The sequence below is a fragment of the Wolffia australiana genome, chromosome 8 (genome assembly GCF_029677425.1).
Source record: "Wolffia australiana isolate 7733 chromosome 8, ASM2967742v1".
NCBI lineage: Eukaryota > Viridiplantae > Streptophyta > Magnoliopsida > Alismatales > Araceae > Wolffia > Wolffia australiana.
This window is the reverse complement of record NC_135842.1, coordinates 10,555,411-10,698,780: the sequence shown is the minus strand read 5'-3', so window position 1 is coordinate 10,698,780 and position 143,370 is coordinate 10,555,411. Positions and strand designations below refer to the sequence as shown.

At 42.3% G+C, this 143,370-nt stretch overlaps 8 protein-coding genes across 14 annotated transcripts in view; 4 read left to right on the top strand and 4 right to left on the bottom strand.

Annotated features, from left to right (window-relative positions):
* PDE320 (pigment defective 320) overlaps positions 1–13,337 on the top strand; it is an 18,142-nt gene extending 4,805 nt beyond the window's left edge. Inside the window, exons 2-5 of the mRNA XM_078579609.1 lie at positions 9,863–10,124; positions 11,215–11,569; positions 12,631–12,968; positions 13,056–13,337. Of these exons, the coding sequence (XP_078435735.1) occupies positions 9,863–10,124; positions 11,215–11,569; positions 12,631–12,968; positions 13,056–13,256 (1,156 nt within the window). The 3' untranslated portion in view covers positions 13,257–13,337. The remainder of the gene's footprint in view (positions 1–9,862; positions 10,125–11,214; positions 11,570–12,630; positions 12,969–13,055) is intronic.
* An 887-nt stretch (positions 13,338–14,224) lies between these two features.
* On the bottom strand, positions 14,225–17,905 carry LOC144706617 (Pseudouridine synthase family protein). 2 transcript variants are annotated; one of them, XM_078579610.1, is made up of 6 exons: positions 17,706–17,905; positions 17,504–17,615; positions 16,317–16,456; positions 15,596–15,958; positions 15,419–15,481; positions 14,225–14,708 (listed from the first exon to the last, which is right to left on the bottom strand). In XM_078579610.1, the coding sequence occupies exons 1-6, from the start codon at positions 17,790–17,792 to the stop codon at positions 14,478–14,480; spliced, it is 996 nt and encodes a 331-aa protein (XP_078435736.1). In that variant the 5' UTR covers positions 17,793–17,905; the 3' UTR covers positions 14,225–14,477. The 2 variants fall into 2 exon arrangements, with proteins under 2 accessions (XP_078435736.1, XP_078435737.1); XM_078579611.1 differs by having other exon boundaries at positions 16,317–16,448; positions 17,706–17,856.
* Positions 17,906–26,868: 8,963 nt separating this feature from the next.
* On the top strand, positions 26,869–33,361 carry LOC144706692 (CBL-interacting serine/threonine-protein kinase 1-like). 2 transcript variants are annotated; one of them, XM_078579690.1, is made up of 13 exons: positions 26,869–27,143; positions 27,681–27,743; positions 28,507–28,578; positions 28,661–28,768; positions 29,237–29,317; positions 29,667–29,720; positions 30,164–30,289; positions 30,381–30,593; positions 30,673–30,786; positions 31,408–31,524; positions 31,607–31,669; positions 31,743–31,817; positions 32,975–33,361. In XM_078579690.1, exons 1-13 carry the CDS (start codon positions 26,913–26,915, stop codon positions 33,110–33,112), a joined length of 1,455 nt encoding a protein of 484 aa, XP_078435816.1. In that variant the 5' UTR covers positions 26,869–26,912; the 3' UTR covers positions 33,113–33,361. The 2 variants fall into 2 exon arrangements, with proteins under 2 accessions (XP_078435816.1, XP_078435817.1); XM_078579691.1 differs by lacking the exon at positions 30,673–30,786.
* A 3,149-nt stretch (positions 33,362–36,510) lies between these two features.
* LOC144707058 (Pectin lyase-like superfamily protein) lies at positions 36,511–41,150 on the bottom strand. The gene is made up of 5 exons (XM_078580181.1): positions 40,710–41,150; positions 39,294–39,456; positions 38,723–38,929; positions 37,386–37,633; positions 36,511–36,866 (listed from the first exon to the last, which is right to left on the bottom strand). Exons 1-5 carry the CDS (start codon positions 40,997–40,999, stop codon positions 36,701–36,703), a joined length of 1,074 nt encoding a protein of 357 aa, XP_078436307.1. The 5' UTR covers positions 41,000–41,150; the 3' UTR covers positions 36,511–36,700.
* Positions 41,151–48,086: 6,936 nt separating this feature from the next.
* On the top strand, positions 48,087–50,401 carry LOC144707064 (pentatricopeptide repeat-containing protein At4g18840-like). The gene is made up of 2 exons (XM_078580185.1): positions 48,087–50,151; positions 50,212–50,401. Exon 1 carries the CDS (start codon positions 48,116–48,118, stop codon positions 49,805–49,807), a length of 1,692 nt encoding a protein of 563 aa, XP_078436311.1. The 5' UTR covers positions 48,087–48,115; the 3' UTR covers positions 49,808–50,151; positions 50,212–50,401.
* A 1,235-nt stretch (positions 50,402–51,636) lies between these two features.
* On the bottom strand, positions 51,637–53,941 carry LOC144707083 (tRNA-splicing endonuclease subunit Sen2-1-like). Of its 3 annotated transcripts, none has more exons than XM_078580208.1 (4): positions 53,847–53,941; positions 53,389–53,480; positions 52,630–52,933; positions 51,637–52,489 (listed from the first exon to the last, which is right to left on the bottom strand). In XM_078580208.1, the coding sequence occupies exons 2-4, from the start codon at positions 53,412–53,414 to the stop codon at positions 51,737–51,739; spliced, it is 1,083 nt and encodes a 360-aa protein (XP_078436334.1). In that variant the 5' UTR covers positions 53,415–53,480; positions 53,847–53,941; the 3' UTR covers positions 51,637–51,736. The 3 variants fall into 3 exon arrangements, with proteins under 3 accessions (XP_078436334.1, XP_078436331.1, XP_078436332.1); XM_078580205.1 differs by lacking the exon at positions 53,847–53,941 and adding an exon at positions 53,561–53,780; XM_078580206.1 differs by lacking the exon at positions 53,847–53,941 and having other exon boundaries at positions 53,389–53,550.
* Positions 53,942–55,345: 1,404 nt separating this feature from the next.
* Positions 55,346–61,265, bottom strand: SLD5 (DNA replication protein-like protein). 3 transcript variants are annotated; one of them, XR_013582353.1, is made up of 7 exons: positions 60,930–61,265; positions 60,457–60,579; positions 60,283–60,362; positions 60,097–60,206; positions 57,359–57,434; positions 57,073–57,265; positions 55,346–56,998 (listed from the first exon to the last, which is right to left on the bottom strand). XR_013582353.1 is itself a non-coding variant. In XM_078580048.1 (6 exons), the coding sequence occupies exons 1-6, from the start codon at positions 61,134–61,136 to the stop codon at positions 57,166–57,168; spliced, it is 696 nt and encodes a 231-aa protein (XP_078436174.1). In that variant the 5' UTR covers positions 61,137–61,263; the 3' UTR covers positions 55,346–57,165. The 3 variants fall into 3 exon arrangements, 1 of the variants encoding a protein (XP_078436174.1); XR_013582354.1 differs by having other exon boundaries at positions 55,346–55,499; XM_078580048.1 differs by having other exon boundaries at positions 55,346–57,265; positions 60,930–61,263.
* A 10,884-nt stretch (positions 61,266–72,149) lies between these two features.
* Positions 72,150–142,409, top strand: LOC144706758 (haloacid dehalogenase-like hydrolase family protein). Its single transcript, XM_078579777.1, has 28 exons — positions 72,150–72,589; positions 72,673–72,773; positions 72,863–72,919; positions 73,017–73,111; positions 74,523–74,622; positions 77,835–77,893; positions 81,839–81,966; positions 82,214–82,334; positions 83,078–83,165; positions 83,452–83,530; positions 83,781–83,841; positions 83,938–84,010; positions 95,829–95,939; positions 104,730–104,825; positions 105,157–105,279; positions 105,375–105,572; positions 105,672–105,776; positions 114,784–114,848; positions 117,356–117,449; positions 118,306–118,463; positions 119,504–119,553; positions 119,639–119,760; positions 119,833–119,940; positions 121,123–121,215; positions 122,124–122,160; positions 122,785–123,029; positions 130,064–130,213; positions 142,030–142,409. The coding sequence occupies exons 1-28, from the start codon at positions 72,220–72,222 to the stop codon at positions 142,192–142,194; spliced, it is 3,252 nt and encodes a 1,083-aa protein (XP_078435903.1). The 5' UTR covers positions 72,150–72,219; the 3' UTR covers positions 142,195–142,409.
* Positions 142,410–143,370: the final 961 nt, after the last annotated feature.

Here is a 143,370-nt window from a genome sequence, read left to right as displayed (position 1 = left end):
CCTACGGGGTCGTCGGAGCACTCCTCCACTTCCCCCTTACCCCTCCCGGCATCCTTGCCACCCTCGCCTACCCCGTTAGCGGTTCCGCCACTACCGCCGACACCTCCCTCCCCCGCGGCTCCCCTCTCCCCCGGTGTGTCGTCATCCACACCTCTTGGGGAGTCGCCCTCTCTCCCTCCTGCGGATTCTTCTCCATTCCCCGAGGAGTCTCCGTCTCCACTCGCTTCCGCTCTACCATCGGACGATCCTTCCCTGTCTCCTCCCGATGATGACGATCAGTTGGGATGGCCTATCGCCCTTCGGAAGGGGGTACGCGAGTGCACCCGCACTCCGCGCTATCCCCTGTCCCACTATATCTCCTTCGACCGGCTGAGTACTTCCTACCGGCTGTTTCTCACTCGCATCGAGTCGGACCCCATTCCACGCCGCCTAGCCGATGCTATCGCTTCTCCTCATTGGAAAGCGGCGATGGACGAGGAGATGCAGTCCCTGCTCAAGAACCACACTTGGGATGTTGTCCCACTCCCTCCTGGCAAGCGGGCGGTGGGTTGCAAGTGGATTCACACCAAGAAACATCATGCTGATGGCACCCTCGAGCGCTACAAGTCGCGTCTCGTGGCCCGAGGGTTCACTCAGTCCTACGGCGTGGACTACTTCGAGACATTCTCACCCGTGGCGAAGATGGACACCGTCCGTCTTATCTTGGCAGTGGCTGCTCACTTCCACTGGGGTATCCGACAGTTCGACGTGAAGAACGCTTTTCTCCATGGCGACTTGACGGAAGAAGTTTACATGCAGCCACCTCCGGGGTATGCCCTCGGCCCTCCTGGCACCGTCTGCCGACTGCGGAAGTCTCTTTATGGACTCAAGCAGTCTCCGCGGATGTGGTTCGGACGGTTCTCTTCCGTGATGAAGACCGAGGGCTACACCCAGAGCAACGGCGATGCGTCGCTGTTCTTCCGCCATTCTCCCGCCGGCGTCTCCATCCTGGCTGTATATGTTGACGATATTCTTATCACCGGCTCCGATTCTGCAGAGGCGACTCGCCTTGGTATTGCTCTGGCCAAGGAGTTCGAGGTTAAGGCCCTTGGGCCTCTCCGCTACTTCCTCGGCCTTGAGGTGGCATACGCCCCCCGGGGCATCTTTGTGTCTCAGCAGAAGTACGCCGTTGACTTGCTGGCCCTTGCGGGCATGACGGAGTGTGCGCCAGTGAGTACTCCCATTGACCCAAACGTGAAGTTGGGTGCAGGGGACGACTCGCCTGTGGTGAATTCCTTCCAGTATCAGCAGCTGGTGGGGAAACTCCTCTATTTGACGCACACCAGACCGGATATCAGCTTCGCCGTCAATCTTCTCAGCCAGTTTATGCACTCACCGCGGGAGATCCATCGCCAGGCAGCATATCGGGTACTTGCGTACCTTAAAGGTTGCCCCGGGAAGGGATTGCTCTTCCCACGGAGTACGGATCGGACAGTGAAGGTGTACACCGACGCTGATTTCGCCGGTTCGATTGTGGATTATCGCTCCACGACTGGGTACTGCATTTTTCTGTTTGGCAGTCTTGTCACGTGGAAGAGCAGCAAGCAGGACAAGGTGTCCCGCTCCAGTGCTGAAGCCGAGTACCGGGCACTCGCCGATGGGGCCTCTGAGGGCCAATGGATCTACGGCATTCTCCATGACCTTCGGGTGGAGTACTCCGGCCCGATCCATTTCTACTGCGACAACAAGTCGGCGATTGCGTTGGCCCAGAACCCTGGCCAGCAGGGAAAGATCAAGCACATGGAGCGCAACCGCTACTTCTTCAAGGAGCGGATGGACGAAGGCATCTTCGACCTTGACTTTGTTGCCTCCGCGGATCAAGCCGCGGATGTCCTCACCAAAGGACTGTCCCGGCCCCTGCTTCAACGTGCGGTGTCCAAGCTCGGCATGGACGACATCCATACTTCGCTTGCGGGGGGGTGTTAGTGTGGACTTCTTCCCTATTATGTACTCTCTCTCCTACTTACTCTCCTAGGGTATAAATACCCTCTATGTACCCCTTTGGGTCCTCATGTCATTATCTTCTTCCTCCTTCAATCTAGGATCTTCTCCTCTCCCTCAACCCTTCTAGGGTTTCACACCCTCCTCTGGCCCCGCGACGGCAGTTTTGGCTTTTTGCGGCACCATGCTGACACCTTCCATCTGAGGGATTACTGGCGACCCCCTGCATTTTCATAAATTGAAATGTAGATAGATTTTTTTTGAAAGAAAGATAGGAAAGATCACACATAATCGGTGATCCTCCCAAAAAATGTAGATAGATAGATGGATGGATTCATAAATGGGTCGGTGGATAGATTGATAGATCGATAAATAGTATGGCAGATTCATAGAAATATTGACAAATAGGTTGGCTGATAGAAAGAAAGATTTTTTTTTTTTTTTGAAGAGAAAAGGGTGTCAACTGTAAATCGGTGCCCCCGTTGCCATTGCGATGTAAATCATTATAGTGTACGGAAAAAACAAGAAATCAAAACACGTGTTGAATCGAGTCTCTCTCTGGGCCACGTTCTCTCTCCCTCTCTCTCTCTCTCTCCCTCACTCTCTCTCTCTCTCTCTCTCTTTCTCTCACTCTCTCTCTCTCTCTCTTTCTCTTTCTCTCTTTTCACTTTATTTCTTTCTCCATTGTGAGTGGGCCACGTTCTATAAGTGGCCCATGTGGGAGTCCTTTTTTCTTTTTTATTTCGACTTTCACTTAAGGAAAATCCCACGTGTGAGCCTTTAAGTGACTCACACGTGGGACCTTGTAATGGGGCCTCTTAAAAGGCCCCAAGCCCTAGCCGTCAAACTAAGCTTCTGAGTTTTTGTTCTTTTTAGTCTACAGGACTGTGTCTCAGGCGCCGCCCTTGGCTGGAGCTTCTCCTCTCCTCAACATCTCTCTATTTCTCCTAAACTAACAACACGGCTACATGCCGCGATGCCACACCGAAGCAATAGCCCTGGCGTCTTGTAAGACCGCCAGAGCTGCCGATGGGCGACTCCGAAAGATGACCTCATTTCGGTGAAGCCACAAAGCCCATAGGGTGGCAAAAAGTTTTTGCCATTCAGCTTCACTCCGGTATGGTCCTCCCCGGAGCGATGTCCAGAAGGACTCAACTGTTCGGGTGACCACACCAGGGACGTCTTCCGTAGTCCACACCTCCCGTGCCAGGGGGCAACGGAAAAAGAGATGGTCACGGTCCTCAATTTCACCCATGCACAGGCCACACTCAGCTGATTCCCCCGGGAGCCAGCGCTGCCGTACAGAGCGCGTAGTGAGGCGACATCTCTGCAGCAGCCAGCCAAATATCTTCACTGTCAGGGGGATCTTCCGCTTCCAGACTAGACGGCACCCTCCTGGTAGATCTGGGGCAGCCGGGGACTGGGATTGACATAGTCGTGTGTATGCCGCTTTTGCGGAAAAAGCGGCTCCCTGCCATACGACTCGGTCGGCCTCGTCCTCATTGGGCGTAAGCTGCCCCAATGTAAGCCGCAGCTCTAGGAGGTCCCGCTGCCGTTGATCTGACAGCAGCCCTCAAAAGGTTGGCGACCATCCCCCGCGCCAGCACTCCCGGACCGTAGCACCCGGATCCTGCGCTAGTGCGAACAGACGGGGGTATGCCTCTTTTACCCTCCCTTGCCCCGACCAATCATCGAGCCAAAATCGAAATGTCCTCCCATCGCCAATCTGGGGGGCGTAGTACTGCTGAGTCAGTTGGGCGACCTGTGCAACACCTCGCCAGAACGCAGACGGCCTGCGTTGTCAGCCACCCAGGTTGTGCCAATCCAGGCTGGTGCCGTAGGCATCTCGAAGGATCTGAGGCGCTAGACTTTCCGATGGCTGGAGCAACCGGCATACCCATTTAGATAGGAGTGCCTGATTGGAGAGCTGCAGGTCTCGAATGCCGAGGCCTCCGGCTCTGGTAGGTCGGCATACGTCCTTCCAAGCCACCCGCGCCGCTCCCCGGCAATCCCCTGGTTGGCTGCCTTTCCAGAAGAATCGCCGCATAAGGGACTCCATGCGGGTCTGAACAGTCCCCGGGACTCGGAATACTGACAAATAGAAGGTTGGGATGGCCGAGAGCACCGCCTTGATGAGAACCAGCCGCCCCCCCTTGGACAACAGCCTTGACTTCCATCCTTCCAGGCGCCTCTCCATGTTATCAATAACTGGTTGCCAGTCTCGGGCTCGGATCTGCCCCCCAGAGAGCGGGAGCCCCAGGTAGCGGATGGCGGCACACCTTTGCTCCATCTCCGATGTCATGCCAAATCCCACAACCGACGATTTATGCCGATTGAGACGAAGACCTGCAAAATCAGCAAACAAGTCAAGTAAAGTGGAGACGGTCTCCGCCGCCTCAGCCGATCCCTCGATGAAGAATATCGTGTCGTCGGCGTACTGCAATAGCGGGATTCCCTGGGCCTGGCTAGGAGATTGGAATCCCTGGAGCAGTCCCCTCCCACAGAGCTGCTGAGTGCATATGGCTAAGGCGTCCACAGCGAGGACGAATAGCAGTGGCGCCAACGGGCATCCCTGTCGAACCCCACGTTGTGGCTGGATCCATCCCCCTTCGGGTCGCCCATCAAGCAGAATGGAGAAGGAGTGGGTTGTCACACATAGTTTCACCCACCGGATCCACATCTCGGGAAAGTTTCGCCGACGCAGCACCGCCCACAAAAAACCCCAGTCCAAGGAATCATACGCCTTAGCGAAATCCACCTTCCATAGGAATGCAGTGGTTCCTCGGCGCTTCCATGCCGACACCATTTCCCCCGCCAGGACGGTGCTGTCCGTCATCATCCTGCCCGGAATGAAGGCGGACTGACAGGGGCTGATGAGTCCATCAATCACTTCCCGCAAGCGATTAGCCAGCACTTTGGCCACGATGAGATAGATGGAGTTAGAGAGGGAGATGGGCCGAAAATCACCAATATCTTCCGCTCCTTGCTTTTTAGGCAATAACACGACGTGGGATCGGTTAAGCCGAGCCATGTTGGACTCCCCCCTCCAGAATTGTGCCATGGTTTGCATCAGATCCGGGCCGACAGATGGCCAAAACTCTTTGTAGAAGAATACCGGAATGCCGTCGGGTCCGGGGGCCCCCTCGGTATTGAGGCCCCGTATAGCCGCCACAACTTCATCCTCGGTGAATGGAGTAATCAGCCCTTGTATTTGGGGCTCCGTCAGCGTGGCTGCGCCGCGGCCCGACCATTGCCATACATGCTTAGGTCCCTTCCGAGATACGGCGAAGAAATGCCGTGCAAGAGCCTGGCCTATCTCTGTCACCTCCGTGTGTATCGTGCCCCCCACACGGACTCTCGCAATCCGGTTCCTCCTTCGCCGCCCGCTGGCGCACATGTGGAAGAATCTGGTGTTAGCGTCCCCCTCTTTGAGCCAAAGTTGCCTCGAACGTTGCTGCCAATCCATTTCCCGCTTGTAGTCCTCTTCCGTCACCACGGATTTGTGTCGGCGCCGTTCCTGCATCTCCGCCCCCGTGAGGGGCCTGCTATCTTCGATGTCATCCCACTGCTTTACCTGTATCAAGGATGCATCTCTACGGCGGCTCCATTCCACTCTCCTCTGCTTTTGGGTCGCCTTTAGAGACGAGCGGAGGTCGGGCAGCTTGGCAGAGAGATCCCAAGCTACGACTGAGGGGTGCTGCCATGCCTCCCACCAATCCCTTCGGTCCGGAACCCGTTTTCTCGTAGCATTGATCTATCGAGCTTGAAATAAGTGGATTGCCGGCCATCCGTCCGTGGCCGCCACACAATAGGCGAGTGGTCGGACAGCGGTCGTGGCAACGCCACAACCTCGGCCGACGGGTAGGCCTCCATGAGTTCTGTCGAGCAGAGGAATCTGTCCAGCCTCGATAGGGAGTGTGGATGGGCCGAGCTGCGCCACGTATATGTGCAATCTGACAGGCCCATTTCCTGGAGCCCTTCGGTGGAGATGAAGTCCCAAAGCTGTTGTGACCCATAGTCGCGCCCCCCCGCGCCATTCGGCCGATCTCCAGCTTCTAGGGTGACATTGAAGTCCCCCCCCGAAGTGAAGGGGGAGCCCCCGGAATCGCCCCGCCACCGACTCCAGGTCCTCCCATAGCTCTACTCGGTTGGGTGGAGACGCCGGACCGTACACCGATATGATCACCCATTGCCATCCGTCCGTGCGGCATGTCAATTTTACAGCCACCAGATGACGCCCGCTCCATCGATCAGCTTCTTCGTAAAGGTCCTCTGACCATGCCACCATCACACCTCCGGCTCGGCCCGTGGCCGGAAGTGCCACGAAGCCCTGTAGATGCCCCTGCCCCACGGCATTCCAAGTGTGCGCATCACACGTTTCCAGCATTGTTTCCTGGAGGCAGACCACTGTAGTTCCCCATTCTCGGAGATACTGGCCGATGATCCTTCGCCTTCAGGCATCCCGGAGCCCCTGAACATTCCACGAGGCGCACTTCATGGAGAAACCGGTCGGACCTCGTCAAGCTGAGGCACTAGGTGTACCCCTGCCGCCTCTGCGATCTTGACCGCGCCTGGAGTTATTGCAGCTGGGACCGTGGTCCCGTTGATCTCTTCCAGGTAAGTGGTGACCTCCTGTCGTGACATGATCGTGCACGGTTTCCGGTTGCTGCCCTTCCGTTTGTAGTATCGATGCTGCGCCTCTAGCATGCGCTTTGCACTCCCCATGTTTACCGCCCGGATGACCCTGTTGCTGTGGTCCCAGTCCTCTCCGTGGAGGCATTCACCTGCATCGCCCAAGCCTGCTGGCTGGGTCAACGCGGGTCTCAGATAGCTGTCCGTCACCGGAGGCTGAGCGTGGTCCGGGTCCCCGGTAGCAAGGTCTGAGCTTGGCCCCGGCGAAGATGTCGGAGGCAGCACTAGCGGGGGAGCTGCCGCCGTGCCCCCCTCCGACATTACTGTCCCCCTGGCAGCGATGGGGATCTCAATCTCCGAGGTGGGAGAGGTCGACAGACTCGTGACGGCTGATGGAGCGGGAGTCACCCTCCCCGCGTCCGTGCTATACTGCTGCACCACTTGGACGGGCGGCGACTGGTCCATCGCTAGTGGCGACGGTTCCGGCCAAGGTGTAGGGACTGCAGCCGCTGGAAATGAGGTCGCTGTTGTCGGGGATTTATGGGGCGACGCCGTCTTGCTTCGATGAGTTGCCGCAGGGGTAGGATTGGTCCCTTCCCCATTGGAATGGGAACTGTCTGCCTTCAGCGACGGATCCTCGGGGCCGCAGTCTTGGGCTGCTTGAGTTAGATGAGACTGGCGACCGGGGCTTGACCGTGGCGGCGGAGGGGGAGGGGGTACAACAACCTGGGCCATGAAGACGGTCTCATCCCCTTCGAAGACGACTGCCGGCGGGATGATCGCCCCCGCGGGGACTGCAATCTCTACTGCAACGCTGTTCGGGTCGCCTGACTTGAGGCCGGTAGAGATGATCCGTCGTAGGGAACCAATAGGCCGTGTAATCTTGTCTAGGTGCACCCATGCCCGGCGTCCGAACGGGATCCCCCGAAGTTCAAGAAACACAGTATGTTGGCTGGATTCGTTCGTCCCATCAGCAGGAGTCGGCTTGCGCCATAGGATTCGGCCGCCTCCGTTGACTTCCTCTTCCCGTCCCCATAATGCCTGGAAGGTGGCCCTCGTCAGATTGCGCAGGAAGAAATCCCCCGAGGATAGTTGATGAAAATCAGCGCTCTCCATGTCTGGCCACTGGGACTGGAGGTGTTGCAGCACTTGTTCCTCCTTTGGCCGGCCACTAAGCGCCACCCCAACCAAGCAGAATATAGGCAGGTCTGGTGGGGGCCAAATCGAGACAGGCGCTCGGTGGCGTATCCGTGCGTTCGGGCAGGCGGCCTGGCGGTGCCCCGAACGGAGGCATAGGCAGCAGACAACCGGTTCCCGGCACTCCCGAATCATATGACCTCGTGAGAGGCACCGAAAACACCGCTGCTCGCCCATTCTGGTGACGGCCCGGAGATCAACCGGCGGGTGGCGACGTCGGCGGCATTGTACTGTAGTCCATCCCGCTTTCTCGTCCTCATCGCCCAAGATGGCCAGCGTTGCTCTAGTTGCTTCTGCATAGGATTGACGCCGCTGTGACGAGACCGCCTGTGCCGGTATGGCGGTTGAACCCGAATCTACTTCGGTGCGCTCGGCTGGGGGGGGGGGGGGCAGTGTAGGACGGCGCTGCAGACGTGTACGAGAACGGCTGGGTGCAGGTGCCCGAGGACTGTATCGCCTTGGCCGGGTCGGATGGGGTCTCCTTGGTGGCTGTTGGGCTTGTCGCCGCCCTGGCCTCCCCCGATCAGCTGTCAAAACTGTCGGAGGGGATGGCCGTTGTCGCGCCAGGTGTCGCCGTGGCGAAGCTGAGCATTGTGTCTGTCTACGCGTCGGGCTATTCCGGCCACGACACGGGCAGGGGCTGTGCCTTCGATGTCGCGGTCCCCGGGCGCGAGGGCCATACTCGGTCGGCTCCTGTCTCGCCCTGGCCCGCGACACGTGGTCCGTCGTGGACACCGTGGCCCGCGCTGGGTGGCGTGGGTGTTCGAGGACCGCCCCACGACCGCGTCTCATGCGGGCGACATCACGCGATCGGAAGGGCGCAGATCCCCGCGCGCGGAGTCGCCGTTCCGTGCTACCTCCAGGGGGGGCTGGAGGTAGCCGTCCGACTGTCGGGGCTGTTTGGGGGCGCCGGTGACTTCGCCTTCGGCCAGAGAATGAGGGGTGGGGCTCGGCGGTGAATTCCGCTGTCGCCGTAGTGGGTACTGGGAGGTTGGGGGTCCGCCCGAGTAAGCCGTCCTGTGTGGCGGCGGGCATCCTCCCCCGGGGAGCGGGTGCTGGACCTCCGGCGGGGGAACCGTCGGCGGGGGGGCCGCGTGCGCTGGACCCCCGACGGGGGAATCGTCGACGGGGGGGGCCGCGGGCGATGGATCCCCGACGGGGGAACCGTTGGGGGCTGGACCACGGGGAACCGTCGGGGAGGGCCGTCGGCGACCGTCGGTTGACCTCCGACCTCAACCTCCGACCGACGGCGACCATCCAATGTTGGTCATCCAGGCGTCTGCTAATATAAAAGCCATGGAATGAATTCTTCAGCTCATTTTTCACCTGATAGAAAGAAAGATAGATAGGGAAAAGATGGTAGATGGATTGACAGATTTATATTTATATATAAATAGATTATGTTGATGGAGTAAAACATGTTTTGATAAATAAATAGGTAGGTAGATAGCGATGAAGATGATAGATACATAGGAGGATGCATGTCTTGATACTATCCTGATTGAAAAATAGTTAGATATATCAGTAAAATAGATAGATGAAGAGATAGATATAAAAAATTGGTAGATAGACAAAAATATGCATAGAAATGAAGAAAGAAAAATAGATAGATTGATAGAAAGATAGATGTATAGAAGAATGATGTAAAAGTATGTAGATGGATAGAAAAAGAGAGAAAAAGGAATAGAAAATTGCAGAAATTTAGAGATGGACTGATAGAAAAGATACAGAAAGATGTAAAATAGGTAGATGGATAGAAAAATAGATAGAGAGAAAGGAAAAGAAACAGTAAGGAGTAGAAATAGATAAATGGATAGAAAAAGAGATAGACTGATAGAAAAGAGATAGAAAGATGTAAAAATGGATAGATGGATAGACTGACGGAAAAATTATAAAGACTGATCAACAGAGAAAAAAATGATCGATAGATAAATAGAAATCACATACTCTTTGGATTTCACCCAATCTAAAAATCACATACTGCTGATGAAAATATCAGGATTCTGTTTCGCTCCAGTTAGCTTTAATTGAGTTAAATTCAAAATCTGAGCAGGTCGGTGACAATTATGGAGCAATTTCATCTTCAGAAGTTTGTCTCTCTTTTGAAGAAGCTGGAGTCAAAAGAAGTCGGATCCAGCGGCAGCAATGGAGCCGTCTCTTGGATCAGAAATGTGGGAGCATTGGCCATGGATGCTTACCGTCGAGGTTTTGGGACTGAATTCGTGGCTTCACGGTCTTCATCTCTGTTATTTGAGGCCTACGGAGATGATGAGGATGGAAAAGGCTACAGGAACAAAGCCGTCTTCACACACAAGGCAATATCTTAAATTTTTCATCGAATTTGTCGACAATCAGTCTCTTGCATATTATTACTTGTTTCAAGAAAAAGAATATCCTGAGATGAGTAATGGCCAGTCTAGTCTTTGCCTGGAATTCCCAAAAATTGTGATATTTCAGTAACTTTTTTCTATTTGAAAAAACCATCCTTAATGTTTTCATAGAATTATATGCAGGGTTGAATATATTTACTATCAATCATCTCTGGCCTGGCCTGGCATTGACTGGATTGGTCATTCCTCATCTTAGGATCTTCTTGTTCTTAAATCAAGTAAGCATCTGCGGTAGATGAAGCAGACCTTTTCCTTCCTGTGTTTCATTCCTGAATCTCATAAGTAATCTTTTGTTACTTCTCAAAAACTTATGATGATGATGATGGCGACAACAATGAGTATGATGCCTAATCGATGTCCATCAGACGACAGTGTTTCATCATCATCAGGGTTGCAGCACTCATCAGCATCAGCATTAGCATCCTCATTATCCAAGCAGCAGTGACAAGTTGGTCATTATCATCATCATTCGTCCAATTCACCCATATATGATGACGACGATGGCAAAAATTTAGAGATGAAGCGAAAGGTGGTGAAGTAGTCATCGTCCGCCAATGCTGGTTTCAAGAGCACAAATTCTAAGATGACCCATATGTTCAAGGCGCCATTAGTGTTGGATACTTGTCAATATTAACATCAACGTTAGCGACCCTCATTGAATTTGACGATTTTGTCGACTAATTTTAGGGTGGTTGATGACGTTGATGGGATTTTGCAGATTTTAGTCATCATCTGGCCATCAAGGTCATACCCAACTATTTAACATTCTAGTTAAAAAATGTCAACCACTTCGACGTCAATCTCATCATCTACATCGACTGGCCTTGTTGATAATGACATAGGCGTTGATGATTTTGACGTCTGTCGATGATGCTGATGTCATCTGTAATTTGTCAACCATCTCAACTAAAATGGATGCCATGTTGATGTAGTTAAATCTTCTCCTCCAGCTCAACTAAAATGAACATAGAACTTCCTTAAAATTGAAATAATCTTCATTTTTGTGCGGTTGCAGTTTCCTGGACATGATCTGGTGATGGAAGCTGCATCCCCTCGTCTTTACTCTTCAGGGGATGGGACTTATTGGGATGTGCCCTTGTCGATGGCCATTGACTTAGCTTCAACCCCTTCAACTTCAGGAGCAGGTTACCATTTCTGTTTGCAACAAAACAAAGGGCAGCCCAGAAGCTTCTGCCATGCCAAATCTAGTGAAGCACCCCCATCTCTTCTGCCGGGATTTTGTGCCAAAGCTGTGGTCTCCATTAAGAAAAGTGTTGATATTTGGAGAAAGAGAGATGGAATGAAGAAGATGAAGCAACCATTTGACGTGTTTCAATGTGATCCTCATATTTCTGTATCTGGGACCCTCGGTAAGCCTTTTTGTTAGTCTTGCGGCAAATTTTAAACTAAGCTGTTTGCCCTTTTTTGGATCTGAAAATTGATTAATGATATTGTTGCCGCAATTTTAGATTTTTGTGATCCAGAAATTGATTTATGATTTTGTTGTAGTTTCTTTGCGGCCATAAAAACTATTCATCATTTATTTATCTTGTACCTCGGACTCAATTTATTCCCACTGTGTGCATAATTATATTTTGAGACGCCGTCTCTTTTTTTTGTTTTTTCTTCACAAGGAATTTTCATTTCCGTTTACAGATGAATGATAATGGTCTCCAGGTTAGGACACTATGTTGGGAAATTTATTTGTGATGTGTGATTGCTTTACCTCAAATGAATGTTGTGGCAGCCCACAGTACCCTCATGACTATATTTCCTTCACGGATGAAAATTAGTCCTTCCTGTAGGGTACAATATTTTCCACCGTACTCTTGCTGCGATCATCGTTAATCAGTTTTGTCTTTTTGTGGTCTGAATTGAGTTTTTTTGCTTCGCCACTGTTGAATGTTATTGTATCTTTGTGGTTGAAAATAGATTATTGATATTGCTTCGCTGTTATATTTAAGTGTAGTGGTTCCTTTTCGTGGCTTTTGCGATTCATGATGTTGCAGTGATTTCTTTATGGCCTGAAAAAATATTTTTAAATTATGTTGGTACATCTACCTTAATTTATTTCCTCTCTGTGCATAATCATATTGTGGATATCCACTCCCTTCTCTGTTCTATTTACAAGGATTAATTTTTCCTACTCCAGGTAAATAATAATGGTATCTAGATGAGGAAGAAATTATGAATATTGTGAGGAATCATTTGGAAAAATGCGACTACTTTATCTCAATTAGATCCTCTTGCCTTCCAAAGTACCCTTCATTTCTGACAATTAGTTTTTACTTGTGGAATAATATTTTATGCGGTATTTTAATGTAGAAATGGTGTAGATGGATGAGCAAGCAATTTTTTTTCTCTTGCCAACGGATATTTACATTTACTGTTTTAGATTCAATTTCTAATTCTGCGAATTCGATTGTTTTAGGCGCTGCCCTTTGTGCGTTCATGGGAGAGAATTCCGTCGGCCTTTGCAAGGAAGAGCAATCTCATGATTTCAAACCTCTAAGTTTATCTTTCTCAGAAAAAAGATCGTCCATATTTGCAGATTCCTACGCTGCAGTGTCCTGCACAGGCCAAATCGGGCATTTTCAGAAACTTATTCTCGATCTAACAAGATTTCAGGCACGCCTGGACTGCCCTTCAGTAACCAATCTCCTCCACGGCTCCTTCCATCTCATCAGAGACAATATCAAAGGTCGTGATTTCAACCCAAATGCAGTCTACTCAATCTGCCCAGATTTGACCCTCTCCTTTCAGCAGCAGGTAGAATCTACCCATTATCTAAAAATCATCTTTTTTCTAATTTTTAGCAATGGGGTATGATATATTCTTATTTGTGAGGCATTGTAGCTTGTTGGGCCAGTCAGCTTCCGAGCTGAATCCAGATTTGGGGTTGATCTGATGAAGAGTCAGGGGAGGTTGACGCACAGCCAAGAACACTTTTTTGCCCTTGAATACGCCATGCACGTCCTCGGCTCGGCTAGGGCAACAGCTTGGTACTCCCCAAAGCGTCAGGAGGCCATGGTGGAGCTGCGATTTTTTGAAACATAAGGTTTTATCCTTGTAACCCACAAAAATTTTGAGCTTTTTCCTCACTTCCTGATCTGAAATGGGTTTAGATTCTTCTCTCCAGAGCACTATCTTGTTGGAAATCTTACCTCCCTTGAGTCTTATTCAGTACTCTATCCGTAAACCCCTCAAGCGTTGTAAATTTAACGCTGAACTAGAGTTTAGTTTCTTTCAGTTGTCTGTAACAGCTTCCTCCCAATTTTTCTAAAGAAATAGAAATATGGTTGAAGCTCTGAGAAGAGGATTCATTTGCTGGTCTGTAACAGTCCTCGTTGGGTTTGACTGCCATTCTGTTTAGTGCTCTTGGAAAGGGGGGATTTTTTTAACTATCTGTAGCCCTTTTCGAAAGAGAACATTAAAGAAGTTGAAACACAAACGACCAACTTGGCAATGAGGAAGGAATCAAGGAAGGGCTGATTAGGCAAGGCGATTACATGGACAAGGATGAGGACGAGGACGAGAGGACATTGAATATGATGACAAGGATGACGATGATGGGTGCCGAAAGAGAGATAGATGGATGGATAGATAGAGAGAGATGAGAGAGGATAAGGATGAGAGGATACTGAATATCATGACAAGGATGTTAATGATGGGTGCGGAAAGAGAGATCGATGGATGGATAGATAGATGGAGAGATATGCAAGATGATGAGGACTAGAGGATATTGAATATCATGACAATGATGATAATGATGGGTGCCAAAAGAGAGATAGACGGATGGATAGATAGAGAAAGATGAGGGAGAAATAGAGAGTAGAGAAAGAGAGTAAAGAGAGAACTCGAGAGTAGAAAGATAGATGGATAGATAGAGCGAGAGATGAGAGAAATAGAGAGTAGAGAAAGTGAGCGAAGAAAGAGAACTAGAGAGCAGAAAGAATGATGAATAGATAGAGAGAGAGAGAGATGAGAGAGAACTAGAGAGTAGAGAGAGAGTGTGTGTGGAGATGTCATTTAACATATTCGGAAGAAAAATACAATATTTAAAGATTTTCATAACTTTTCATTCCATTGTCAACTACTGATATCATGGTCATCAAGTTTTTACATCTTCTTTAACATCACTAGCAATGATATGTCCAATATCTATACCCGTTCAAGACATGCCTCTCCAATGTAAATCCAGTGACCCGAATGGTGGGTCTCAATTAAATACTCTATTCGCTAAGAGTTAAACCCTTATGAGATCAATCAAACGCAAAATTAATAGAATGGAAGCTTGCATTTTCTCATAGTGCGGATCCTGCCAAAACTGGATGTGACAGGCTGCTCCTTAAGGGCATCTTCTCTGTATTTGACAGAAATGAGGCACAGTCCATGGGGTGGGGCAAGAAGTGCGTACTTGGCTAGCACTCTACGATCCCTTGCAGCCAAAATCGTGGGAACCACGTCAGGAGGAAGGGCTTCTTTTCCCACCTGAAGTAACAAAGCCACCTGCCAAAAAAAAAGGAGAATGAATCTTATGCAGCAAGATGATACCAAGAAAATGAAAATGTCGCAACATACAAATAAATATCACATTAGGATGCCAAGCCCTAATTAGGGGTATTTCAGTCATTTTGGTTTTCAGGCAGACAAGAAGTTTTTGATGCTGTGATAAGTACTTTTCAAGAAAATACCAAAAGAGAGCTGGTCAACGACCCATTGACTGCACGACCTGACCAAGGACCAAGCCCCTATCAATAAGGAGGGAGTTACGAGGAGGGGAGACATCGATTCATTTTTCTTGAACACAGGCGGTGATGATTGTGCCAAAATAAGGCCAGAGACGCGTATCAAAGCCGTTGATCTGGAGAGGAGTGATGACGAGTAGTAAGGAGCTCCACCTACAAGGAGGAAGGAGCCGCCCCGATCATCTGACTCCCTTATTGTTCGTCTATCCATTTTCCCACACTGAGTTCAAACTCACATTTGAGGATATTCGTGAATTCTTGGATTTTATTGAAAATAGTTCATTAATACTACATTGGTGTATCATACTGCAGTTAAAACTCAGACCCAAGCCTGTAACCATTATTCTCTCTCTGTAACTTTGAGTAATCATCCCTCATGGAGACCTACCCAAAGTCTCTATGAATAACAATTTGCATTTTATCACGTTAAACAACGAATGAAACACTTAATGATAAATAATTAGCGTTTACCATGTTTCTCACTTGCCGGAAAAGAAAACCAGAGCCTTCAACCTCAAGTTGTAGAATAGGGCCCTGTAACAATTTGGAATTAGTAAAAGCAACATTCAGAAGTGGGGTCATCATTTCAATGTTTGCCGTTTTCAGATTTGATTATAAAAACGCCAAGAAATCTCAAGATCCACTTACCACTTCAACAACATCAAACCGGAAAATCTCTTTCTCCGGGTTTATAACTCTGTCGTTTCGTGATGTATTTGCGAAGGAAGTGAAGTCATGCTTTCCCACATAATATTGCGCAGCCTCCCTCATTAAAGAGGGATCGAGCTTGTAGGCACAATGGTAGGCATATCGGGTCTGAAACGGATCCATTACGGGTCCATTGTATATCTTGTAGTGGTAAATCTTGCTCTCCGTTGAGAAACGGGCATGGAACTGGGGTCCTGCCGGGCAGAACTCCCTCACTCTTATATCAGGAGGAAGAAGGCCATTAATAGCAGTATGAAAGTCCTCCAAGTCTTCATAATTAGAAGTTGTTTCAAAATGAGCCACCTGAAAACAACCAAGTATAGGGTCACATTAGGTGGGCTAACTCACCTATTTAATTTTACATTAAAGGTTATTATGTATTTGATACTGCAATCAAATGATTCTTTAAGGCTTGGAATTGAGTCACTAGTCATACGGTTATGCATAAGTGTAGAAACCAGTTCTAATACAAATTCTGTGATGGGTGGATTTATAAACCTGACAGATCCCTCGGCGCCTGCTTTAAGATTTCTATCTACAACTCATAGAACAAAAACAAAATATACTAAACATTGCGAAAGTAATGATAAAAGAAACTGGCGGATAAATTCTCCTGTTGCTAAATATTTTTCTGGAAAATCTATGACACAAATAACCAAACCTGGCCCCAAGCATGCACGCCGGCATCTGTCCTGCTTGCGCCGACAAGACATAGAACCTTTCTATCAAGCTTTGTAATGCGTATTAAGGCCTTTTCTATGATGCATTGTACCGTTGGGATTGACTCTTGATACTGCCAACCTAAAACGGATGTCAGGTCGAGGTAGAATGCCATAATACCGAGGAACAAGAATTAGAAAATCCAAATAAACTATAAGTGGAAAATTCTGCTAAACATGTTAAAAAATGCATGTATCTGAATACATTTCCGTTTTAATTTTGTCCCTAATACTGACGTAGTTTTTTATTTGCTTCGTTTATGTTTAAGTTAAGACTTAATTTATAATTTTTTATGAAGTTTCTACAAAAAAAAAATTTCTAAGTGTTCAATAAGAATTGTCTAGCTTCCGGAGGTATTGAGAGATAACAGGATACAAGAAATTAAATTATGATTTGGAGGCAAATGTTTCTTCTATCTGACTACCAGAAACTAGACACTCTATTTTCTTAAGATACCCATATTTCTAAATAAATAACAACTGCTAAGTTATTTTTAAAATTTTAAAATTCACTAGACCCAAAACAAAAATTTTCCAAGCACAAAAAACACATAAATTCTTTATTTTTTCCTATTTTTTGCTGGTCCAGTTTCCCATCCTAAAAATCTTGACAATGAAGCAGATACGAATTTAGAAGTTCGCCTCGGTGTTTGAAACAAAAACATTCCGCCTTTCAATCTAAATAAATACTACGAAGCTTATAAATATTCTAAGCAATAGAGCAATCATATATCCTCCGAACTGTGGTTTATACATCAATGATACAGATATAAAACAAGATAGTCTAAAAGAACATTGCTCTGTGACTTCCGTGCAGTAGAAAGGGCACAAACTTCCGACGGAGAGATTCCATCAAATATTTGATTAATCCCGGATAAAAAATTTTACAACCCATGACACCAGCTCGGTGATAATCTTTATAATTATGCTAGGTGATCCAAAATCTGGCACAATTTCATTTCCTCAAGGTTCCATTGATCCACCATTCCGTCCTAGAAACATCAAAATCTGAATTAGCCGGCGATTTCTCATTCAAAATATTTAAAACCTTTTAATTTCCATTTCAAATCCTCAATATCCACAATGAAGAAACGGTTAGCTGATGATGCGGAGGAGGAGAAACACTGACCTGCGAATGCGGTTCCATCGTAAGCAATGATCATCTTCCACTTATGAAGCTGCTTCGACGAATCGAGAATACCCATCGAGAAATTCTCATCCGCCCAGCTCAATGCTTCGCACTAACAATCCGAGGTTCATTCAAACATCAGCCCAACGCAAAAAATACGATCTGGGTTGAAAGATCGATGCTTGGGGAGGTGGGTACTCACCGAGAGGAAACTTCTGCATGTGTAAGATTTGCGGGATTGTCGCCAGGCGAGAAGATGTCGAGAGCTGGCGATGGCAGCTCCGGCCATCTCCTTCGGGCAGAGAGTGTGGAACTGAACGAAAGATTTAGTAAGTCTAACAGATAAAATACAAGTTCGGGTCACTTTTCAGTAATCAATCCCTGTCCCTCTCTCTCTTCCTTTCTCTCTCTATCTCCGTCTCTCTCTCTCTGTATCTATCTCCCTATACCTCTCTCTCTCTCTCTCCTTTTCTCTCTATACCTCTCTCTGTCTCCCTCTCCCTTTCCCACTCTATCTTTCTCTATCTATCTATCTCCCACTATTTCTCTCTCTCTCACCCTTTCCCTCTCTATCTCTCTCTCTCTATCTATCTATCTCCCACTATTTTTCTCTCTCACTCTCCCTTTCCCTCTCTATCTCTACCTATCTATCTCTCACTACTTCTCTCTCTCCCTCTCCCTTTTCCTCTCTTTCTCTCTCTCTCTATCTGTCTATATATCTATCTATCTATCTCCCACTACTTCTCTCTCTCCCTCTCTATCTCTCTCTCTCTATCTGTCTGTCTATCTATCTATCTATCTATCCATTAATATGTCTATCTATCTATCTATCTATCTTCCACTACTTCTTTCTCTCCCTCTCCCTTTCCCTCTCTATCGCTATCTATCTATCTATCTCCCACCACTTCTCTCTCTCCCTCTCCCTTTCCCTCTCTATCGCTCTCTATCTATCTATCTATCTATCTCCCACTACGTCTTTCTCTCCCTCTCTATCTCTCTCTCTCTATATCTATCTATCTATCTCCCACTATGTCTTTGTCTCCCTCTCTATCTCTCTCTCTATCTATCTATCTATGTATCTCCCACTACTTCTCTCTCTCCCTCTCCCTTTCCCTCTCTATCTCTCTCTCTATCTATCTATCTCCCACTACTCTCTCTCCCTCTCCCTTTCCCTCTCTATCTCTCTCTGTCTATCTATCTCCCACTAATTCTCTCTCTCCCTCTCCCTTTCCCTCTCTATCAATCTATATATCTATCTATCTTCCACTACTTATCTGTCTCCCTCTCCCTTTCCCTCTTTATCTCTCTCTATCCATCTCCCTCTCTTTTTCTCTCTCTATCTATCTTCCTCTCCCTTTCTCTCTTTATCTCTCTATCTATCTCCCTCATTTTCTCTCTATCTATCTATCTATCTCTACCTCTCTCTCCCTCTCCCTTTCCCTCTCTATAAATCTCTCTATCTCTATCTATGTATCTCTCTCTATCTATCTGTATATCTCTCCCTCTCTTTCTCCCTCTCCTTATCCCTCTCCCTCTATCCATCTATCTATCTATATACCCTCTCCCTCTCCCTCTATACATCTATCTATCTATATACCCTCTCCCTCTCCCTCTATACATCTATCTCTATTTATCTATCTATGTCTCCGTCTCCATCTCTCTCTATCTATATCTCTATCTTTCTATATATCTCTCTCCATCTCCCTCTTCCTCTCTCTCTGTATATATATCTCTCTATGCCTCCCCCTCTCTCTATCTCTGTCTATCTATTTCTCTCTCTCTCTATCTATCTATCTATCTATCTCTCTTTATTGCTTTTTCTCTGTATCTTTCTATCTCTCTCTATATTTTTAAATATATTTATCTGAGCTAGCTATTTATGTGTCTGCTTGTTTATTTATTTATCTCTCTATCTATCTATAAATCTTTCCAATCTATCTTTCAATGTATTTGATCTATCTAGCTGGTGTATCTATTAATCTGTCTATTCGTCTATATAGCTATCTCTATATCTTTAAGGATTTCGCCTGTCCCATTTTATTTCGGGTTGTTTTGGTGTTGATTTATTGCCATTGACCACATTTTAACTGTTTTTTTCATCCTAACTTGTTGGCATTGCATTGTGTGTTCCACTTAGTTTTCTCTTTGATACAGTCAAAACCATCCAGGATTAGGTTCCCATACATAGGTCCAGATACACATTTTTTTGATCGAGCGTAGTTGTAATATGGTGCTACTGCTACAACTAGCACCTATGCCTTGGTAAAAAAGTTCCATAATTTGTGTCTGGCCTAGTTATAATATGGTGCCTATTTTTAGATCTTTATTAATTAAGGATGTGAATATAGAAGCAAAGGGATGCATCCTGATCTTTATAAAAGTATAAATCAGGAGAAATATTTAGCATTGAAAACCTCTTTTTAATACCCTCTGATTTATATAATTCACCTTTGAATGTTTCCCTAGAAGTTGCTAGCTTTGTGAGACATGTGTTCCTTAGGTTAATTCATGTTCAAGAGTATTTTCTGATAAGGAGTTTCAAGAGGCTTCTCAAGGATTCTTATATAGTTACCTATCTGCCTACGACTGGCATCAAAAACAAGGTTTGTGTCATCTTCCTCATTAGACTTCTTGAGATTTTATTCAAAGTTGTGGAAAATGTACCATTGTATACCCAAGATCCATAGAAACTAAAATTCTGGCTCAAAAACTGATGAGTGAGATAGATTCCATAAGGCCGGTGCTTAGAGATAAATCTAATTTGGATATAGAATAGAAGAAGAAGATATTAAGATAATACTAGGAACGATAATAATTATATTTTTATAATAATATAGATCAAATGAGTAATATAGTACTAATAAGGATATAAGGATACAGGAAGGTTTAGACTAACAATAAATAGATTATATATTTTATGAGATGGGAGAGGATGACATAATAGTGTAAAATAGTAGTCAGATAAAAGAGAGGGATGAGAATAATAGGTATAATTTTTTTAAGAGGGGGAATTGCTTTTATATTATGTATATAAGTATGCATAAAATTAAATTGTTTACAGTATTCTAAGAAAGATAAATATCTTTCTTAGATATATAGCATTTGGAATATATTTAATTTGTAATAAGATATAAGATTATATAAATAGAGATAAAACCAAACTGTTAGAGAGGAACAATAGGATATGAAAAGATAATTAAGTTAATTATAAGAAGAAAATGATGATATTATTTTAGGAGAATTAGAAAAGGTTTAGATGTATAAATACATATCTTTAAGTAATTATTTGAGATGTTATTAAGGGAAACGTTACAGAGAAAATAAAGAATACAAATCTAAAACAGAGATTCACCTAATATTATATGAAATTCACCAACAACCTCCATTAGAAAATTATATTTGATAAAAAAATTCAAGTGATATCAATCCAATTAAAAATAAGAATAATTATTTTATCCATAATATGTTTGTAAATACTCGATTGTTCTGATTTCAGAGTGCGAGGGAAAGGGTTGCCAATTGCTGTCCCTACTTTGATGTGCTTCCACAGCCTGCATCCTCCATGTAACCTCTCCAGAACCGCCCTTAGCTTACCAAGCCATCATTTCATAAAAAACTCTCCTAATCAGGGGACAGGTCTCTTGACAATTTCAAAGTTCCAAAACAAATGATGTAGGTAAAATTGATAAAATCCAGTTTTATGGCTCGAGAATGGCGTATGTGAGTGTATCATCGATCCCATGGGTTGCTTGTGGATTATCTCTTGGGCACCATATGATTGGTTTTTAGTGCCCCCATTTCCATAATCCATCATCTGATTAAAGAATATGACAGCGAAGGGTGGATTAGTATGATCTTTGAAGAAAGAATTTCAAACGGCTGGGATTAAATTGCAGTTGTGGACCCTTGCTTTATCATTGACCCTTGGAGCATCTCCCACCACTCTTCTCTCTTAGATCCATTGTCAGCTGCCTCTAAAGACTAATCAGAAGCCTATGAAAAGAGATAAGAAGAAACAAAATGAATTAGATTTAGGCCTTTATTCTTTTCTTTTGATCTTCTTTGAGAATATCGTATGGTCTGGAGGTAGATGAAGAGTTTTCTTTAGAGGCAAGCTCCAATGTTGTGTTGCTTTCCTTTTTGTTTCACCCAGAAACAATAAATTCATTAGAAATTCTATCCTCCACCTCTTTGCTACTTCCTTCCCTGCTTATTATGCAAATCCGTAAACCTCACCATTAACACATGAAACTCATATGATCTAAATGAAACATCAAATTCAAATTGGTTTACCTTATTAGGTCAAATAATTGTAATAAATAAGAAACTTAATCATAGGAATATGATAATTTCAAGTCATGCATAAAATAAACATTAAAATATAACCAGAAATATCGGGCAATATGTTAAATCTGTGATGAATCTACACATGTGATTCATCTTAAACATGATGTCCATAGTGTACATCAAGGTATAAAAAGGCTATAGAAATATCTATAAATTCAGGCATGAAATTTGATATGACATGAGGTCTGCACAAGATTTCACGAATCTTGTAATATATATTTCTTGGAGCAGTGTTGGTGGAAAAGAGCGATGTGTCCATAGTGATTATCATATATCTCAAAGATTTTTTAGCAACATTTCAGTTAAAAGATAAATATCAGGATTGACTTGGTTGAGTTTGCAGAATTATTGGATGTCGATAAAGAAAATGATCGGTTGCTCCAGGCAGAAGAGTGCAAAGAGAGAGGGGGGAGAGAGACATATGGAGAGATAAAGTTAGATAGATAAAGAGGAAGAGAGAGACATCCTGAGAAATTTATTTTGTTCCCAAAAAAAATCATATTCTAAATTTATTTAAATCACCTTTTTCCAAACAAAGTGTAATTGATTTATGATTGTCAAATAACTAGACTGTGAGAACACTGTCTCACAATAGCATGATATGCATGTCATTAGTGAGATATATTTTTGCATACTCACAAGAAAATATTCATTTCATTTTTTTAGTCACATGGGGAAAATTTTCGATATGTGAACTCATGATCATAGAGTAAGAGTGGTTTTGAACTGATGGGAAATGTAAATTAAGAGTATTAGGTGAATTCAGTCTCATTCATCGTTTAATAATAATATTCAGAATAGGAACTCAATTTGTTTATTCAAATCCCTCTCACTGTTTTAATTGTTTTCTTTTGGCTCTATATATTTGGGCACCTGAATCTTTCAAATATACTTCCATAACTTTTTGGAGTCCTACATGATATTTAATTATCAGTTAAATTTAGTGTCATGAGTTCTAGAGGAATTTAGATCAATTTTATTGAATAAGTTATCATTCAGATCCGTTTTTTTTAAGTTATCCTTATCCACTTGACAATACCATATCATGATCCCCTTCTAGGAATTTTGGTATCCAATATTTTAATCAGATTTCCATCACCATGATTATAGCCTGTATCAATATGGGTTTTGATAGCCTGTAATACATTTTTTCAAAGGATAACAGATATCATGATATCCAATAACGGATATTGGATACAGATACTGTTAGTAGCACAATAGATGCCCCCCAACTCTCTTTCCTTCTTTCCTCTCCATATTGTAAATCTCTTCATCCTAGGAGAGAGAAAAGAGAGGGGGGATTAATTTACTATTCAATTTTAGTACAGATCTAGTCCAATCAGGTTGGATAAATGGCTGTGACAAAACAGGGATAAAATTCAGAGATTCGACCCCAGCCTCATTGCCCACAGTTTCTTTGAAAAAAGGTAAAGTATTTTGGATTCTGATAATGATGTTTCAAAATATTTTTTACTGGTGATTAATTTACTAAATTTTAGCATAAATCTAGTCCAATTGGGTTGCATAAATGGCTATGACAAAACAGGGCTAAAATTCAGGTCTGCCCAAAAAGATTACCAAAATTCCTTCAAACTTTCTTCCCTATCTCTTCTCTCTCTTTCTATATCTAGAATATATGACATCTTTCTAAGAAGCCTTTCCAATCAATAATAAAACGCTTGTGATGTGTCTGGGACAATAAAGTTAGATTAATATTCGTGACTTTGTCTTTTGCCTTTATTCTTTCTGGCATCATAAAGTTCATGAGCTTACATGAACACGTTATCAAGTGAGACCGTTATTTAAAGTTCATACCCATGCAAAAGTATAATATTCATGTGTTTATCCTCTGTCTTTTCATCAGAAATTAACACACTAAAGTAATGAGCTATCTTGCATAAGACAATTCAACAACTAGATTAATAAAATTGTGTTTTTTGAAGATAATGTTATTATTCTGGGAATCCTTGTCTCGACCTTTGACTATATCGTTATTTAATAGTCAGTTTGTTTGTATTTGAAACACAAAACAACTTGTACTGTTAAAAAGCGGGAATACTATCTGCATAATCAGTAGTATTTTTTTGGAAATGTCAACCTCTTCTCACAGCTTTATCCAAATCTATTTTATATCACCAGCAAAAAATATTTTGAAACATCATTATCAAAATCCAAAGTACTTTACCTTTTTTTTAAAGAAACTGTGGGCATTGAAGCTGAGGTCGAATCTCTTTTAAGATAGAGCCAAAACTCTGTTTATCTGATGGCCAGAAGCTTTGGATATAGGTATTTTTCTTCCTCAAAGCTGATATATAAAACTTGTACTATGTATCATCTCAAAGACTTTATTGGATATGAGTTTCATATTTGGTTAACTTTTCTATTGTAGTTCCCTTTACATGTCACACTTTAATAATGAAATTATGTTATTTCTTCTCTCATGTGACCCAGAAATAACCCATTATTGATTAAAAAACACTTTTTTTCAACTGTGCCACAAGTGAAAAATAGCCATGTAATGGAAATAAAAATGAGGAAATGTGTTATTGGGTCTTTCGCTGGGTTCAGACTTATTGGTGAAACTGTTCTCTAGAAACATAGGAGAGAAAGATGTCCCTTCATTAATCTTTCATATTCTCAGATGATGGCAGTGGAAGAGAGAGTGAGAGAGAAAGTAAGAGAGAGAGAGAGAGGCAGGGAGAGAAAGAGAGAAAGGCAGGGATAGAAAGAGAGAAAGAGAGAGAATGGTAGGGAGAGAAAGAAAGAAAGGCAGGGATAGAAAGAGAGAAAGATAGAGAGAGAGAGAGAGGTAGGGAAAGAAAGAGAGAAAGGCAGGGAGAGAAAGAGAGAGAATCGGGGAGAGAAAGAGAGAGGCCGGACCATAAAAAGAAAGAGGCAGGGAGAGAAAGAGAGAAAGAGAGAGAGGCAAGAGTGAAACAGAGAGAGAAAGACAGGGAGAGAGAGAGAAGCAGGGAGAGGAAGAGAGAAAGAAAGAGAGAGGCAGGAGATAAAGAGAGAGAAGCAGGGAGAAGAAGAGAGAAAGAAAGAGAGAGTCAGGAGATAAAGAGAGAGAAGCAGGGAGAAGAAGAAAGAAAGAGAGAGAGAGAGAGAGAGAGAGAGAGAGAGTCAGGGCCATATAGAGAGAAGCAAGGAGAGAAAGAGACCGAGAGAGAGGGAGAGAGGCAGGGAGAGAGAAAGAGAGAAAGAGAGAGAGAGAGAGAGAGAGAGAGAGAGAGAGAACGAGAGAGAGAGAGAGAGGCAGGGACATAAAGAGAGAGAGAGAGAGAGAGGCAGGGGCATAAAGAGAGAGAAGCAGGGAGAGAGAGAGAAAAAGAGAGCGAGAGAAATAAAGAGAGAGGCAGGGAGACAGAGAGAGAGGTTCTTTGGCCTCGCAATGAAGAGTAAGGAGAAAGAGAGAGAGAGAGAGAGAGAGAGAGAGAGAGAGTCAAAATTAGTATGAAAATATGTATTATACTTCTTGTCACATTAGGTCAGACAAAAGGCTATGAAAAAGCGGACCGAAATTTCTGTCTTTCCAAAAATGCCTATCTAAATTCAGCCAGACTGTTTTCCCTTACGTCTCTCTCTTTCTCTCTCTTTCCCTCTCTTTCTCTCTCTTTCTCTCTCTCTTTCTCTCTTTATCTCTCCCTCTCTCTCCCTCTCTCCCTCCCTCTCTTTATCTCTCTCTCTCTCTCTCTCTCTCTCTCTCTCTCTCTCTCTCTCTCTCTCTCTCTCTCTCTCTCTCTCTCTCTCTCTCTCTCTCTCTCTCTCTCTCTCTCTCTCCCTCTCTTTATCTCTTTCTCTCCCTCTTTTTTTCTCTCTCTCTCCCTCTCTCCGTCTCTCTCTTTCTCTCCCTCTTTTTTTGTTCTCTCTCTCTATATTTTATCGCGTCTTGCTGAGTTTCTGAAAGCCGTGTCTGCGCTCCTTCTATGAAAGCTCATGAATTTTCACTGGCCGACGCCGTGTGAGACCGCATGAAAAATTATAATAATAAAATACTCCATGTATAAATAATGGTTTAATATTAGCCTACCTATCGTAAGACGTTTCATTAATTACCCAAAAAGAATCCACCATGCAGAAAACAATTAAGATTAAAAAGATTCCAGTTTTTGAAGATATGTCGTGATTTTGGGAATCCTTGTTTGTATATTTCTGGAAATGTTAACATCCAACCCCTACTTTATTGAAACATATTTATTGCGACTTAATAAAAGATATTTTAGAATTGGATCATCAATGCTTTAAAAGACTCCATTTAGATGAGAGAGAAACACATCATTAATTCCTTGGGCAATATTAGGAAAATTAGTGTTGTTTATTCAAAAACTTCTAAACATCCCCCTCAGTTTCAATTAGAATAATAGGTTGATAAAAGACAAAGAAGGATACTTCTGAGAAATCAGAAAGCGACTGGTCCAATAGCAAAGTCTGGTCTTACCGACGAACAGCGCTGGGCACGATGACGATGACGATGACAATGATGATGACGAGTTAAAAGACCACCCGTGGTGGGACAGTCACGTAGTGAAATGACAAAATTAACCTTAATAAGGGACGGATGACGGAACGGACAGAGGACGGTTGTAAATCTAAAGTTAATCACAGGTGCCCGACGAAGGGACGTGATGGGACAAGTAGGCTTTCGTTCCGTCATCCATTCCAAGGTCACATCAGACGACGGTAAGGGATGGAATGGGAGGAATGACGGGGATGGCCGAATGGGACGGGACAGAACAGCCTTCGGCATTCATGTCATCTTGGACGGATGACTGATGACTAATGACGGAAACGACTTCGTCAAGTAATAACACCCCATCAGTTTCAAGGACGACGGAGGTAGACCAGACGGATGACGACCCGTCATCCGTCATCCAAACTTAGGGAAGTGTCAAAATTAATCTTGGAAACATAGGAGAATCCGGTCAAAGATGCGAAGGGCACCGGCGTAATTACGCAAAATTAGTTGACCGGTTGGGCGATGGCGCAAGTATAAATAGCGAAGGAAGCAGAGGAGGAAGAAGAAGAAGAGGAAGAGGAAGAGGAAGGGGGAGGTCTGGTGATGGTGTCGAGCGCGTGGTGGAAGGGAGAGAGGGGAATGCAAGAGGCGACGGCGAGCTTGGAGGAAGCGCGAGCTCGTCGAGGAGGAAGGTGGAAGTACGAGCTCGGGAGGACGCTCGGAGAAGGCAATTTCGGCAAGGTGAAGTTCGCGCGGCACGTGGACTCTGGCCGCGGATTCGCCGTCAAGATCCTCGACAAGAAGCGCGTGATCGATCTCAAGATCGACGATCAGGTCTGAATTTTGAAGGATTTTTCGTCATTTTATTTGAAGTTTGGATGCTTCCTTGCGAAATCGCATGGAATTTGAAGTGAGATCTGAGGATTCGGCGATTAGTTGTGTGTGTGGTGAAGTATTCGTCTTTTTATTTCAATTTTGGATGGTTCCTTGTGAAATCACGACGAATATGGCGTGCGATTTATGGATCTGAAGTTTGGTGCTGAATTTGAAGCGGATAGATGAACTATTCGTCATTTTATTTATTGTTTGGATGCTTCCTTGTGAAGAATGACGGTTGGCGTGCGTGTGCCTGAATTTTGGCGCGGACTGATACTTATCGTTTTATTTGAAATTTGGATGCTTCCTTGTGAAATTACATGGAATCTGGAGTAGAATCTCAAGAACGACGATTAGTTAGGTGTATGTGTGCGTGACTTTGGCGGGGATAGATGAAATATTTGATTAATTCCAATTCGGATGCTGCATTGTGAAATGTCTAGGATTTATGAATAGGGAAGTGGAGTAAGATCTGATGAAAAAGTTCTGTTTCAGATAAGACGGGAAATCGGAACATTGAAACTTTTGAAGCATCCGAACGTCGTCCGACTCCATGAGGTCTCTTCTCTACCCTTATTTTCCATCTCTCTTTCCTTCCATTTTGACGTCTTCTACCATCTGTTCTCTTCCTTTCTTCCGAGTTTATCAATTAAAGTTCACGAAATTTTTAAATGAAAAGATTCATAGAAAATAGCGGTATAGGTTCTTTCGGATCATCAAGTGTAGTATTCTTCCGAGATTATGAGAGTCGTCCCCCTGAATCAAGTGTACAAAGTTTTCTTTGGTATCTCTGTGTCAAATTATAAGGATTAATTTCCTTCGAGATTATGAATTTTCGTCGACCTTAATTACGGCATATCAAGCTCACAGAGTGTTAACTATGGGCTAATCAGCATCTAATACACTTTCAGCTGCCAAATCAATGTAAATGGCAGCTGCCTAAGCATTATTGAGAAGGATTCTTTGGGGATCTCTGCATGAAAATTTTAAAATATAAAATTCTTGATTCGAGAAGTGGTATATCGAATTTGTTTGACCGTTGGCTTGTCCTAAGGGGACCCGCAGTTAATGTATATCCGTGAAAAAATTATATCCGATCAAGACAAAGGAGAAACGTCAGCGGAAAAAATTAATTGAAACACGACAAAATAGAAATCTGTGGTCGCTGGGAAACTACGTGCGCATCGTTCATCACCAATTCTTCTCATGGAAATGGAATTTTCTTCCGAACGTTGCCCGGGCTTTGAAGATCTTTTCCTCCAATCGTAAGAATAGAGCGAAAGAGGACGGGATTTTAAACATTTTTTTCCTGATTTCTCAGGTCTCAGCGAGCAAGACAAAAATATATATTGTCCTAGAATATGTGACGGGGGGAGAGCTATTTGAAAGAATTGTGAGTAAATTGATGCATTCTCTTTTTTTTCTGCGTTACGTCCTTAGGTTTAGAATAAAATAAAATTAAATATTTATTTCAGGCATCTGGGGGAAGACTTTCGGAACGTGAAGCGAGAAAGATTTTCCAGCAGATAGTTGATGCTGTCAGTTATTGTCATGATAAAGGTATCTACCATCGAGACCTAAAGGTGAGTTTGTCTTTCAGCTGCCAGCCAACGTTTTATTACGTAGGAAAGGATCGATCTTATAATGTAAGAACCAAATCTCAATACGTAAAAAATAAAATGAAAGAACCTCACTGCGTTGATTTTAATGGTATAGTACTGCCTGAATGAAGGAATTTCAACATGTGAAATGATATGAAGGAATCTTGATAAAAAATTAAAAAAAAAAGAAACAGTGGGGATCAGTCGTCCTCAGTCTGATATGAGAATTGCATATTTTTTAGAATTCCATCTATGGCATGTATTGCAACGCTGATCTGTTCTCAAAATCCAGCCGTCTACAATGTTTTAGTAAAAGGGATCGGAGTACTGACTGTCTATCAAACAATGATACTATAACCTAAACTTTAACAAGTGTTAAATTTAATATTATAATATAACCTCAACGTTGAAAATTTTTAAGATTCCCACTTTTGTTTTGTTATTTTACAGCCTGAAAACGTTCTTCTTGACGCCAAAGGGAATGTCAAGATATCAGATTTTGGGCTGAGCGCCTTACCACAGCACCTGGGGGTATGTTTGTTAAACCCTGCATAAGAATTTTCAGCACTCCGGATGAAGACGAGAGGATGATGATGACTCATCTTCATCATTTGTGATCATCAGGGTGAGAATGTTTCAGCATCATTCATTCATATATGGATTGTTGATAGATGAGGTTATGGTCCTCTTATCATTTTATCCATAAAGGATGCAGATGATGACGAGGATGACAACGAGTCGTCATTGTCATTCTGGCTGCAGACAGAGACGAGTGTCATTGCCTTCTGTAGATGATGAAGATGTCATCATCAGCACACGATATTCATTCTTCATTCAATATCTTGAACGGTCTTCATTAACCCATAATTTCAACTTTCAGCGTGATGGCTTGTTGCATACAACATGCGGGAGCCCAAATTATGTTGCCCCTGAAGTAAGATTCGCTGAAAAATTATTTTCTTGCTGATTTTATTGGTATATTGTTAGTTTGGGAGAAATAGAGAGATGTTGAGGAGGGGAGAAGCTCCAGCCAAGGGCGGCGCCTGAGACAAAGTCTTGTAGACAAAAAAAAGAACAAAAACAAAGAAGTGTTCTTTTGACGGCTAGGGCTTGGGGCCTTTTAAGAGGCCCCATTACAAGGTCCCACGTGTGAGTCACTTAAAGGCTCACACGTGGGATTTTACTTAAGTGAAATTCGAATAAAAAAGAACTCCCACGTGGGCCACTTATAGAACGTGGCCCACTCACAATGGAGAAAGAAATAAAGTGAAAAAAGAGAAAGAGAGAGAGAGAGAGAGAGAAAGAGAGAGAGAGAGAGAGAGAGAGAGAGAGAGCCTCGGTTCAACATATATGTTTCTTATTTTTAATTGTTTCTAGGTCCTCGCAAACAGAGGATATGATGGCGCTGCTGCAGATATCTGGTCCTGTGGTGTTATCTTGTATGTTATTCTCACAGGGCACCTCCCGTTTGATGACATAAATCTTGGAGTCCTCTACCAGAAGGCAAACAGTTCTCCTACTGATGTTTCTTTTTTAATTTGGGGATTTAAATATTTGTTCAGTGGCTAAATCTAATACTTTTCTTTTTCCTCAGATCTTCAAGGGGGAAACCTATATTCCAAAGTGGCTGTCTCCTGGCGCAAGAAGGTTGATCCAACGGATTCTTGATCCCAATCCGAAGTCGAGGATTACAGTTGAAGGGATAAAGTCTGATGATTGGTTTAAGCAGGGTTATAGTCCTGTCTTAGACAACGATGATGACGATGATGATCTGAATTTGGATCACGAGGAATTCTCGATCAAAGAGGTAGACTATGATGACAGAGATTTTTCCTGAGCCTCTTTTTTACTCTTGATGTTGTTCTAACCTGAGTGTTTTTTTCCAGTTTGAAAAGGTTAAATTAACAAGCTACCATGAAAATGTTTCAAACTTCATCAACGCATTCGAGTTGATAGGGATGTCTTCATACCTTGATCTTTCTGGCTTCTTTGAAAATGAGGTTCGATCTTGACTGCATTTATTCTTTGCAAATTAATCATAATCATATTCCTCAGATAATAGAGATTTAGCTCCACGACCATTTAACCTAAACTAGAGGTTGGCAGTTGGATTTTCTCTCTTATTCTCGATCCACCAAAAGTTTTGATGCTCAAATCAGATCATATCAATTTTTATAAATCGGAATTTCTACTGATCAATCCCGTCTCTCTTGATTGATCGATCTGATATCTAATCCATTGCACATGATCATGATCTGAATGTGCGATGGATCAAAAAATTGATCATGCTTTCTGGTCTCTCTATATAACTCCCGCTCTGACATTAGGAATTATATTTTTGCAATAAATCATCAACTAGAAACATTTTTACCTCTCCTCATTTCAGAAACTGCAAATGTGGGATTTATCAGTCTCGCCATTTGACAGAGCTCGATTGGACCCATCAGCCCATTCTTCTTAATGGGTTGGTCTGATCGATCAGATTTGACGATGGATCATCCAATGGCGGTTCTTAATTCGTTCTTAATCCGGCACATCCAAACCTAACCTTGGCATTCATTTGCGAAAAAAATCATTAATCCCATCTTTTCCTAATCGGCAAAAAATGTTCATCATTTCAGGATGTATCTGATCGGAGAATCAGATTCACTTCCGCGCTCTCGCCTAAAGAGCTGCTCGATGGCGCTCAAAGGATCGTCGAGGGCATGGGATTTCATGTTCAGAAGAAGCACAGCAAAGTACACTTCAGTGCATCCTGAATAATTTTATTCATGAAAATAAAATCTAAAAATATTAATCTTATTTTATTTGCGAGTTCAGTTGAAAATAGGGTTGCCTTCCCATGGATCAGCAAGCCCAGTTTGCTTCTCTGCGGAAATGGAGGTATGCTAATGCTTGTAATTAAGAGCTTAAGATCTCCTGCAGTATACTAATGCTTGTAATTGCTTGCTGGCAGATTATTGAGGTCAGCCCAGTCTTACATGTTGTGGAGCTGAGAAAATACAGCGGTCACCTCTCTCTTTATCAGCAGGTGGTTTCCTGATCCTCGTGGGAAATTATTTAATCTCTATATCTCTCTTTCTCCCTCTCTCTCCCTCCCACCCTCTCTATCTCTCTTTCTCTATTTCTCTCTCGTGTTTGCTATCTGGATCTCTCTCTCTCTCGTTTGCTATCTGGATCTCTTTCTCTCGTCTGTGCTCTCCCTCTCTCTCTCTCGCTTGCTCGCTCTCTCCCTGTTTCTCTCTCTCTCTCTCCGTCTCTCGTGCTCTCTCTCTCTCTCTCTCGTTTGCTATCTGGCTCTCTTTCTCTCGTCTGTGCTCTCCCTCTCTCTCTCTCTCTCTCTCTCTCTCTCTCTCTCTCTCTCTCTCTCTCTCTCTCGTTTGCTATCTGTTTCTCTATCTCTCTCTCTCCGTCTCTCGTGCTCTCTCTCTCTCTCTCTCGTTTGCTATCTGGATCTCTTTCTCTCTTCTGTGCTCTCCCTCTCTCTCTCTCACTTGCTCGCTCTCTCCCTGTTTTTCTCTCTCTCTCTCTCTCTCCGTCTCTCTTGCTCTCTCTCTCCCTCTCGCATGCTCTGTCTCTCTCACTTGCTCTTGCTCTCTCTCTCTCACTTGCTCTTGCTCTCTCTGTCTCTTGCTCTCGCTCTCTCCTTTCTTTCTCTCTTTCTCGCTCTCTCTCCCTTTCTCTTGGTCTCTGTCTCTCTCACTTGCTCTCTCTCTCTCACTTGCTCGCTCTCTCCTTTCTTTCTCTCTCTCTCTCTCACTTGCTCGCCTCTCCCTTTCTCTCTCTCTCTCTTTCTCACTTTCTCTTTCTCTCCCTCTCTTTCTCTCCCTCTGTTCCGTGCTCACTGTGTCCCTCTCTCTATCTCTTTCCCACTCTCTCTCTCTCTCTCCCTCTCTCTCTCTCTCTCTCTCTCTCTCTCTCTCTTGCTTGCTCTCTTTCCCTCTATCTTTGCCTCACTCTATCTCTCTCCCTCTCCCCCCTCTCTCTTTCACTCTCTCTCCCTCTATCTCTGCCCTCTCCCCCCTCTCTCACTCTCTCCCCCTCTCCCTCTCCCTCTTCCTCCCTCTCTCTCTCTCTCTTGCTCTCTTGTTCTCTCTCTCTCTTCCTCTATCTCTGTCTCACTCTTTCTCTCTCCCTCCCTCCCACGCTCACACTCACAATCTCCGTTTCTCTCTTTTCTGCCCACAGTTATGTAGGAAGCTGTCAAATGATCTAGGGGATCACCAGAGCTGCCAGTTCTTGATGGCGGCAGAGATATCATCGGCGCCGCCATCGGCCCTGGACTTTGGTTCATTAGACGCCAAATGCCCGGCCCCCGCACTCTGACGAGACGAGTTCGTCTCAAAGCAGGGAGAACTCCCTGAAAGCCATAATCCTCATTCTTTGTGAGAGCACTCTCAAGTGCCTTCCTCAGGTAAATATTTAAACCACATGCTTGTGTTTTTTCAGCAGAATTGCCTGAGGATCTCTGTATAGATCCTTGCTATTTTAGGTCAGTGTTTATAATTTTTTTTCTTGGTGAGATTATGTTTATGTCCCTTGTCAACTTCCCATTATTGATTATTTTTCGATAAATATGTTTTGTTATTTCATAAGCCAAAAACAATTAATATCGCAAGGACGTATAATTCGGACGAATATGTGAGTGATTCATGTACAGCATCTCTTAAAGGTTCTGCCAGTCGATGTGCTCCCAAAAATGATTTAAATTTAATTTTGTTTGTCTGTATCTTATATTTTTTGGAAACTTATTAAAATTTTTCCATTAATCCATGATTAATAAATCTGCAAAATGCCTCAAATTGTGTCCTGACTAAATGCAGGTATTGCGAGCATTTTAAGATTAAAATCCCATTATTAGTTCTGTTTATAGAAAATTCCCATTATTAGTTTGTCTCTTCATCGATCCATATGGATTGGTCTAGGAATGAATGAATATACGTACTTCTGGCGTATTGTTCAAAAAAAAAAAAACGTACTTCTGGCGTACCAACAGATTTGAGAAAAAGAGGTTGAATAAAAATAAATAAAGAAAATTTTCAGTGCAAATTTGTGAAAGCTACAAGTGGGAAATTGAATATTTGTGTTTGTCGTCTATTTCCTTTAATGGCCGGTGGGCCTCACTGCAGTTATTATCAGATAAACACAAAAAGAAACCGGATAAGATACAGAGGGATTTATAAATATATATGTTGAGAAGAAGGATAACTTTTTGACGGGGCTTTCATCTGCTTTGCTGATGGGTATGATCTTAGAAACTTAATTATTATTTTTTTTACTTTTTGAACGCAATTTTCTGCTATCCAATTTATTTGGATGATTGATAATAATTGATATAAATCAAACATTAGCTGTAGTTATGATTCTAAAACGTGCCATTAGGTCATCAAAAATTGCAATGCCAAAATAGGAGAAACATAAGAAGCAAACTTTCACTTTTAAAAATACTTTAGGTAATGTGGTGGCTGCAATAAGAGTCGATTTATTATCAATAAATGCAATAAATATGATAGAAATATCTTAGCACCGTAAAGGCAATGGATATAGTTAGATTTTCATAAATGAGAAGAGAAAGCGGGACACATGTCAGCATCACAAAATTTGGTTAATTAAAATTGCATTTAATGTAGATTCTAAGTCCAAAAAAGTGTGGACTCGTTGCAAAATGGGAGCAGTCACAGGTAGAAAATGAGGATATTTTTTAAAGGATAGTTCTTAGAAAATGAGGACATGTAGAAAATGGGAGCAGGTATAAAATGAGTCAGATTGTTAGTTAAATACAAATATTCCGGGTGACAAGTTGGCAATCCAACACATGGATCGATGACGAGAGAGGAAAAAATCAATGGCTCTCCTTTATCTAACAATCTAAGAGTCCAGGCAGAAATTTTAAGGGCAGCTTTGTATATCTCATTTATCCATTCATACCCTTGGATCTATAAATAGATTTCCATAACCATGAAGAAAAAAATGTTGGAATTGATCTTACACTTGTTGAACAAGTAAAAGAAAGTGATTTCATGATTCCTCAGTTTCTTGGCAAAAGTTGTTGTATAAATTTGGAAGGCAAAAGAGAAGAGGGGCTCTCCTACAGCTAAAAATCATCTTGATCCTGGAAGAGCATAAAGATATATAGTGAGCTGCTTGCAATTATGTTGCGGTAGACTCCTCAACAGCCCTTCATCCTTTTCCAACCATCCAAATATATACATATCCATCCATAAACATCCAATTTGTCCCATACCTATCTACAATCTCTACTTTACTTATCTTTCTACTTATACACTATCACTATTTATCTCATTCTCATTTCACCATATTTAAATATAAAATAACTCATCACATTCCCTAATCACATTTTTAAAAGCAATAAATTCGCTGATTGACATTCCTTATGGAGATCACCCTTGCTCATCACTAGCTATTCATATTATTACGGCTAAAATTTTATAAAAGTTACTAATGAATTAATTTATAGACGTATTAACACCCTAAAGTTGAGCTCATCAAATGCGTAAACCATATAAATTCTATGGGAATAAGTTCATCATTCTCGTGTTATATGTGGATGATATCCTACTTACCCAAAATCATAACATAACATTAATAAATGCACGTCAAACAGTTTTGAGATGAAGGATCTGGTAGGAATAAAAATCTATTGAGACTGTACCTAAAATATTTTGGGACTGTTACAAAAATAAAATTAGAAGATAAACTTAAAAGTTATAGCATAAAAACTTTCAGACCAATTGATAACATGGTTATTGAACGAGAAAAGTTGTGCCATCCAGTTCCCAAAAACATTTTTAAATCGTAGAAATGCGAAAGGCATCGTATACACCAATCCTAGGAAGTCTTACTGTGCGTACGCATCCAGTTTATGCATATATAAAAGGTATGTGGGTCAAGAAATCATTAATCCAGGCATGTATGATTAGTTATCTTCAGAGGAAAAAATACTACATTCTCATATATAAAATTTTAGACTGCCTGGAGATCCTTAGATCTCCTAATTCTGAATTTTTGGGATGCACTGCCTGCAGATGATCCACTTCAGGCTACGTGTAATTTCCATGGTTGAGTTATATCTGACCATTCACACTTCATCAGTATATCTGACCAGTGCTTGGTTGAGTTATGATCTAAAATGATGAAATCTACTTTTTTCTATGATGGTTCTATTACGGATGAGATTCATTTCAATGCCTTCTAATGATAGCAAAAGTTATGAGGTCATTACATTGTGATCTTGCATATCAGGTTACTATTTATTGACCAGGTGTGATGTTGTTGAGCTTTAATTTCTTATAAGGAAAATAGTCTTTATTATTGTATATGTAATGTACCATTTAATACCTGAATATAGAGATCCTATTAGGAAAACTTTGGGACTAAGATATTTCATTTAACTGTGAAATTTAACTTATGTATGGAGGGGAAGTCTGTCATGATAATAACAGTGGGACAATTCATTATAGACTAAAGATGATAAGTTTTCTCCTCTTGACTTTAACTAGGGTCCATTCCTTGAGTCACAAGAGAAATGTTTCTTTGAGACGTACTGTTACTCCCAGGACCAAGGTGACTACATGTTGATTCAATAGGCTGCCCCTCAAAATGAATATAGCAATGGACTCGGCTATGTTTTCTTAACTTCATCATTCGTATAATCCTAAGTGTAGGATATGCCCACTCTCTTCTAATGCTTCATTGATTCATCCTTAAGGTAATAATTCATCACAGTTCTTATATATTCATCATTTCTTTCACTAGTAACATACATGATAAGCCATATTTCTTCATTCATCACACTTCTAAATGGCATCCTTCTGAAACGACAGCATGCAGCACAGCCATTGCTAGTCCTTGTTGACATGATTATTGCATAGAACATGTGGATTTGTTTCTCTCTCAGAGATCATCGACGTAGTAGACTGGCAGCCAATCACGGCCGTCGATGAAGTCGACACCGGCGAAGGGAGTGGCCTCCTTCTCAGTGAGTTGCTTGGCCCATGAAACTCTCCTCAGATTGGTGGCACCTGGCCCATGGCAGCGGTGCTCCCCATATTGTAACTCCCTGCGTAGGGTGAGGGAATTGTGTGTGAATATGTCCTAGGATAGAAGGCAGAAGCTGAGATAGATAGGGCAAGAGAGAGAGATAGAATAGAAAATAGAGGAATAAAGAGATAGAATAGAAAATAGAGGGACAAAGAGATAGACAGAGAGGAAAAGAGAGATACAGGGGAGATATATATATATATAATAGAGGAGAGAAAAGAGACAGAAATAGAGAAAGATAGAGCAGAATGAGAAAAGCAAGAGGAGAGAGAAAAAGAATGGAGAGACAATAACAAGAGGAGAGAGAGAGAAAACAGAAAAGAGAGAAAAAAACAATGGAGAGGCAATAACAAGGGGAGAGAGAAAAAAGAATGGAGAGACAATAACAAGGGGAGAGAGAAAAAAGAATGGAGAGACAATAACATGGGGAGAGAGAAAAAAGAATGGAGAGACAATAACAAGGGGAGAGAGAGAGATAATAACAAGAGATGGATGGATGGATGGATGGACAAAAGAGTAAATATCCTTAGGTACTCACTCTAGACTATCATCATAGCTCCAGTTAGTCCAACCCTCAGGAACAATAGTCTTGGAGAGATATGTCCTGGACCATATTACCCTGGAGTGAGGTCCCTTGGGCCTTCCAAGATAAACCCCTCCAATGCCATACACCTTCCCCTTGAGGAACACAAACCCACTGCTGTCTTCTGCCGATTGCCTATTCTGGGCCGTTATGGAACCAATAATCTTTGTCCTCTTGTCTCCCACCACGAATATCTCGCAGCTCTGATCAGAAAATATATATTAAAACCCTTCTTGCGCAAATGTAAAATTCCTGAGTTTGTACGTGCAGGATATGTTCTTAACATAAAACAACTAAAGAGACCGACCATGCATAGTATATTTATAGCAAACATATGTATACAGCATATGCATCATAACATCTGCATACGTCTAAAGGCACATTGAGAAATAGGTAGCAAGAAGGACCAAACAAAGTATGAAGCCGATGCACATTCGGATGAAACGATATATGTACAGACAGAGACCCATACTACGCACGCATAATACAATAAGAAAATATTTATATTATGAGTAACATCGTCCCCGAACATTCTAAGGCTCAAAGAGAGAGAGAGAGAGAGGGAAAGAGAAAGAGGGAGAGATAGAGAAGAAGTACGAAGTCGATGAGCTGTATATATAGAGATTAGAGAGAGAGGGGGAAGGAGAGCCAACATATGCATAGTCAGTGAAACACGCATATATAATATGGGTAACAACATCTCCCATAAAATTTAAAGAACAAAGAAGAGAATTATAGAGGAAAAGAAAATAAGCATGAAATCTGCCCCCACTTGTACAAAACGATTTATACATACACATATATAGAAAGTGAGACAAAATACGCGTGCATAGTATAATACGCATATATTTATATTATACGGGTAGCAAGATCATCTTACATTTGAAGGCACAAAGAGAGAGAGAGGCGAGAGAGAGAGAGAGAGAGAACAAAAGAAGGAAATCGATGCACATTCGTTTCGGAGGATATACTTATATATATAGCGAGAGAGAGAGATCCATAACATTAATGCACAGTATAACGCGCATATATTTATATAATATGAGTAATTGGACATCCCCATGCATCTTAATAAAAACGGAGAGAGAGAGAGAGAGGAATCAAAAGAAGTATGAAGTCAGAACTCATACAGTCATACGCACAAAACGATCTAAAATTTGCATGTATTGTATACCTTTATACCCCACATTCACATATACCATTTATACGCAAATACATACATATATTTACTAGAGAGAGAGAGAGAGAGATAGAATGAAGAAGCATCACGAAGAAACGATATTGGAGTTCACCTGGAAGACGGACTGTCCACGGCCGAAGATGAAGTCAATGGCGCCTTGGATGTAGCAGCTCTCGTAGTAGTGCTTCCCTTTGTAATCGAAGAGCGTGTTGTGGGGGCTGTAGAACCCGCAGTGATAAAATGACACCTTGTTCCCCGCCACCATCGCCGCCACCGTCTGATTGAACGGCGTCCCCGCCGCGCCTATCGGAGCATCGTTCTACACAAATCAAACAAACAATCATATCTCATGTTTAATTTGTCATTCCCTCGTGGAAAACAACGCGTATCATCGTATATTATAAGCTTACGTTTAAATCCTAATTAAGTGATTCATTCATGACAGTTTTGAGAATAAGAATGACGGGGATAATTTAGGATGGACTAGATACAATGAGGTTTCTCCTCTGGCGAATAAATTTATGTATTATTATCTCTAATATTTAATGATTTTTACGTATTGATTATGTACTCTTAGATTCAGTCATCCTTAAGAAGATAACGCAAGAAAATCCTCGAACTTTTCTACATGTGATTCTAAGATCTGCGGTTTAAGTTTTTTAAGTTTTGGAGTTTTGGATTACCTTGAAGCTAATGCCGAAGACGACGACGTTGTCGGCCTCCACAGTGAAGGTTGCGGAGCCGGCGTTTTCTGTGGAGCTCTCATTCCAGACGACGGAGGTTCTTCCCTTCCCGTTACCCCTTAGAAAAATATAGGGTTTGCTCTCCGGGATTTTCACCTTCTCCCTGAGGTTATTATCAAAGATCCAGCGAACCCATGAAGATTATTTTCGTTTGATCGTATTTTTTCGCGAACATATGAAGAAAATTTGTGTCATGATCGTTTTTTTGGCCAACCCGTGAACAAAAATAGTTTGATGATATTTTCCAGCAAATCCATTAGGGAAAAGATCATTTGATCACAGTTTTCAGTGAACCCATGAAGAAAAAGACGTTTGATCATATTTTTCAAGCAGACCTTAAAGAAAAAGATCGTTTGACCATATATTTCCAATAAACCATGATGAAAAAATTTGTTTGATCGTAGTTTTCAGCGAACTCTTGAAGAAATTTCTTTTGATCGTATTTTCCGGCGAACCTCTGAAGAAATAATTCGTGTGATCATTCCTTGCAGCGAAACCCACGAAGAAAATGCTACTTTTCAGCGAACACATGCAGAAAAAATGCGCTTGATCACAGTTTGTACAATTCCACGAGGAAAAAAAACGTTTCATCAAATAATTCAGCCAGCCCATGAAGAAAAACTTCGATTGATCATATTTTTCAGCAAACCAGTGAAGAAAATTTTTCGTAGGATCATATTCTTCTGCTTACCCATGAAGAAAACCTCATTTGAATATAATTTTAGAGAACCCAGGAAGAAAAAAATTGTTTGATGATATTTTTCAGCGTAGCCTTAAAATAAAACCTTCCCATGATAGTTCTCCTATGAGGAGATCTCACCATGAAGAAAAAGAACATTTTATCATATTTTTCATCGAAACCCATAGAGAAAACCCCCCATTATCGCTCTCCTCCGACGAGATCTTACAATGAAGAAAAAGGCCATTTTATCATATTTTTCTGCAAAACCCATAGAGAAACCCCCCCATTATCGTTCTCCTCCGAGGAGATCTCACCATCAAGAAAAATAACATTTTATCATATTTTTCAGCGAAACCATAGAGAAAAACCCCCATGATAAATCTCCTCCGAGGAGATCTCACCATGAAGAAAAAGAACATTTTATCATATTTTTCAGCAAAACCCATAGAGAAAACCCAACATTATCGTTCTCCTCGGAGGATCTCTCACCATGAAAAAGAACATTTTATCATATTTTTCAGCAAAACCACAGAGGAATATAAAACCCCACAAATATCGTTCTCCTCGGAGGATCTCTCACCATGAAGAAAAAGAACATTTTATCATATTTTTCAGCGAAACCACAGAGGAATATAAAACCCCACAAATATCGTTCTCCTCGGAGGATCTCTCACCTGTAGACTCCAGCGCGAAGATGGATGATGATCCAATGAGAATTTCCTTCCGGAACTGCGTCAATGGCCTTCTGCAGCGACGTGAAATCTTCGTGACCGGAAGTTCCAACGAGGATCGTGCGGTTAGTCTGCAATTTTGACGTCAGAAGCGGCGCGTCAATTGTGAACTTCTTCCCAGCGGCGGGCGCGCAGAGCACCGCCATTGCAAGCAAAGGCAGAAGCAGAAGCTTCGCTCTACGGGGGAAGAAGAGGAAGAAATCCATGAAAGACTTCATCTTTTCCTTCTCCATGAGAGAAGACGGAGAACCAAAGAAGAAGAAGAAGAAGGGTTGGCTATGGCGGAGGCTGTCGGTTGGGCTGAGTTGGATGCCGGGGGAAACGAGAGGCTCTCCTATTCTTGGGGGGCTCTTCAATGGTGGGTAACAACGCAGTCGTTTGACGTAGAAAGAATGAGAAAACTTATTTTCAATTTTCTTTGTTTCAAAGGGCTTCCCATGATCTTGGAGAATCTACATCCATTATTTTCAATTTTCTGGCCAAGTACAGCAGGTGTATAACTGGGTCAATGCATAAAGTACATCGATATGATCATATGAACATTTAACGGTTGAGGGGGTCTCCAATGGGTGGCAACTACACCATGGTTGATAATGAAAAGAAATAGCAGACAAATCCCCGACTTATATCCATGGTTTCCCTCGATCTTGGAGAATTTAGAAGTTTTGGGTAAGACAACGTGAGAGTATTAATAAAAATACTTTTATAATAATACTGTTTGAAAATAGTGACTTATTAGCAGTATATTTAGAAATGAAATGTGAAAATCAGATATAATCAACTCAGACTCAATGAACATGATAGTTCTCCAGCTGTTATAAAAAATAATTAATTAGGAGTAAAATACAGGGATTTGAGAAAAAAGCATATAAGCCAGTTCCAGTCAGACACAATGAACGATACACTTTTCAGACAATAATTGAAAATAATTCTGGATTTTAAAATTGATCAATTTGGTGAATGAAATACGCATATCAGATCAACACAAAATAAACAAACAAGATACTTTTCTAACAATGTTAAAAAATAATAGCATATTATCAAAATCAAAGGATTTGAAAATGAAATGTGCAAAACATATCAGCTCAATACACAAATCAATGAACAAAATAATTTTCTAAAATCAATATAAATTAACACTTTTTAAGAAAAACTAAAGGATTTGAGGTATCAAAAATATGCAAAACAGATCAAGCCAACTAACAAAAAATAAACAAAAAAAATTTTCAGCATTAGTACAAAATAAAGTCATACTATCAAGCTCAATGCATTTTGAAATGAAATATGCAAATCATCTCAACTCAATCCAAAATAAAATTTCAGAATAAAAAATTATTCTATAAAATAGTCATAATGAATTATCAACATCATGTTTCAGTAGTAATAGAAGATAAGAATTTATTAGGATCATATAACATTTTTAAAATATAACCCAGATCAATTTAATACACAATAGACTAACCATAATCATAATATACTTATATAATAATAATATGATAATAATAAATAATTAATATAATCAAGGGGTTTGGGAAATGATTTTTTTGGTTTTTATATGCTAGGTTCAACACCATGGAAGATCTTACATAAAAGTTAAAGTGAGACAGATTGAAGCCAAGTAATCAGATTTCAGATTGAAGGCAAGTCATGATAGATATTATGTGGCCGTCAAGCCAAATCACACCGCCATGTTTCATTAAAGTTCATTGAATAAAGTATTGTGTTCATTATTATTCTACTGCAATGTTTATAATGAAGTCCATAAATACATGCAAAGACATAGTGAGTTATGATGAGATCGAAATAAAGTGATCTCTAGTCTTTAAACATGCATTCTAAATATTTCTATTCGATGGATAGTCGAGAGGGACATCCAATTATGTGGATGGAATAGCACTAATTGATCCTACTTATATGATAAGTTTCGTTGATCCTATGGCTATTAGTGTGGCAACAATAAGTACAGATAGTGGGTGCTCTTTGGAGAAAGATATCACTGAATTGATCCGTATGAATCCCTAAATGGTATTATACCTAAACAACAATTAAGTTGATCCATGTCAAAACTGTGTGAATAATCCATTGACATGGTAAACCAAGGACATCTCATGAATGGACGACTAGATTTTAACTACGACTTATGAGCCTCTAATCATGGGATTCAAACAAGTAATAGCTCAGATGTAGTAAGAAGCTCACGGAGATGATTGAGCAGTCAAGACAGGATCGTCCACCCTCGATATAAGAGGAGATTGACTCAAGGAAGACGATACAGCAAATCCTTGGACAGGGTAGTGAGGATATTGGAGAAGGCGTTCTCCAATGATCATCGTTACGCATTAGTACTAATCGAATGACGAATCAGGGTTTGACAATCAACCATACCCTAAGTAATTTGAGAGTCTTGCATGGATGATGGATGATACATATACAGAAATCAATGATGGTAAAGGTTCCATGAGAGAGTTCAAACATTACTCTGTATCTTCTAGAGCACGAGGTGTAGCTTGCCATCCCACGGGTGGGAAACTTAACTTATCGATTGGGTTAAATTGATTAGTAGTTAAATAATCTAAACGTTGATATAGTTTATTAATAAGGTTGGTCAATATTTTGTATTTGGCCACTCAAGTTATTAACTAGAATGATACATGGGCCTAAAGGGTCACACACAATGACATAGTGAATTATGATGAGATCATAATACAGCGGTCACTAGTTTTTAAACATGTATTCTAAATATTCATATTCGATGTATTTTCAAGATGGACATCGAATTACCTGGATAGAATACCACTTACTGATCGTACTTGTACGATAAGTTGATTGATCCTATGGCTATTAGTGTGGCGACAATAAGGGCAGATAGTGGGTGTTTGATAACGCGGCACTGTCCAACACCGTAGGATCGTCGCTCGAGGAGCCTGCACCGTCATCGAGCCCGCTGCCGACACGCGTCCAGCTGACGCAACAAGCCAAAGTGACGATGCGTACACCCGGGTTCAGATATTCGGCGTGACGACATGCCACCTTCGGATCGTTTTATTTACTCGCTTCTTATTTTCTTATAGTTTGTCGTCTCATCTACGTTGTAGCGAGGGGAAGTTCCCATATGAGGATACCTTCCCCTCCCATCTACCTAGTGGGCCTAATAAGCCCTTTTATTTTCTTTCCCCCCCTTTTTTGTAGTTAAGGGGCCCACTTCTCCTTCCTATATAAGGGAGGGGTGGGCGCCCCCCCCAGACTTACTCTTGAATTTCAATTGAAAGTTTTAACGTAAGAAGTTGAAGAGTCATTCTCGTTGAGGAGAGGAAGAAGAAGAAAGAAGGCGAAGAAGAAGGAAGAAGAAGAAGGAAGAAGAAGGGAAGGAGAGAAGAGGAGAGGAAGAAGGCCGCTGCCTCACGCCCCACCACCACCGTTCCTCCTCCTCGCCGCCACACGCCGCCAACGCCGCACCGCACTGTCTCGCCCCATCCGCGCCACCTCGCTACGCTTGCACTGTCCCAGCGCGCCCGCGCCGCCTCGCTGTGCCCCACGCCGGCACGCCGCGCCCCGAGCCATCAGGCCGCGCCCTGCGCCGTCTCGCCGTGCCCCGCGCCATCTCGGCCGCGCTCCGCGCCGTCTCGGCTATGCCCGCACCCTCTCGCTGCGCTCCGCGCCGCCTCACTGCACCACGCTGCCCCGTGTTCTGCCTGCGCCGCTACGGGCCGCACTCGGACTCGGCGTCGCGCCCACGCCTCGTGTTGCGCCCGCAACGCGCCAACCTCTGATGCCCGTGCCCCGCACGACGGACCACACCCGCGCTCGCGCTCGCGCCACGCCGTCCACCGACCGCCGGTGTCCCGCGCAGCGACCCGCGCCCCGAGCCGCGCCCAACTCTGTGCCCGCGCCATGCCCAAGCTCTGCCCCCCGTCGTGCCCAGTGCTACGGATGTTGCGCCCTCCGTAGCCCAGCACACGACACGACCACCCACATAGAGCATTGCCCGCGCCTACGACGATGTTGCTGCCCTGATCTTGTGTTACGAAATAGCTGTCGCCGAACGCGACGAAGGTACCCTTCCTTGTTGCTCTTTACGTCTCTTACCTTTTTCAGTATACTTTCATATTGCCTCCTCCGCGCTCGGGTTAGACGTAGGTGAGAGTGAGACAGGTTGAGAAAAGGACGACGATTTATGTGAGAGTCTTAACTGGCTGGTACGAGTCGGGCGAGCCCGACAAGTGTGAGCATCTAAGCGGGATATCCCCGTTCGGCAACGTAGTCGCCCTCGACCCTCACGGGAGAGGTTCGGGAGGTCTGGTTGACCCTACCCTAGGCGACCCCGTCGGATCTCTAGAACGACACCACCGCATATCGGCACTCGCACGTACTACACGTAGGATTTTTGCATTTTCTGTCTACATCCATATCTGTCCATCCACATTATTGGACGACTCTTGCCGTCGTCGTCCGATAGAGATCCTTATTCGATACCGAGCCGCTACCCTCAGTGTCGACCGAACGATGTCTTGACGACGTCCGGCATCAGTGTTCTTTGATAAAGAGTTCACCTGAGACACCAAGGCCATTTCGTGGATGGACGACTATATTTTGTCTATGAATGTAGTAAGAAGTCAAAAAAGTCATAGCTTAGATGTAGTAAGAAGCTCACATAGATGATTGAGTAGTCAAGACGAAATCATCCGCCCTCGGTATAAGAGGAAATTGACTCAAGGAAGATGATGCAGCAAATCAATAGACAAGGTAGTGAGGATATTGGAGTAGGCGTTATCCAATGATCCTCGTTCTACATCAGTATTAATCGAATGATGGACTAGGGTTTGACGATCAACCATATCCTCAGTCATTTGAGAGTCTTACGCGGATGATGGATTATACATATACGTAATCGATGACGATAAAGGTTCAATGAGCCTATTCAAACACTACTTTGTATCTTCTAGAGCACGAGGTATATTTTGGTGGCCCACAAGCTGGAAACTTAACCTATCGATTGGGTTAAGTCGATCCTCATTTAATTAATATATATGATGATATAAGTAATTAATAAGGTTGGTCAATAATTGTTAACTAGAATGATGCATGGGCCTAGAGGGTCACACGCATAAGATCATAGGGGCATTGGTGAATATATTTTACTTAAATGTGTTTTAGAGAAAAACTTAGGTAAAATATAAATAGGGAATGGACACTCATTTCAAGCACCCAGGCCAATCAGAATTGAAAGATTCCCCTTTCTACACTCTGCTCTCTTCTCTACTCAACCAAAGACAGTGTCTCCATGGTGATAAGATTTTTATGGAGAGTTGAATAAGAAGAGGTAGAGATCCAAGAGCAACGTAATCGTTTGAGTATGTCTAGAGGCTAGGCACATGAAAGGCTTAAAAATGAACTTGGAATGAGGTCAAGGGTGGAAAAGGTTTCCCATGAGGTACATGTGACGTATGATTTCAAATTTTTAATCGATTATTGCTTCCGCATCCATGGAAAAACTTGTTTTCTGTGATTGAACCAAGGCATAGAACCCAACAACCTACCTAACACGGAAAAAATTATGCTTTCATTTGTGTTGTAGATCAGTTTTTTGAGACGTTCAGGTGTCTTCCTTATAGATGTATCTACGTGATCTCACTATTGTCCCCTCAAATAGAACTATTTGAAACCCAAGATAATATTCTTATCTTCCAATCTTAATGGCACTTTGAAAGAGCAAGAGAACAAAGAGAAGGGCGCTCATGTAAAGCTTGTAAGGCGCTTGAAAATGGGTGTAGTTCCTCTTTATATTTTTAGGGAATTATTCATAAAAAACTCTAAATTTTAAGTGTTCTGATAAGCATCCAAATACCTTATGTGTGTGGTGGGTCCATGTGTTAGTCAAATCAAAAACTCTACTAGCCCAATAACCTTTATTGGCCAATTTTATTCATTAAATATACCGACATATAATTCACCAAGGAGCGGTTTAACCCATAAGTTGAGTTGCCAGACCATGGCATGACAAGTGACACCTCATACTCTCGAGTACATCACCTCATGCCCCCTCCCCTATTTATACTCTTTGGGCACTATTCACAAAAATTTCTCAAATTTAAGTATATTCACACATGTCCCAAAATCTTGTGTGTGAACATATGGTCCCATGTATCAATCTAAAAAATAACTCAACTGGCCAACTTTATTCATTAAATACATGAACATATCTATTGATTAATAAATAATCAATTTTACCCAATGGATAAGTTGGGCTTCAGAACAATGGCATCCCAAGTTACACCTCATGCTCTAAAAGATACAAAGGACTATGCCAACTGTCTCATGGAACCTTTAGTGTCATGAATTATCTTGTGTGTTTAATCTTTCATCCTTCACAAGATTCTTGAATCACTTAGGTTATAATCAATGTTCAACTCCTTACCACTCATACTAATTAGTATTGATGTGTGGCCGAAAATAATTTTGAATACCCTTTTTAATATTTTCACCACCCTAGCCAGGGATTTAAGTAAATATTTTTGCCTGACTTGAGTCAATCTCCTCTTATATTGAGGGCAAAATGATCCCATTTTGACCGCACAATCACCTTCATGGACGTACTTTTGCATTTGAGCTAAGACTGGTTGGAAATTTCATGATCAGAAATATAATTAAAAGTCAAAATACAACCATTCGTAAGGTGTCTTGGGTGTCTAAGGTCTAATGTGCGCTTACACAACCATGACATGAATTAAGTATAATAACATCAGAGATTCATATGAATCAATTCAGTTAACTCTTTCTCTAAAGAGCGCCTATTGTTTCTCTAAGGATTTGAGAAAACATTATAACTCAACTCAACTCAGACTCAAGGAACAAGAATTGTGATCTATTTTTCTAATAATAAAAGGATAAAATAATATCACACTAGCCAAGTAGAAAATTTTGAGAAAGGAAACACGCAAACATGTTTACTGTCAATGAATGTTTTTTTATCCAACTGTGATTTAAAACACTGTCAATTGAATTATGCAAACTAGCTCAGTTGAACTAAACTCACAATCACTAACCAAGTGACTTTTATAATATTTATAAAACCATGCTATAACAGAAAAACACAAGGATTTGAGAAACTAAACGTGCTAAACCAACCCAACTCACAACCCACTAACGAAAACAAGAACATCTCACCAAGATCCAATGATTTCAGCATAAAAAACGAGATACTTTTCTAACAGAAATAGAAAACAACACCAAAGTAGAAAGTTTTAAAGAGTTGGATAGCTGAAACATGCAAACCCAGCCCAACCCATTTGACAATCACTCCTATCAATACCATGGATTCACAGTGATGAGAAGTTGAACTTAATAAATGAATGGTACCTTCATGCTACAGAGCTCAGCACCCACGTTGCATGGCTCTTCTTCAGGCGGCGGGGGCCATGGCAGACCTCCTCCAGATACAAGCCCAGATGCTACGAAACGATCTCTTCTTCTCCGATGACTTCGCCGCTGGCAAACTCCTCGAGCTCTGCGTTAGATCTTCTGCCAACCTCCACCACGGCAGGAAGATCTTCAACCTGATGAAAAACCCAGATATCTTCGCCTGGAACACACTCCTACGCGGCCACGCCGCTTCTCCTTCTCCATCCCACGCGCTCCATCTCTTCTCTCTAATGGCCGCCGCCGGCCCCTCCCCAAATTCCTACACCTTCACCTTCCTTCTCAAGGCCTGCGCAGGCCTTAAACGCTCGCAGGAAGGCGAGCAAGTTCATTCCACCATGGCCAAGCTCGGCGCTGACCGCCTGCTCTTCCCCTCCAACGCCTTGATCTCCATGTACGCCTCCTGTCACAAAATTCACCTCGCTAGACTCGTCTTTGACACCGCTTCTGCGAAGGATATCGTCTCCTGGAACGCACTCTTATCTGGGTTCCTGCGCTGTGGCTTAGTTCTTGATGCCCGGAAGCTGTTTGACGAAATGCCTGAGAGAGGAATTGTCAGTTGGAATGCTATGATCAATGGGTATGCTGATGCAGGGGAGTTGCAGGCTGCGAGAGAGCTCTTTGATGGAATGCCGGAGAGGGACTCGGAGTCGTGGAACACGATGATCTCCGGGTACGCCAGGGGCCGCCGCCTCGGCGAAGCTCGCGAGCTCTTCCGGAGGATGCCGGAGAGGAATGCCGTCTCGTGGAGCACGATGATCAGCGCCTATGCGCAGGGTGGGGAGCCGGTGGCAGCGCTGGAGCTATTTGAGGAAATGCGGCAGCGCCGGCTCCGGCCGAATTGGGCCGCCGTCGTCAGCCTCCTCTCTGCATGTGCCTCCCGCAGCAACCTGCAGCAGGGGAAGCTCATCCACAGATACATAGACAAGAACAAGATGAAGCTAGACTGCATCCTCGGCACGGCTCTAATCGACATGTACGCCAAGTGCGGCTGTGTGGGCGGCGCCGCCGAGGTCTTTGAAGGTCTGAAGACGACGGATGTGTTTGCATGGACAGCTATGATTGGTGGGCTGGCAGCAAATGGGCAAGGGAAGAGAGCTCTGGAGCTGTTCCAGGAGATGCTGGAGAGGAAGATCAGACCAAATGCAGTCACCTTTGTGGGAGTTCTTAGTGCATGCAGCCATCTGGGTGATGCAAATCTGGCCAGGAGCTACTTTGAGTCCATGAAACTAGTGCATGGGATAGAGCCAGAGTTGGAGCACTATGGGTGCCTCGTCGACGCGCTGGGACGGGCAGGGAGGACGGCAGAGGCGGCGGAGGTGGCAGAAGCAGCCCCCGGCAGTGCCAGCACCGCCGCCGAGGTCTGGGGGACACTGCTTGGGGCATGCTGGGTGCGAGGCGATGTGCAGGGCGGGGAATACGCTGCAAGTAGGCTTGCTGGGGTGGGTGCTGGCGATGGCGGAGAGTATGTGGTGATGGCCAACTTGTGCGCCGCCAGTGGCCGGTGGGACGAGGCTAGGAGGCTGCGGCAGCTTATGAAAGATGGAGGGATCAGCAAGTGCCTCGGGTGGAGCTCTGTTGAGATCCCTGAAAACAGTCAAACACCAGATATGAATGACCAATGATCAAATGTATAATTTGATTTGATCAATTGGGAAGGAGTATGCAAAATATGGATGCTAGAGTAAATCTCCAATGGCTGATGAAATTCAGTGACAGAATGAAGGGAGTTTATTGACCCCAGATTGAACCCTGCATTCTGTTTTGATACCAACATGGCATGAAGGGTGATTAGGTTATTTTGATAGTAGGATTTTATGCTATGAGGAAGGACTAAAGAGATCAGGGCATAGAGATGATGCGATCCAACATCGCATCTACGAACGTCGGCCCAGGCCCACGTCAGAGGCCCCATTAGCGGTGTCTACTTAACCCTACCGGCGGAGGAAGAGCGGGACTTTTGACTCTGGTAAGTGCCTACGCACCCTCCCCAAATTTGAAGGTCCCAATCTGATCTCCCTCGTTGCAGACGATCACTCCTGCGCGAGGGCAGCTCACCAGACCGAGCCAGACCTCGTCAAACCCATCTGCTCGGAGGCGTCGTCAACCCCGCCACTCGTCCTCCCTGTTCCTCTACCTCCCTATCTTCTTCTATCTTCCTCAGACACGTGAACTGTTGGACTTGTTAAGTTCTATTAATATTGGAGTTATTATTGGAGTTACAAGGAGCTTAAAAAAAGATTTTGGTAAGAATATGACAGAAACCTTGATGGTTTTCAGAGAGGAAGAGAGAGAGTAAGAAGGAATAGAGGAGAGATCAATCTGGAGGACCGAGAGATAGCAAAGTCATATTTGATATTATCTGACTTAGTTAAAATGAAATTAAATTATAAATAGTAAAATAAAGTCATATTTACCACAAAAATGTGTTTAATCACCCAACGTTACAGGATTGAAGTTATGACAAATAAATAAAATTAAGATTTTATCTTACCTAAGTTATTTGAAATTAATTAATTTGTTATATAAAATTCAAGTCATTTACTGTAAAAAATGTGTAAGGATAACCAAAATTAGTTAATTGAAATTAGAAAGAAAAAAACAAACTCATTTTTTCTCCTATCTGAATTAAAATTAAATTTTAAAGTAAATATAAGTTCTCCGCTAATTGAACCCCATCAAAACTTTCATGTTTGTCACCCTAGTTAAAAATATTTATTATTCATTTCTCGAATGTATTTTATCATGTGAGTTTGATTTCTTTAAAAAATAAGTACATATTATGCCAGCAACATGTTATAAATTTTACCTACTATACGCTTACATAATATAAGGAGATATTAAATTCAACTTTGAATTTACAATTTTGGTGTTTTACCATTGTTTCTTAAAAAAATAAAACCAAATGAATTGTGCAGTGTTTCTGAAAAAAATTCATTAAATGTAAATTTCCAATAAATGTACTTCAATTTTTAAATTTGTATTTATTAATGTTTCGATTAAATTAAGATACATTCAAAATGTGTTTGCTCCATGAAAATATATTTTAGGTAACCTAATTATTTTGCAATTACTTTGAATTAATTCAAAAAATTTAAATGACTGCTTTGAGTAGGAATTCTAACCACTAACTAAAATTCCAATTAAAAATATGTCTTGATTGTCAGGGGCTTCTGTCAACATCTCTGATAGGTGATGACCCCACTTCTTTCTCATACTTCCATACATCTTTTGAATAAAAACACAACTCCACTGAACGTCACTGTTCAGATTTGATGTGAAAGAAACTTCAGTTAGTAGCTCCAGTGTTAAAAAATGTTAACTTCGGGTAAATTTAAAATAGGAACAACTAAATTTCTTAATGCAACTCTCTCCACTGTCTTCTTTTAAGCTGGAAAGTGCACATATAACAAAAATGTACAGGCATCGAGTTACATTCCAACAAGAATCACAATTAACAGAGGAAAAAATCATTCAGAGTGATTAATAAATAGCCAACACTCACAGGGCCTTCTGTACCTTCTCAGTTAACATAAAGATGAGAGAGCATCCTCTTAAACCTGGGAGCTGCCATCTCGATTCCGCTGAGGAATCCACCTTTCCATCACTCTCTCCTCAATAGAACACTGCTCAAGACAAATAGGAAAAGATAATGGGCAGTTCCACTTGATGGTAATGACCAGCAGGGCCTTGGCCACACTTCCACTGACTCGCAACGTCCCCTGCAGATCGGCCCACTCTCTAAGCCGAGGACGAAGCCCGTCCTCTCCGAATACGAGGACAGCATACTCAGAGTGGACCAAAGCAGGATGATGCCTGTAGGCCACAAAATCAACCCCATATTGAATTCCCGGGCGCACAACCCAGTTCTTGGACCGGAGATGAGCATAAGCTGCATACATATTGAGGAAATTTTCATTTGTAGAAGAATCAATAATCTTCCACAGCTGATCATGATCAAAAGCCAGCCCACTTTCTGGGTCTGAGATGCTGAGGCACTTCAGAGAGTGAACAAGATAGAAGGCTTCTTCCGGGCCGAGTTGGAACCAAGTGGTCTCTCTGTCTAGTGTTGAGATTGGACGGCCGAAACATGCACGATCAAGCAGGTTTGATTGATCTGATCTTGCTGGTAGGATGACATTGGAACCCGAGAGTTTCCCACTGATGCTGGCTTTCATTAAGGAATTCTGGAGCTGTTTGACTATATTTGACATGGGATTATCCCTTGCAATGAGAGAGAAGCCCTTTCCTTTCCACCTCGGTCCACATAACTGGGTGTTGTTTGTCGCAAGAAGACTCTTTGTGCTCTGAAACATGAACACAATGAAACAGTTGAGAAGAATGATTTAAAGATCAAGATGGAGAATATGCAAAAAATGATAATCACATGCCTAAAAGGAAGCCTTAAATCTGATGAAAAGTGCTCGGAAAGTGGAGATCCGCCGACCTTTTGTTTTCGAGCAATCTCAGCAAGGCTTTTCTTTTCTTCTCCAGAGTCGATCTCTGATTTTCTCAATGATTCTCTCTTAAGTTCGGGATCATTATATGGAATTGGGGGTTCAGACGTATGCATCGACATCGAGTCTTTAAGATATTCATCAATAACTTCATTTTCATCACTCTCCAATTCTTTGTCCATGATTCTCGCAACTTCCACAAAATTCAAGTCGTCCTCCTTCAAAGGAAAATTCCCAGTTGCTAGAACAGTGTTACCAGAATTTGATTCATGCATGAGTCTTTCACAACTTTCACTGCAGTATAAACTCCAAATTACATATGAAAAATTGGGGAAGACTACAGATTAAAAAGGGAAACAGAAGACGAATCGACAAAGAGGAGACAAACGAACTGGAAACACACGGATTCATGCATGTACAAATTCTCACCCAAATAAAAATTTGATTGAAACAACGAGAAACACATAAAAATTCTCCCCCAAATTCTTTTCACCAGGTTTCCAAACTAAAAGTCTTCGAGAAGTTTCTCTTTTGGATATTTTAGAAACTTATCATGTTGTGTTTTGACGAAACAAAGAGAAATCTCTCATCATTTCATAAGCACAGACAAAGAGCGATAATAAAGTTCACTTCACCAAGTGCCGCTAAATTGAACAAAGATCAAACGAATATTTCAAACAAAAACCAAAGGGTTTGAAAATTGACTCATGTTGATCACACAATAACCAATATCGGAACCTGGAACTGACCCATTTGCTAGAGCTGCGTTGTTCATTGGCTTTGGTACTGTTCAACGCTAAACCTTTGATTTCTCGTCGACGATGAGGACTTTGCGATTCACCTGTATTGAGTTTGATAAAGAATGAAATGATATGCACTGGTAAAAAAAATAAACAACTACATGAAAGAAATGTTATGTACTGATTCAATTGCGGAGAATGAAAGTTCATGAAAGCAGGTGAGCAGGAGTAGTGGAAATTGGCGTTTTCCGAGTTTGATTTTGTGGAAATTTCGACGAAAGGAAGATACGCCGAGACAGATTTCAGGGTATTGAGAAGAATGAGAGGAACGCGATAAATTCCGGCTCGAAATCAGTAGCAGTAACAAATTTGCTGATACAAGTGAGTTAACCTACGAATCTCAGATGCCTATTAAGACGAAATTATAATCTAAGAAATGGTGAGAGCGATATTCTAGCACGATCTACCTTAAACATTGCAACCGCAGACGTCATTTTGCCTTGAATTTGGATTACTCTTGAGACTTTCTATGATCTGAAGCTATAGAAACCGAAGAAATCAATCCTTAACAACACTTTCGCAGAGCAAATTAAGACTATATTATCATATTTGTTAATATTTTTTTCTTCTTAAATCGTTACCCGATTGGTCATGGAAAACTGACAGTAATGGGTATTGGAAAAATGGCATAATATTCATGTTAAAATTATTAAATCCCCATCTTTATTTTCTTCATCTTCCATAATTTTGGGATTCAGATGACATATTTCCTTTATCATTTATCTAAAAAAAGATGGTTTTTGATGAGCTGCAAACAAGTTTGAAATAATTATATTTTACATTTATTGCCCATTCACCTAAAAAAAAATCAGCTTTAAATTAGTGTAAGTCATACCTAAATTAATCGTTTCACTGACCAGCTCATTTAACCTACCCATGACCTCCTTGACATTATCTTAATCCTTCATTTTGAACATTTCAAAAACTTACTGACCTGATTCTACTATTTCTGCATGGGAAACTCCTCCACATGCCCTTCGTATGATTGTTCTATTTTACAAAGAAATACAAGGTTATACAAGCTAACCAAGAACAAAAAACAAGTTCACGAACAGGGCATTGAGACTGACTCTTGTCATTAGTTAAGTTCTAGTACATGAAAGTAATCAGTTTTTCAACTATGGATCTAATAGAGGGTAGATAATCATTTTGTTTGTCCATTAGGAGATTATATTGAGTTTGTAGGATTTTTTCGCAATTCTCCCTTACAAGGGTGCTTAAATATGTAAAATAACTCGAATATGAAACTAATCATCGTATAATTTGACATATTTTATAAGGTGATAGTTTGAAGATTAATGAATATGTTTGAATGTGGGAAGTAAAATAAATGGACAAAAATAATTATAATAATAAATTCTGATATATATATACGTGTTGAAAGTTTAATACTCTTTTTGCCTAATTAGGACTATAAACACCCATTCAATACCAAGTAAGTTCATTCTGCGCATCCATATTAGTGAGACTTGGCTATGCATATTATAAATTTCTCTCTCTCTTTTGAGCATATTATTGTACAAAAGGCTTATAGTTTCTCATTTTTTTTTAAGCATATAGGATAATTTAGCATAGGGCTAACTATCAAGCCCTAATTTGTCATCTTAGTTTGTCCTTGTGAGTTCCAAAATAATCAGAGAATTCTTCTTTGGTATCCCACTGCATCGGCTAAGGACTTAATTATATCATCTTCGTTGAGTTATCTCCTTTAATTTCGAGGGTGGACAATCCAATCTTTGTGGACTTCTTGATGCAACTGAATAAAAGTATTTGAAATTGTATGAATCGGAACTCGCAAGTCATCGTCAAAATAAGATTGTACATTCACAATACATATTTATAAGGACAACTCACAAAATCATGTCATGAGTAAACCTAATTAAAATAGCACAGTACTATTTAGGCATTTGTATGGATACATTAACTGAACTCTTCCTCCTTGATAATTCATCATTATAAGTATCACGTGTGAACTATAACTAGTACATTGTACTAATAAAAACTGAATAAGATGTGGACCGGCTGATTTGTAAGTCAGCAAATATGTCTCGTCTCGTCATCTGATGGTTTAATCACGACAAAAAACTGAATTAATGATTTGTCAAGAAAAGAAAACACATTCATGATGTGAATGCAACAGTTCCATGATAAACAAACTTGAAAAAATATTCAGAACAGAAAAAAAAATCGGTTCAGAAAATTAGAACTCTACGGCGTGGCAAGAAAAAATTATCTGCACAATTAACCCTGTTCTCTAACTCTTGAATCCAAGAATACTGAAATATTTACTTAAGTTCTCAGAGAGTGCTTGTAGAGACTTCACCGGACTGGAATCGATATTCAATCCGCAACCCTCAGGTCTCAAAGATTTTTCCTCATCATAGATTAAAGCCCGATGCCGATTAAAAAAGGATGGAAAGGTTAGATTAAATGATAGTAACAAAAGCCAAAAACTCAGATTCAAGAAAATCTTGCTGATAACTGTAACCCAAGAACGAAACTAAATCTCAGATCCAACACGGATCTTGTAAAATAACTCTACTGAGATATTCAATGAGGAGAAGATGGCCTTATGAGAATGGAAGAAGAATTAGGTCACCTAAAATCCAGGATACAGATAAGTAGAATAACAGGTCGTAAGTAGGCGATATCCTTCGCTGTAAATCTCAAAGAATCCGTGTAATCAAGGAAACCTCTTGAATTTGATCCAGAGTTCGATGAAGAAAAACAAATACATAATCTTCAAAGTGGATCTTACATATCAAACTCCATCTTGATCTAGAAAACCAACTGAATCGCGTCCAAATTGAAGGAATAACATCTAGGAAATGTAGGTGTTAATGATCAACGCAGAAATCTCAAAGATTGCGCGTTATCGAGGGAAATCTCCTTCCGATCTAGATTCGTGTGAAAACCAATCAATCGATTCAAATTCAAGGGATAAATTGGAGGACGAGATAAAGAGGAAAAATGTAGGAGATGTTATTCGCTGCGCTCCAAAGCTTCAGAAGAAGAGAGCGAAGCGACTCAAATTCCCCGCAAACTCTTTCGCCCTTAATCTTCAAAAGAAGAAACGGAACTGAAAACCTAGTCAAGGACATCAGCTACGAAATAGGGCATGAAGAACTTGATTGATCTTCGTAAGATTCGTATTCAGGCAGATGCAACGAAGTCCACAAACCCTGTACACAAACCCGAAGCTTTATACTCGCTCAACCGTCATCGTCAACCGTCATCGTCTACCGGTTCATGAAACGGTTCATGAAATTGTGATCAACATTTTGATTAAATCATAACGAAACGGGAAACATAGAATGTTGTTCGGAGAGATTAAATTGGACCAATCGATCAATCCAATGGTGGTTAAACGAAAAAACATCATTTCCAGCAATATGGCATCAGATTAATAATGGATCAGAACATATCAATCAGATATTTGATCAATCCTGATCAGAATATATTTCAATCGTTCATCAATTATGGCGGTTAGAACAATCAACTACACCAAACAGATCTTGATCTTGCCGATCAGATCCAATCATTGAACCCTGCCCCACATCTGTTGACAAAGTGACATTAATCATAGGAAAAACGTGTATCTTATATAATGCCCGGGGTAAAATCACTGAATACCTGCAGATACTTCTTAATCACCCGCTGGATTTCCATATTTCGTTTCTTTAATTGAGTTTTCATAAGAACCGAATATCCTTGGCCAGATGGAATCTAGACGAGGTCGATTCGTCCGCCTTCTACCAGAGTTTTAATTGACTTGTAGCGGAGAACGTAGAGATCGTCGGACACCAAATCCACAATCTCATCCCCTCTGCAAATTACAGGAAATCAAAATTTTCATTTAGATGACTCAAGGAGGAAAAAACGGAAAGAGGAAGAACAAATATTAGGAGATCGAGCATACGCGTCGTCCAATTGGAAGGAACCGACGGCGCCCTTGCTCTTACAGAAGACAAATGTGTCTAGATTTGGCTCCGGGACTGAAACCAGATACATGAATCAAGAACAATTGAAAGAGAAACGAGAAGCTGGCAACAATTATGGAAATAAGGAATTTTAAGGGGAATATAGAACATAAAACGATGATGAGAAAAAAATTAAAAAACAGGCTGCTAAACGCCCTAACATATATTCAGGTTTTAAGAATGTCGGTAGGGCTCAGCCTCAAAGACTGGATGGTGCATTTGGTAAATAATCATTGTCCTCCATGGCTGTAATCATTTGCCCAAACCTCAAAATGGATCATGGATGACAAAAACTATGTCGAAACTTTAAGCGGAACCGTAAAACAACAATGGGTGATCAGAAAAGAGGAAACATGTGCCCCCAACATATATTTGGGCTTTAAGAACATGAGTAGGGTTAAGCGTCAACCATTAGGAAGATGATGACCAGAGGACCACGAAGATGGGTTGTAATCATCCTATCCATCAGTTTATCGGAAATCGTTATCATCATTTTTCCAAGCCCAAATATTGGTGATCATTTCAAAAAAAAAAAAACATGGATGACGATGACAATGATGAATGCATCATTGTGCGAAAAAATCAATCTGGGATAAACGAGGCCAAATTGATAAGGCAGGAAAAAGATTTCATCTATTGAATTCATCATTGTGCAAAAAAGGCAATCTGGGATAAACGAGGCCAAATTGATCAGGCAAAAAAAAAAGGTTTGCATCTATTGAATTAATTACACTTCTTACTAGCAGTAAGCTCTTTATGATTTGGAGTAATATGATACAGATCTACTACAGATCCAAAAAAATCTTGAAATCTTGCAGAAGAGAAATTATGAAATGTTTTCCAACAAGCTCTTTATGAATCCTTTGTAGATCAATTTGAAATGTTCTCCAACAAGAAATCCGAAAACCAGGAACAAGGTTGCTCGCACCACAGAGAGGATGGAAAGAGAGAATGAAGAGCATTGGACACCACACAATCTGCCTTGTCCTCCTGCGGAGGCAGTCGAATTGGCTTCCTCCTTGTTGGAACCAAGTATCTCCACTACTCTGACCTTCTTACCGCCACTGCTCGTTCGAAACATACCAGATGTCCTTCCTTGAAGGACAACCCTCTTATTTATAAGGCTTGGGTTCCCACCTAGTTCAGTAAGCAGCCGCATGTGCCTAATTCAATAAGTTTGCATTTAGTTCAATAATCTCCCGGCATGCACATGCCCTCCTCTGATGGGTCTTAGGAAGATTTATATAGTAACGATCCAATTTTCATGTAGTCAATTATTGTGCACCAAACTTTATGTTTTTATGTGATTGCTGTCTCAACAAGGAAGTCTGATTTTTCCATGGAATCTGACTCAAAATATATGATATTAGGTGCATTCTCCTCTTGATTATGAATAATGAAAATAATTTACTTCACCTGAACCTGAGTCTGGATTTGCTTCCGATAAGAACCATAATGTAGGTTCATATCGGGAGGAGAGTGGAGGGAGAGGCGAGGTAGATGTTCCAATATAGTTCCGGATCGTCCAGGACATGGACGATGGATGGGATGGGACCGGACGAAGTTTGTCCCGTCCTACGTCCCAATTTTTAGAGTTTCGTCTGAGTCGTCCCGTCCAGTGTTCGTCCTGTCCAATAAATTTTTGTCCCGTCCAACGTCCCTGAACGAAACAGGGCATGTGTCAGCATTAGACCTTTCAGAAATTGACGCGTGGCGCAGCGCGTGCGTCGGGCAGCAGGACCTTCAGGCGCACACTATACTCCCACAGGACGAAGCAATTGTCCCATCGAGGGACAGGCGGACGATTCTTCGTCCCGTCAATAGTCCGAAGTTCTGGACAGGACGATTTTTTTGTCGTCGGACGAAATTACCGTCCCGTCCGCGTCCCTGCACTATATTTTCCAAGGGTTGGAGAGTAGAAAGGAAAATGATCCGAGGGATCGAACGAAGGAGGCAGGGATCAACCAGGGATGAGCCGCTTGAAGACATGGTGAGGGGTTGATCGCGGGGACTGGGATTATCGGAGACTAAATGAGCACTGAACGACAGGTGTAGAGATTGGATTGGAGGGGAGCCAACTGAAGATCCGGTGAGACAATCACGAGGATAGGGGACTGCTGGACATTCAAGGGGATGGGACTGAGACATAGAGGATCGAGATAGTGAGCCAATAGGCTGATCTAATCTGAAGTCTTGATTGCCGTCCTAAAGGGAGGCTACTCATATTTATTGAGAAAGGAAACACTATCCTAAACATCAAATGACTGAAATGCCCCTAATGGGCTAAAATATCAAAGATAACATTGGAGGGATAGGATTATATCAACTTCATATGTTGGATAACCTTCATTTGACTTCATCACCTCCATTTAGTGTGTAACGCTCATTTATTTCTTCAAAATCTTCAATAACTTAATAACATGAAGGTTGAGATTCAATGCTTTTGAAATCAAAAGTAGAACTTTTGTTGAATAGAAATATTGGATCGATGAAATGACATCGAACGCAAAGATTTTGTAACATGAAGATTCAGATTCCTTGACCTTGTAAACTAAAGTCAAACATTCTGATCATGCAGCCAATTTTCACCGAGTTAGAAACTTTATCTTAAAAATAGTTGCAATTTTTTTTCAGTTGAAGAGAGGGACTGAACAAAATTCAAATAAGAATTTAATACCCATGTCGTCTTCTTCACTGGAGATTGATTGCTTCAAGACGGATTGATAACCATAAGGTAGCCGTGACAGCACGGACTGCTCAAGATGCTTCTCCAGAGCATCGACACACCTGTGAATGAATAAGAAATAAATTGCATGAATTATCAGAATGTAGAAAAAATAATTAAAGATATCAAGAGGCATGCCTCCTTGTGAACTTCTGTTCTTGCTCAGAAAGCCGACTCCAGAGGTCACTCTTCGAAATATGAAACATGTATTTTTCAATCTGAGATCACAGACACCAAATAAAAGTGAAATTTACTGAGATCTATGAACAAAAAGAGGAACAATTGAACAGACGGGAAAACATTTATACTGACCTTTTGAAGCCGTACCCGGAGATAAGATCTCAAGAGAAACAAAGATCTATCCAGATCCATTTGGTACAGAGAAACGATAAGATCGTCCGCGCCGTTTTCAACCAAATCTTCTGCCGTCTCTTCCTGGAGCACAAGGAATTCTCACCACTAAGCATTCCACAAGGTTCCAGGGATCAAGACTACGAAGACAAAACTAATCCAGATCATTCTCATCGCGCATGAGAACGAAATCTACCGTCAATGAGGTAACTTCAAGAAATAAACCGAGATCTAAGAGCAAGATAACCAGGAAGCATTCTTCAAGAAAAAGAAAAGAAAGATTACCAGGAACGATACAAAACTTGTTAATGCGGTAGACGAGCTAAGAACAAATTGAAACAAGAAATCAAGAGCAGTATTAAATCTCATTATAAGCCGTTTAGTAACCAAAATCGATCATTATCGTCGATCATGGGATGGAAGATGAAAGTTACCATGAGTTGAATCTGCTCGCGAGCGCGCTGGACAAGGCTGGCCTCGAATTGGAGCACTTCTGGCGCGGATTTCTCGTTCCTCCACGCTCTTTTCAACAGCTCTACGTCTGTCGTCTCTGCGATCGAGCTCAACTCCTCACTCCACTCTCCCCCTTCCACATCCGCAGACGCCATCTCTCTCTCTCCACTCTCTCTCTCTCGCTCCATCTCTATATATAGCCATAGAGGTATCTATCTATCTCTCCATCTCTGCCCACATATCTATCTATCTCTCTCCATGTCTCTATCTGTTCATCTATCTCTCTCTCTGATTTGGACTTGCTACTTTTTGGCGGGAAGATGGAAGGAGGAGGTTGTCGCGCGGTTTGGTGCGCAAGTTCGCCCCAAGTGGACGAAATTTTGAGCGGAACTCCGAACAGCAATTCGCTCAAAACCGCCAGAGAGACGACACAAGAAACAAGTAGCCTTGTTCAGGGACGCGGACGGGACGATTTTTTCGTACCTGGACAAAAAAAAACGTCCTGTCCAAGGGTATGGACGAAATTTCGTTAAGGGAACCGTCGGACCGGACAATTTTCATCCCGTGGGATGAAAAAACCGTCTGTCCGGAGGTCTCGGACGATGGACGGACGAATGTGGACGAAAAACCACTGGATTCATTTCCGACCGTTGAGATGTAGCCACGTGGCCTCGCTATGATGATTTGCATCAAAGTCATTGTATTTTTTCGCACGTGCAAACTGACGCCGCTGAGAAATAATTGTACATATGTCCATTTGGATTCTCTGTCCTCCATATTTTCCTAAAAAACTTAGAAAAATCTATATTAATCTATTAAAACTATCAAATGGTTCTTTTTCGTCCGGGACGAGGGACAGGACAGTTTTTTCCCCGGATGGGACGAAAATTCATCCCGAGAGAACTGGACGGGATGGTTTTCGTAATGTCGGATGAAAATTCATCCCGTCCTTCGTCCCTACACTGAATCCGAATGTCAGACGGGATGAAATTCATCCCGTCCCGTCCGTCGTCCACGTCCGGGACGATCCGGAACTATACTTGTTGGATGTATGACGGATGACAATGACAGATAACAATGACGAATGATGATGACGTATGACGATGACGGTGGTGGGATGAGGGTGATAGATGACGAGTGTCTGATGATGGATGACAGATGAGGATGAGGAGGACGGATGACATGTGCTCGGATCACCCAACAAAGATGAACCATAGTCATCATATGTGTTGAATTATTCTATGTCATTCACCCCAAGGATATCATGATCATCTATAGTGATGTGATCTGATGGCGCCTCTTCACATGTAGGGAGCTCAGCTCGTCTTGGACTACAAAGTTTACGGTGCACGTCTTACATAGCATATGTCTACTTGTACTAAAATGAGGGTTTGCCAGCTTTAATTCATCTTCCAGGATACTTTTCATTTTTTCTGTTATTCAATGCGATGTTGGTATTCACCACGCTCGCACATGCATAATATTATATTGTGATGATAAAAATGATTCGAGAAGAAACGTATTATTCGTAATAATTTGATGCATGCGTTCGATTTCAATTCAAACTCTACCAAAATTCGGGCGATGCTCGGCCTAATGTTTTCCTATATGTGGGTGCCTACCAACTAGTGTATGCTGAGCACATGTCCACACAGTTTTCACTCCACATCTAACTAATGCACAACCATCACTTATAATTCAATGTTGTTCTTTAACGTCCAAACATCAAGTGTTAGAGATACACATGTAACATTGGCCAAACTATTTTGCATGCTATTCTTCATATCCTTGTAAAGTGCATGTCCCTTTGCATTGATATGCCACGATAATGGGGCATATATATCTTATTGTGTAATATTACATATAAGTTTTATGAAGTATTTCTTCTTAACAATTAACCATTGTGAATTAGAAAGACATATAAATCATTCTAGTTACTCTTTTGTTTTCTCTACTATATAGCCAGTATAATACTATTTTGTGTACTACATGTTGTGTCAAAATAGTCAGCTAATGACCTCTCTCGTGGGAACTCGTCTCCCCTTTCCCTTCAAGTAGCATACACTTTACAATGAAAACTCTCGAGATCCCTCCAAAGAGGAGTGCTTCTTTGATATTTGTTGTGGACTATGGTGACTCCGCATAATCTGTTATTGAACTTATGTCATCCCACGAACGTGTAGTACCTTAACGCATTGTATACATTAAGGCGAGTTGTTTTATATTTGTTGTTTGCGCTGCTGTCATTATATTCATCTTCCTTATATAGCACAATGAAATCCAACTTATGCGAAGACATACCATGTTCCATCCGATCAATTTGAAGTTTTATGAAATGAATGCAGATGCCAGTGGAGCAGAAATTAGGACTTAGGATAAAGAAAAATGACATGTATGATTCATAGAAAAAATGAACTAAGTTGAAAATATTACACCTCTCCCATTTTTATTTTATTCAGAAAATATTTGACCCAATCTTTTACATATCAAACATGTTACACCTTGATCGGGAGCTTGATCATTCCACCCATGTAATACGATTTCGAAAGCACAATGATATTCCAAATACCCGAGATACATCCATAGTTGTTCACATATAGACAAGAGGGGAAGACACAATAGAGAACTTATCGGGGTAGAGATTAGAGAATGGGAATGGCCGGGAGGAAAGTTTCTCTAGTATCCTTTGAATAAGATTTTTTATAACAAAAATTAAAAGACTGGTAATCTCTGCATCGTGATGTTATCATAATTCACTTGTTTGTTGGATGGATTCATTATTTAATAAAAGCATTACACATGCATTGTACACATCCATACTGAATGTGCGAGTCACTTTCCATCCACTCATATTTCTGTTCAGAGTAAACGAATTCAATCCAATTAGCTATGAATTAGTCGATACTAGGTCTCCATTGTTATATAAATTATTTTATAAAAAATGTGTATTCATCTTTAAGGATTAAATTGGTCGGTAAATCATTAAGATTGATAAATAGTCTCAAGGAGATTATTCAGTGACATTAATTCAACAGTAAAGTTTGATATGGGAGTTTAATTATATGATATTTAACTAGAAAAAAGTTTATACAAGTGTTTGTATTTAACAATAGATATATCTAGACATTGAAACTAAATATATGCTAAGTATAAATTTTGAATTTGTAAATGATAGAGAGAATATATTATAGTTAATTAAAATTAAAGCTTGTGTTTCGCGTGCTAAAAATTTTAAAGTATAAAATATTACGTTGAAATGAGTGACCATGGATAAAATAATTAATTTTGGATATCTTTTAATTTTTATCTAGATATTCACTTAACATATCAGTGTATGAGTGGGAGAAATAAAATAATAAAATATGTTAAGAGTTGATGAAGAGGAACGAATAAATATTGAATTGAATAAGTATCTTGTTACAAAAGAACCTAATGTGAGGCTTGGTGTTTGAATAAGAAGAAACAAAGAAACTTCACCCATGTACATATACTCTATGTATAAGAAGTATTTAACTACAGTTGTGCTACTAAAATAAATATGACATATTTTTGAATTGTATTTTACCTTATCTACAGGAATAAGGACATATAGTCATTATTTATGGTAATTAGATGTGTGAGTATCTCTCAAAATCTTGTAATGCATATAAAATTAGGGATAATAAACATTTAAAATGCTTTCCATTCCTTCTAATCTACCTCATGACATGCATTATGTATAGTATCATCTTTAGGGTTAGTATATGGTTACAAACTAACATATGCATGAGAATTCTTCAACAAAATTAAGCTATATTAAATATCTTGCTGATCATGGGGGCATTATTTACTTTTTCAATGGTACTTAATATAACATATCATTTATGGAATCAGTATCATCTTTGTAAATATTTTTATGAATCAAATATATTAGTGTATCTACGTGTTGATCTCTAAGAAAAAATCAAATAATTGATCCAGAAAATGTATTTTGTGTAGAAACAATTCAAAAAATACCAAATGATATATGTGATATTTTTATTCTGCATTAGTGAATTTCCATGATTTAGGAATTTCAGATTCAACAGAAAAATGAATCAATAATTTCATGATATATTTGTTATCTATTCATATGAGTGAAGTTTTAGAATGGAGTTGTATTTTTTATACATTATTTTACGTAATAATTAGTTGATAATGGAAAAGATGCAATTATAAATTTATTTAATACACGTGTATGAACCAGATTCAAAGGGTTAAATATAGATTCCATTTCATGCAACAATAGCTGTCTTTCGTGATGTAACAAATCATGATGAAGGGTAGAACATGTAGGGACAATGGCATTGGGCTAGAGAATCTCATAAGAAGAATAATAGAAAGCTAGTGTAGGCGAAAGATAGTAGTTGAATGTAATCTTTAATATTAATGTGAAAAATAATGGTGATACTAAGAAGCTGAAATCATGAAAATAACTAGTACACCATATTAAGAAGAGAATAAATATAACCTTCGCATGGATGTATAGTTAGGCATATAGTGGAGGACATGGCTGGAATGATTGACATGATGATAGATGAGCGAAAATGGTCACAACTGCATAGTGTCACTGTATCTATGGGTACAAGCCAGTTGTGGATACACAATGAGTGCATTCATGTCTACATAGCAGTGGTGGTTGTGTGGTTGATGGTGTAATGACACGAGATTGAGTGCATCAATCATAATCAGATTTCCCGTCATGATCACGACCAATCATCATCAATCCATCAATAACAAAATAACACTAATGATCAATAAAATTCTCCAAAATTTTCTTATAAGTCCCTCTATTTATATTATATTGGGATTTTTTTTTGTACACGTCCCTCTTATCTTGGAATACTCAATAAAGTCTATAAGTTAAAGTATACCCCTAAACATCCAAAAGACTTGTGCATGCCACCCTCCAAGCCCGAGTAGCAGTCTAGTTAATAACTTTCTGTCCCAATTATCTGTATTGGGTTGACCTTATTAAGTAAATATCTGACATGTATATTAATTACTTAAGTATTGATTTAACCCAATTGGTTAAGTCGCTTGTCCATGGGATTCCAAGCTACAACTCATTCCCTAGAAGATAAAAAGAATTCTGTCAAAATTTTCATGTAACCTTTACAATCATCATTTACATTGAATGTACAGTCCTTCATCCATGTGAACCTCTCAAATTACTTAAGGTATGGTTAACCATCAAACCCTAATAAGTGGCGCAGAATGATGTGTCAAGATAGAATGACAGTTCTAGTGTCTATAAGTCAGGAGAATGTGTTGGATGTGAGTGCAAAATGGAACGGGAAAAATCAAAGGAGAAATACAAATCGGGCATCGCCGGGCAACGACTGATTGGGGACCATCACCGATGGTAGCTAAATCATTATAAGAGGGATTTAGGAATGCCATTAGGCACCCAATAACCTAGACGTCAAATTGAAGACAAACGATGCAAGCACAGTTTCTACCACTAGTGCATGCACCATTGACAAGTCCAACCAAGGACGTATTAGCAAAGATACCATCCCTTAGCGTGAATATCATATCTATCTCAACCCTAAAACTGGCGGTGGAGACACACTCGAGAGGTACAGACGAAAATAAAATAATGTTCAAAGAGGTAATTGCGAGTGCACATGTAGAGCCGAAGCCCAATTGGCAGTGACTAATGGATATTATGTAGTCGTCAAGCCAATCACACATCCATGTTTATTTGAGTTTATTAAATAAAATATTATGTTCATTATTATTTCAGTATGATGTTTATAATGAAGTCCATGAATATGTGCAATGAGCTAGTGAATTATGATGAGATCATCACAATACAATGATCCTTAGACTACTCTTTAAACATGTATTCTAAATATTCCTATTTGATGGATAGTCGAGATGGACATCAAATTATCTGGATAGAATAACACTAATTGATCCAAGTTGTACCATAAGTTTAGCTGATCTTGTGGCTATTAGTGTGCCGACACCAAGGACAGATAGTGGGTGCTCTTTGGAGAAAGAGTTCACTATTGATCCGTATGAATCCCTGAATTGTATTATACCTAAACCTTAATAAAGTTAATTCATGTCACAGTTGTATGAGTGATCTACTGACCTGATACACCAAGAACATCTCGCGAATGGATAACTATATTTTTAATTATGGAATTAAAACAAGTCATCGTTTGGATGTAGTAAGAAGCTCACAGATATGATTGAGCAATCAAGACAGGATCATCTACCCTCGGTATAAAAGGAGATTGACTCGAGGAAGACAATGCATCAAATCCCTGGCCAGGGTAGAGAGGATATTGGAGAATGAGTTCTCCAATGATCCCCATCATGTTTCAATACTAATAGAATGACGGATTAGGGTTTGACGATAAACCATGCCCTAAGTCATTCGAGAGTATTGCGTGGATGATGTATTATACATATATGGTAACCGATGTTGGTAAAGGTTCCAGGAGAGTGATGGAAATATATGAGTCTGGCAAGCCAATCAAACATTCCACATCTCGTTCCATGTCCATTAATAGAACCTATTCATTAGAGTGCATGTGTGATGCTTATAATGAAGTCCATGAATACATGATCGGACTTAGGTTATTATGATGAGATCGTAATACGGAGATCACTAGTCTTTAATCATGTGTTCTAAACATTCTTATTCAAAGATATGTGAGAAGGACATCAAAGTATTCGGATAGAATAACATTATCGAGCCTCGCTCATATGGTGAGTATGGTCGGTCATGTAGCCATTAGTGTGGAGACCCTAGGGATAGATAGTGGGGTTCTCTTTAGAGGAAATAGTTCACTGAATTGATCCATACGAATCCCTAAATGGTATTATAGTGAACTTTCAATCAGGTTGATTTACGTCATGGTTGTGTAAGTGGTCCTTAGACTTGAGATACCAAAGATGTCTTGTAGGCGGACGGTTGTACTTTGACTATGGCCAACGAGTCTCTAATCATGGGATTCCAAACTGTCTTAGTTCGGGTAGATCAAGAAATTCACGAAGACGATTGAGTGGTCAAGATGGGTCATCCGCCCTCGGTATAAGAGATGACAACTCGAGGAAGACGATGCGATAAAGTCCTTCGCCAAAGCAGTGAAATATCGGAAGAAGAGTTTTCCAATCATTTTTGAATGCATCAATACTAACTCGGATGACCGATTAGGGTTTGACAGTTGACCATACCCTAAATCATCCAAGGAGCGTCAAGTAGACGAAGGACTAAACATACACAGTAACCAATGACAAACATGTTCCATTGTGAGTCGATACACACTACTTTGTATCTTCTAGGACACGAGGTGTAACTTGACACCCCACGTGCCGGAGACTTGACCTATCGATTGGGTTAAATCGATCTGACATTAATGAATCTATATGATAATATGTTAATTAATTTGGAACGCCAATAAAGATTATTGGGTCGCTGGCGTTGTTAACTAGATTGATAAATGGGCCTAGAGGGTCACACCCAAATGATCTTTTGGACGTCGAAAGATATACTTAAGTTTTGGGGGTTTTTATGAAAAATACCCACTTAGTATAAATAAGGGAGGGCCCTGAATGAAATTCACCAAACAACAACGATGGAAAAAGTACGTGGCTTGTCAACGAAAAGGAGGAGATTCGACATGCTGAGGATTGTCTGGATACATCTAGAGGCTACACACTTGAGCTGCTCAACTCATCTTGCTCCGGGATCCAAGAAATCACGGATGCAATCCATGTAAAAAGTACTTCGTTACATGGTTTTAATGATGTCGTTCGATTCTGTTCAAGTCTTCCACTACGGAATATTTTGATTTATTCATCCATATCAAGGACTCTAGAACCCAACAGAGAGAGTTTGAATACTCCTCTTAACCTCTCGATTGGGTTAAATACATCTTAGTTAATTAGTACATATGTTAACATAGTTAATTAATAAGGTTGAACGACAATTTTTTTGGGCAATTAAAGTGATTAACTACAATGATGCATGAGCCTAGAGGGTCACACAAATAAGATCATATGGTCATTAGTGAATATATTTTACTTAATGTGTTTTTGAGAAAAACTTAAGTGAAATATAAATATGGGAAGGGGCACCCATTTCAAGCACTCATGTCATCTAGAATTGAGAGTTTCTCCTTTCTCCACTCTGGTCTCTTCTACACTTGACCAAGGAGAGAGTCTTCATGGTGAGAAAATCTTATAGATTTTCAAGAAGAGTTGAAGAATAAGATGTGGAAATCCAAGAGTAATGTAATTTTGTGGATACTTCTGGAGGCTGGACACATGAAAGGCTTCACAAAAATCTCAGAGTGGGAAAGTCAAGGGTGGAACAAGTTCCCCATAAGGTCCAAGTGATGCATGATTTTAATGAAAGATTTAGAAACGATTACACACTTCCACATCCATGGAAACCATGTTTTCATGATTGAACGATGGCACAAAACCCGACAAAAAACTTTCAAGAAGTTATAATAGGAGAAGAAACCAAAGCACTAATCCCCTCTATGTCCTTAAAGAAAGGAAAAATGGCATATACGATCACGAATTTATATCCTATTGATTTATTTGACCTATAAATGTTCCTCATTGCCACATATTAATTTACTCATAGAGGTAGGTAACAAAACTTTCAGAAATATGAGGAGAATGAATAATGGATAAAATTGGAAATAAGGTATGAACAATGAATTAGATATATTGAGGATAAATAGTACATGGTAATTACCTTACATTATTTCATGATGTGAATGGGTACTTAATGATGAATAGACGTCGAATGGAGAGATTTAAATTTCTAAAGCTAATTGAGGCCTTTTATACAATAGCAAAGATTAATAGCACGAAAATAATTATATACCTCCATATAGTTTAGATTGGACTTCACAAATATATCTTTTAAATAATACATTCTTACATGAAAATTCATAAGAGGAAAAATATATGGACATGCTACCTGGATATAAACAATAATCTAGTGATAAAGTTTTCAGCTCCTTGAGAGCTTAGTTTGGACAACTCAATCATTTAGCTATAAACAGAGTAACCATCATTGCAAATTATTTGATAATAAGAATAAAGGATGTAACTTGTCGTTGTATTAGTTGATGTAGATTACATAGTTTCAAGGTGTGATGATGAGGATGAGATGAAGACCCTAGGGAATCAGTTGTATCGTGAATTTTATATGAAGTACTTCGGCCTTTTGAAATATTTTCTCAATATAAAGGTTTAATATATTTTTCCCCGTCTATTTTTTCATAAAATTCTTATCTACTGAGATAAACCATTTGTGAAGGTTTATAACCTATAAATTTAATACCAGATTTTCATCACAAAGTAAATATGAAGGAAGGCTTAGAAGGAACTGACCACGGAGTCTATCAAAAAATGAGTGATGAATTTATTTATTGGTCTCAAAATAGGGTTGGTGTATCTTATGTTATAAATTCTTTTAGTCAAACTGTGCATGAACTTAAAATTACTCATATGAAAGCTGCCTTTTGAGTTTTAATATACTAAAAAAGAACATGCATACTTCACAATAATTACTGTTTTGGATTTTAATATCTAAGTGTGCAGATTTTGAAAATTCATTTGCATATAGCATATCAAACACATGAATCTGCATATTTTAAAAAGAGAGTTAGCCACTCGGGAAACTTAGAAACAGAAACAATGTCTAGATCGAGTGCAAAGGTTGAACTAAGACCTCTACAAACAGAAACAAGGGAAGATGAATGTATAAAAGATCTATTAACTGAATTGAATATAACTCCACTAGGTTCAATTAAGCAAATGAGCTAAAAAATAATAAATAGCCATGGTTCATAACCGAATTCAGCATGAAAGGACAAATCATAATGACACCGACATACACTTCAACACGGATACATTTGAGGCTGGAGGCATCTGCACTATCTATGTCTGATTAGGTTGACAACTACACATATATTTTTCACCAAAGATCTAGTAACACTTTATTTGTATGAAATTATTCAAAAGACCTTGTGGAGGGCATCCAACAAGAAGCAATGGAAATCAAGGACTTCATCTTTGTTTCTTGCGTTAAAAGAAAGCCTATATCTAACTTGTGAGATCCTGTTTTCTCAACCTATCTGGATATAGATTTCGAAAGAGATCAAGTTCCTTTCCTATTGAATTTAAGTCTTTCTTTGATTCTAAGACATTCTCCTGAGATCCAAGAAAAGGAGCCAATATCTAGATATGAATAATTGGTGTTGGGCGATGGAGAGTGGTTGAGGATTGATGGGACAGATACAAAGGAGTTCTACTCAACAGAATTCTATCGTCAACATCATCCTTTGCAAGTAGGATTCAACTTAAACTTAAATGAGTAATAAGTAAACACGTACCCTATACTCATTATGATGATTAGCTGATCAGATTCAATATAAGTTTAATACTTAAGGATGTGATAAAATATAGTCATGACGAATGGCAGACAAATAGGATCAAATATAGACATGACATAGATGGCTAGGATTAAATATAAACAGGTTAGTATTGAACATAATTTCATTCACTCACCAATCTATGCGAAAAGGTCCAATTCAGATCCACTCGTCTAGTAGTGCGAGTCTATGGAAAAATGAAGATACGGCGGAACGAGGATAGAGAGAGATACACTTTTAGAGAGAGACCACAATTAGAAAGGGATAAATCGTTTGAGAGGGACTGCAATTAGAAAACATAGATAGATAGAAACTGAGATTAGATAATTTATTAAGAGAGAGACTGATATTAGAGAATAGAGATGGAGAGACAGATATAGATTGAGAGTCAGGGGTACTTTGACTATAAAGTAGAGTGATAAAGATAGAGAGAGACAGAGACAGAAACAGATAGAGTTCGAGATTAGAGGAAGAAGTTAGAGAGAGAAATAAGGTTTAGAATGCCCTACTGGGGAGGAGAGAGAAATAAGGTAGGGTGAGAGAGAATAGAGAAAGCTAGAGAGAGAGAGAGAGGCAGGAGGAACTTATCTTCTAAGAGACCTCACAAAACGCCACGTACCCCCTAACGGGCCCACAGCGCTGACGCTGCTTACCACCAATGGAAGACCTTCCCGCGGCCAGTAACGGACTAACGGTCACTCCACAGGGGTATTTACGTCATTTCCTTTTTCTCCCGAATCGGATCAGCCACATAAAGCCTGGAATTCCCCCCTCATCGCCAAGTTTTGGGCCAGTTGTAGGCTTCTAGAGAGAGAAAGTAGAGAGAGAAAGAGCGAGGATGGCGCCAGCGGCGGCGATCTCCACCGCCATGGCTAGATGGTGGTCTACGGCATGCGCTTCGAGGTCGGGAACTGCTCCGATCGTCTTCCAATTCAGCAGATCGGCATTGCAAAGCGTGCGGCGACGAGGATTTGTAACTCGCAGATGCTCAGTTCAGCAGCCGTCAGTGCAGGAGAAGCCGCGGGAAGAGGCGGCGGTGGAAGGATTCTCCGAGGAAGGAAGTTGGGGGAAGGTGTCCGCTGTGCTCTTCGATATGGACGGCGTGCTCTGCAATAGCGAAGATCTTTCGAGGAGAGCTGCTGTCGATTTATTCACCGAGATCGGGGTTTCTGTTTGCAGTGAAGATTTTGTCCCTTTCATGGGCACTGGTAAATGAATCGATGCCGTTTTCCCCGCCGCGAAATTTTGGTGTTTTTTTTATTTAGTGTATTTCGGTGTTTTGGGGGGCCAGGGGAGGCGAATTTCCTGGGTGGAGTCGCGAAGGTGAAGGGGGTGTTGGATTTTGATCCGATTGCCGCGAAGAAGCGATTCTTTGAGATTTATTTAGAGAAGGTGTGGTTTCGCTGCCCGTCAATTTCTATCTGCATTTTGAGGTTAATGCCTTGCATTTAGTTTCAACTGCGTCGTTCTTTTATTTTCAGTACGCTAAGCCAGAATCTGGGATTGGATTCCCCGGGGCTTTAAAACTTGTTGAGGAGGTCAGTGAGGCCTGCCATGTATTTTATGTTCTTGATTTACTCATTTTCTCATATTTTTATTTTATCCATATGACAATTTTTCGTGATTCAATTACAGTGCAAGAGTCGAGGACTTAAAGTTGCTGTTGCGTCTAGTGCTGATCGGATCAAAGTAGATGCCAACCTTGCAGCTGCTGGGTTGCCTTCTTCAATGTGAGTCTTGCATTTTGCCTTATGTCAGCCCTTAAATACACGATGTACCATCTTTCCTGGCATATCATTCCGCATGTAACGCCTGGAAATTAGTCCAAATGCTGATATAGAGGTAATCTTTACCAATGAAATGTGATGAAAACTGTCAACATGACCTTGTTTCTATATTCAAATAAGCCTTTAATCACAAGGAAATTAGGTACTCCAAAAACATTCTCTGAAAGCATGTCATTGTGGATTTTAGTGCTCTGGCGCCATGTTAGAATTGGGATAGTAAAGCAGATAAAAGTTAGCAGCACTTGTCTGTGGAGGAGTGATATGATCCTATACCCCCAAGGGTATCTTTGGCGCTTCGGCCTATTAGGGAGACATTTAGTCATTTGGTGTTTCGGTTTTGGATGCTCCTTTGTCTTTAAGTACTTGTAGCTCTTCCTTTTGGATGTTAGTCAAGAATCAAAGTAAGAGCTGTTGTTTGGCTCACTGTCTCAATCCTCTCCATCTCGGTCCCATTTCCTAACACCGCCAACGCCTCACTGTATCTTCTAGTCTTTGAAAATCCCTGTCCCCACAATCGTCAACCCTTCACAACATTTTCAGGTGGCTCGTGCATAGTCGATCCCTGCCTTCTCCTTTTGATCTCTCCTCCGATCATTCCCGTTCTACTCTCCAACCTGGGGAGCATTCCCGTTCTATTCTCCTCTATTCCCCTTCCCAGATACAAATCTACTTCAATGTTCACACCAAGGAGGAATTCAATAGCTTGAGTAACATTAGGACATAATGCATTCACTCATTTCATGACACATGACTTGCAGAGGCAGATGTCCCACTCCAGTAATTACATAAAATCCCCTGGTGCCTAATGATTTACCTTGCCATTTTATTTTATCTGGTTTTTATTCCTCGAATAGCGACACTTTTCCCATCGATATAAGTACATATTCACTATTTAACACTGCAAGGCTTTATTCATTGAAGTGGTTGAAAACGCCGAATAGCCTTGAGCTGCAAGGCAATAAAGGCTGAGCAAGTTTTCCCCTTGCTTATCTCACCTAGCATTCCCACTTCTTTTGTGAATGGATCTGAAGAAGATATATAATTTCTCTTGTAAAGGGAAAGCCTTTAAGTTATTAATAAAGTTCAAATGGCCATTGTAATTGTTAGATCATAAGGCCCAAAATAACCCATGTATTACCGGGCCCATGTTTTATAAATGGGCCTGAGCAGAGTGGAATATGACCGTTGAGTCCAACGGTCATATACCTCCAACGGTCAATTAGCATTCTCTAAAAGGGGAACATTGTGTAGCATTAGAGGGCAGTTTTTTGGTGAAAAAATAATATACGCATATTTCTTCTTTCCACAAAATCTACCATCTCGACAGTGAAGTAATTACAGTAATTGTTCCCAGGTTTGATGCCATTGTTTCGGCTGATGCATTTGCAAACTTAAAACCTGCGCCAGATATATTCTTAGCTGCTGCTAAGATCTTGAATCTGCCTCCAAGTGAGGTACCTATTTCTGCTTCCAACATTTCTCTTTTGTTCCAGGACCTAAGGTTGACTTTTTCTCATGTCTTATTTTTTTCCCTGAGGATCAACTTCCAACAACCGTACCACTTATCATTGTATTGAAATTTGCTACTTTAATGCAATTCTTTTCCTCAATCCCTTTTTATTTTTACTACATTTGTTTCGGCACCTTTTCAGATACTGTAATATTTGGATGTGATTCTTTTCATGACACGAGTCGGAGATATCATATCCCTGAGTAATATCTGGATGTTCAGTTGGGTTTCTGAAGCCATATACCTTACGAAGAAAATGAATACTCTCACAGATTAGAGTAAATGATGCTACTTGTAGAATGGTGGCTCCGTTCTGAGGCCCTCCATCTGTTATTTTCTTCTTCTCGTTGTCTGATATCTTTAAGTCTTTTTTTTTGTGTAAGGTCTTCTTTGATCCTTAAGTCGTCTATATATTTTAAAAATTCGTATTCATAGAAAATATCTTATCATATCATTGTAGCTGGTTTACTTAATAATTTGTCAACAGTTGGTATTATGGGTTCCTTCCCGAAATTTCTCCTTTCCACTTTTATTGTGAAATATCTAGAAGTGCCATCTCCCAGCCTCTTTTCGTAAACAAATAAATATTTTTATTTTTTAAGAAAAGAGGGAAGATCACCAGCGAGCGATCATCAACCTGTGTAAACAAATATATATCCCATTCTTTCTTTTTTCTTGCTAAATAGTTAGGGACCATATGATCCTAAAAATCCTCTTCTGGATTTGAGATAGAATAAAACAAGTGAAGATGAAGAACATATTTTTGTACTATTGATTGTCTATGCATCAGGGGATGTCTGGATTGTCTGGTATGTCTTCTCCTGAACTAGGAGAGTGGTCCATGGATAATGAGAAGTCCTAATAGATCAGATATCCTAGAAAAAAAGGTATGTGATACGCTCTATATGGAATTGGTAAAAGAAGTCTGTAAATTGACTTACAGACAGCCCTCACTTATGCTCGTCGCCTTGCAAGAACAACCGACGTCGTCTCCAAGCTTCTCTCCAGCCACGACCCTGGGCAGAAACCCTAGCCGAATGCAGCTCCCGGCTTCCCCCAGAATACATGATCCAGAAAAGCTCAAAACCTCCGTGTCTTTTCCCATCCTCTTCATCTTTATTTATAACCCCCTTTCCTTTATTCCTTTCTAGGCTAACTTTCAAGAAACAGTCAGTTAGTTGGCCAGCTCAGCGCCAGCTGGCCCAGTTACTTTCTGCTAATTCTTCTTTCTTCTTTAATATGTTCTTATGGGGACCGTATCAGCATGTTAGATGGAAAAAAACGCTTCTGCAGCCAACTTATGGATCTTTTCCTGGAAGAAAGGAATCATATTTACTGCTTTCGAAACCTCTTCCTTGAATCCTTGTAAGTCATTTACAGGATACTTGGAGAGACTGGCAAGCAGTTATCATCATTACATGGGGTTTATGAACCACAACTACAGAAGTATATGATGACTTCCTTTTCATGCCGCTAGCCCAGTAACTGATGGAGCTGGTTTGGAGTAGAATCTGAGGGTAAGTTCCAAGGGTTCATATGACAAACATATATGGCCCAGTAACTGATGGAGCTGGTTCAGATACGACTCAAAAGGCAATGAAAGTCAGCTACAGACACATGCGGGGCCCGCATGTGAGAGATTCTTTAAAAGAGCAAGCTGACTGGGGAAATGGGCATGGTGGTTGTTTTCAAGATCAGGACAATCAGAGCAACCGAAGACCGGAGCAGGGGGCATCCACGGCCAGAGTGAGGGAGGATCCACCTGGAGGGAGATCCTTCTCCATCTATCTTCTTTTCATTTTTCTTCTTCTGTTTGAGTGACATTGGCACCCTTCTCTGTCGTTCTGGATTCTAGCATTGATTACACCCATGAGGAATTGCAATTCAAGATTCATTCAAGATTTGTCATTGGGCATTGATACATTGATTGTGTATCAAAGATCCTCCCTGAGGTGTTTAGGTGCTGATCCGGGCCTGTTACCAAGTTACTTCTATCCTTCTCTCCATCTCTCTCCCTCTCTACCCTTCCAAGATCCTTCTCCAAGAGGAACTGATAATTTTCATCCGCACACGCTATTTCCGATGTGCACTGCTATCCACGTGGGGGCATGAGTTGACACTTGCCTAGTCAGGGTGCAATGCTTGTTGTGACATCTCGTTCTTTGCTCCTACTATAATGTGGCATGAAATGTTGGCGTTATGTTAGCTCCTCCAGTGCTGTGTGTGTTTTTTGGCGCTATGCAAGCAATTTTACCTTTCTGATGATTGTTTTTATGCGTAACCTAAAAAGTGCATGACCTACTTTTGTGTGCTCAATTTCACTTCTATTTGTTGATTGCTGATGTGCATAAATGATATGCCTACAAATATGGAATAGGAACTAAGAATGCGGTACGGGGAATGAGAATGGGAAAGTAACGATGTTTAAACTAGGTTTTACTTGTCTGTTACTCTGGATTGGGACTCTCCCAGTCTCCAGGTGATTGCCACAACAACAAAGTCAAGAATGAGTTGACGCCGCTTCTGGTCCTCCCCCCTTTGTTTATAGGTTGCCTTTCTAGGGATGACTGCACCCTACTTGTTAACCGAGGACATTTAGTCCTCTTATATGTACCCGGTAGGCTAGTATCAATAGCCCACGCCATGCATGGCATGCTGTTTAACGGATGCTAGGCTTTGTTGGGAATGAGAGAGTAGTATGCTAATGGGTCTTTTAGTTATTGGTATTAAGGGTTCTTATCACTCCACAAATAGGGAAGATGAGACCATATTATGCATGTCTTATTTGAGTTTTTTTACTATATCTTTCTTGGTTCCAAGGGGGGCAGGCTCCTCCTGTTGCCTTGCCTCCATCCTTTTATCTCATTCAACTATATAGGCTTCATGGAATGATTTGTGTTAAGATTTGTGATATATTCTTATCACATATTTCACGGTGATATAATGTCATAGAGGATTTTTTTTTAATATCAAAAGACATTGCTTAATACTTCTTTCTTAAATTTGCATGGCCTGTCATCTCCCAGTGTTTTGGATGGACATCTTGACTTTATATTTAAGACCTGAATATGTGGCTTCGTTTTCACATTTACATTTGGGTTTCAGTCTGTTAATGTATTTTCATGTCTCGATGTTGACTATGTCTCCATTTTTCAGTGCATTGTAATAGAAGATGCTCTTGCGGGTGTTCAAGCTGCCCAGGCTGCAGGCATGAGGTATTCCATGAATTGAAGTGTCGATGAATTTCCCCAACTGTTTCTTTTCCAGAATGTAGAATGTTCATTTTGTGAAATCTATGAGAAGAAACATGTTCCAAGTGTTTATCTATCGCGTGGTGGTTTGAAATGTGAATTTCTAATATGTTAGGACTGAAGAAACTCTAAATGACTTGGAAGAGCATTTGTTCCAATGAAAAAAACTTATTTATGTATATTTTCTCCACTTTGATATGATCTTTCACCTCAAGTTGTATATCTTTGGCACTTTATCCCATTAATTGCGCCAGATAAAACTAGAGTAGCTTTCTATTTTCTCTTTAGATATCTGAAGCCAAGAATTAAAGTGGAAGTTGCTGTTTTGCTCAACCTATCCTTGGATCCTCTCTTCTTACCCTTTCCCTCAACCATCCAGTGCTCCCTGTCTCCAAAAAGTGCCGTATGTTTGGCTGGCTTGTCCTCTAATTTAACCCTCTGATAAGCTCCTCGTACGCTCACACGGTACTCAATAGAATCTCAAATTAGCAACAAGTATTCTCCGTGAACAGTAGGGAAGGAAACTGTAGTTTGAGAGAATGGGAAGATAGGGTAGGGCGTGGCTAGGGAGTGAGGCGCCCAAGAGAGAGGGAGCGGAAGCCTCCTTGTCGATACGTCCGCCTGGAGCTCCTGGGAACAGCAGGGAGGGGAAAGGGTTATGGAGGCGAGAGAGAGAGAGTGTGTGTGTAAGGAAGGAGAGGCTTACAAGGGTTGTTCTTTTCTGTCCTTCTTCCTCGGGCCCCCCTTCCCTTATGACTCACAGGGCTCCGTGAGTCATAACCCTTCTTGGGTTTGGGCGTGTTCGGCCCCCCTGTCATGGGCCGAAAAGACAGGGGTTCGTCTCGGCCCCTTCTGACGTTGGTATTTCTGGATCGGGGTCGTAAAACCCTCCCTCTCCAATCAGAATTTGATACGATCCCCAAACCCCTACTGGGGTATTTCCATATTTCTTTCTCACTAAACCTCCATAAGTATTTGTAGCCCCTCATTTAGGGCGGACAAGAAGTTAGTTGGTTGGATTTGGGAGGAAATCCTCCTGAGAACCTGATGCTGATCTGAACCTGATGCCATTCGTTCTTTCTAGTAGCCTCTTCCTTTCTTGTTTTCAAGGTCCCTTCCCCATAGATATATGTACTGAGATCTCTATCAGTCTTCCCATTCCCTTATCTTAAAAAAAAACACCAGTAGATTACATTTTTTTGTGAATCAACACCAGTAGATAACATATGCCCTCTTTTGGCCCATGCTCGAACAAGGCAATATGTCATGATTAACTTTCTGCTACTGCATCTTTCCACAGAGCAATGTCCTTGTTCTTGGTGTCTAATGTAACACCATAGTTTTCTTTGTTTTTTGAATTGAATTCATAAGTTTTAATGAATATGTATCTATCTAGTGGTTCATCTTTAATAATTAAACGATTTTGAAACTTTTTTTTTGAAATATAAAAGTGGTGAACACCCGATGAATCGGTGAACCCCCCATCAGGACCTTACAGTCTCTTCACCATCTATCTGATCAAATTTGAATCCTTCCCTCTCAGCCAATCGCCCGCCGGAGCCATGTTGCTTTTAAACCCTCCACTTCGTGTATGGCTCCATCTATAGAAGCCATTCTTCCCTTGAACAGCACCTCGCTTCGATGCAACCAGATGGCCCACAATACTACCAATGCTTGTCCACCTTCATTTCCTCCGCCTCTGCAATTCTGGACTGAGTCTCTGAAAATCTCTTAAGATGTCACCTCCAACTTTGATAATAACTGGCTGACCCAAATCGTGCGAACAAATGAGCACTCAAAAAAGAGATGATTGCAGTAGTCTTCCCCATTAGAGCATAGCAGGCATTGTGACGATGTGTCCGGATATAGCCTTTATGCGAAAAACTCTTGTCATTAGTCTCCTTCGTGCTAGCAACTAGCCAAAGATCCTCACTTTCATTCTTGGATTAGTGACCTATCTTCTTCTCGGCCTCCCAGATCCTTGCGTAGGCCTTCTGGACTGAGAAGGGGTTATTTGTTCATACTCAACCATCTTACTCTCCGTCATTTGGTCTTAATTGGATTAGGGATTGTTGCATATCCATGAGCTCAAATACCCGCCGGTCGGATAAGGCACCCTGTATGATTGGTGTCCACGCTCCATCCCAAGAGTCCTGAAACTTACATTTATCATTCTTAGTTTTCTCTTTTAATTGGTACTAAAATCTGTAAAATACTCTAGACGGGTTGATATAGATGATTGATCCTTGATACGGGTGAGAAGAGGAACGGGCAGGGTAGTGGGAGGAACCCTGATGCTCTAGAAGTTACACAGAGAAAATAATAAAATTCAAATCGATGACCATTATGATTCCTTGCCCCTTTTACAGGGGTAGAATCCCTCAAGGAAATTACATGAAAAACTGTACTTCATACGTTCATGTCAAGCTGCAGAATAAATTTTCTATTCAATTTTTGATGTGTTGTACAATTACATATAGAAGTCAGGAATTAACAGAAAGATAAACTCTCCTGCTGAATGATGGAGAGTATCCAGTGGAACAATTGCGTTATCAAATGTGGTCCATTCAAGGGACACCAAATAGAACCACTGCAAACTGTGAAAATGCTGAAAAGGCGGCCCGAGAGTGAGCAGAACCTGCATTTTGAGGGAGAAGAATCTGTATTTGGATAAGTATGCAGCACCGTAGCAGAGACTGAGAAGAAATGCACACACAAGTGAGAAGAATTGCTGCCATGGGCAAAGCACCAAAAGGATAGTAAGGAGGACGAAATGGCAGCCATGGAAGACATGGGCAGAAGTGAGGCATCTCAAAAATGTCAACACCCACAGTGAGTATATTTTCTTTGATTAATCCAATTAATCCAATCTGCATGCGAAAATCCCTAATCCAATTAAAGACCGAATGACGGAGAGCAACATGGTTGGGTATGGAAAAATGGCTCCTTCTCGGTCCAGAAGGCATACACGAAGAGTCTGGAGGGACGAGAGGAAGATAAGTCGCTAATCCGAGCATGCAGATTCACATGGCGCCCACTGAAGGCGGGGGATCTTTGGTTGGCTGCTGGCACGAAGAAGACAAATGACAGGAGTCTTTCGCAGAAGGCTATATCCGGACACATCGTCACAGTGCCAGCTATGTTCTAAAGGGGAAGAAGACTGCAATCATCTGAGTATTTGGGACTCAGTCCAGCATTGCAGAGGCAGGGGAAATGAAGAAGGTGGCCATGCATCAGCAGTGTTGTGGGCCATCTGGTTGCATCGAAACGAGGTGCTGTTCAGGGGAAGAATGGCTTCTACAGATGGAGTCATACACGAATTGGAGGGTTGAAAGGTGACATGGCTCCAGCGGGTGATCGATGGAGAGGGGAGGATTTGAATATGATCGGATTGATGGTAAAGGGACTATAAGGTCCTGATGGGGGGTTTCACCGATTCATCGGGTGTTCACTCCTTTTAATATTTTTTAAAAAAAGCGTACAGTTTCTTCGTTTGGTCTGTAGTTTTGCCTGAAATCTTTATAATCGTAAGCATTTGCAATCAGGGAAATTTCCTGATTTCATAATCAAAGGAATCTCTGAATACACTGCCTGCTGAAACAAGCTTTTCCCACTTGCTTTTCCCTCCCAACATTATGGGGAAAGCTTCCTCTCTCCATATTTCTTTTACCGGCCTAGAAAATTTGGAGACAAGACCTCTATTCATTTCCAGATTACCATTGGGTCATGAGGAAATAAAAAGGGTTTATTATACAATATCATAAGCAGTTTTGAGATTCTAATCTCTTTATTTCTGTCCTTTCTTGTTTTATGTTTTTGCTGCCAAGAAATTTAAGAACTGTTTCATTAATCTTCAAGGAATGCCTTTTCCTTGTTTACTAATATTACTCTGTTATATTTTTCTAACAGGTGCATTGCAGTAACAACAACACTGTCAGAGGAAAAGCTACCGAAAGCAGAACCATCTCTGATTAGACAGGACATTGAAAACATTACAATTATTGACATTCTAGATGGCGATTCAGAGGGTCGTAACAGTATGTTATTGTGAAGAAATGCATTGCAATTAATTGTGTTGCTGCATTGATGATGTATCTTGCTTAATGGTGCTATGTAACTCTGGAGAACATAATTTTGAATTTAAATATTTGACAGTTCAATTCACCTAGTTCACACAATGGCCTGTTCTTTATCCTTTGTACTTCAAGGATTTTTTTCTTAATTTTTTATTTCTCAATTTTCTGATTCATAATATTGGGCCTAAATTGAAACAATGTTTTTCAGAATTTCACAATCCAAAAGTTGTTCCTTCGGAAGAAACAAATACCGAGCAACTTGTTGAAAATGTAAACAAGGATCTTCTGAAGGAGGTTGAGGTGTCTTCAGATGATAACTCAGCTGGATGGTTAGAAAACGACAATGATGGTTTTCTTATTTATTATTATTTTTTCTCAAAGGGTTCAATTAGAAAATTTTCTGTGCAGCCTGTTTGTCTCAGGACCATTTTCCAGTATGTTATCAATCTAGAGATAGAGAACTGGATTTAAGTTGAGAAGGACTTCTCGGAGAAAATAAAGAAAACTATAGATGATAGATCTGAAAATTTAGGAAGATTACAGAGATGCAATGATGATACAGCCCTGTATCGGCACCTGTCTCTTCTAGGGCGCTTCTCCTGAACAGACGGGGCTTCTCATAGAGAGCATCTCCAGTATCACCCTTCCACTGGTTCTATTGATATCCTCCGTGCTTGCCAAATAGGCATAAAAACTGCATCTTCTTGCTTGCCATCCTTGTGATAGGGCTAAAACTATATAAAAGGGAGGTTTCCAATTTCAAAGGACAGAAATACCCTTGACAGGGAGGGGTGGGAGATTGTATCACCAACCTATTGGAATGAAATCGAACACTCTGTGTGTCAGTTTTTCAGGAGATGTGGGTCAGGAGGTGTTGTCTACTCTAGAATATTCTAGTACCATCGCCAGGATGAAAAATGTTGGCATTTTAAGGTGTACTGATGAAATTGTCTCAATGCTCTCATACAAAAAAATTGTCAAAAATTTCCCCAGTTGTGTGTCCTTAAATGTTTTTGCCACGGAGATTCGTTTTTCCATTTTCAACCAACCTCATATATTGATCTGTCAACAGGGTAAAGGATTCTAGAAGAGATATTATAAGATATGGAAGCTTGGCTATTGCAATGTCTTGTGTGATATTCACTGTAAATAACTGGAAGGTAATTTTCTATCTCAAAATTAGAAAAAAAACATCATATCTCCCGGACATTCAGTATTTATTTGACATCCTTCTAGGTTTTCTTTTTGCACGTGAAATTTCATTCATAATGGACAAGTGCGCAATTTTATTGCATTGATGCCTATTTTTAACTTCTTGAAGCTCATTATTTGCATATCTAGGCGATAAAATATTTCAATGAGGTGGAGTTTCTTTTCGTTTACTTATTCCAATTGCTTTTTCAGTTATTCCAATTTCGTTTACTCATAAACTTTTTGGCTTTATAGGCAATGCAATATACATCTCCAAAAGCCTTGATTAACCTTTTATTTGGTGTCACCCGCCCTAATTTTGCCCAAGGCGAAGGTTAGAACTCGAATGAAGAGAGAACAGTCGTTATGACAGTTTTTTTTACATGACAGCTCTGACAAAAATGGCAGTCATATTTTTTTCTTCTCATATCAATTTTAATTTGCTTTTGTCTGATTTGCTTTTATTATTTAATAGCTCATTGTTTTCTTCAAAAAAAAATTTTAGTAGCTCATTGTCTCTCTTTCTCTCATTAGGTGTACTAATGATACAATTTTAACAAAAAGTTCTCTTATCAATTGGACAGGAGATCCTCGAGGTGAGAAAATACAACAAATCCTAAGTTACATCGCCGACATTGACTCGAGGCATGGAGCGACTTCATCTGAATGATTTCTTATTAATGAGGTTGAGTTATGGATCAAATTTATTTTTATTTTTTAACAGCATTGTCCATCCTGTAGGAGTGATACTCAGAAGGTTCCCGAGTTTCCTAAGCTTGATTGGCTTAATACATCTCCCCTACAATTCAGTCGGGTATGCACTATTCATAAAATCCTATGAAGAGTTTTTGTTACATTCTATGTATTAGAACTTCAATTGGAAAGTATCAGTCATGATTGAACCATTTTTTTGTTTTTCTGGTAAAATATCCATTTAATTTGTGTTTTGCACATTTGTATATTTTGTTTTTTTTTAAAACAAAAGCAGTCACCTGGAAGATCGGTAACCACCCGACGTTTATATATTTTGTGATTAGATACTTATATTGATGAATCCAAAATTTGGAATTGCTTTTATGTAACTAGAGCATGAAGAATCCTTAGGGGAGAGGAAGCTCAGAGGAGAGAGAAAGCTCCGAGGAGAGAGAAATTTCAGAGGACAGAGAAAGTGTAGAAGAAAACAAAACACCTTGTCTTAGGGTTCTCTTCAAGAAGGTACATATAGAGGGAACAATGGAAGAGAGAGGAAAAAAGGAAAAGAAACATATTGAGAGAGAAAAAGAAAATAAGAAACATATAGAGTATTCGGCAGAGCATAATACATACCTAATGAATAACCAAATAATTGTTTCCCAACCTGAAGAATTGATGATAAATATCTTTTGCTGTTGATGGCAAATCTTTTTTCAACCATAAACACCAGCCTGACTGGATCATACCTACCTTACCTGATCTGTCTAACTCATACATTGGAAAAGTTTCTGTTACCATCCACTCTGTCTAGTACGCCCACTAGGGGCATTATCGTCTTTGGCATCCCTTTTGCATTTCCCTTTAAATATGTAGCCCTCCTTATTGGAGGGCAGGGTATGAGTTTACAAGTAGTTGTTCCTTCTCGGAAGCTTCTCTCTCCCTCGACGACACCCACTCCATTGAGTCCCATTCCTCGGCGACGTCCACTCCGCCAGGGTCAACCCCCTCATGATATGATCCCGGTCGGGATCTTATCAATTTCCCTTTTGACATACATCAGAAGGAAACTAGCAGGAGGTCATTAAGCAAATCAGGAGTACAAAAAAGAAGCACTTGCCCTCAACAGTATGAATTTAGAGGTATGTTGAATCTGCCTTTGGAAAGATTCCTGTGAATACTGTTTTATCTCAGCTGCTACATGATGGTACACTTTTAAGGATATACTTTAGGAGAGGAGGAGCTGGACATGAAGAGGACAACATAAAGATTATGTTATGGCATCAACTATAAAGACAATCCAGTAGCTCATTATCGATTCAAATGGAAAGATAGTTGATCTAAGTCAACCAAGAAGATAAAGGAACAAAAAAAGAACGATGGAAGTTGATACGATCCTTGATCTAGGCTCGTATCGGAAGGAGTGGAGGACGAGACGAGGCAGAAATTCCCCGGGTAGAGAGGAGAAAGGGGAAGGGTAGGAGAGGAGGCCGAGCAGGGGAGGTAGGGATCAGCCGAGGGACGAGCCGCCTGGAGATGCAGTGAGGAAGAGACGATCGCGAGGGACGGGGATCGTAGAGAGAGACGGAGTGTGGAGATAGAGGAGACGAGAGGGAAGGGGGAACACCCAAGAGCAATTTAGAACCAAGCTTCTAGTCTGCCCTCCCCAGAAGGAGGGCTGTGCTATTTGAAGGAATTGTAAAAAAGGGAAATATGACAAAAGTGCGCTCGACGGGCCCGTAAAACCTATCAGAAGTCCAATCTGGATCTCTGCTCCTGGGCTTCGGGAATATGCCTTACGATTGCTTCTGCTCCCGTTCCCACAATTTGGGGATTTCTTGAGGAAAAAGACTTCTCGTAACTGCCTCCTTCCCCTGCGGTCTTATCTATAGGCGCACATGTCTTTATAAAAGGCACGTCTTGCATTGCTTCTCGCCCTATGGAATCGTCTCCTTCTGTATGCCTTGCTGAAGTACTTATCAGATTACTTTTCTCATCTCAGTTTCATACTGAGTGCCTTGTGGGTCTCTGGTAGTGTCTCGTGCTACAGAAACCGTTCTCTTTCCGATAACAAGTTTCATCATAGAGTATGACTCACTGACTGGCTACCCAAAAGCCTTGTTAAGACTCCTGTAGCGGCTCAAGAAATCAACCATTGTCGCCTTTCTACCAAGACCCTCTGAGCTTTTTCCTCTTCCCAACCCCCGATCTCCCATGTTCTCATACCCTAGACACTCCTTTAACACTTCCGCGCTCTCACATGCACTTGTTTCCACGGGTGAGCAGACCCTGTGCAATTTCCCTTTCTGGCTGAAGTGTTTTGTACCAGTCTCAAAGGCTTCTTTCCTGGCAACAACAATATAAAGAGCACTATTTTTCTTTAGGTGGTTCCTCTCTCTGAGAGAACATAAGACCCGGTGAAGGTTATGAGCGCGAAAGGGGGAGCAGCCCTACCTACTTCAGTTAAGCTGGAACCAAAAAAAACCTGGTTCCACACACATGGGACACCCAGAAGTGTTGAACTCCAGCTGTTGAGCTGTGGTGGCTAGGGTTTGGAAGAAGAACAAAACAACTCTTAATTAATCTAGCGAATAGTGTTTTCTCCTATTTATGTGGTTACAAGTGGGCCTGGAAATTACAGGGCCCATTACGACAAGTGGGCCCGAGAAATAAAGAAAATATTTAAAGTAAAATAGAAGAACAAATGGTTGCTTCAAATAATAAGGCATGGGACAGTTCACAATGGATTCTTTATCTGAAGATAACCTTTGTTTGATAAATGCACAGTGGAAAGAGCTGCGTGTCGGCTTGGCTAAGTTGTAGGCCCCACAAATCAAGAGTGTTTCCTCACCTATCCGGGGAAAACTTGAGTATAGATTCCCTATGCTCATGTGAACATAAAAAGCAATTGAATCAAGTGAAGGTGCGACTTTAGCTGCGTAACGAAGCGAAGAAGCATAAGGCGCAAGTTTACGAGCAGCACAACACGCGACGGAGAGCGGTTATGTTCTGAAAGAAACATAACCATGTACGAAGTAACGAAGTCAAAGTCAAAGAAAAGTGCGAGTTAACGAGTGGACGTGAGTTTACGAGCGATGAATCATGTTCTGAAAGAAACGAAGTTAATAAACACGCTATGGAAGAAAAGAAACGATGAATGCCAGAAATAATAAGAACAAAAACTGTTTCAAAGAAAAGCCAGAACTGTTGCGAGACTGGTACTTGGCGGCTCAAGAGCAACATATAGACTAAGGTTGCCCATCACTCCCTTGCGCCTGACCCACCGCTCCCGCAAGTACCTATTCAGTTGATTTTGGGGAGAGTACTCAAGTTCCTCCTCACACTGAATGCTCAGCTTCACAGAGCAGCTCTCTCCCCAGCCCACATCAACGTGTGAAATCTGGATCTACTGTGTCTTACTTTATTGGATCAAGTCAGAAACTAAGCCTTCTGCCATTACTATAGAGATAAAATGCTCTATTTCGGAGATGGACTCTCTTACTGTTCTTAGTATGGGCTCTTCCCGAGCCAGGTTACCTGGATCCATTCTGACCTAAATGGATGAATGACGAAGGGTGGGGCAGATACGACGACCACACACACCTCTTTTTAGCCAAAGAAAGCCGAAAGTAGTGCTTAAAACTTTTTGAAATGGATTAGAGGCACGAAAGCGGAAGCGGGGCTGCAGGTTTTCCATTATTTGGTTTAATAATTTCATAACCTTCATAACCTGATTTTTGCACTATTGCTGATGGTTAAAAATAATGGGAAAAATGGGATTCAGTTGTTTGTCAATTGCTTCTACCGTAAATAGGATTGACTGTGGATTCGAGCCATCGCACATGGTTTCATAAAATCCGTACGATTTCTACTGGAGATGGGGGCCTGATTTGGCTTTAATTTCCCTGGCCTCTTCTTCTGGAGTGCAGTGCTGTTGTGAATTACCACTTCTTCCACTTCCCCTTCAAAGCCTCTGTGTCTTCTGCTCTTGCCTGGTCATTTCCCAGACTTCAAGCAATTTTACCGGATAATGCCACTTCATAAACTGTAACAAGTTAGGTATGAACATATTTATTTACCCACTTGGGGGGGGAGTGTGAAGGACATCCTTTCTATCACCATCGTGAATTTATTTTCGTCCTTGTGTATCCATTATTGTACATATGCCCCTGTAACCTTATCACCTTCATGAATCTTATTGGGCCCAAGTAAAGTTAGGTTCATCTGTATGCGTGTGTAAGGCCTTCTCTTATTGAATGAGAAGTGCTCTCTTTTCCAATATTGGAAGACTTCCAGAAATATAATGTTTGATATGTTCTACGCGCTTTCCTTGACCATTTAAAGGTATTCCCCAGGTGAGCCGTCAGGCACACATGTCAACAGTTGACTTTTTTTCCTTTTACACCTTCACTTTTAGTGTATTGAACAGAATGTATCAGGCACACATATTTTGACTTCGCTTTTAGCAGAAGTCAAAAATATGTATACAGAGGTGGGGGGGATGCCCATAGTGGCCAGCAGACAGTGATATCATATCCATCATGTGATACGACTCTTGTATCTTCAATCCACAATAGTGATAATAATGCAATTGCGCTCGTTTGAGAGAGGGAGAGATTTGGAGATGCGAGGAGAACACGAGGAGAGAGCGGCAGGGGAAGGACCAACGGAGTTGACACAACAAGTGAACGGCGGAATGATGCACGCCACTTGCTTGGTGGAGGGTTCCTTGCTTGCAAGGATGGCTGCCTACGAAAGGAACTGTGAGGGAGGGAGCTGAGGACGATGATTGTGGGAATCACGTATGATGATCAAGGCTGTGTTCTCTTGTGTTGGTCAAGCCTTAATGTCTGGTTGTTGGACCCATCCAGGCTGGTCCGAAGTCATGTTGGGTGGGCCGAGGGCAGAGTTTGTAGGTGTGGGTGTGGATTGTATCATAATGCAGTTGGTGGGAGGCAGCAAGCATATCATGACAGCTGTGGGACGATGATCTCATGGACCACCTTAGCGGGGTACGAATCCAACCTTACCTGATGGGAGGGGGAAGCTACATTGAGCAATGGGTGTATTGGCATGGGCATAGAGAGGGCCAGAGATGTGGTGGCGAAACACATATGACTAAGGCTGATGATGGTGAGGAGGGCTGGGTGGCAACGGAATCTTTTTGAGCCAGGAATCGCAAACAAAATGTGGGCATGAGACTGATAAGAGTCTTCTTAGGACTTATCAAATGAGGAAGAAGAGGAGGGTGTGTGCATCACTGCAGCGCATGTGCTTTTAAAATAAAGAGAAGGCAGGTGAGAAGGTTATCAATAATAGATGGTCCGATGTGAGAAGGCATTTATTTTTCCATTTTGAAGATTGTGTTACGACTCTGTTGTAACTCCTGAATGAGAACAGGAACTTGAACTTGCTAATAATAGATCCACGGTTTCACGAGAGAACACTAGGGAAAAGAAGTTGGAAGAAGAGGTCGACGGAGTAGGCACGTCGAGAGTTGGAAGGAAGGAGGAAAAGGGTGTCCAGAGATGGGGAAGGGAGAGAGAGGGAGAGAGACGGGGTGATGCATGCCTCCGGCTCCTAGTTGCCTCCTCGTTGCAGGGGTGGTCTTCTGCAACGTAGAGAGAGAGGTAAGCTAGGAGTCAGACCTCGGAATATTCGTAGAGATGACTTACAATTGATCAAAGGTGCTCTCTCCTTCTCAGAGGCCGCTCTTAAGAATGCGATGTTGGGCTTTGTTGGGCCGGGTCTCCCTCTTGGTGTCTGGGCCATGTACGACATTCATAGACCCGGGCGCGGATCGTATCAGATTGCAGCAAGCCACTGATTTCCCGGAGATGCAATGTGGGGCACTTGCATTTTGTGTGTTTGAAAGGCAAACAAATGGTAAAGGGAAACGTAACTCGTGTGTACGAGACCGTAGGGTTGGGACAGTTAAAAGGTTCAAGTAGTAGTCTGGAAGCTGTGGCAAAGACAGAAACATGTCACAATTATCTAGGGGGGCTTGATAGGGGATGTGGTTGGGGGATCTCAGGGCTTGAAGATGCATCGAGAGTAACATAAAAAAATTTCCACATTGTGATGGGCCTAATTGTGGCCACTAGATGTATGCAATTTTTAATTACAAGGAGTCTCAATAGGCATATATTGCAGTTTGCGATTGGGTGCAAAGGGTTAAAGTGGTGATAAGGTTCTGGGACATTGGAGGATTCAGGAACAAACATCTTGGAAGCTTGAAGTGTTCTGATGCACAATTGAGCATGGTAGATGATGAAGACTATGACCATGCCTTTCGGGAGATATCAAAGTATCATCCTGACTGGCCTGCTAAATGGTCTTGGAGGTGGTGGCAATATCATCTTTTCCGTCTTGCATTTCTCTTTAAATATGTAGCGCTCCTCGTTGGGGGGTAGGATTAGAATTATGAGGAGTCTTCCCCTTTGGTAGCTATTATCTCCCCCGGCAATGTCCACCTCCTCCGTCACCATCCCTCAGCGTCGTCCATTTCGCCTGGGCCAGCTCCCTCCTTCCGCCACATTACGATCTCTGGCTGGGTTCTTATCATTGGTATCACAGCGATAGTGCGCCGCCATCGACGCACCGGTGTCGCCATCCCTGGCCATATGTTGTCTCTCCCTGCATCCGCCCTTGCCTCGATTGGATCCAGCAAAGCCCCGCCACCAACCCTGGAAGACCTGGCGGCCAAGGTGGCCGCTCTCGAGGTAGCTCAGGCCACTACTGTGGACGCCTTCGAGGAAGGACTCGAGTGGCATCAGGAGGCCTCTTCGGAGAAGCTCAAAGCCACAGTAGCCACCGACTCCAGCCAGCTGGTTGCGGTCCTCTCCCCTCAGTTACAGTTGGCCATGGCTACGCACCCCCGCTTCTGATGGCGGAGCCACCGCTACCTACTCCTCTACCCTCGGAAGCCTACATTGCCAAAGAGACACCACCTCTCCTCGTCCTCGTACCGTCAACCACTGCATCCACGCCATTCTCCACCACCATTGTGCCGTCAACAGCCACCGCCTTTGCGCCATCATCGGCCTGTGGCGCATTGTCAGCCACTGCCATCGCTTTGAGCGTCGCCAGTAGAGCCGTCGTCGTCGCGATTACGGCTGCTCTGGGCGTCGCTGGTGGAGCCACCACCGCTCTAGGCTCGCCCAGGGTGCCCCTTCACCAGGATGTCTGCCCTAGGACTAGACGGGCCCTGGTGGAGGGCCATTCCAACCCATCGTGCCGTGAGAAGGCCCGACAACTACATGCTAGCAGGCCTAAACGAGGAGGGGTGGATCCGACCTGGGCTCCCAATCCTTGCCTGGTCCAACCTGCCTCCTTACAGGCCCATTTTAGGTGGGCGACCCAGATAACGGGCCCCCAATGCGGTCTTTCCCCACAGTCGACCCCCCTTGGGCCTATCCGCTCCAACCTGCCTCCTTACAGGCCCATTTCAGGCGGGCGACCCAGATTACCCCCATTGGGGTCTTTCCCCACAACCGACCCCCCTTGGGCCTACCCGGGTGAGCTCCACACTTGGAACCCAATAAACAGGCCGATCAAGGGGTTACCCCCCGAGCGCGGGCCAACCAGGCCTTTGGAGTGTCCGCTACAGGAGGGCACTGATGCAGGATGGCTAGAGGAAACAGGGTGGGTAACGACGGATATAGGATGTTGGGCGGCTACAGAAAGGGTAGGATAAAACCAGACCACAAAATCACATAATCGCTTTCGAGAATTAAATCCGATGAAATAGTGGTGGTGCAGCCCCTTTCCTCGTCAAGGGTGGGAGTACTGTCTTCAACAACCGCGATGATGCTAAACACCAAAATCAATAAATTCGAACGATTGTTCGTTTCAAGATTCAAAAACCGATTCAACTAATCACTTGAAAATCTTAAATCCAAAGGAAACCCGACGGCGGTGGATGAACTCTCGAGGGATACTGGACAAAGAGCACGGGACACCAGAGAGTTTAGGAGTACCTCAGCACCAGATAGTGCGCGGCGAGGTTGCGAGAAATTCTCGAAGCGTTGTCGGCGGGACGATTGACTTGCGCTTCGACAGGGTGTCGCGGATCCAACTGCGCGGTCAGTTGGGGGGGGGGTCAAAGGGGGGTCAGTTGGGGTGTGGGACAGCGCCCCGACACCTAAACGGTTTGCGCGGCAACCAGTGGGTGCGAGGGCGTCCAGGGGCACGGTGGGCGCGCGGTGGCGGGCATGGGCGGCCTGCGCGGGTAGCCGGCGTGGGCACTCCACTAGGGTGGCTGGCGTGGGCAGCCTGTGTGGATGGCCGGTGGGGGCGGCCTGCGTGGGCAGGGCTTGCGCGGGCGGCCGGCATGGGCAGCCCGCTAGGTGGCTGGCGGGGGCGGCTTGTGTGGGTGGCCTGGGTGAGCGGCCTGCGCACACAGGGCTTGCGCGGGCGATCGTTGTGGGAAGCCCGCTAGGGTGGCCGGCGCGAGAGGCCTGTGTGGGCGGCGTGCGTGCGCAGGGTTTGCGCGGGCGGCCAACGTGGGCAGCCTGCTTGGGTGGCCAACGCGGGCAGCCTGTGTGGGCATCCTACGCGGGCAGCCTGCGCGGGCAGGGCTTGCGTGGGCGGGCTAGGCGGATGACTGGCGGCGGTGGAGGTGATCCGAGAGGGAGAGAGGGCTAGGGCAAATCCTTCAAGAAGAAAGAAACTTCAATTCTTGAAATAAATTTGCCAAGTGTTCTTTTGCAACATTGGCCTACATATAGGCCTTGGAGGAAATAGAAAATAGAAGAAATGACATAAAATAAAAGTGGACGACGTGTTATCGTGTCACATCAAAGGGTAGTTCTAGATCTGGCGTTGACGACGTGTCATGATGCGTGACGGGGCATATGTAGGTGGAGACGTGACTGATGCCCGTGCGTTGACTTGGTCGTATCAGGCCGGTTTTGTAGCTGATGCTGGCTACGAGTCATGATGCGGGTTGTCTCAAGAGACGGTGGCGGCATGTCCGCAGAAGGTGTGTTGACGTCGTCACCACCAGGCACCCTCATCTGGCCCTTGCAGGGCCGACTTAATTGGGGGACCCTCTATCTAGGCCGATCAAACAGTTCTTCCCAGCAACTGGCCCCACAAAGCCCCATGTTGGGCAATTTCAGCTCGCGCATCGTTATGGGTTCTTGTGGGCCCAGGTTAAAAGGTTGACAAAGTCCACACCTTATCGGGCCTCCCTCCAGCAGCTCCGACCATCCGTGAAAGCCAGGAAACTGCCAATCTATAGGCACACGCCACCTAGCATAACACCTACTCCCCCTCAAACTGACCCCCTCACAACAACTCCCGCCTTCTGCTGGGGACTTCGCCGACGACTCCCCGGCCTCCATGGGTCCTCACTGGCAAGGGGAACTAGACACCATCCACAGCAACCCTGCCCAGGTGTGGGCGTGGAATAGCTCATGACGCAACCCTTGTCGCCCCATCATCGGACAGATCAGCTTGAACGTCCTGCACTTTGTCTCTTCCCACACAGGGGTGACTTCATCAACGACCAACCTCCATACAGGGACCCACCAACAAGCTCGCCTCCCACCAGTCATGCCTCGTCACGGTCGCAGACCGGTGCACCCCGTTGATGACGACACATGGGAGGATGACTGACACCGAGTATCTCTATCATCCTCTCCGCAACCCGGGTTGTAGCCGCTGGTGGCGTACCGGTCACCACCTTTGGTACCCTGCCACTAAATGGCCGACCTCCCAATCTTCTCTAGGGTTGATCCAGAGAGTTGGCTGCGATGTGTGTAACAATACTTCCATGCATACCCTGCAGAGGATGTGGGACAGATTCGTTTGATACTGTGCTATGCCAGCACGGTTGACGAGCTAGTGTCTAAGTCCATGGGGCTTGTTGGCTACCTCCCAGACATCGCCAAAGAAACGGCATGAACGCCCTCCATGCTGCCTTGCTGCCCAAAATCTGAGGTGAAGTTAAGCGCTACAACTCGCAGACCACCTAGGACCGCATCGACTACGCTTTCGAAGCGGAAGCAAACCTATGGGAAATTGAGGACCCCTCAGCTGACATCCAAGGAACCGACGCCCTCAAGGTTCCCAATGTCCTAGTACTCACGATGGAGACTAACAGCCGCAACATTTCCACCTGCCCTCGCTAGCTCAAACTGACCGAAGAGGAATTTCTCGCTCATAAAGCTCACGGCCTGTGTTATCAGTGCAACAAAAGGTTCTCGCCCGAGCATCGCTGGTACAAAACCCTCAACATACACATTGTTATGCCCGACAGTGAGCTGCACGTCGGTGATGTTCCCGCCAATCAGACAATTGATGACAACACACTAGCTTGTAGGGGAGAGTATTGTTACGAACCACTCCGTCCAATATGCCCACTTGGGGCATTGACGTATTTCGCATCCCTTTTGCATTGCCCTTAAAATATGTAGCACTCCTCGTTGGAGGTAGGATTTGAATTGCAAGTAGTGTTTCCCCTTCGGCAGCTATTATCTCCTGCGACATCGTCTTCCCTGGTGTACTTCACTGAGGTCGCATCTAAGGGAAGGCTTGTCTCGATGGACGGCATCCTGCACAATGTGGAGAGTCATATCTCGTATTGGTTTTTAATGTATTTCACGTTCATTTATACTATTAGATTCGGGTTGATAACTGGTATATTCTTTTTTAAACAACATGTCAGATATGTTTAAGCCATTTATTTCCTGGTCTCAGTATCTTACCACTCTCAGATATTCTCCTTCCATAGAAGTCATCTCATCCATAAGGCATGATCTCATTTTCGACCTGTTGCATGATAGATCCTTGTCAGATTCTATCAAGTTGATGTACTTTTCCAAGAGAAGAAATACACATTTAATTTGCATTTCAGGAATGTTTCAATAGGTATCCATGAATGGAATAATGAACAAGAGAAGAGACATGAAGAACATTGGTGCTAGGTCGAGAAGGGTGCTGTTGACCACACAGGAAAGCTCATCTGCAATATGGACTAAAGGGGAAGGGTCATGGTGAGAGTTAGAGAGATGACAGAAGAGAGAGAGGGAGATTCACAACTGAATTCTTTGATGCTCCTCCCAGTTCCTCCTTAGGCCTTAAGCAGTGGTGCCTTCTGAAATGGGAGCTTGCTAATTGATCCATTGTCTTTCATAGATCCGGCCCAGTATCATGTCATTGCATCAAGGGGTAGTGCAGTATCTTTTAAGGACATAAAGAGTGGTTCCCTCTCTTATCCATATTTACAGGGTGTTTAACATCGGCATCCTTCCGTATGTCATTTATCTATTTTCCTTGTAATCTGTATTGGGCTTTCAGTGACTAGGCCCTTTCTGGATGACTTAACTTATGTTGCTTGTTATGTTGTTTGTTATTCTATGTCATTAGTGATTTACTTCTAATTGGCTATTCACATTTAACTGGTATTTAAGCCAGTAATACCTGAGTATTGAGTTGAGCTTATGCTGTACAAAAACCTTGACTCCCATTGTTGCAGTTCTGCTCCTTTATTGTTTGACACAAAGGGTTCAAGTTTCTCAGTAGGAACTTGAACCATACCAATGGCAGATTCTTTAGGACATGACCATTCCCCTCGACCTTTCCCGCCCTCTCCTCTATACCTGTGAACTTTTCTCTCCCTCTCTCTCATCTCTCTGTGAATGCTTGTGAATGCGCTGTGATTATTTAGAATATCATTCTTGGTTTGGAAATCAAGTTACAAGTGCAGATTGATCAGACTCCCGAGCTGGGATCGTATCAGAATCTTACATGAAAATAGTTTCTTATGAGGGTTATTTATAGACTTTGCTGACTGGAGACATATTTCGTCATATATTTTACCATTATCGTAAGAGTTTAAATGGTTTTTGAACTGTGTCCAAATTATTTTGAGTTTGTGCTTTCCTCTACAGAATTTTCTTCGCCATGTTTTATCAAATTATATTTCACAATTTCAGGATTTGAGGGGGAAGGTTGTTCTTCTCGATTTTTGGACATATTGTTGCATAAACTGTATGCATGTTTTGCCGGATCTGGAATATCTGGAGAATAAATACAAGGATCTGCCGGTATATTTACCTTTGTTTTCACGTAGTTCAGTTAACTTTGTTGTCAGTGATAGCTATTCATACACTTATTTACATTCCAATATACTCTTCGGACATTCTCATGTAGTTCAGAGAGGCATGGTTGTTTATTTGACTCATCAGTGGTGAAAAAATCATTAGCATGCTCCCTTGTCATTAGATTTTAATGCATTCCTTCAAAAAACTTGCATTGAATACAGTTAGAGGTAAGAAACTTTATGATTTGAAAATCTATACTGGAAGATTGAGGCTTTCTCTAGATTTAATGGTAAATTTTGTGTTGATTTAGGACGATATTTTACTTTGATCTTGTTAAGATACCAAAAATCTTGTACTGATCAAATACTGATCTAGGCTCAATCAAGTTTTCTATATCAATCAAGACGTCAATCAAATTGTATTGAAGGCTATAAACCGTTACAGATCCAATAGTTCCACAATTCAGCAAGCATAGAAGTAACGAATAACGAAGTCAGGAGATGAGATGCAGAGAAGTCCCTGAAAGAGGTGACTTTGAGGACCAGATCGGTTCCCTGGAGTTGGTAGCTAGCTGAAGACCAGATCGGTCACTCCAGCTCCCACGGAGGTGTGCTCCTCCCATTCTGCAACAATGTTGTTACTGATTTCTTGATCCTGATGGAGAGCCCACGCCTTCTATATATAGAAATCCCCTCTCTCTGATTCAAACTCACACGTGCACATCAGTTTGCACGTGTAACTGTGGCTCTGCGCTTCCTTTTACTTTGGTAGGTCTTCATCGAGGACTTATCAGATCTCAAGATTTCGGAGTTAACAGTTTGTTTCCAATATTTATGCTTAATTTAAGTGATATAGTGATACGACTCTGCCACGTACATATCAAAGGTCAAAGCACCGGCGGTCAACTAAGTAGGGATGGTCAACATAAAGGGGTTATGAATGAAGCGTCAAAGTGGGAAACGGGGATCTTGAAAATTGCAGTTGCTAAAGATCGGGCTGGAGAGCAGGAGAGTTCCCGGATCCAGAGGGAGGGAGAATCGTCGCAGATCTCCCTATTCTTTTCTTGTTCTGCTTCTCATTTTCCCTGCATGAATGTGATACAAACCTGGTTGGTTCGTATCGGGGAGAAGACGGTAAGGGAGGGAGAGACGCCGGGATGGTCGTCGGCGTGCCGGGATGGACTACAGCGAAGGGGGCAGGCGGAGTGGACGTCGCCTACGAGAGGGGTCTGGCGGAATGGACGTCGCAGGAGGGAGCCAGGCACTTCTTGTGATACTTCATGGCTGCCCTTCTCAAGGGAGGGCTGTTCTATTTAAAGAGATTACAAAAGGTCCAAATGACCTAAATTCCCCTGTTGGGCTACACGAAGAAAAAGGCCTAGATACGTTGGGGTTGTATCAGAATGTCTCTATCTCTGTATTCCTCTTGAATTCTGGAATTCTTGAATATTGGACGATTGATCTTGGAGTTTATTCTTCGATCTGCCTGGAGTCCTGTCTTTTTGATCCTCCCAATACCGGAAGCATAATACTGGTATCAGCGCCAGTTCTTGGAGGTTCCACCGAGATCTCGGATTACCTCCTGATTGAAGGTCATTCACCGAAATTTCGGAGGACACTACTTGTCCGCCGATCTCTGGGAACGCCATGTCGAGACGGACGAATTGTTCGCCGAATCTTTGGAGGATATCTGTGGAATTTGGTCGAAGCGAGAATCATTTGTCAGATGGATCAAGATCCAAGAGTGGAGCAAAATATGTTAGAATTTCAGAGGCGCACCGCAAATGTCTTAGACCATGTCATGGAGCAAATTGCTTTGATTAATCTCAGACCGGAGGAGCTCAAGCGAACACCTACTGGCAAAGATGGAAATCGACAACATCGCGCCCATCCTATGCCACCGATTATTAACCAAAGGTCAGATCTGAACTCACAATTTAAGCGTGGTGATCCACCTACATTCCAGGGGAACAACACAGAAGGATGGTTAGCATGTGCTGATCGTTTCTTTTATCTACATCCAATGAGCGACCAAGATAAGTTGCATTTAGTCTCTCTACATCTTGATAATTCTGCCCAAAATTGGTTTGTCTACACGGAAAAAGAAGTATGTTTCAGAGATTGGGACAATTTCAAATTATTGTTTGCTAAGCGCTTTGGCATTTCATTCAACAAAATGTATCAAGAATTATTTGACGTACGTCAAACAACATCAGATCTTGAATACAGGGATGAATTCGAAAGAATTTTGTCTCAATTGCCAAGAATAGCTTCTGAAACTAAAGAGCATGCTTACCTACATGGGTTAAAACCCGAAATTCACACCGAAGTAAGAAAATGCAGATCATTTGGACTGCAAGAAATGATGGACTTATCAGTTCAAGTTGAGATTTATTTGGGAGTTTTATACACAGCAAGGCAAAATTCTCCAGTTTATTATCAGCCTCAACAGTATACAGGATCATCAAGTGGACAGAATATTACCAATTATCATATGAATCCACCAAGAACTCAAGTCCCTTCCAAGAGTTATCCTACTATGGCGCATGCTCAACATACTACATTGGCGCAGACCACAAAGGAAGAGAAATTTACGCCTCACAGATGCCGAGTTCCAGCTACGAAAAGAAAAGGGGCTTTGTTTTCACTGTAATGATAAATTCTTACAGGGACATAGATGCAAGAAAGATTTCAACCTCATCCTAGTACTGGACAGGGCTAAATTAGTTGATGAATCAGAGGGTGAGGCTGATCCAATGCAGACTGACGAAGCACCAATTACTGAAGGATCGTCTTTCTCTGCACAGCTAACAGCGTTTATATCACAGGGACCATCACCAAACCATACTATCAAATTTTGGGGACATGTTGCCGGGTTCCCAGTGAGGATTTTAATAGACAGCGGAGCCTCTCACAATTTCATTACTCCTGAGATTATATCTTCAGCGTCACTTCAAATTTTTGCAGGAGCACGCTTCGATGTATTATTGACTAATGGAACTATGCAAACCTCAATGGGTGCATGTCTAGATGTACCAATATATATGCAGGGCATAGACATAATCCAAGACTTGTATCCATTACCTATGGGAAATATAGACGTGGTACAAGGCGCACAGTGGTTCAGAACACTCGAGTGGTTTTTAAGCAATTAAAATTTGAGAACCCTAAAGATCTTATGGCAAGGAATGGTCCATGAGCTCAAGAGGGACCCTTATTTTTAATCACTTTCAACGCCAGTACACCCTAGTGCTCAAGACATAATCAACAGCAAAAGACAATTTTTTAGCTCTCTACGCGGTATGTGATCCCAGGCAACCAACGGTATTTAGTATTCAAAAATCTACTTACACTGATATTTTTCGTAGTCTTCACCCTTCTGTTTGTGCATCAAGTTTACAATTACCACCAAAGAGGGATATAAACCATAGAATACACCTGAATTCTAGTAATCAGCCAATTAACTTGATGCCATATGGATATTCTTATATGCACAAGAATGAGTTGGAGAAATTAACTCAGGATATGATCGACTCCCACATTGTCAGGCCTTCCACCAGTCCATACTCTAGCCCTGCCCTTCTAGTCTGGAAGAAAGATGGGGCTTGGCGAATTTGCATCGATTACAGAGCTTTGAATAAAATAACCATTCCAAACCGATATCCTATTCCCGTAGTTGATGAATTATTTGAAGAGCTGCATGGGGCTACGTTGTTCACCAAATTAGATCTCAAATCAGGGTATTGTCAGATCAGAATGCATGATAATGATATTCATAAAACTGCATTTAAGACGCATCAAGGACATTTTGAATTCCTAGTGGTGCCATTTGGATTAAGCAATGCTCCAGCAACTTTCCAAGCTCTCATGAGCTCCATTTTCTGGAAGCATCTCAGAAAATTTGTATTGGTATTTTTTAATGATATCCTAGTTTACAGCAAAACTTCAAAGGAGCATGAAGACCAGTTATATGAAATTTTTCAAATTTTACGAGACAATAATCTACAAGTCAATCCGAAGAAGTGCCTATTTGCACAAAATTGCATTGAATTTCTGGGCCACAGGATTTCAAACCTCGGATTGGCAACCGATCCTAGCAAAATTGTTACTATTTCCTCATGGTTACCCCCAAAATCCTTGAAGCAACTTCGATCATTCCTGGGATTAACAAACTACTACAGACATTTTATTGCCCACTATGCCTCCAAATCTGACCCATTGACGTCCCTACCAAAGAAAAATTCTTTTGTTTGGACCACAGAAGCCGATCAAGGCTTTTCAGTGTTAAAGACGACACTTTCTACAGCTCCAACACTGAAATTACCGGATTTCTCAGTAATTTCAGTATTGAAACAGATGCCTCAGGGTTTGGACTGGGAGCAGTACTTATCCAAGACAAATATCCAATAGCATATTTCAGCAAAATACTCAATAATCGCTCCAAGCTCAAGTAAACATATGAAAGGGAGTTAATGGCCGTGGTATTATCAGTCCATAAATGGAAGTAATACTTATTGTTTCAAAAGTTTTTCATTCATACGGATCAGTTTAGTCATAAATTTTTGAATGACCAGAAAGAAGTTCCCTACATTACCACAAATGGGTATCCAAATTATTGGGATTCAACTGTGAAATTTGATTCAAAGCAGGGCGACACAACACAGTGGCAGATTCATTATCTAGATCTGAAGTGGATGAACAAATACAGTGCAATAGCATTACAGTGACACACTGGCTGGACAGAGTAGTGTTGGAAAAAAGATCGACCAAGACCCAAGACTATCCAATATCAAGCAGGCGTTACTTACTCAATCATCCACGACACCACATTACACATTACAAGACAATGTGCTCCTATACAAGGGTAAAATAATATTACCTTCAAATTCATCTCTTATTCAGTTGATTCTACAAGAGTTTCATGATGCAAAGGTTGGAGGACATGGTGGAGTACTTAAAACACATAAATGTATCTCTCAACAGTTACATCGGCAATGTATGAAAAAGAAGATCCAGGAATATGTTGCCCTTGTCACATATGTCAACATCACAAGTCATCCACACTATCCCCAGCTGGGCTACTACAACCTCTTCCTATACCAAATCAAATATGGGAAGATATATCCATGGATTTTATTGAAGGTTTGCCAAAATTGGATGGATAAAATTCTATACTAGTTGTAGTTTGCAGGTTGAGCAAGTACCCCCCCACCCCCCTTGGAAATTTCTTTCCCTCTTCCCTGGAAATTTCTTCCTTCGTCTCAAGATTCAACACATTTCATGAAATGATTCGGAATAAGAAGAATACTAATAGGTCCATTTGGCCTAACTCTTTTTTTGAAATATTCTTCTGTCAAAATAGTATTCTAGGAATGTCCCACAAGGGCAATTTAATCATTTGTTTATTATGTATTCCCTTTAAATAGGGATGCACTCCCTTTAGGTTGGTAGCCAAGAAGAATGAAGTAAGTCATCTATCTCTCCTCTCCATATCTAATTCCCCACTCTCCCGTTGTGATCCGCTTCCATTGTGATCATCTCTACCTCACTGTGTCTTCAGGTGGCTCCTCTCTGGTCGATCCCTGCCTCATCCACGCGACCTCTCAGATCATTCCCATTTCTGCTCCAACCCTGGGAATATCTACACCTTCTCATTTATCCCCTTCCTCGATACGAACCTACATCAAGGTTCGTGTAATGAGCATTGTGTTACGACAATGGTTCAATTATCACCATATGCATCACAATTATCCCTTACATGATTATTGAATATCTGATAGATGCGTGATGGAAATCTATCGAGAAGCAAGAAACTGAATAGGAAGATGATACAAAATTGGGTATTTTTATCTGTAGAACGAGGAAATGCCGAGAGGATAAAGATGGGAAAGAGGGTCGGGACCAATCCAGAGGGAACCAGATGAAGATCCAGTTAAGGATAAAAGATCACAAAGACAGGGGTTTGTTGGAGGTTGTAAGGGGCTGAGACCTTGATACAATAAGGTCTTCCCATCATATCTCAGACTACTTAAGTTTTTTGAGCCCTATACATGTAATTTTAGTCATTTTCCTTAATTTTTGTTTCCTTTTAAGTAGAGCGGCCCTCACTGTAGAAGGCCCACATGGAAGTATCATCAAGTTTGTTTCTCTATCTCTGTGTGTGATGTCCATTTTTCTGGCTAACCCTCCCAGAATGATGTCTATTCCTTCAGGACCTCTCCTATTCCTGATGGGCACTCTGCATCTTCTCCCTTCCTTCTTGTCCTCTCCTTGGTAGGAACTTGCGGAATTTCCTATCAGAGCTGAGGAGAAGACTGATGAGAAAACTTCAACTGAACACTCCTTAGTTTCTCTCGATGGAGGGATTTCCTAATTAAAGGAAAAAACATATGACAAATGACCAAATTTCTCCAACTGTAATGAAAGGATAAAACTATCGTAGGAATGGCAGAGATTGTATCAGAAGATTGGATATGGAACAAATAAGAGAGAAAAGGACAAGTAAGAATTGTGGATACAGCATCCTTAATCGTCCTGCCAAGCCAAATATGGCCCTCAAGACACCAAAAAAAATTTGAGTGTATTTTGATACCATCTATTCCCTCTCGTAAACACACTAGGGGCATTTTCTTCTCTGCATTTTTCCTTTAAATATGTAGCCGTCCTGGTTAGAGGGCAGAACTTGGAGTTAGAAGTGAGTCTCTACCTTTTGGTAATGATGATCCCACTGGCGACATCTACTCTGTCAGTTCTCCACTGTCTTGGAGACAACCGCTTCACCACCCCTCTTTGTCCTCACCCTCTTTGGCATCATCCCTCCTGTTAGTGTTGTCTCCTCTCAAAAGGTAAGAGTTAATAAGGTCACTCTTCACTTTTGTAAACATAACCTCCAGGGGCACATGGCACGTATGGAATAAGAAGTTTTTTATGAATGATCGGTGCGACGAATTTCGATGATCGCATTTTTTGAGCATTGATGAAAGCAAATGCTGTCTAGGAGATGACTCTAAATCCTGAAGGGAAGAAAAAACCCCCAAGGGTGGATGGTCTATGGCCCAACAGATACTGACTGAGACTGATTTGGCCACAAGTCGGAAGGCAATGGTTCTGAAAGAACTTTGACCTGAAGGGTTTCTTGTCCAGTAGATTGGCAGGATGGGAGTCGTTTTTTGGGTATTAACTACTAGGAGGAAGCTTTCTATTACCGTACAAATGAAAAAATAGTCACCCGGGCAGCTGGATGGGGCTGTAGGTGAATTGAAGTTAGACCAACTCGATCTGGCTGCCTTTTTCTAGCACCCATTTTTATCTTTCATCCCCTTTAATCAGAGCTTTTCATTTGTCTTTTTTAATTGACTTCTTTTCTTCTTTTTCTCATCGCTTTTTCGCTCCTAAAGTCTGCTTGTAAACTTGCGCCTAAAGTTGCTTCTTCATTCCACTCCCACTTGTAAACTTTGTGCCTTCAAAACCTTTTTTTAAATGATCAAAGTGCTTTTCCGGGACCGACAACTCGGTTGTTTAGTACTGCTAACTATGATAGGAGGATGCCATCCCCCTGGGATGGGACTATGAGTAGGTTCAGTTGTTGAATATAGTACAAGTTAGGTTGTAGTTGTAATGTCTGCAAGCGGAACTATGTTGCTGTAGGTGTGCGTTTGTTGACCATGCACTTGTTGTGTATTTAAGTATTATTGATAGAGGTGGTGACTGATCTCAATGCTAGTGGAACAAGGCTTTGGGGCTTCAAGCAGTGATAGTTAAACTGACCATATGGGCAGCCCAAAACCTGGAGCTTTCAATTAGAATCTAGGTCGCATCCTAGTTATCTGAACAGATTGAAGGGGAGGATCACGAAACAAGGTATTGAAAATATGCTTGCGCAAAGGCTACAAAGTCTAGAGTATTTTGATAATCGACAATTTTCGGAATTCTTTTCCAAGATCTGTTCCATTCGACTTCAATATCTAGAGTGTATTACAAAGTTACCTTTAGGGCAAGACACAAGAAAGATCAAGGACAGAACTCAAATAGTCTTATTACTTTGATACTGACATGATCCCCAAACCTTCTGGGAGGAGTCTCATGTTTGGCCACTAGAGGCATTCACAGTCTTTCCCTTCTCGCGATACCTTTAGATACTGCAGATCTCCCTTTAGGAAGGCAGCCAAGAAGTAGGCACAAAGTTAAGCTCCTTGTCTCTTCTCCCTTGAACTTCTCAATCCTGTCTTTCTCCCTCTTCAATCCTCGCCCTTGTGATCCTCTCCTCTTCACCACATCTTCAGGTGGCTCATCCCTGTTCAATCCCTTCCTCTGGCATTCAACCTCTCCTCCAACCCTTCCCATTCAAATATCAATGGGGGGAACCTTTCAATCTCTCGTCCCCATCTTTTTCTAGATTGCTGGATGTGGAACAGAACCAAATTGAAATATGTCATTACTCCTTATTGTGATATTGCATAGAAGAAAACAGTATGATCTTATTGGCATCGTACCAGATACATTGCGGTCACTCCCTTTGTTAATCTTGGATACCAGATCTAGAAAAAGTGAAAAGGATTCCAATTGTTAAAAAAAAAGTGAATTGGATCCAACCTGAAAAGTAATTCATAATTTTATTTCAACTCTTAGTTGAAAGTGAGGCTTAAATGACTTATGATTGCTATTTTTGTTTTCATTGATGACTTCATTTTTTATATATTGATGACCTCATTTTTAGTGGCATTTAACAAGCTTCATCCAACATTTTTCTCTTTTTTTGACGAAACTATTGTTTAATATATTTAATCTTCCACAGTTCACTGTTATTGGAGTTCATTCAGCCAAGTTTGACAATGAAAAGGACCTTGAAGCGATCCGAAATGCTGTTTTGCGGTACAATGTAACTCATCCTGTAAGTGAAGTGCCTTGTTCATGAAGTAACTCTCAGAATTCTTATATATATTGTCATGCTTAGTTTTTGTAGTTTAATTTTTTATACTAGCTTTGTCAAATTTATTTTTCAAATACACCCCTCTACTTGTTCGTATGAAATAAATTTCCACCACTTTTGTTTCTCAGTTGTCTTTTTGATGAATCGCCCTAGTATTTACTATCCATAGTATCTTTCATAAATCTCCGTAGTATTTTTTATAATAGCATAGGGTTTTGGTTCTAAACCCCAAAGTGCTTCATTTTCTCTGATAGTAAATATTGGTATATCTTCACTGATTGTACTTAATTAGGTGGTTAATGATGGGGACATGAACCTATGGAGGGGATTAGGAGTTAACTCTTGGCCTACTTTTGTAATGGTTGCGCCTGATGGTAAAGTCCTTGCACAAATTGCTGGAGAAGGCCAGCAGAAGGTAAGAGACAATACGTTTTTATCACAGCCAATTCAGAGGTCTGATCTAATGAGTTATAATCATGTTTTTTCCTGTGAAATTCCTGTTTTTCTCAGAACCTGGATTATTTGGTGGAAGCTGCTCTTCAGTATTATGGGAAGAAGAAAGAATTGAGCACTAGTCCCCTTCCATTATCTCTTGAGAAAGATAAGAGCGATACTTTATTATCGTCAGTGCTTAAATTTCCTGGAAAGCTTGAGGTTGATCTGCTAAACAATAGGCTGTTTATTTCTGACAGCAACCACAACCGCATAGTGAGTTCCATCTTACAATTTAAAACTCCAACAAAGGGAAAATTTTCATGATCAATTATAATGTACTTCAGTTTGAGAATACTATTCTTTTGGTAACAGGTGGTCACTGATTTGGAGGGAAACTTTGTTCTCCAAGTGGGCGGCACAGGAGAGGAGGGGATGCAAGATGGTTCTTTTGATGTTGCTTGTTTCAACCGCCCACAGGTTAGTAGGTTTATTTTTTCTTTATGAAAGAACTCTATTTCTTTGTCTTGATTTTTTCAGGCCTATGTTTCTGATTCTGCTTTTTTAAAGATTAAACTCCTACAAAAAGTATAATCGAATCTTATAACCAATTAGATCAAAGTTAGACATTGTTAAAATGTAAGAGCATGTTTGAATGCTGCGTCAAAACATCATTATTAGCTCTCTGACAGCTTCTGTAGCTTCGCCATGTCAATTTTTTATGCTTATTCCTAAAGGTTTGGAGGACTCTGTTGCAGTACAGTCCATCTGGAGGAGCTAGACTACTAGAGTCTCCAGGGATAAAGAGACAAGACTCTGGAAGTATACTATGAAAGATTGATTATGCAAAATTTTAATGGTGTTAAATTCTAAATATAAGTCTCTTTGAAGCCAGGTTCTGAAGGAGGCTATTCAGATTGTACTGGGGGAAGAAAAACGTCTCTCTCTTGTACATGGACCTTAGAAGTGATGCTTCGATTCAGGCCTAGTGGCCAAGGCGAAGCCCACAAAGCCTCACTATATTGAAGATGGAGAGAAGAAGACCTACGAGGGAAGCAGCTCACTTTGAATAATGTTCCTTTCTGAAAGTATTGTTAGAAAAGGGTTGCACAAAAGAACGTGTTGACATCTCCAAAATTCGTTGAAATTGGAATGATCAAGTAAATATGGTTGAGTGTGACAATTGAGTTCAGGAGCTAGGAAAGGTGGACCTGTCCCATTCAATTACGTCCAGTGCCAAATCTTATCTGCAGCTTGGATTGTTAGATGCTAGGCCTGGGCTGAATCATGGTATGGAGTGGCAGCTGAACCTGAACTTGGACTAGTGGCTGGATCTGGGATGAGCCACAGCTAGAACTAGGGTCCACCAATTTTTCCGAACTTTTGTAAAACCAGACAGAACCAATGCGGTCAGTTTCACAGGCTTGCGGAAAGTTTGTTAACAATTTCTGCATGGGGTGCAAACCAGACCAAAACTGGATCGATATTCAAAGGGGGAAAAATTTGTGATTCACAGGCTTGAATCTTTTTCTCCTGCCGAATTTTGGACCTGACATATCGTAAATGCAGATAAGACCCCTCTGCCAACTAAACCACATCACATTTTTTAAATGTAATTATCAAAGATAAATAAATTTTGGCCGAACTGAGGAAGGAGAAGGGCGACGGACTGAGGAAGGAGGACTGATCGCGACGATAGACTGAGGAAGGAGAAGGGTCGTCCTCCCTTCTCTGGTCGCCGAACTGAGGAAGGAGAAGGGCAACGGAGAATGAGGGTGAAGGAGAAGCGTGACGACGAAGAAGTGGAGAAGGGCGGGAATGACGAGAAAGGAGAAGGGCAATGGAGAAGGAGACGGCCGATGGAGAATGAGGGTGAAGGAGAAGGGTGACGACGGAGAAGTGGAGAAGGGCGGGAACGACGAGAAAGGAGAAGGGTGACCGAGAAGGAGAAGGGCGACGGAGAACGAGGGTGAAGGACAAGGGTGACGAGAACGAGAATGATGGTGAAGGAGGAGGGCGACGTAGAAGGGAGACGGAGAAAGGAACAAAGGAGGGAGGTGAAGGAGAAGGGCGACGGAGAAGGTGCACGGCAGTGATCGGAGAACAGGGACAGAGAACTGCGGTGTTCGGTGGTGCTCGACGGTGATAACCTCTGTGATCGGTGTTTGGAGCTCTGCGATGGGAAAGGGAGATCCGAGATTGGGGAACAGTAGCGGACAACGGTGGTGCTCCGTGGTGATCGACAGTGGTCGGAGATCAACGGAAGACAACGAAAGGGCTATACGGAGGAGATTGGTTTGACTAGGGGGGAGGGTGGATAGGGCGGAATAGAACGGCGGCGCTCGGCGGCGGATCAGCTGCAAGCAGACTCGACGGCGGTGGTTGGTGATTGGAGATCGGGAGAGGAGCACGGCAGTGCTCGGAGGTAAGTGGCGGCGGTCAGTGATCGGCAGGAGTGATCTGAAGAGGTCGACGGTGAGCCCATTGCTGTTAAAGAACACTGGAGTGGAGAAAATGGACTGGCTCAGAAGAGATCGAGGAGATAGAGTTCGAGGACCAGCCAGGTGGCCTAGGGAAACAGACAGTCAAAGACGATATAGATGGGAGCTCGACAAAGAGATCAGGCCAGGCAGTGGAATGACCCACGAGTGAGCAAACAGCCATGGGATGTCAGGGCCTGCCTCGCAAGAGAGGAGACTGTTGATAGAAGATAAAATGGATAGAACTTTGTTACTTAGAAAAGAAGGGATATGTGCCCTTATATAGGGCTGAGAGAGAGAGAGTTTTAGAGATTTATCAATGTGGGATTAAGAGAGGGAACCCTTAGTGGGCTAAGGTCTAGTGGACCTAATAGGCCACACCACCTATTTCCCAACACTCCCCCGCAAGCTAGAGCGTGGATGCTCGTCATCCACGCCCAGATTGTGATGTAGTAGTAGGCGGTGTAGAGCGTGGAGCAGGATGGTTGGAAAGATGGCAGAGGACGGCTGGAGACTGAAGACAGTTAAAAAAGAGAAGATGGCCGAGGCGGTGGGGGCACCAGGAGGCAGCCGGAGGCATCCAAGGCTGCTGAGGCGACTGAGGCTGCTGTAGGTGTAGGAGGCGGCCGAAGGCAGCGGAGGGCAGAGGAGGGAGCCCGAGGGAAGCCGACGCAGCTGAGGCGACCGAGGCAGCCGTAGGTGCCAGAGCCAGCGGAAGGCAGCGGAGGGCAGTGAAGGGAGTCTGAGGGCGACCAAGACAGCCGAGGCGACCAGAGGTGACCGAGGCAGCTGAGGCAGGGCAGCCGGTGGAAACCGAGGTGACGAGGCCGCCGGAGGCTGCCGAGGCAGCCGGGGCAGTCGGTTGTGGCCAGAGGTGATCGAGGCCGCCGGAGGCTGCCGAGGTAGCCAGCGATGGCCGAAGACGTCTGGAGACGGCCGGAGAAGGCCGGAGACGGCCAGAGACGGCTGGTGACGGCCGGAGAAGGCCGGAGACGGCCGGAGACGGCCGGAGAAGGCCAGAGACGGCCAGAGACAGCCAGAGAAGGCTGAAGACGGCCGATGACGGCCTGAGACGGCCGGTGACAGTCCGAGACGGCCGGTAACGGTCGGAAATGTGCTAGGGTTGTGAGAATGTGAGGGTGGCCGGAGTCTGCAAAGGCGGCCGACAAGGGGGCTGAAGGCGGCCAAGGCGGTTGGAGACCGCCGGAGACCATCGGAGAGGATAGATGAGCTGAAAGAGAATGTAGACGGCGATGAAGGCTGGCCAGAGGACGCCGAGAAGAGGGACAAGGACGGCGAGGAGAAGGAGGACACCGAGAACGAGTACGAAGAGAAGGTAGAAGGGACGGATGAGGACGTGAAAGCGAACCCCGTCGAGGAAGCCGGCATTGAGACTAGGGTGGAGAGGAGGTGAGGCGACGAGGGGGGGGAGGAGTCCTAACCTGGGAGCGCCGTGGGACAGAGATCGCCTGAGGGATGCAGAGCGCACGCAGGAGATCAACGGAGATGATTCGCGGACGGAAGATGCAGGGCGGCAGAGGGAAAAACCTCTGTCGCCCTGGACGCCGATGCGGAAGATGCCCTAGGTCGTCGACCTAGGCTCTGATACCATGTTGATAGAAGATAGAACGGATAGAACTTTGTTACTTAGAAAAGAAGGGATATGTGCCCTTATATACGGCTGAGAGAGAGAGTTTTAGAGATTTATCAATGTGGGATTAAGAGAGGGAACCCTTAGTGGGCTAAGGTCTAGTGGACCTAATAGGCCACACCACCTATTTCCCAACAGAGACAATGATTTTGCTGGCGGTGGAAGGCAGCACCAATACAGAGTCGACATAGGTAGCAACGGCACTGGTATCAGTGGTGGCGGAGGAGACATCTCTGATCTTCTTGGAAGGGCCAGGCAGCAACATGATCGCCGCGGTGGAAGAGGTGGCGATGGCAGCTAGGTTCGGCATGGTGACTCCTTTGGGGTACCCTTACTCACCCATACCATGACAGGCCTGGAGTTGTACTGAAGAAACTCCCTCAGAGGCCACGTGGAGCAGAGATGAGTGCGACCCTGATGGGGGTGAGGGAGCTCAACAGTCATGAATTGAGGGGGAGGCATCATTGACAAGGGTGCATTGAAGAGTCTTGGAGGAATGCAGGTAGGAACCATCTGACAGAAGAGGTAGGCAAGGAGGCCGGCTGGATGACGGTTGAACACTGGCGTAAAAAGACTCAAGGCCTCACAGGAGCAACGGAGATCAAAGAACATTAACAGGGGGATAAATTGCAACAGGTGCCTGTTGCGAGGGCATTATGCCAGGGAGTGTCGGGAACCGGTGATCTGCCGTGGATGCAGAGGGGCGGGCCATTGGGGTATTTGTGCCCACAAAAAGGATTTGGAGCAAAGGCCATGATGGAGGGGGGGCAACCGAAAGCATGGCCGGATTTATACAGCGCGATGAGGAATGTGCTCGAGGAAAGGGGGGAGGAATGTGCTTGGTAGGGGTTGTGGACCAGGGATCACCCAATCTCAAGGAAGTTCAACAAGGACTACGGACACAGATCCTGACAGGGATGAAAGCATAACTATGGAGGCTGGAGGGAGGAGCCTTCTTCCTTCGGGGCGTGTCTATGGCGGCATACATTGCACTTTGCGGCTGGACACATAGCATCAAAGAAGACGCAGCGGTGAAGTGGCGTCGAGTTCTACCAAAAGACTGGGCTCTAGAGGGTGGGGGCCTGACACAGATCATTGAAGCCAGAGGAATTCCACTGGGTTATCGAACATGGCAGAAGTTGGATGCTCGCTCTATTAAGGCCCTTTGGGCAGCTTCGTGACATTATCTCGGTCGCATTGACATCCGGAGACCCCAATGTGACAATGCTAGCAGTGGAGGTGTGGGGGGAAAGCCAGCCACCGAGAATAGCCTGGCTTCAAGGCCTGAAGAGCAAATTACGGGTCAACCTGACAGTGCGAAGTCCTCCCCCAGCACCTCGACTAGAAGGTAGACTTGCCGTACAACAAGAGTCACATGCGAAGAAAGCTCCCAATGGGCGTTTGGAGGGGGAGAATAGAGAGGTCACTAAAACAGCGCTAGATGAACAACAGTCCTTGGCAGATGAGCATTCGGAGGATACTGTGATCGCAAGCTCAAGTGGGCATGAGGCCACAATCAAAAGCGGCTCGATTTCAAGGCAGCTGGACACTGGACTTTAGAGATCAACCCCTGTACCAAGTCAGGCAGAGGCAGAGCCTAAGGAGGGGGACAACCCAAGCACATGACTCGGGGTGAGGAGAAATCAACCAAAAGTGGATGAAACAGTTTCACTAATGGAGATCACAAGCCAAGGAGAGCAACCAATGAGAGAAGCAAGTGTGGACTCAAAGTTGCCAAGGTGGGCATATGAGGGATGGTCCACGGGGACGCAGCAAAAGGGGCAGAATGAGATAGCAAGTGAACAGCTAGTCATGTTGGAGAATAGTAGAAATGTCGTGGGGGAGAAACCCCGGGGAACATGGGCACACTAGACTTCTCTGAGAATCATGGCGGCAGATATGAAGAGATTTAACTGGTTGTGTATATGAGGGGTAAACTCCTCCTTAGGGACAAGGCGGGAGGAAAAGCGTGGGTGAAAGCAACGAGGGGAGGCATGTTACGGCTTGTGGAAGTGAAGTAAGTTGTGAAGATAGCAGAACCCCGAGGGCAGGCGAAATGTTCGAAGAGCAAATCAAAGACACTAGGAGAGGAAACGGAGAAGGTTAAACTGTCAGGACAACAGGTCAGAGAAGAGACAAGAGCAGAGATGGGCCTGATAGGAATCTATCGGACAAACAAGGTAGCCGAAGCAGCAAACCTTCAAAGGACGCACTCAGGGGGGAGGGAAAACAGAGTATCGATGAAATGCATCTCTTGGAATGTGTCCAGCCTGCGGGATGAGTGGAGGCCCGGAGTGGTGGGAAGATACCTACAGGAATGGAGCGCTACAGTTGCTGGCATACAGGAGACAATACTGGAGCAATGTGAAATAAAAGAGTGGAAAAAAGTTGGCCGAGGTTTTCTTGACGGCTTCCTAGCAGTGAATGCGGTGGGGCGCTCTGGAGGGGTGGTGGTGGAATGGAATGAGAGGATGTTCTCTTGAATGAAGAGGGTGCACTAGGCCCTGATGGATTCCGAGTATTCTTCTTCAGCAAATTTTGGGAGGTGGTTGGATCAGAGGTGATCAGTACATTGGATGAATTCCAGCGTGGTAATTATGGCTTGAAGAGACTAAACTGATCATATTTATTTCTGCTGCCCAAGCGCTCTGGTGCCATCAACGTGGGGGACTTTGGACCCATTGCACTTTCGAAGTCCATATATCTTATCATCGCTAAGGTGTTGGCGAACAGGCTAAGGGTGGTAATTGGAAACCTGATCGGACCTTCCCAATCAGCTTTCATCCCAGGTAGACAACTAGTGGACAGTGCGGTGGTGGCGGGAGAGATCATATCCGCATGGAAGGAGAAGAAGAGTAAGGGTTTCATATGGAAAGTTGATTTTGCTAAAGCATATGACTCGCTTGACTGGAGATTCCTATGGCCTGTTATGCGCAACGTGGGTTCCCCGATGAGTGGGTGACCTGGGTGAAACGGTGTGTTACGTCTCACTCATTCTCGATATTGGTCAATGGTCGAGCTGAGGGGGGATGGATCCGGCCACAAAGGGGAGTCCGACAAGGCTGCCCGCTAGCATGGCTGTTGTTTCTACTTGCGGTGGACACCCTGGCCACCTGCACTATCAAAGCCTACGAGCAAGGCCTTTTCAAAGGCTTTCAAACAACAAGCTACCCGGAGGGCATCCCGCTTCTGCAATATGCGGATGGCACCACGTTTTTCATTGAAGGCTCGACGACAGAAGCTCGTATTCTATCAGCATTACTTGATCTGTTTGCGAACGTCTCAGGATTGCAACTTAATCGAGTTAAGTACGCATTCCTAGGCTTCGGACTTACTTCAGAGGAACAGACAAAGTATGCCGAAGCTTTAGGCACACCTCGAGGATCGCTCTCGATGTGTTACTTGGGTCTCCCATTAACAGGGCGGCGTATTCTAACAGCTGAATGGCATTCGGTGGTGGAGAAAGTAGAAAGGAGGCTAGAAGGATGACAGAACAAAGTACTTTCGAAAGGGGGACGACTGGTGCTTCTACGGTCGGTGCTTTTTGCAATTCTGATATTCTACTTGTCGGTATTTAAAATACCAGCGGGAGTGGTGAAGCGTCTGGAGGGGGCGATGAGTAGGTTCTTCTGGGGAGGCAATGGAGAGGAAGAACGAAAGGGGGTGCTGCTAGTAGCATGGGAGATTCTATGCAGACCTGTAAAGCACGGAGGGCTGGGGATCCTACATCTGGAATCAATGAATTTGGCACTGTTGACCAAGTGGGTGGAAACGATTGCAACTTCAGTGGAGGGACTGGTTTTCAACATCGTGAGAGACAGATATGGCTCTAAGATAGACTGGGAGAGATGCTGGGCTAGAGTCAAAGGAGAGTCCCCTTTCTGGATCGGTCTGCATCAATCCATACCTCGCATTCTCGAGTTCTTTGAGCCCAGATTGGGAGATGGGGCAATATTTCTCTTTTGGATCGACAATTGGTCCAACCACGGCCAATGCATTTGAGGTTCACAAGGCTATTTGCGCTAGCACGGAATCTAGAGGCCGCGGTCAGAAAATGTTGGGACGAGGCTTGGGTCCCTATGTTGACAAAAGCTTTATCAGAGCTGCGGTTTGGGGAGCTGATGGAGCTGCAAGAGTCACTTCTACCGATAGATAATTCCCATGACGGTTGGATATGGCGGGGGTCGTCCTTCTCGGTGAAAGATGCGTATTTGAAAATCCAAGGAACAGCTCAGGAAGACGAGACGACCAGTAAGGCCTGCCAGATGTTGATGATGCGCAAAGTCCCCCTTAAAGTGCGGCTCCAGCTGGTTGTTGAGGCATCGAAGGCTTGTCACACGAGTCTATCGACGGAAATGGACCCCTGGGACTCCCATTGGCTGCCCTATGTGTGACAGGGGAGAGGAAAATTGTTCCCACCTGTTCTTCACATGTCAGTTTGCACAGGGCGTCTTGCCATCGCAGCAATTACTGGGGGTGGATATCTCCTCAGATGAGGCCTTTTGGGCTTCACTTTATGACGGAAGACATGGAAGTCGACTTGATTGGGGCCGCTTGCTCGCGGTGCTCTGGACGATATGGATACATCGAAACGAGGTAGTGTTTAACGAGAGGCCGGCTTTAGTAGAGAATGCCGCTCATGATGTGGAGGTGCTAAAGTTGTTTTGGGGTGGAGGTAGAGGATAGCTTATTTTGAGTTTGATTGTACATTGTTTTTACACAATCTTTATCATTAATGATAGCAAGTAGGCCACCGGTTCTGGCTGGTCTTCTTTATTGTTCAAAAAAAAATTTTGATTTGTTAACTCTATTATTCTGTAGGTTTTACTGAAATGAAACCAGTCTTTGAATATTGGTTTAGGTTTTTTCCAAAATTCAATTCCAAGATCCAAATCATGATTCCCTATTCAGAAATGGGTTAGCCCTATAATAGTGGAGAGGGCATGGATGCTGGATTTCTTTGGGAAGATCAATCCAAGCTTGGCCACGCTGGGTTGGGCTAGAAGAAATAGCCTGGCCCAAATGACCTTGTAAGTTTGTATGGAAACTGGAGTCCCCCTATCCTGATAATGGCTGCAGGGAGTGACCGAGGGACAGAAAGAGAGAGACCCTGGAGAGAGACATGAAGTGACCAAGTGACCAATTGGCCAATGTACGATATCATACTGAGAAACCCTAGTAAGATCTGGTTCATTTTATTATGCTCTTGAACTTAGGGAAGTGGATGGGAGATAGTGTGTTTTGACTTATCAAACCCATTAATATTGAAGGAATTAATTTGAATGGTTATTCATGGTACATTAGATTCAGTACGAACACTTGATTTGGGTTCTATTGATGATGATATTCTCTGCAGGGATTAGCCTACAATCCAAAGAAAAATATCCTGTATGTCGCAGACACAGAGAATCATGCAGTAAGGTTTGTGCTGCAAACTTTCCCAGAACTGAAGCCATTTATCATTCTGGAACTCAGCTTTTGAATTGCTATTTTTTGCGATATATCCTTTTGTTTATTTCATTGCCTGGTATTTTATTTAATGAAGTTTGTAATGATTATGAGTCTTGTGGGTTGGCCCTGAACTTGAATGAACAGATAGAGAGCTACATGAACAGAAATTTGTTCTTGTAATGATTATGAGTCTTGTAGGTTTTTTTCACTCTCCAAGTTGTCCCCAACCTCAAAATACTGAAAGTATGAGCCTTATTGGACCCATCCTTTTGATTTTGTACTTTGTTTCTCTAAAGTCGTCTAGTTTATTACACTAGAGTAAATAGTTTCATTCACAATGGTAAGTACTTTATTAAAGACTTTTTTTGAGTTGAGTTTGTACTTTTTTCTCTTAAGTCGTCTACAATTTAGTACGCTAGAGTAAATAGTTTCATTAACAATGGTAAGCACTTTATTAAATACTGTTCTTGAGTCCAAAATATTATGATCATGTGTTTTTCTTTCATGGTGTAGTTAAATTTACTTTGTTAATATGTGATATAGTAATTTGTGTATCCACTAGCTGGAATGTGATAACATGTGTCTGTTGTAATAAAGGGGGTCTTTAGCAAAACAAGACTTGAGGCATTCGTTTGTGTTATTTGTATACTCATTATGGCTGCAGGGGATAACATAATATTTATTTCACTCAAAATATTTACTTTTGAAATGTCTTAATTCTTTCTATGTCCTTGAAGAACCCAAAACCCAACTTGATATGGTCTCCCATAATACTAGCAAAGTCCGTTCACAACCAGAACAATGTCCATGACTGAATGAAATTTAGTAGAGAGAGGAGGATGCAGAAAATGAAGGCTGTCCCAGAGGTAGAGTCATCGTTCTGCCTTGGTAAATTTGCAGCCAAAGTCCCTCAAGCTGGCAATGGGAGATAAAGGTTGGATTATGATACGAGTCAAATCAGGGTTACAAAGCGGATGTGCACGTGGACGGCATGTGTAGACCCTTACCAAAATTCAAGGCACTAGAAGATGTTGAATAAGAGGGATCCCCCTCAAGAATGGCAGGCGAATGTTGAGAAAGTCAAGCTTTATTTGAGGGCCAAAGAGATACTCCAAGGCAGCCGAGAAGAACCGATCGGGCTATTCTCCTCTGGGCACTAGCTGATCCTGCGATGACCAGTTCTATCTTCCGCTATCCTTCTATCGCCACTTTTCTTCCCTTTTATTCTCCTTGTTCTCTTTCCCCCAGTTGCCTGAACGAGATACTTGTTTTGGAATGAGTTATACCTTCTTCTTCGAGAATATTCTTGTAAGTCATCATTTTTTAATACAGCCCCAAGTGATACGGAAGGAGAGTACTGTATCAGATTATGTTGGAGCACAGGTTTTGAGGAGAGTGGAAGGTGAGAGTTTAACAAGAGGTTGTTTGTCCGCCAATGTTGCCCTCTCATTCTATTCAGGTTACCACTGAGTCAATTGCAAGTCTGTGGAGGGGTCACTACAAGGGTCTAATCATTTGATTTGATCCTCCGTTGTGCCTTGGATTAGTTTTTTGTCATCACTGTAATAAGACAATTTCCCCTTTAAATAGTTATAGCTCTCCACTTGGAAGCCAGGAAAAGAAGTGAAATTAAAGTTGGTTCCTCTGTCTCCTCCGTGTGATGTCTATCCCACCAGTGATCCTTCCCTGAGTGATGTCCATTCTACCAGGGCCTCTCCTCAATCAATGCCAGCATCTTCCCTCATGAGTTCTGGGCGATGATCTTACCATTGATTCTCTCTCTATATTCTCATCTTCCCTGATAAGAACTCTCAGGTTCTTAGCATTATTCTAGGCTGAAGTTGTTAGGCCTTGACCTGGGCCTGTCTTCACTTATATGTCAGGGTCAGGGTCCCAACATTTCTTTTTCATTATCTTCCCTGAAGTATGATATATCAGTTTTTTCAGCAAAGGAAATAAGTCTGGTCTTGCTAAAAAATGTGTTTTTATCTTTGATAATAATTTTTAATTGGCTGATTTCGCCTGCTATTTTTTTCTCTCTGCATGGCTTTCTGGAAGCCCTTTTCTTAATATGATATTATTATTTAATTACAATGGTCTTTACTCTCATATTTCTTCAGCGAAGAAAGTATAAATCTTAATAAACTTGAAATCTATAATCGTATGCTATTATGATTTTGGTAGATCCTGAATATTTCATTGATGCTAAATAAAGGCTCTTTTTGGTGCAAATGTTGATAGAAAGGTGGGAGCTATCAAACCTAAACCCATAATATTCAATATATAGATGTTTGACAACAATATATTACATTTTAACCAAGGTTTTGGCAATGATAAAAGCAACAGTAAGTTAGTTTTACTTTCTTTTGAAGCAAGTTTTTATGTCTGACAGGTTTATCTTAGTTTTTTTTCTAGACACTGATTACTCTGCAGTGTTCTTTGCTTTGGTGATAAGTGCTTGTGTATATGTATTTTAGGGAAGTAGATTTTGTGAACGAAACTGTGAGGACTATAGCTGGAAATGGAACAAAAGGCAGTGACTATAAGGGCGGTCGAGTTGGGGTCTCCCAGGTATCAATATTTTGGAAATCAATTCGTCTAAGTTTCATTTGTTACGTTCATACATATAGAATGTAGATATCTGTTGTTTTGTTGAGCCAAAAATAAATAAGAATTGAGGATTTACTAAAACCACTAAAGATAGTTTCGTCAAATAAACCTTTAATCGTAGTGTTTTCTGATCAGATCCAGAAGAAAAAGAAATCAAATAGGACTCTCCTTGTATCTGCGAGAGTCAAAATATTTCAGATTGAATCAATTGTCAGATAGACTGATATAGGGTTTCCACAAATGAGGACAATGTAGCATACAACGTAGAAAAAGTATCGACAGTATCAAACCAGGAATGCTCGATCCCCTTCTGGACGCAGGCTTCTCCTGCTCTCCAGCCCTTCCTGCGCTCCTTGACGGGAACCAGATGTTTCTTGAAAAAGTTGAACTCCCTTGTGAGCTGGTCCCTGCCTTTATTTATTGGGTCCTTGTCCCTATTATCTCCTCGGGCTGGCGTGGACCTGCCTGTGTGGTTAAGTCTACTTTGTTTATACTCTCTTGAAAAGAACTTTTTCATTTTCATGTCTAAAAGGGTATCAAAAAGAGAAAGCAATATGAGAGCTTGAGGGAGTCATGTTATGACTTTTGATGCACTTATTTAAAGACCCCTGCATTGTTCAAAAGACACATTTATCTTTCTATTGTCAGTAGGATACTTATAAGCTTTAACTAACCATTGTTCCTACTGGGTTTGTGAACCTGATAATGTAAGAACAGGTCTAATAGTTTCAAGGGTAACCAATTTATCTAAAAATTGGTTACTCAAATTTTGATTTTTTAGTCCTAATCCTATAATATGTTTTGGCTCTTGTGGAAGGTATTGAACTCTCCTTGGGATGTATGCTTCAACCCCTCCAATGATACTATCTATATTGCGATGGCTGGACAACATCAAATATGGGAGCATAATACATCAACTGCAGTTTCAAGGGCTTTTAGTGGTGATGGTTTCGAAAGGAATTTGAATGGCTCAAGGTGCATTGATTTAATTTTTTATCCAAGCTCCTAAGCCTACTATGAGCTGTAATATTTTTATTTTTTTCCACATTTCACATCTGGCTTGTATCCCCCTGCAATTTCTGATTCTGTTAAAGACACGATGGAAATAGTTACAGAAATAGAAGGATCAATCTCAGGAGTAACCGAGAAGATTCTGGTAAATAGATGTTGGAAGTTAGAGAATAGATGTTGACGATGGTGAAGAGATCCAGGGCAACAGGAGCACCCCTACAACCTGGGATTAACATAGAATGGAAAGGAATTAAACTCACCAACAAATACATGGTTTCTATACCCTATTCTAAGTGATAAATTTTATCTCAATTTCCGGATAAATGCTTAAAAAGAGAATAGGAATACACATCTCCTCCTAGTTTCAACACTCCCTCACAAGCTTAGAGGTTTTAGAAACAAAGGATATGAAAAATATGGACTGCATGGAATCTCTAGCTTTAGCGACCACATGCTCTTCTCCATGCAAAAAATTCCTGCTGAATAGACCTCGTCTTGGAAGAAGTATTTGTAGTCTCCTTTAGACACTACATTCTCTCCTTCTTGATTGATGTGATGAAATAACCTCCCCTTTAAGGCAGATGGGCCAATAAAAGAGGAACTCACAAAGTTCACTATCCTCTCGAGCTGCCGCACAGGGTAGCTTCAGTAGGTAGGCATGAGATTGTAACAAATATGTCACATATCCTTATTTCCACTAGTGAGAGCTTTCCACAATTATCTTGATACTTCCTCTGTTCCCAGGGTGGCAGGCTCCTCCCATGGTCCTGGCACCATATCTCTCTCCTCATGTCTCCCAGAATGCAATACAAGCTTTATGAAGGGCTGATTTGATTCAAGTAAATGGGGGCATATTGAGATATGGTCATATTTTATTTAATATTATGGTTGTACGATAGCCATCAATTTTCTTTAATGAGTCTTAAACATTCCTCAATCTTTGAGTTGATCAAAATTTGAAAGATTATCTGGAGAATTCTGATGCCTTTAATTTGGGAATGCAGCTCAAAAAATACATCATTTGCACAGCCCTCTGGAATGTCATTCTCCCCTGGTAAGAAACAAACTAATGATTTTTTGCTTTTCTTTACACTTGCAATCTCCATGTGAGGAACTTAAGCTATAGCCACTTAATGCAGACATGCAAGACTTATATGTCGCTGACAGTGAGAGCAGCTCTATCCGTGTTGTTAACTTGAAGACTGGGGGCTCAAGGCTTCTGGCAGGGGGTGATCCAGTATTCTCTGATAACTTATTTAGGGTAATGCTTTATCCATTATAAAATAAAATAAATGAATTTTTTGTAGTGCTGATGACTTACATTTTTCTTCAGTTTGGTGATCATGATGGAATTGGGACTGATGCCCTCTTCCAACATCCGTTAGGTGTCTTCTGTGGATCAGATGGCCAGATATACGTAGCAGACTCATACAATCACAAGGTAGTTTTTTACATTTATAATTTTACTATTTTCATTGATTTTTTTAATCAAATAGTTTGTGGCATCGATCCTCCTCAGACCTTATATACTGGCTTTGTCGCAAGTTTTGCTTGCATTTTTCCTAGCGTGGACCCTTTCATGTCTACATCTGATAATAGAGACAAGATGGAGATGCTTTTTTCCAAAATTACATTATCTCTGTCAATAGGTTGCTGTCAGAAATGTCGTTTTTATGATGATGTTTTATTAAATCCAATGATTTAAGAATGAATAATCTTATCAAAGCTGTTTTGATCATCACCCTATCTGAATTATATAGAAATGATTACTGGATGACTAAGTGGCAGTCTACAGCCTCAATTTTTTGCGTATTGGAGGGAGATAGGGAGAAGGTATAGGCAGTGAGGGGAGTACCCCATGTCCCCAAAGAACACAAATTTGGGATAATCATTACGTTTCATTTCATTCTATCTGTCTTAAATTCGTAGATAGAAGATAAAAATTTTACCTAGACTGCGTTGAACAATAATCGGGCGTCTTGCACATGATTATATGAAATCAGCTAATTTAAGTCCGATGTTCATTAACAACAATGCCGAGCCCAATGCATGAATATTATGTCCCATCTGCTCGTGAATTGTTGAGAAATCTTGAGAGATCATTTTGGGCAAGTATGAAGCATATGGGTTTTGTGGATCTGGTAGATTTCAACTCTAAGCTTCTAGAAGTTTCTGAATAAACATTGTGTGTCTGAGTCCCCAGATGGAAACCATCGGGACATCAGCAAGGAAACCAAGTTTATGAGCCAGAAGAGGAAGCTCCTATTGAATAGAAAGACTGAATTTTATGCTTTCTATATTAAAGTCATAATTACCTTAATAAAATTGAAGTATCATCTCTAGAGGTGTACTTATTAGTATCACTCTCTAGAAACTCACCTTCAATCATAAAGATGTTGATGCCCTTTCCAAAAAGCAAAATAAGGATCACTGGTATTTACTATTCCATAACTCTCTTTCATAATTCTGGAGGGCTATCACAGCCTTGTTTTATTTAGCTATTTTCAATGACTACAAATCAATGTGTTGTGTTACACCAATTAAGGAGTTCTAGTTCATTTACATCTCCCGTTACTTAATGTTTTTCTCTTCATGCCTGATATCTAGTCTCCTGGCTCCACAGATAAAGAAACTTGATCTGGTTACCAAAAGAGTAGTCACAATAGCGGGGACGGGAAAGGCTGGTTACAAGGATGGAGCAGCCCTATTAGCCCAGGTTTATTATGATTCGCATCTGTTGATGTTCTTTTCTATAGATTAAAGGCTTTTACTTTTGACATCATAATTTTCACCGTTTATTATATTATTCTCTTTGAAAATACTGAAATACTTAATCAGACGTACATGTTGCCTTTTGCTTTGCTTACACCAAATCTTAACAGCATGGTGATATGCCACTGTGTCGAATGGTAAAAACAATTCAGAAAGATTTGACGTAAAGCTTGGTCCTCGCTCTTCCTTGCTTCCTTTACCTGAACCTCTCCGACGTCGTCTGCATGCTCCCCAGCAACCGAGAACTCCTGACAAACCTCAAGCCGAATATAGCTGCAGCTCCTTCGGGAAATCCCGCCCCAAGAACCTCAGCATCCATATCGCAATCCAAGAACCTCAGCACCCAATCCTGGTGTATTATGTTCTGCTATCATTAGAGCACCCAATCCCTGTATTCCTCAGATTTGAGCTAGATCTACCAAGGACCTCAGCATCGAACTAGCATATTTTCTCGGTTCAGTGTTGATGGTTGCGAGAATGAACTACAGTGCATGCTGTAAATAATCTTGACGTAAGGAATTTCCAACCCATTTCTTTAGTATAATGATTTGGAAATTTTCGTCATCACTATCAAGTAATACCTAAATCTATTTGAAAGATTAGATCATGTTACGCATTTTAGTATAAAAATCGGAATTCTCCAAAATAAAGAAGAGAATTATAAGAAAAGAAGTTTTTTTTTTGCCATAAGACCAGGGAAAAAACATATCCCAAGTCGTTTGGCCCTACTTATGTTATTTCAGCTATTTGAATTGTACAGAAATGCAAAATTTCTGTTCGAGAGGAAATTTTTTCATCATTTGAATTATTTTCCTGTGTCAAAGGACAATGACACTGTCTGTTTCTGTGCAGCTTTCTGAACCGTCTGGGATCATATCTGTGGGAAGTGGTATCATTTCTTCCTTTACTCATCATCTGTTATTTATCTATTTGGAATGTGTATTAAGGAGGACCAAGAGATTCCATGTGATAGAATAATGATGGATCTTACTGATTGTAGCAGGCAGGTCTATTTGATCAGATCAATCCATTGGGACTAATCAAAATTTGACCCAGGCAGTGGATCTAATCTTACAAAATATTTCCATCAGAACCATTAGATCGATCAGATCTTGTAATCAAATTTGATCCAATCCAAAATATATATGGCCAATAATTTTTGGGAACGCCGACTGGCTGGCTTTGATTGGGATGGCATACCCATTCTGTGTAATGGGTGGTCAGATGAAATAGCCTGAGCCGCATGATCTGACCAGTGATTAACTGTTGGACATGCCTCTTGATCCACATGACCCACGCGTTTTGATCAGAATCTGGCCATGCAATTGATCAAATATTTTATATCGAGAACAATCAGGGCAATCAGATTTATCAAACATTTTGGTTCGGGGAGATTCTATCTGGTTGAAGCCCAAGTATTCGACTTATTCTCCGAACCTTATGTATTTACTATTTTTCTCATAGATTTTTGGCATTTTCAAAGTTTGGCTGAAAACTGTGCAAAATATTCCAGGGAGACTTCTGATCGCCGACACAAATAACAATACTATAAGATTATTAGACTTGAATGAGGATCCCGTTCTTCGGACACTAGAGCTGAAAGGGGTATTGCCTCCTTCACCGAGGCCTAAGTCTATGAGACGCCTTAGAAGGCGCCAAGCTACTGAGGCGTCCTTCATCAAGGTTGATGGTGGGTCATCTTCAGAAGGAAACTTGAACATTCGAATATCACTCCCTCCTGGGTATCATTTCTCCAAGGTTTGGCCAACTCATTTATTCTATGAGGTTTATTCTTTAATTGTCTCATGTTTTTTTTAACTAGCACTGTCTTTTGGAAATTCTCCATGAATGAATTTTGATAAAAAAGTCTTCTTTTCATCCGCCATTGAACGGCATGGGTTGACCTGAGTACTTTCTTGAACGACGCTGAACTTTTATATATTTAATGATAAATAAAATCATTCTTTAGATCAGGAAAGGAATGGATCTAATCGTACAATGAGATTCCTTAACAATGTGAAACATCATACCAAAAAATGATCCTTGTCATTCTGATGGTAAAATATGCTGCTCTGAGCATTTATTCCTGAGGATGTTGAGAACTTGGACATTATCATGAACATTTCTATCTTGGACTCATCTTTTTTTACCATTTCTATTTTTGTATGTCGGGATTGACTGGATTCATTTGGCAAGGTTAATTAGCTATTTTTTATTCTTAATTCAGTCTAAAGTTTTCATTACTTTATTTCCTAAAAAAAAATATTTACTTTATTTCCTCGTTTACCTTCAAATATGACCATACCATTTGCATCTTAGTCTTGGAATGATTTATTTTCTTACTATTTCTGTGATCCAAGCAACTCAATTATTTGTCAATGTGGAGTAGCTGCAAAGTACTGAATTTTTATTTACACTTTTGCTTCGAACTTTGCACCTTATCACTTGGTGGTCTCTTCAATTAGATAATTTTTACAAATATAAGACAAAATCTTGAGCCGAGAATCTAGAATTTACAAAAAAAATTAGGAAAGAGCCTTACAGAGATCAAGTATTTGATTTCCTCCTAAAATAAATATTCTCCTGTCTGCTTTGATATAGTAGAAGATTGGTGAATACCACGAACTGAAGAATGAGCCAAATCAATCTCACATCTCCTAGAGGCGAGGCATCCTGGATCTTCTTCCTGCTTTCTGGCCTATGTGTTCTTCAATACATCATATATAGTTGTCACCGCGTGACCTTTTAATTGACACACACTGTCCTTTCTTATTCTTCTGATAGACACGGACTGGGATGTGTCATATCCCTTCCATGGATGTGTGACACAATGGACGCAACCCATGAAGGATTCAAGGAAGAGTGTAACTTGTCGTTAGGGGGTAGAGGATTATTTGGGATGGGGGCAATGGGACCTCAGTTAGGTCATCCATCACTAGGCTTGTCATTTTTTCTTGTCGTCCCATTAATTGGACGAGACTGATGACACAACAGATAACATGATGATTTAGACCTATACTATGATGACAAAACATCGGGGAACAGGACAGAATAGATCTGGTAAGGGGTTTTGTTCCATTTCCTTTCTGAGGCAGGATGGATGACAGATGATGGATTAGATTATGCCCAGTTAGATTTATCATCCAACCACAAAGCCTATGTGGAAGACCTGATGGATGTTTGAAGCATTTTACAACATCCCTTCTGGTGTTGTCTCTAATTATGTCATATTAAACATCTTTCCTTAATTTATTTTCTTGGTTACCTTCATTTAGTGTTAAATACTCTATATGTTTCTATTTTTCTTTTTCTCTCGCAATATCTTTTTTCTCTTTTTTCTCTCTTCTGTTGTTCCCTCTACATGTACCTTCTTGAAGAGAACCCTAAAGAAAGGTGTTTTGTTTTCTTCTACACTTTCTCTCTCCTCGGAGCTTTCTCTCTCCTCGGATCTTTTTCTCTCCTCAGAGCTTCCTCTCCCCTGAGGATTCTTCATGGTATCAGAGCCTTCTCCTCGGAGCCATCTAGCTCAATCTACTGCTCGATCTATTGCCATCGAGCTCGACCTTCAAGCTCTACCTGTCTGGTGTTTAAACTCGACCTAACGCCAACAAGGAACCTTCGGCATTCAAGCTCGACCTGCTCGGCGTGTTCTCATCGCCCACCACCTGTTCGATGTTTTTCCTGAGTCGACATTCGTGCAGATTCAAGCTCAACCGGCCGACGTTTGTCGACCTTCATTCCTTGGCCTTCATTGCTCGGCGTCTTCTCATCGCCTACTACCTGTTCGACGTTTTTTCTGAGTCGACATTCCTGCAGATTCAAGCTCAACCGGCCAACGTTTCTCGGGCTTCATTCCTTGGCCTTCATTGCTCGGCGTGTTCTCATTGCCTACCACCTGTTCGACGTTTGTCCTGAGCTGTTCTTCGATCAACCTTCCTGCAGATTCAAGCTCAACCGGCCGATATTTCTCGGCCTTCATTCCTTGGCCTTCCATTTGGCGTTCCTCGATCTTCATTCGCGGTCACCGTCACTCGGCGTTATCAGTGCCATCTTGATTTCTCCAAGTCAGAGTATCTCCTCGCTCCTATAATCTTGCCGGATCTCCGTAGACAACATAGAGTCTAATGATTCTACTACCTTCGCTGCCTCTTTGCCACCAGGGCTGTCTCCTCATTCATCCGAATTGAGTTCTTGGCACTATTCGTTACCTCGCATTCCTTTTGAATTTCGATTCACTAGGTTGAATCTTCTTCAATGGCGTCAATATGTTCGAATTACTTTGAAAGGGAAACTTATGAAGTACCTTTTGGAAGAGCCGCCGCTTCCCATTGCCTCGCAGTATGATCATTGGCTTGATGTTGAGGGTGTGGTTCGTCGGTGGCTTCTCGAGAGTATTAGTCCATCATGTGCTGCGGAATTCTTATCTCTAGACTCAGCCAAGGAGATATGGGATGCTGCTCAAGAATCTCACTCTAAGCGAAACAACTTAGCCATTATTTATGAACTCGTGCCTCTCTCCACTAACTTAGTCCAGGGCCCCAGATCTGTTCGAGCTTATAGCTTGGAATTGACATCTCTTTGGGCTGAGTTGGACCACTAACCCCAACTCGGTTGATCGTGGTTATATTCTCCAACTCCGGGTTTTCAAATTTCTCATGGGGCTGAACCCCGAGTACGAGTCTCTACGCAGTAAGCTTATTCATCAGGAAAAGGTTCCTACCTTGAAGGAGGCCCTTCTTTCCGTTTAGATGGAGGAGACACGCTTGGGCATATTTCACTTCAAACCTGTCTCGTCAATGGCTGTGCAGCCGCTGGGGAACTCACGACCTACACCTACTCGGGATGGGCAGCCTCATACGTCCTCTTTCCTAATGCTGCAACCTCACGTGATTCCCGCAGTCCAGAAGTTGATGAGTACAGGCCACAGGCCCCATGGAGATTCTTCTCTTTTCTGCAATTATTGCAAGAAAAGAGGTCATACTAAAGATACTTGCTACAAGTTACTAAAAAAAGAATCCTCACCAAAGTCACTTGGTGACCACTTCGGTGTCTCCGATCATACCCCTGCCTTCACGGGACCATCCATGGCTTCTTCTAAATCGCTTCTTGGGGCAACTCAACCGATTACCGCCGATACATCTTCTATGGGAGATCAACTTAGGCGCGATGAAATTGACCAACTCCGGCAACTCCATCAGTCTAAATTGGTTGACTCTACTTCACTGATTTATCAAAGTACACATTTTTCCTCTTCCTCTTCTCATATGTAGTGGATCGTTGACTCAGGTGCCACCGCTCACATGACTCCCTCCTCAAAGTGTTTTCTCACCTACACCCCCTCTGCTAGCTCTCATAAAGTTCGTACTACATCTGGTCAACTCCTACTTGTGGCCGGTGTTGGGAGTGTCCAACTCTCTTCCCATATTACCCTCAAACATGTTATCCATGTCCCCCGCCTTACCCTTAGCCTTGTATACCTTTGTCACCTTATTCAAGATCATGGCCAAGACTTATTTTTCAACCCTAATATTTGCTTCTATGGTGATAAGGTGTCGGGGCAGACAACTACACTTGCTGAGGAACGCAGTGGTCTCTACATCCTTCACCACTCTCCACCTATTTCTCCTTCAGTCCTTGCTGTTGGTGCGGCTCTCTCCACTGTGGCCCAGGACCCTCTTTGGCTTCTTCATCGTCGCTTGGGACATCCTTCTCTACTTTGAAACTAATGTTCCCTCGTTTGTTTCATGGACGTCCTATGTACGGGTTTGTTTGTGAACCATGTCGGTTAGCTAAACATATTCGGGCAACGTATCCTCCTTCTGACCCCTCTTTGCGTTCATCTTCTCCCTTCTCCCTCATTCACAGTGATATCTGGGGGGCAGCCCCCATCTCTAGTACTTCTAGCACCCACTGGTTAGTGATATTTATGGATGATTCCACCCACTTTACATGGGGTTATTTCCTCAAAAATAAATCAGATCTTTCTGGAACTATCATTTCGTTCCATGCCCTCATCCATAATCAATTTGGTACGTCTCTCAAACTCCACCATTTCCACATTCTTCACCTCTCATGGTATCGTCCATGAAACGTCTTGTCCTTACACGCCTCAACAGAATGGTTTTGCAGAACGCAAATTTTGCCACATCTTTGATACCACTCGCTCTCTCCTTCTTCACATGAATATGCCCAAATATTTCTGGGGTGAAGCTTCTCTAACCTCTACCCACCTCATTAATTGCCTTCCCTCTCACGTTCTTTCTCATCTTTCCCCTCTCGATGCCCTACATGGGGTCTATTTCAGAGTTTCCTTGAACACTAATCTTATTCCACGTATCTTTGGGTGCACCTGCTACATCGCTAACCGTCATATTTCTCAGGATAAACTTGATGCTAAGCACTTCGTTGTGTCTTTGTGGGTTACTCTTCTCATCAAAAAGGATATAAATGCTATCACCATTCTACTCATCACCTCCTCGTGAGCAAAGATGTTACCTTTGACGAGCCTACTCCATTCTACCTGACTAGCTCGTCGTCCTCTTCTTCCCCTTCCTCTTAATGCGATAAGTCCCTTGATTTCCTTATTCCACTTACACCTTCCTCTTTGTCTCCTCTCCCTACTACTCCTCCACTGGCTCTCCCCACCTCCGCTCCTCCGCAAAAATTTGACGGGACCATTTACCATCGTCGTCGACGTCGTCCCTTGACTGCCCCTGCCCCAACACCTGCACCACTCCCTGCTACACCACCCTCTCCTCCCTCCTTCGATGCCCTTTCACTGGCCCCTCCACCCTCTCAACCTCCGGCTGCACCGAATCCTTCCCCTGCGTGTGATGAACTTCCCATTGCTCTCCAGAAAGCCCCTCGATCCTGTACCTCCACTTCCCTTTACCCGTTGGCCAATTATGTTTCCTTCCATCGCCTCTCCCCGTCTTATCAAGCCCTTCTCGCCCGTCTTGATTCGATTGCCATTCTGAAGACGGTGGCTGTCGCCTTGGCTTCACCTGAGTGGCGTCATGAAATGGAAGAGGAATCGGCTGCCTTGGAAAAAAATCAAACTTGGGATCTTGTTCCTTTGCCTTTGGGCAAGCACTTGGTTGGCTGTTGGTGGGTCTATACCGTCAAGTACCAGTCTGACGCTCTCTCGAACGGTATAAGGCTCTTATTGTGGCTGAAGGCTACACACAGCAGTTTGGTATTGATTGTCTAGAGACATTTTCCCCCATTGCTAAGATGAACATTGTTCGTCTTCTTATTGCCCTCGCGTCTCATCATGATTGGTCTCTTCAGCAGTCGACGTCAAGAATGTCTTTCTTCATGGTGATCTCCATGTAGAGGTTTATATGGCCTTGCCTCCCGGCTATGCGGCTCCTTCTTCTGCACCCCCTTGGTGTGTCGTCTCAAGAAAGCTGTCTATGGCTTAAAGCAGTCTCCTCGGGCTTGGCTTGATTGTTTTACACACTCGATGAAACTCTTTGGATATTCTCAGTGCAATGGTGATCATACCCTCTTCTATCGTCATTCCTCTTCTGGAGGTGTCACACTGCTTCTTGTGTATGTGGATGACATTATCATTATGGGGAATGACTCGCAAGCGACGGTTCAATTGGTGGCTCACCTTGCTGATGAATTTGATATCAAAAATCTTGGCCTCCTCCGCTACTTTCTTGTCATCAAGGTGGCATACTCTGCGACTGGAATCGTCCTTTGCCAGAGGAAATATATTACGGACCTTCTTCAAGAGCTTGGAAAGGTGGACTCCCAACCCCTTACCACTCCTATTGAAGTGAATCACCGGCTATCTCTGGTGGAGCATGAGGAGGTTGCTTACCAAGGACAGTATCAAAGATTGGTTAGTAAGTTGATATATCTAACTCACACTCGCCCTGACATCGCTTATGCCGTGGGCATGTTAAGTCAATTTATGCATTCTCTCAAAGCGAGTCATATGCATGCTGCCAACCATGTACTTCGCTATCTTAAGGGTACTATTGGTCTTGGTCTCCAATTCAAGCGTAATGATGGTCTCCAATTGGACGTCTATACTGATGCCGGTTATGCTGGTTCTCATGTTGATCGTCACTCAACAACGGGTTACTGTACCTTTCTTGGTGGCAATATTATTACGCGGCGCAATAAGAAACAATCCATTGTCTCTCGCTCCAGTGCTGAAGCAGAGTTTCATGCCCTGGCACAAGGTCTCTGCGAGGCCTTATGGCTCACTAATCTTTTTGCAGAACTCAAGCTATCGTGTCATCAACCTTCTCAATTTTTTTGTGATAATAAAGCAGCTATCAGCATCGCCCATGATCCAATGCAACACGATCGCACTTAACATGTTGAAGTTGATCGTCATTTCATAAAAGAGAAGCTGGAGTCCGGATATTTTTGCATTTCCTACACAACGTCTGCCCATCAACGAGCTGATATTTTCACCAAAAAACTGTCTACCCCGCATTTTCAAGAATTGTGCGGCAAACTGGGAATGGCTAACATCCACTCACCAGTTTGAGGGGGAGTGTTGAATACTCTATATGTTTCTATTTTTCTTTTTTTCTCACATATCTTTCTTCTCTTTTTTCTCTCTCTTCTATTGTTCCCTCTATATGTACCTTCTTGAAGAGAACCCTAAAGAAAGGTGTTTTGTTTTCTTCTACACTCTCTCTCTCCTGGGGGCTTTCTCTCTCCTCGGAGCTTCCTCTTCCCTGAGGATACTTCATTTACTATCGAGACTTATTTTTTATAATGGTTAATAAAAATGAAGTCTTACATCTTCCCCATTTAAATTACAGGAGGCACAGAGTAAGTATGATGTAGACACTGAATCAGAAAGAGAAATAATGATCAATCCTACTGAAGGAATTCTCAACTCTGAAGGATCGACATCTCTTCATTTCAAGAGGGCAAAATCTACTCCTGTTATGCAAAGAATAAATGTCAAGGTATGTTTCTTGGACAAATCATTTTTCAAAAAAAGGGTTCTAGGACAAATCACCTTAATACATGACCATGTCAAATTGACTTTTATGTGAAAAAATATTCTTTGATTAGGAAATGTTTCTGGTCAACAAGGCGACATCATTTATTGCAATTAGGGATCATTTATTGCAATGTAATCCGGGTAGAAAACTTTGTTCATTCACTAGACTAGTTATCTCAAGATTTTCTCCTTTCATTATTCTTGAAATATTTTTGATTTTTTTGGATTATTTTGGTGATGGAAAAACACTCTTAACTGATTTATATTAGGTTCGATATTTTAATATTTTATATTACATTTATTTGGGATAAAATGCTTTGATTTCTTCTTAAATGCTAATAAATCTATGCATTTACCAATTCGTGAGGGAAAATATCATGTTTCCCTATCATTGGTGATCAAAAAAAATTGAAGAAAATATGAATACCACCCAAAACTTATGATCTACCTAATGATATTATAATATGTAGGCAGTCCATACATGTAGTGACCAAATTGGTCCTCCCCTCACCCCCCTCCAAATCAGTAGAACATTAGCCTCTTCACATCATGAATGACAGCATCCATTACAACCATCCTCCCCAAAACACGAACTCATTGTGGTGCAACCAAATTGCCCATATCACTGTGAGAAGCTTTCCACATTTAGCTTGCTCCTGCAACTACCGTTACATACAGAAACCCAAAATGCCTGATCAAATGAGACATTCACCCCTGAAGTCTGTTGGAATGACCATGATCCCTTGGCAAACTGACATGTGAAGAAAAGGTGAGCACATTCTCTGCCGCCCCATGAACACATAGTGCATTCCGCGGATGCCATCCAGACCAGTCTTTTTCGAAAGGTTTGTATTTTCAACAGGCAGCAGACGATCCACACCTTTAGAGGTACTTTGTATTTTCACGCCAAGGAGCATGTGGTGCTGATCGTCGTGTCCTCCATCGTTCCTCTTTTAATTTTCATATGGGCACCCCTTACCCAAAATTATGTCTCTGGCCTCGCAGCCATCTCGTGACTCAATCGAAGGGCTGAGACGTACAATTAGCTATTGTACATCAATTAGCTCTTAAAACAGTTGCTCAAACACTTCCCTGGCCAAGATTGGGTTCCAAGCTTTGTCCCAGCATTTTCGGTTTGTGACCTGTAAGTTACGTGCTAGGGCGAATAATCTGGGAAACTGAGCCTTTAGAATACCCTTGTTCGACCAATTATTCAGCCAGAAACGGAAACCAGAACCGTCCCCAAGTTTGGTGTCAAATAATTCATGGATGTAGCTATTGTACATACCGCACCAGAATGAAGACTCTCCTCAAACTCTGATCGAGTGCCTTTCCAAATTGAGCTCCGAGCAATATCTGTCCTTAAAGACCTTCAAAACCACATCCTCCTCAGCTCTTGCAATTCTTTCTGCCCATTTGGTCATTGGTACGATCCTGTACCCCCAAGGGTATCTTAGGCATTTTAGCCTACTAAGGGCACTTTAGTCATCTCATGTTTAGGGTATATTGCTTCCTTTTCTTATAAATATGTGTAGTTCTCCATTGAGGAGGGGAGTCAAGACTTAAGGTAAGATTGGCCCCTTGGCTCAGTATCTCAATCCTCCCTGTCTTAGTCCCGTTCCCTTGATCGTCCACGATCCCCGTCCCCCGTGATCGTCTCACCGGATCTTCAGCCGGTTTGTCCCTGATGATCCCTACCGCCTCTGTTTGATCCCTCTTGTCATTCCCATTTCGACCCTCCTACCCTAGGAATTTCTACCCCGCCACGCCCTCTACTCTCCTTCCTATACGAACCTAGATCAAGATTCTTTCAGCCCATTTGGTCATCAAAGCCAAATTTATGGATTGCAGGTGGAGAATCCCCAGCCTGCCCTGCTTCACAAGCCTACACACTATGTCTCAAGAGACCAAAGACATCCCCTAGTGAGTCATAAAGACCAAGAGATAGAAGATTGAGATTACTGAAATTTGATATCAATATACCAACTGGCCTCCTAATAAAACTCTATTTTCCCAGCCCCTCTATCTCTTTTACACCTCTATCCCCAGCTGCCACTCTGCAATCGTAAGTCTGCTCCCCGTTAGTGGTAGACCTAGGTATCACATAAGGACTGACCTATAGGTGTGTCTAAAGCTCTGGTGCACTAGACTTCTTCCTACCAATGCCAACTTGGCTCTATTGAGGTTTAGCATAAAGTAGTCTGCGAATAAGTCAAACAATGTAGAGAGGTTTCGAGCTTCCTCCACCGATCCTTCCATAAAGAATATCTTGTCGTTTACATTTTGAAGTAGGAGGATACCCTCTGGATAGTTCATGGTCTGGACGCTCCTTAGGAAATGGTGTTCGCCTGCCATAAGGGTACATGAAGCCAAAGTGTGCACTATTAGGACAAATAATAATAGTGCTAACAGCCAACCATGTATAACTCCGCATTATGGATGGATCCATCCCCCCTCTGCCTGCCTATTCACCAAGATCAAGAAATAGTGGGACGTAACGCAATGCCACAACCATCGCACCGATTCATCAAGACACCCAGACAACCATAGGAATCTCCAATGCAGGAATCATAGCCTTTACAAAGCCGACTTTCCACATGAAGCCCTTTGTCTTGTTTCTCTTCCACGCTGTTGGAATTTCTCTTGCCAGTACTGCGTCATCCACTAGCTGCATGTCGGGGATAGAAGCCGATTGAAAAGGACCAACTAGATCCCCCAAACCCCCCGCAATTCCTCTCTGCCCTGGTAGCCATACCTGAACCCCCACACCTCCCCAACCGCCCCTGAACCCCTCCATTGCGGAAGCCCGATCCGACAAAGGGAGACGAGGCCCTTCCATCTAATGAGAGGGAAATTATTTGCTTTAGATGCTTGGAAAGAGGACATTACACATATTACACATGGGATTGTGGAGACCTGATGATCTGTCGGCAATGTCGCGGTGTAGGGCATCAACAGCAGGTGTGCCCAAGAGGAGACAGGAGGAGGGAAAGCAGGCTCGGGGAGTAGGAGAGGATGAGATCGGGACCGTCACAATGCCTGATGGAGATCCCACTAGACGATATGGGAGTAGAGCCAAGCAATGCACTTTTTTGGGGTTGCCTTATTAGGGAGGTGATCAGAGGATCCACAGGGCTCTAGGAGGTCAACCAGGAGCTCGGGAAGCTTTTCCCAACAATGGAGAGTGTCAATGTGTGGACCCCAGATACAAACACATTCTTCATTCGCGAAGCTTCCATGGTAACATACATAGTGGTCTGTGGTTGGACAATTTTCATCGAAAGGGAAGTAGCGGTAAGGTGAAGGTGGGTTCACCCAGAGGACGTAGCCATGGGAGAGGAGGAAATGATAGTCGTTATAGAAGCCAGATGAGTACTCCTTGGATACCGCCCATGACAGAAGTTAAAGCATATGGTCCAAACGTTCAGCAGACTCCGCAATATCATTTGGACAAGACTGATATCCGAAGACCCCGAGGCGGTGATCAAGGAGGTGGAGATCATTGGAGAAGCGCTCTTGCAGGGGCTGGTCTCATAACATAAGGTGGAGGGGACGAAGATATTGCAGGCGAGACGGCCTAAGGAGCCTACAGAGGAGTGTGACCCAACCACAAATCTGAGGGCACGTGGAATGGCAGAGCTAGCAAAGCTGTAGAGGAGGTAGTTGAGACTGGGAGACTTGAAGATAATATGAAATGTGTGTCTTGGAGTCTATGTGGTCTACTGGAGCCAAGGAGGTGCGGAGTGTTGGGAAGATATTTACGAGGAGGGTGGGGAGCTTTAGTGGTCTGTCTACAAGAGTGATAAGATTCCCTAGTCGATGTTAAGAATTCCAAACCCAAGTCTCTTAAGTGGCGATAACCTCTCAAGAAGATATGGCAGACAGCAAGATGAATCCAAATTCAAGTCGTGGAGAGGGAGAACTGGGAAATAAAGAGAGAAATGTCAAGAAGAGAAAGTAGGGATGGAAAGAGTACAACTCAAAAGGGATAGGTGGTGGGTCGTGGCCAGATTGGCCTCTCGCCCTTCATGTGCAGAGGATCTCCCCACCAGCCACGTCTTGGCAACCAAGAAGAAAGCTCAATGGATTTTCCTCTTTCTTTTTCTTTATTTATAGCCTCCCCTCCCGCCAGTTATTCAAAATGTCCCACGTATTTATGGCAATCTGTATGTGTGACTCTTTGTCTTCTTCTGGAGGCGCTTGTCAATGTGAGCCTTTTCGTCTTCTCTGGTAAATCCTGGGAAGATGCTTATCAATACTTCCCTCCTGATCAGACAAGGGTGTCCTCTAGCACCAATGCTTTTTGTGCTGGCAGCTGATGTATTAGCCATAAGCACATCCATGTTATGTGGGAGGAGCTGTATTCGAGGTTTCCAGACGCCGAGCAAGCCATTGGGCATCCCTCTGCTACAGTATGCCGATGATACATTGTTCTTTATCGAGGGATCGGTGGAGGAGGCCAAGAATTTGGCGGCACTCCTGCGGGTGTTCGCGGATTGTTCGGGACTGCAAATCAATGGAGGTAAATCAGAATTTGTGGGCTTTAGTATGTCGCCGGAGGAGGAGACCCAGTGTGCCAGTGCGCTTGATATGCCAGTGGGATCACTGCCTATGAGATACCTGGGGCTACTCCTATCTGTCAATAACCTACAAAAAGCAGATTGGCAACCAGTGGTGGAAAAGGTGGAGAGACGCTTGGAGGGATGGAAACAGCGAGTGTTGTCGCGAGGGGGGAGACTTGTGCTTTTGCGATCGGTTTTATCAGCTATACCAACCTTTTATCTCTCTGTTTGTAAAATTCCGATGGGGGTTGAGAAACGCCTAAGTGGGCTCATGCGGAGATTCTTTTGGAAAGGGGCAAATGCAGGGGAGAGACGTGGTATGGCGCTGGTTTCATGGAATGACATAGGCACGCCAACCAAACAGGGTGGACTTGGAGTTCCTCACCTAGGTACACTGAATGTGGCTCTGTTGACGAAATGGGTTAGACGGTTCGTAGGACCGTTGGATGACTTGATTAAGGATGTACTGAGGGACAGATATGGCTTCAACTTGGGTTGGGAGAATCTGATGGACAAGGTGAGGGGGAAGTCGGCCTTTTGGAGAGGGTTGAGGAAGGTGTTTCCCATGGTCAGGGAATTCTTCCAGGCTCAACTGGGGAATGGCGCCGGTTTTAGGTTTTGGATGGATAATTGGACGCCACATGGAAGATTTCAAGACCTATTCCGTCGCCTGTATGCCATAGCCCATCATCGGCAAGCGTTGGTGGAAGAGTGTTGGGAGGGGGTGTGGTGTCCAACTTTTGTGGCCAGTTTATCCAATCAGCGGGTAGAGGAATTCCTAAGCCTTCAGCAAACACTGAGCAACTGGAGGCCATTGGAGGGGGTGATAGATGGGTGGATATGGGTATTGGGCCCGTTCTCTAGTCGAGGAGTATACCAGAGGCTGAGGACACACCGCATTGAGGACCCGATCATCTCAAGGGCATGTCGCTCAATTTGGAGGCAAAAGATACCTCTAAAGGTTAGGGTGTTTGCCCGGATGCTTGCCAGGAAGCGGACAATGACCCACGTGAGACGTAGAAGGCTTTTTCCGGCTGAATCGTCATTGTGCATTCTGTGTGCGGAGGAGGAAGGGGAGTGCGAGCATCTTTTTTCCAATGTCGGGTCGCTCGTGCACTATGGGCTAGCCAGGGCCTTGCAGAGTTAACTTCGAGCACGGTCTTATGGGCCACACTGCTGCGACCTCAACGTGGGTTTGACAGAGAGCGGGGGCTGAGATTCGCGGTGCTTTGGGCCATATGGTCCCTCCGAAACGAGGTCCTTTTCAAGGGGACAGCAATGTCGGTGGACAGGGCTATAAATAAGGTGGTGAGGCTTGTGTATTGTTGGTTTGGCCCTGGATGAGGTGGGGGGTAGGGGGGGCCCATGATGGGCCATCTAATTTTTCGGCCTAGATCCCTCCTGTCCATGTGTACCGAGGATCACCAAGCTGGGCGATCTTCTTTATGGTTTCAAAAAAAAAAAAAAAAAAATCAATACTTCCCTCACCAAACAACAAATTGTCCTCAATTTGGAATGAGGGAAAGTGTCTTTGTAAATCTTCCGCATCTTGCCATGTCGCTTCATAATGTGGAAGATTTTGCCGCTTGACGAGGACCTGTAATCCGCGCGTAGAAAACCTGCGAGATTGGATGGCTTCCGGATACACCTGCCATTCCCAATTCTCAGAAATGTTAGGAGGGCATGGCAAAACGTTAGTGGGGCCGATAGCTTTGCGAAGGTTGGATATACTGGATGAATGGATGTAGATGATGGTAAATCCAATTTATAGGCTTCAGAACTGAGTTTCTGTATGATTTTGTAAGGGCCAAAATATTTAGGAGCAAGTTTCCGGTTGCTTCTTTTTGCTAACAACTTCATTTTGTACGGTCGAATCTTGAGGTAGACATGATCACCTTCTTGAAACTCAACATCGAGATGAGTTTTGTTTGCTGTTTTGGGCATGTAGGCTTGCGCTTTTCCCAGGTGACTCTTGATTTGCGTGAGCATAGCATCTCTAGCCTGCAACAATTGACCCAGGGAATCGATAGGAGTAGTTGGGGTGCCGTAGCGCATTATGGTTCGAGGTTCCCTGCTATGTACTACTTGAAATGGGGTCATTTTGATGGATGAATGATAAGAACTGTTGTAGCTGAACTCGACCCATGGTAACCAATTGAACCACTTTTTATGACATTGAGATGAAAAGCATCGAAGATAACATTCAAGGCTGCGATTGGTGACCTCTGTTTGTCCGTTAGTCTCCGAATGATTAGATGAACTAAACTTCAGAGTGGTGCCCTGAAGTTTTTGTAGTGCTCGCCAAAATTGGCTACTGAAAGTTGATCCTCTATCCAAAACTATGGATTTGGGTGTACCATGCAGTCTTACTATGTCCTTAATGACTAATTCAGCAATGTCCTGAGCTGTGAAGGGGTGTTTAATTGTAGAAAAATGCGTGTATTTGCTCAATCGATCTACTACCACCATTATGGAGTAATACGTGGACGATTTTGGTATGCCTTTGATAAAATCCATGGAAAGATCTTCCCAGATTTGATTAGGAATGGGTAATGGTTGTAACAGACCTGAAGGACGTAACGTTGAAGACTTATGCTGCTGACACATTGATTTACAAAATCTTTGATAGCTTTCTTCATACCTGGCCAATAAACCTGCATTGTGATAGCTTGTATGTTTTTCGAAAACCGCCATGTCCCCCAATTTTGGAGTTGTGGAACTCATGTAATATAGTGATGATAAGTGTCGAATTTACAGGAATTACTAATCGATTCTTGTAGAAAAGCAGATTGTGTTGATATGAATAGTGAGGAAGATTTTGTCCTCTCTCAATGTTCTTAATAATAGTCAATGCAGTCTGGTCTTGTAATAAATCTTGTTCAAGAATGAAATGATCCAGCAAGTGTGTGATAGATATACTGTTGCAAGAGATGTCTTCAGAACTCATTGACCTGGATAACTTATCTGCAACAATGTTGTTCTTCCCAGCCTTATATTTAATTTCAAATTGAAATCCCAGAAATTTAGATATCCAGTTGTGATATTGGGGAGCTATGTCTCTATGTTCATTTAGATATTTGAGGCTAAACTGATCAGTGTGAATAAAAAATTTCTGAAAGATCAAATAATGCTTCCACTTCTTAACTGCTAGTACTAGTGCCATCAGTTCCCTTTCATATGCTGATTTATGTCTGGGTGATGAAGGAATGCTGAAAAAAGCTATAGGATGGGAATCTTGAATTAATACAGCACCAATTCCATGGCTGGAAGCATCAGTTTCAATCACGAATGGCTGAGAGAAATCCGGAAGTTTTAGAAAGGGAGTGGATATCATGGATTGTTTCAGATTCTCAAAAGCAGCAGTCGCTTTAGTATCCCATATAAAAGAATTTTTCTTTAATAGGGACGTCAATGGTTGGGCCTTCATTGCATATCCGGCAACAAAGCGCCTATAATAATTAATCAATCCCAGAAATCCTCGAAGTTGTTTCGGAGTGGTCGGAGTTGGCCAATCCAGTATCGTTTGAATTTTGTCTTTATCCGTTGAGACTCCTTCACGTGAAATCCAGTGTCCCAAATAATCGATGCGTTCTGCTTCAAATTTACACTTCTTAGGATTGATATGGAATGTATGCTCATTCAGTAGTTGGAATACAATCTCAAGATGGCGACAATGCTCTCCTGGAGAACTGCTGTATACGAGTATATCATTGAAAAATACCAGTACAAATTTTCGGAGATAAGGACCAAATATGGAATTCATAATTGCTTGAAAAGTAGCAGGCGCATTGGTCAATCCGAAGGGCATGGCTAAAAATTCAAAATGTCCATGGTGTGTTTTGAAAGCCGTTTTATGTACAGCCTCTTCATGCTTCCTTATTTGATAATAGCCTGATTTCAGATCTAGCTTAGTAAAGATGATGGACCCATGTAATTCCTCGAATAGTTCATCCACTATGGGGATTGGGTATCTATTTGGGATGGTTACCCGATTTAAGGTTCGGTAGTCTATACACATCCTCCAATTCCCATCCTTCTTTTTTACTAATAACGCTGGACTAGAAACGGGACTAGTAAAGGGACGAATAACTTCATGAGTCAACAATTCTTGAACAGCATTTTCGAGCTCATTTTTATGGAAAACGAATATCAGTAAGGTCTGAGGTTGATGCATCGGGTATCAGGGAGTAAATGTATGCGATGGTCTTGGCATCTTTCGGGTGGTAATATGAGGGATGTTTGAAAAAAAGCCGGATATTTTCCTTGTAAATTCTCAAAGAAGGGTAATAAAGTAAGATTGATTACCGTGGCATTGGTGGGATCACAAGCTCTGTAGATATCTCGGTATTGCCGTTTCCTGTTGATAAATTCTTGGGTGCCAGTGGTGGATTGATAATGGCTTGGTAAGAAATCCGGATCAGACTTGATCTCATAAAGCTGCCCTTCCAAAGCACCTTTAGGGTAAGTAAATTGTAATTGCTGAGGATCCACTCCAATGTTTGTAACCAGCGAATTCCCAGCACCACGTCCAAATGTCCCATTGCAAGAGGTAAGAAATCTTGAGTGAATTCCATCCCCTGCAAGTATACTGGAACATTTAAACATATCCCTGACGTTGATTGTGTTGATTGTACCGTTCCGTTGGCCAATAAGATGTCAAATTTTTCTCCTTTGGCCGTGGGTAAATTTAAAGCTGAGATTACTTCAGGATGTATATTATGCATAGCACCCCCATCAATTAGGACCTTTACCCTGTGACCCAATATACTTCCCCATAATTTTAGCATGCCAATTTTTGGGGACTTTTTATCGAGTATAAAGCAACTTATGACAGTAAAGATAGATCCATGGGTGTTGGGTGCTTCATCGGTTTGCAGCATGTCGATCTCCTCCTCCTGTGGAATTTCCTCATCACTTTTCTCCAAAACTGTTACCAAGTTGAGGTCCTTTCGACACCTGTGACCCAGTGCAAACTTTTCATTGCAATGATAGCATAACCCTTTATATTTTCTTTGTTGAAATTCAGCTTCGGTGAGTCTAAGATTGCTTCTCTTGAGCGGCCTTGCCAGGGTGTGCGTCTGATTGGAAGACATATGTTGGGATCCCGAACTGCTCGACCCAGTGTAGAAATTTCTTGGTTGTCCTAAGGCTGAAACTTGATGTCGTTGATGAATAATTTATTTTGGTCTTCTCTGATCTGTCAACCGTCCAGGCTCAAGATTAGGAATTTGTGAATTCTGCCCTGCTTGAGATAAAGTCCACAGATCTATTTCAGCTTTGATGGATAGGTCCATAATTTCCTTAAGGACATATGGGCGATAACGTTGTACTTCTATGCAAATTTCCGGCTTGAGACCGCGTAAATGGGTATTCTCCTTGACAGCAGCTGACAATTCAGGAATTTGTGTAATCAATCGTTCAAACTGAGAACGATATTCAGTAACTGATCCAACTTGTTGTATCTCAAATAAAGATTTGTACATTGCATTTACAGATAATCCGTATCGGCTATAAAACTGATTCTTGAAATCCATCCAATCTTGAAAACCAAACTCATCTTCAGCATAAAAAAACCAATCCAAAGAAATCGCATCCAACTGTAAAGAGATCAAATGCATCTTGTCCTTATCAGCCATAGGATTTAGTCGAAAAAATCGGTCAACACTTTTGATCCAACCTTCTGGATTTGTACCTTGGAATGTAGGTAGATCACCTTTCTTGAACCGAAGATCTGAGTCATGACGATATTGAACTGGTGCCGCTTAATTATGACGAGGAGGATGACAAGGATCTGCTTTTGGTGTGGGAGTTTCCGGAGGTGTATTCTGCATAGTCTCCAACCTCAAATTGATAGCTGCTAATTGCTCCATGAGATGCTCCAGCACATTTATGGTTCTAATCGGATCCAGCACATTTTGTCCCCAATAAATGCTTTCATTTAAGCAATTTTTGCTGCTGTGTCACCTTGGATGCCCCTCTTCCACTGCACTGCCACCGGTTTCAGGTCCCTTGTCTAGATATCATCCTGAAGTAATTTGCTAGTGTGACGCCAACAGCCTGTGCCCAAACATATTCTCTGTCCCCCACTTGCACTTTAAGAACTTGGTTCGAACGCCTCTATCCATTCGCCACCATTTGAAAGAATCCGTGTTGGCATCACTTCTTTCAGCCAAAGTTGCCATGATTGCTGTCTCTGATCCAGCTCCGGCTTCTTGTCTTTCTCCTTCTCCACCTCCCTGCATGTCTTCTTTTCATTGAGTTCCTCTTCCACTGAGCATCATGTGTCCTCCAAGTCATCCAGTTGACGGACTCTTGGCAAGACGCCGTTCCTTCTTCGATGTCTCCTTTCTCAAATTTGCTTCTTGACCCCAAAAAGATGCTGCCATAGACTGGAGAGTTGTTCAGACTAACTGTGGACATACCCTATCCAGATCTGGATGTCCACCACGATTCCACCTTGGCCTTGAATCTCTTCTTCTATAGTCACAATCTATCCAGCTTGAAATTGCTGATTCAAAATATTGAGAAACAAGATCACAAACTGTAAGCACATGTGAAACCATTGATTCACATAGTAGTAATTTTGCCTGCTTCCCCCTTTTTCCCAAATTTCAAAAAAATTGTGATTCAAGAACTAAAAACATGATGCATACAAAAATATAAATTTGAGTTCTAAGAAGCAGCCTTCCACACCGAGAAGTATTGTTTGATGTAGAAATTATTATGATTTGCCTTATTTGAGTCTGACAGTTAATTCAGCTTCATTTTGTTGCTATTTGTATTTCTTGCCTAGTATCTCCATCTCTTTAATATTTAATGGTAGGGATTGCAACAAGATGATCGTTTTTAAATCTCCTACTTTCCCTGCATATTTTTTTCTGATAATTATGCAGGTTATGTGGTGAGGTATTATATCCGCAGCTAAAAAGTCTGATGATAATCATACTTGTTTGATAGTATACCTAAATAAGAAAGAAATCATTTTATCCAAGTATCAAAATGCGCCAAAATGTCAAAGTGTACATGCTTAATCTGGAATCCAATATTATAGTCACTATAAGATGATCATTGTTCAAGGTTATCCAGGATGCATGTGAATTAAAAAATCAACAGTTTTTCCATAACTTTGATTTTATGTAGAAGTCTGCATTTGACACTTGCAGATTTTGCTTTTAATCTCTATTTTTTACTCATATTAGTAAGAATTTGAGAGCAGGTTTACTACTGCAAGGAGGATGAGGTTTGCCTGTACCAGGCACTTGCATTTGAGGTTTCTTTTCAAGAAGAACAACAGAATTCCGAGGTGAGTGAAATCGGCCTTCGATTCTTAGTGGAGCCAAGGACGCCTACCGGCTCTCTACCGATGTTCAGCAGCAGTTAAACCTCAAGACGGTACAAAATACCAAACATGAGATTAGCTTGTAGAAATAAAATTTACCTCCATTTCAAGCTTTTGCTTTTTAATTTTTAAATAGCAAAAGAAAGAAAAACATGTATTATTTGTTATTATGTGCCAAATGAAAGTTACTCATATATAGATAAACATATCATGTATATTTTTCCAGAAGTAAAAATCAGTTCATTTTTTTTTTTCAAGTCTTCAATGTTTTCTGGTATTGAGTGAAGGTGGTTTACCCATTATAGTTAAAGCATGGAGTAATATGATTGTAATTACGGGAAAGTTTGAGTGATCCAAATGAATAAACAAATTTCCAGAAGCTTCTGTTCATGACGCATCAACATATTGTGGTACAATTTGGGTTATCATATTTCATTTTATCGGTCCCGTAATTTAAAAGAAATATCCTATTTTCATAGGGCATGCTTTTGATGGATATCTTCTGATGTAAAATTTTGAATAAAACTCACGAATCTGTAAAATAATTTTTTGGTGAATTTAGATTTTAATTTTGATTTTATATAATGCATAATATTATGATATACAAAACACTTGATTTATATCAAAAAAAAGAAGAGTAGTGTGACTTGAATAAAACAAAATGAGCTCAGTGGAGAAATACATTGGGAACATGAAATACAAGGACTTGCCTAAAATTCATTCTGAAGAAGTAAATGAAATGTGTCTAGAGTAGGGCTTTAATCAATTACATTACATTTTAATTAATCATCGGTACATGTTAATTTTATTAATTACATTTTTCATATACGACATGTGTTATATTAGATAAGGTGATTTTTTTCACCTTTTTACTTTAGACGATAATTGTTCCTTAATAGATGACAGGAGAATAACCAGAAAATATAGGAAGATATACCACAAGAAAGATTCAGATTTCAATGTTGTACATTGTGTTATTCTCTGTGGCTTTATTGCGTTTCTCTCTAAACTCCCTTATGTTATCCATTAAATCTCAAGATGCGGTCAACTGAACATTCTGGATAAAAATAGAAAAAGAGGATACTAAAAAGAGGGGATGAGGGTAAAATAAAGAAAAATAAAAGATGGGTCACCTTTTTATTTTATTAGAAGAAAAATAAAATAAAGAAGGAGAGAAGGAGATATAACATGAAGAGAGTAAATGAAATAGAAGAATAA

Coding starts and splice junctions, on each gene's coding strand:
- LOC144707058 (XM_078580181.1), bottom strand. CDS start 40,999: ATGGAGAAGGAAAAGATGAAGTCTTTCATGGATTTCTTCCTCTTCTTC. Junction 39,457..40,709: donor CTTCGCGCTGGAGTCTACAG/GTGAGAGATCCT, acceptor TAATAACCTCAG/GGAGAAGGTGAAAATCCCGG. Junction 38,930..39,293: donor TCTTCGGCATTAGCTTCAAG/GTAATCCAAAAC, acceptor TGATTTGTGTAG/AACGATGCTCCGATAGGCGC.
- LOC144707064 (XM_078580185.1), top strand. CDS start 48,116: ATGGTACCTTCATGCTACAGAGCTCAGCACCCACGTTGCATGGCTCTT.
- LOC144706758 (XM_078579777.1), top strand. CDS start 72,220: ATGGCGCCAGCGGCGGCGATCTCCACCGCCATGGCTAGATGGTGGTCT. Junction 105,777..114,783: donor CTTGTTTCAACCGCCCACAG/GTTAGTAGGTTT, acceptor TATTCTCTGCAG/GGATTAGCCTACAATCCAAA. Junction 117,450..118,305: donor GTCGAGTTGGGGTCTCCCAG/GTATCAATATTT, acceptor CTCTTGTGGAAG/GTATTGAACTCTCCTTGGGA.
- LOC144707083 (XM_078580208.1), bottom strand. CDS start 53,414: ATGAACAACGCAGCTCTAGCAAATGG. Junction 52,934..53,388: donor AACGCAGCTCTAGCAAATGG/GTCAGTTCCAGG, acceptor TTTATACTGCAG/TGAAAGTTGTGAAAGACTCA. Junction 52,490..52,629: donor AGATTGCTCGAAAACAAAAG/GTCGGCGGATCT, acceptor TTCATGTTTCAG/AGCACAAAGAGTCTTCTTGC.
- LOC144706692 (XM_078579690.1), top strand. CDS start 26,913: ATGGTGTCGAGCGCGTGGTGGAAGGGAGAGAGGGGAATGCAAGAGGCG. Junction 28,769..29,236: donor TCTACCATCGAGACCTAAAG/GTGAGTTTGTCT, acceptor GTTATTTTACAG/CCTGAAAACGTTCTTCTTGA. Junction 29,318..29,666: donor CCTTACCACAGCACCTGGGG/GTATGTTTGTTA, acceptor TTCAACTTTCAG/CGTGATGGCTTGTTGCATAC.
- LOC144706617 (XM_078579610.1), bottom strand. CDS start 17,792: ATGGCCGGAGCTGCCATCGCCAGCTCTCGACATCTTCTCGCCTGGCGA. Junction 17,616..17,705: donor CATGCAGAAGTTTCCTCTCG/GTGAGTACCCAC, acceptor TCGGATTGTTAG/TGCGAAGCATTGAGCTGGGC. Junction 14,709..15,418: donor TCCGGCAAGTGAGAAACATG/GTAAACGCTAAT, acceptor TTTTTTTGGCAG/GTGGCTTTGTTACTTCAGGT.
- SLD5 (XM_078580048.1), bottom strand. CDS start 61,136: ATGGAGCGAGAGAGAGAGAGTGGAGAGAGAGAGATGGCGTCTGCGGAT. Junction 60,580..60,929: donor GCGAGCAGATTCAACTCATG/GTAACTTTCATC, acceptor CTTGTGCTCCAG/GAAGAGACGGCAGAAGATTT. Junction 57,435..60,096: donor CAGTGAAGAAGACGACATGG/GTATTAAATTCT, acceptor ATCTGGTTTCAG/TCCCGGAGCCAAATCTAGAC.